The following is a 127,586-nucleotide window of genomic DNA, read 5'->3' as shown; positions in this document are numbered from 1 at the left end:
GTGCCTACCCCTCCAAAAGTGGGGCCTGTCATGCACTATGGGGCTGCCCTCGCTGGGCACTGCCTGGCCATCTCCTCCAAGACTAGGCCCTGGCCTGCAGGGGAGATAATGAACTGCTCAGAGATGGGTTTGGGACTCCCTGGGGAGGTGCCAGACACCACATTCCCGCCTCTCCCTAGAGCCTCATTACCACCCACTCTTCGGGGGCTCAGCGGGCGGACAGGCTGACTTCCCGTCCTTAGCCTCAGCCAGTGGGGCTGGGCAGAGTGGGTGGGGATGGGCCACGTGACCTCTGACTCAGACATCCAGCTCTGGGGAGCCTGGGGTCCAGTGGAAGACTTGGGGAGCTGGACTTCAGGTTCCCTCTCGCTGTCTCAGGAATTGGAGGTATATAGCAGGAGACTGGAACCGGTTCCCTGAGTCCTGCTGACCTGTTTCACAGGCTGGGGCCAAGCCCCTTGAGTCTCCCAGATCCACAGGTCGCTCTGGCCAGATCCACAGGTCGATGTCTGACCCTTCTGCCTCCAGCCAGGATAGGGCTAGTGGACCCCCTTATCCAAGTGCTCGGGGGCCGGAATCTGCTCCTGGATCCGACCTTGCACTGCCCAGCTGGCCCTGAGGACCACCTGAGTGGGTGAGACTGGAGGCACCCCCTGCTCTGCTACGGCCACTGCCCCAGCTCAGGGCGCTGGCTGCAGTCCTGTGCTGGGCCACAAGGTGGCAGCCACGGACCACTCATCATTGCTGGAATCAAAGCAGGGTCTGGAGGATGCCCTGATGGTGCTCCTGGAACAGGCCTTTCTCTGCTGGGGTGTGAAGCGGGACCCAGTTCTGTTTTAGACCCTCAGGCTGGTGACATTCTGAAAGGCAGCACCATACAGGAATGTGCTTTGGAGTCCTGGGCTCTGGGAACCAGGAAGAGGAGGGAACAGCCTTCTACCAAGTACCTGCTATGAATCGGCCCCTGTGCCTCCTGCACTGTCTGCTCTTGGCAAGGGCGAGCTAGGCCCAGAGAAGGGAGGCAACTTTCCCAAGGTCACACCATGCTCGTGAAGCAGGCCTGAGGTCCATTCCCACTGCCCTACTTTGGTGGGGTCTCCCTCTTTGACTCCCCACCTGATTCCAACCCTTTTCTCCTCTTACAAATGGCCTGAGGCAGGGGGTCTGAACTGCCAGGAGTTAGTGGTGGCTTAAAGTGCTTTCCCTCTGGTAGGGGGTAGGGGTGACATCCCAACAGGAGTCTCAGGGCCTCAGCCAGAATGAAATATGCCTGTGACAATAGTGCTGGATGGGGTTAGGGGCAGGAGGCTCTGCTGGTCCTTGCCACAAGGATTCCTAAAAATGGGGCCTGTTGGGACCCTGGATGGTTTGCTCATTCACATATTATTTGAGGTCGGGTTGCTAGGGATGAGTTGAAGACCCCAGACCTGGACCTGCAGTGGGGCCAGGAGTAGCTCTTGGAAAGGGAGGGGTTTCCTGGACAAGGAGGTGCTCCTGAGTCAGCCTCGAAGACCTGAGGCCTTGCCAGATATGGTTGGAGTAGAGGTTAAAATACTGAAATACTGGGGGAGGAGGACAGGGCTTCAAGGACCAACCCGAATCCAGGCCCAGCCCCCGGGGAATACAGGGTGCCTGGCGAGAGAAGACCGAGGCACGTCAGAGCCTGGATGATGAGGGCATTGCAGGTGGAGGGGAGGCCAAGGGCAGAGGGGAGAGGGGCAAGGAGGTGGGGTGGGATGTCTGCCTCTCTCCTGCCTCCTTCCAGCACAACCTTCCTACCCTGCAGAGTTCTGAGGAGTCCTGGGGCCTCTGGAGAAGGAAATCAGTGGGGCAGGGAAGGGCGGGAGCTGGGACTTCTTTCCTGGCCCGTGCTCTGGTGGCCTCCAAGCCGCCTGCCCATGGCCCGCTGTCTTGGAAAGCACGCATGTGGGTGCCAGTGCTCCTGTTCACAAGCTGTGTGACTTTGCCTGAATTACTTAGGTCTCTGATCCTCAATGTTGTCATCTGTACTTTGCGGGTATTGATAGTAGCTACCCCCTAGTGGTTTGGGGAATTAAATGAACTAGTAAGTGTGAAATGTCTAGCACTACTCCTTGCTAATCCCCTTCTTCCCAAATGTCTGAGAAGATATCATGGCATATTCTAGTCCCAATATATTTGTACTCAACAAGCACTTGTTGAATACTGACTGTATGCAGAGCTTTACTGAACACCAAGGGGGAGCAGATGAGTGAGTGGTGTGGAGGAAGGTGGAGACCTCCTGGTGGGGGATATTGTCAGGAAAGATTGGAGGAGGTGAGTCTGGAAGGACAGGCAGTTCTCCGAAGGTGGAGGAGAGGAAGTGGTCTGAGCACAAGACAAGGGGATGTGACCCTGCAGTGAGCGGCCTGCTGTGGCTGGGGCACAGTGCCCCATAGCACCCTAGGGCCTGTCCCCCATACCCCTGCCTCTGAGATATGAGATATGACCACATCCCAGTCCAGTGGGTTCCTTGGAATCATCCCCTATCAGAACAAGGAACGGTTCCTATTCTCTTAGCCAGCTCTGTGACCTAAGTGACCCTGACCCTGCTCTGGGGACCGTCTCTCACATAAGTGCAGTGGCCTGAACCTCCCAGCCCTTCCTCCAGTATGACACCGCCTTCAGGAAGCTCTTCTGGGTTGCTCTTCCATCCCTCTGTGCCTACTTAAGGTATGTGTATGTGCCCAGGTCACCACACCTAGTCAGGGATTTCCCTGGTCAGCCAGGGTTGGCCCAGCCATAGCATGTCCCTTCTCCCATACCACTTCCAGCCTATGGAAATTTCCATACTTTCTCTGCCCTGGTTACAGCTCCTACTGCTGTATTTATCACCCTGGAGACACAGTGGCACAGGCGCACACATGCCACACACACACTCAGGCCTGCACACACGTGTCTGCACACCTCAGCCTGCTTCTCCAGATCTGTGAGTGCATGCTGCGCGCGCACACACACTCGGCACGTGGATGAACACACACACACACACACACGGCACGTGGATGAACACCCACCCACACAGAGCTCTCTAGGAAAATTGCTGTCTCTCCCTCCTGCTCCTCCTCCTCCACCCTGTCCTCCCACCACTACCCACTTCCAAACGCTGAGACCAAAGAGATGGGCCGGACGGTGCCTCCCACCACTTGTCAGCCTGGGACGCCCTCCTCCCTTTGTGACTGTGGCATGCCCTCCTCCCCCTGCCCGTCTGCCTCCCCAGCTCTCCCTGCCTCCCCATCACCCTGCCACCTCCCTGCGTTCCTGTGTATCTGCCCTCCACACAAGTCATTCTGAGGCCTCTTTGTTACTCTTTCAACTCTGAAGTGGAAACTGCTCCTCCCAGCTCTCCTGAGAGGCTCAGGATGGGGACCTCATAGGGCCGATGGAGGCATAGGGACAAGTGAAAGGGACCTCAGGTCCCGAATCTCCTCAGCTCCTGTCACCTTCAGTCCCTCCTGTTGGATTAGGGGAGGGCTGTGTGCCTGGCACCATGGAGACCAGTGTCATGGCAACACAGTTCGGGTGGGCACAGCTTCCTCCTCCTGGGGGGTGGGGTCAAGAGGAGGAGGTGCCGAGGAAGTGGGCCTTGTGCTGGTGCCCACCACGGCTGCCTCCAGCTCACTATTCCCAGGACAGCCCACCCCCACCTGCCCAGCCAACTTTGCTTGCCACTGCAGCTTCCACTGCCACAAGTCACTGATCCCATTTGGGAAATCCTCTCTCAAACACTAGCTCCAGAGCTGGGCGCCAGAGAGGGCAGGGGCTTGTCCCAGGTCACACAGCAAGTCTGGCCAAGCTCCTGACTCTCAGACTCGTTTTCTCCTCTGGTCTCCTACCTTCCACCCAGAAGGAGGGTACTGGGGGCAGAGGGGTCAGTCCAATCTCAGTTCCCACCACCATCTCCAGCCAGCCCTTAGAGTTGGCAGTGGGATTGAAGATGCAAGTGATAGTGCCGAGAAACCATCATGGGGCGCCCACCACCTGCTGTGCCAAGGCTTTGCATGTGTCATCCCATTTTATTCTAAGACCCAGGAGGAGGATGACTGGTAAGTGGAGTAGCTAGGACAGGAACACAGTTCCCTCTCAGATGGGGCAGGCGAGCCAAGGCTAGTGTGTATTGCTGTCTCCATCAGACGCTCTTTTAAAAGAATGGCAAAGCTTTTAATCCCATCTTTATTACTGGAAAGGGTGTAGGGGCAGGATCTGGGGCATAGCCTGGGTCTGGCCTTAGGGTTTCTAGAAAGCAGGTTATATTTTTCTAAGAAGATAGAGAACGGAGCCTTCCTAGTGTGGTTAGACCTAGGGAAGACCTTTCTTGCAGTGCAGCAGTGCAGACCAACTTGGAATCCCCAGGTCAGGCTGGAGTCTAGGGACAGAGGGCAGGAGACCCCTGCCTCCTGGGCCCAGCCTCAACTTGCCTCCCGACCTTCATGGAGTCACGTTGCAACTGCCTCCCTCCTGGCTTATGTAATAATTCAAATATAGCAGCTGCCTTCATCCCACAGAGTCACACCCCCTCCATCCCCCCTCAGGTGCGGGGAGTTATGGGGGAAGAGGTGGTTCAGGGCTGAGTGGGAGGTTCAGGGCCTCCTGGCAAGGAAGATCCTAGTGTGCTGGATTGGAGGGTGGTGGTGGTGAGGGGGCTGGTGCTGAGACCCCAAGAAGAGCAGAGCCTTCCCTAGAATATGAAGCCACAGGGGCCACTTCTGCCCTGACCCATCTCTGCTGGAATTCCACATTCCTGGGGGCCCTCCCCAGAGTCACAAGCTATACGCACAGCCTTCTTTTGTGGGCTGCTGTCCCAACTGGAGGAGGAAGGAGAGGTGGAAGAGTGTGAAGAGGGGGAAGTAGTCCAATGGGGCAACGGCCACCGTCTTCAGTCCTAGGCTCGGCCTTGCCCTTCACTCACTAGGTTGCCTGGGCACCCCTCTGACCTCAGTTTTCCCATCTGCACAATGAGGGATTAGATTCACGGGCTGTAGCATCTCATGCTCCCTGATTTATAACCCTGGAGATGATCTCAACCTGAGGCTGAAGGCACTTTCAAGTGTCTGGCCCAGCCCCGTTCCATCTGACTTCCCTCTCCCTTTTCTCTGCCATCCCTCCTAGACCAGTGCAGCCACCTCCACCCGCAGGACAAGGGAGGCAGGAGAGGGCCCTGGACTCAGCTGGGGCTGGGCAGCCTCAGGCGGCCTCTCCCTTCCCTGAACTCGCCATCTGTTCCAGACCCCAGCCCCCTGCCTAGCAGCCATGGGGAGGTCACTGCTCTCACCTGGGGTCACCCCTTCCTCACTGGACAGCTCTGACAGATATCCTGGAACCTGCAGTGGATCCTTCATGCCCCAACCTGAATCCCAAAGTCACCTTCCTGAGGTGTTGAAGAAGCTGCTCCACCTTAGAACTACTGTAGAGGCTGTGGTGGCCTTTCATTCCTTTATCAGCAGAAGCTTTGTCACTTGTGTGGTGGGGGCCATGCTTAGTATGAGAATGCAGAGACCCATGCCAGGCCCTTCCCAAGGACATGGTGCTCCTTCAGCCATTGTCATCAGAGCCACAGAGGGGAGCTTCCTGGCAGAGGAGGAGTAGGGAGAAGCTGTGGGATGGCTCCCTGAGCTCCCCACTCCACCCCTTCCCCATGCCTGGGCTCCCATTGCAAAGACCCAGATGTGGGCTTATTCTGTCTCCTAGCCACAGGGAGTCACCCAAGGGTGTTCAGACCAACCCTTCATGAAAGCCATGTTCCACCAATTACCAGCCTTTCCCTGGAGAGCTGAGGGTTGTCTCACACTGGGTAGCCTCAGCCTGCCCTGGGGTTGGGGGGTGCTCACAGAGCAGTAAGCGTCACTGCCTGCATCCCCACACACCTGTGGTCTCTTGTCTGCAAGACACACATGCCCCTCCGTGCCCTTGAGCTGAGCTCTGTTGTGCACCACCCCATTTCCATCAGCCTCCTTTCTGACTTTCCTCCACTAACATTTCCTGCTTGGGCCTGTTGGAGGCCGCCCAAAGGCTGTGGACTAGGGCCGAGGTAAATAGGACTTTGGCTTGTCTTTTGAGGAAACAGGATCCCATAGAAGAAATGAGATGAGCCTGAGCGGGGGTTGGGGGGTGACAGCCGGTGGTGAGACAGCCGGTGGCAAGACATTAGGGAAGGGAAAGGCCACCAAGGGTCTCTAGCCCAGAACCCAGTGCCCCCTCCTGCCTACCTGTCCTTGTGGATGGGAGGCAGCGTGTGTGCTGACTGGCCGAGCAATGGTGGGCCAGGATTTGGGATGGACAGAGAAAAGGAAGAGGAGGGGGAAGTCTCCCTGGGACGAGAAACACTGTACAAAGTCGAGGAGAAACCAGTGTGTGCTTAGGGACCAGACCTGCCCCCCCCCCGGAGCAGAGGGTGGTGAAGTCAGTCAGGGCTGGATCACAAGAGACCTCAAATGCCAGGCTGAGGAGCTTGGCCTTGATCAGGAGGGCACTGGGGAGCCCTGCAAAGGTTTTGAGAGGGAATTCCATTACCAGATAGATGTCTTGAGGCCAGCCTGGCCAACATGGTGAAACCCTGTCTCTACTAAAAAAAAATACAAAAATTAGCTGCTCCTAGGTGCAAGGCGGAGGTGGAGTAGAGAGGTTGACCTGGGATAGGGGCTGGAGCATGACCAGGGGAGCGGGAAGGAAGCAGGGGATGGGGATGGAGGGAGTGGACGGATGTGAGAGAATCTGCTGTCCTTTGGGACAGACGATACAGGAAGTGTAGGAGAGGAATGGGGCAAGGTGACTTTGAAGTGTCCAGCTCGGAGATTAGAAGTTTGCTAATGCCTTTGGGAGGCCAAGGCAGGCAGATCACGAGGTCAGGAGTTCAAGACCAGCCTGGCCAATATGGTGAAACCCCGTCTCTACTAAAAATACAAAAATCAGCCGGGTATGGTGCGGGTGCCTGTAGTCCCAGCTACTTAGGAGGCTGAGGCAGGAGAATTGCTTGAACCCGGAAGGCAGAGGTTGCAGTGAGCCCACATCGTGCCACTGCACTCCGGCCTGGGTGACAGAGTGAGAATCCATCTCAAAAACAAAACAAAACAAAAACCCAAAAAACAAAAAAACTAAGAAGTTTGTTGATGTCTTTAATAGGGAAAAAAAGGGTATTGGATGTTCAGTATTTGAATATGAGGGACCTACGGGTTGTTCCCAGAGGAGATGTCCAAGAGGCAGTCTGGACACCTGGAGCTCCAGGGAGAGGGATGGGCGGCAGGGGACACCCGGAGTTGTTGGTATGCTGGGAGAAGGCTGCATGCTCCGTGGGAGTGGGGTGGAGAATGAGGACAGGACCGCCGTCCTGCAAGGAGCATCCATATTGAGGGGGCGAGGATAGGGTGCACCAGTGAGGGAGACAGAGGAGGGGCCGTCTGGAAGGTGGGAGGGAAACAGCCGCACAGGACGGGGCGGAGGCGGGCGCTGAGAAGAAGCCTCCTTCTTCGATAAAGAGGTAGCTGAAGCCTGTGGAGCCTGCAGTCCTCTCAACGCTATGGGGGCAGCGCGGAGGCCGGATTCCAGAACTGCATCCTCCCATCGCTTTGGGCAGCCACCTTGCCTCCCAGGAGCATCCTTCCTCCTATCCCACCTCCAGTTCCCCAGCTAACAAAAAACGGTGTATCTTGACCCCCGGCGGGGCGGCGGGGGCGGGCCGGGCCTGCGAACACGGCTCAGCACCCTGGAGAGCGGCCGGTGACCGGGGCGGGGCCTGCGGTGGGGGCGGGGGTGCGCCGTCTGAGCACTCGTGCCTTTGGCTCTGGCTGGGAGCGGTCTTGCAGGCAGACAGTTGGTGGAGGAGGGAAGAACAGTCTTGGATTGTCTCCAGCTCTCTCCCCTTTATGCACCTCCCCCATCCCGGCACTGGCCTACAGGAGCCCCTGTCCCAGCATTTGGGGCTATTACTGTCCTGGCTCCATCAATTCGACGACTTCAGGGAATGAGATGGGAGGAGAGGGACAACTATTTACTGGGAGCTTTTCAGACATTCCCAAAACCTCACAACCTTTTGAGCTTGGAATTTGTGACCCCATATTTCAGATGAGGAAACTAAATTGAAGTTCAGGAAGGGGAAATACCTTGCCCAGGCATGTGGCAGAGCTGGCATTTGAATTCCACCTGCTGGGCTCTAAGTCCTGAGTGCCCATTAGCCCTTCTGAGTCCTGAATCTTGCATTTTGTTCCTGCAGACTCTCCAATTCTGGGTGACTGTGGAGTCTAGTGTGGCAGTGGGATGGGGAGGAGACCTTCCCTTCCACCTACTTGCTTGAGTGTATTCCCAGGAGATTTCTGAAGATGGGGCCACCACCATTGTTTTTAGAGTGGGAAGGCAGAAAGGAAGCTGAGGGCCAGGTGAGACCTCCTGACACTTGCACCCACCCACGCCCAGGAGGCACCCTCCTTTGAACTCTTCTGACCCAGCTTCTTGTTGCCAGGTTCCTCCAGCCCCTGAGCAGGTTTCCAGGACATGAAGGGGAGCTGTGAGGGACCAGGACTGGCCATGGTCCAGGACTGCAGCTTCCTGAGCCCAGAGAATGCCTTCCTAGCTGTCAGGAATGGAGCAGCGAGGCCCCAGTGATAGGTGAGGCAGAGAAGCACGACATGAGTTCTGGGCTGGCTCAGCTGGTTTACAACCAGCCTGGGCCTCGTTCCCTTTGAGAAAATGGTTTGCCCAGAGTTCAGAGATCTAAACTTCTATAATGCCTTCTGGGGCCACAGTGGGAAGCAAAGACTCCTCACATTTTCTTTCCTGACACTTCCCAAACCACAAGACATTGGTTTTCTGCAGCACCCAGCCTGGACAGGCCGTATACACAAGCTCAGTCATTTCTGACCTTGCCCCCTCCACCATGCACCCCCATATTCTTCAGCATGGGTCAGGTTTCTCTTCAGCCTCAGGGACTTCTCTGCTTGAAGCCTGTTGTGTGGGTGGGGGGTATTTTCCCCACAGCTCAGAGAGATGCAGTTGCTGTGGAGGGTTTGCTCTAGCTCCTCTACTCTGGAATATACCCTGTTCTGCCTTTAAAGACCCAGCTTGGACCCTCTCTTCCAGAAATGCTTGCCAACCCTCCCCAACTGGGTCAGGGGTCCCTCTGGGCTTCACAGACTCTGTGCTTCTTTCTGTCACAGCCTGCAAGTCTCCCCTCCCCATTCCCCAGCCTGAGTGCTTCTCTGAGACAAGGGATAGTGTGAGCCATGGGCTCAACCACTGGTAGGCCAATGAATAAGTAAGTTCATGGTGAAGCCAGGATCTAAATCCCCATTTCCTGCTTCTTTCTCCTGCACACAATAGCAGCTCTGCTGTGACAACTCCCTATCCGTCCTAGGCCCTAAAATGCCTCTATTTCACTAGGTTATAGCTTTATCCTAGGGAGTCCTCTTTGGAAGCAGGGTGGGGGTGCAGCAGGCCTTCCCCCATGCCTATAGTGTGTGGGCAGGGAAGGCCATGTGGGGCAGGTTGTGGCCTAGGTCTCCACAGATCCTGGTAGAAGTCCATGCTCACACATCAGCTCCAAGTCCCAGCTAAGTCAAGCCACCAAGAGGTGGGCCCTGTGATAAGGCTCTGAGTCCAAAGGCCATCAGTAAAGCCCCCTAAGTCTTCCGTGGACCCAGCTCCAGGCCGGGATGCACCCTAGGACATGATACACACCGGGTGAGGGAGCCCAGAGGAGAGGGCGGCTAGCTGTGCATGGAGGCCTGATCTCTCAGACTCAGGGAGGGCACAAGCGTGTCACCTCATCCTGAAGGCTTCTGTAGTGGGGCAGCAGAGGGTCTGGGTCTGCTGCCCCTGGAGTCCCCAGCCCCATCGTAGCCCATGAGGATTGTAAATCCCTCATCCTCTCCCCTCTCTCCTCCTCTGTCAGCCACTCCCCTCTCCCCCTACCCAGCTCTCTTTCTATTTCTGCCTCTGATTTTTTTTCCTTTTCTGTCTTTGTTCCTCTGTGTATGTGTCTTTCCCTATGCCTCTCTGATCCCTTTGTACTTCCATCTTGATCTCTCTGAGGCTCTGATCCCTCTCTCCTCTCCCTCTTCATGTGTTACTGTCCCCCTTCCTGTCTGTGTTTATCTCAGTCTCTCTGTGTGTGAGTCTTTTTTCCTCTCTCCCAGTCAGACTCTCTCTACCCCTCCCTCTCTCCCTCTCTGTCTGGGCCTCTCTCTGTTCCTCCTCCCTCCTCCCTCCCCCTTCTGCATTATCAGACCTGCTCCAACCTCCTCCCAGAGCCAGCGGAGCAGCAGAGGCAGTGGCAGCAGGAGAGGTGGGAGCAGCGGGGCAGCAGAGCTGGATTGGGGTATTGAGTCCAGGCTGAGTCGGGGGCAGCCCACTGCTCTCAGTCCCTGTGCCTGCTGGGGGTGCCCTGCCCGGAACTCCAGGCAGCGGGGACAGGGCGAGGTGCCACCTTAGTCTGGCTGGGGAAGCGGACGATGAGGAGTGATGGGGCAGGCATGTGGCCACTCCATCCTCTGCAGGAGCCAGCAGTACCCGGCAGCGCGACCGGCTGAGCCGTGAGTATAGTGAGGGGCTGGGGTGGTGAGTGGCTGTGAGAGGTGCCACAGACAGGGTCCTGGGAGTCCCTCCAAGGAGCTGGATTTGGCATGGAGCTGAGCCACGTGGAAGGATCGATCCTGCTCCTGGGCACCCCTCCTCCCCGCGTTGCCAGACTGCAGCCTGGGGTGGGGGCAGGTTACCTCTGAACAGGATGAGGGTGCCTAATGTTGACCTAGTAGGTGATGAGGCTGGGGTCCCGTGGAAGGGGCTGCTGGTTGGAGGAGGGGCTGATAATAAACCTGAACCATCTCTACAAGGGCTGAGAGTATATGTGGGGAGGGGGAGGTCTGCCAAGGAGTTGGGAGGAGCTCTCGGGGCTGCAATAGGCTGGTTCAGGACCCTGGAGAGGGAGAGTGTCTTGGCCCACCAAGGCTATGTGTGTGTGAAGGAAGTGGGGAGGGGGAAAGATGGAGCAAATATGAATAAGAGTGGCCCTGGAGCAAGAGAGGGTCAGAGGTAACCACCTTCCATGGAATTGGGAATTGGGGTTCAGGGACACCACTTTATGAAACTTTACCCCAAAGCATCTGTCCCAGGATAGGGTTCTACAGAGCCAGATAGAATGAGGTGCCAGCCTCGTGTGTGTCCATGTGCAGGGGGGTGCATGTGCAAGTGAGTGGGGGGCTCCATGGAGACACCCCTCTACTAAAGACTGCTGAGGTGGCAGGCAGGGTGTGTGTGTGTGTGTGTGTGTGTGTGTGTGTACACATGTGGAGTGTAAGGGACATGTTGGGTGTAGAAGGGCCTGTAGAGCTCTAGGGTACCTTGATGGTTGGATGCAAAGCAGCCTGTCAGAGTTTGTGATCATCCTTGTGTGACTGAGAGTTTATTTGCACGTGTCTGAGTGTGAGTGCAGGTTGGTCTGCATATGTATGTAGGTGTGTCTTTTAGGTTGCATTTGTATGTTATGTGTGTTGTGTCTGCAAAATAGAGTGAATCAGTGTGCATTTGTATCTGTTCCATGTGCATTCATGTGTGTGTATTTGTTAGTCTGTGAATAATAGCATTGCTGTGTGTGGAGGTGGATATGGCTCTGTGCGTATAAGTATTCTGGTGTGGGTGTGTGATCATGGTGCTAGTGTGTATATTGGTGCTTCTGTGGCTGGTGTGTGTGTGTGTGTCTATATGTGTGTGTTCATCTGAGTATGTGTGGGTGTCTGTTTCCTTCCCCCTGGCAATTGATACAGCTGGGACACCATGGCCCACTGAAGCAGGGCAGGGAGGGGCTGAATGTATGACCACCTCTTTGAACTCAGGACAATTCATTCTACACCCTGTGGGAGAGATGCAGAAAAGAAATAGGCAATAATGACTCTGCCCTCTGGGGCTTCCTAAGCTTCATAGACATAAAATAGCTTGAGAATAATTAAGCAGTAGAGATCAACGTCATGCTAACAGGTGGGGGTGGGGTGGGAACTGCATAAGCAAAGGCCCTGGGCTGGGCTAGGCATGTCCTGGAGCAGTGAAGATGCTGTACAGAGTAGGGGCAGGCAGCAGCCACATTCTGTAGAACTTTGAGATCCAGGACTCTTAGACTTTATCCAGAGAGCCCTGGGGAGCCCAGGAAGGTTTTGTATAGGGGAGAGACATGATCAGATTTGGGTTCTAGAAACCTGCCATGGGTCAGGCATGATGGCTCATGCCTGTAATCCCATCACTTTGGGAGGCAGAGGCAGGTGGATCACTTGAGGCCAGGAGTTCAAGACGAGCCTGGCCAACATGGTGAAACCCCGTCTCTACTAGAAATACAATAAAATTAGCTGGGTGTGGTGGTGTGCACCTGTAGTCCCAGCTACTTAGAAGGCTGAGGCATGAGAATCGCTTGAACTTGGGAGGTGGAGGTTGCAGTGAGCTGAGATTGCTTTACTGCACTTCATCCTGGGGGTGACAGAGTCAGACTCTGTCTCAAAAAAAGAAAAAAAAAAAAAAAAAAAGGAAAAGAAAGAAACCTGCCTCGGTGGCATTGTCTGGTTGAGAAAGAGGTGGGGCCAGGAGGCTAGAGTGGAGGCCAACCAATACAGGGGTCAGTGAGTTCTGGGGCTTTATGAGAACTTGGGAAAGGCTGAATAGATGAGGATAGGGAAGGGAGTGTCTAGGTGGCTCAGGCTTGGACTGGGGTGGGGGGTGTAGTGCAGACACCTCAGTAAGTCAGGATCTCATGAGGGAAAAGGCTCTTGGAAGGCTCAGGAAAGCTGGGCGTGGGTGGACTGAGGTAGTGGGAGAGATCTTTATAGGGTTTCTAGCTAGGATGCAGAGGGTCGGAGATCATGGAGCCATCTCTTGCCAGACAGGGAAATTGAAACTATGGCTTCATTACCGTCCTCTGGCTGCAAGGCTGGGGCTCAACCTCTTCATCAGACCTGACCATCAGTATCATTCTCCTTCAGGCCCTGCCCAGAACCTCTTGGTTGCTGAGCTTGGTCAGCTCAGTGAGGGTTAATTGTCTTTATGCTCCCTGCACCACCACCCCCCCGCAGTCATTCCCCTTGCCCACCAAGCAGCTCCTGCCACTCTTCCTGCTTCCCACTCCAGCCTCCTGTCTCCAGGGACTGCTGATGGCTTGGCTGGGATCTAGCCAAATGGTGGGGGGCGGGGGGTGGGAAAAGCTCCCAGCAGTCCTCTACCCCTAGGTCTTAATGGACTGGGAGTCTCACCCTCGGTCATGCTGCTGTCAGGCCAGGCTTGCGCTCCCCGGGCTTCTGCTGCTTGGGCCTGTGAAATCTCCCAACTCAGCATGATTCCATTCCTGCATTCATTCATTCAACCACTCAACAGGAACTCCTCAGTAGCTGCTTGGTGCCCACTTGTCACTGGGGACACGGAGCAAACACTGACTGAGTCCCTGTTCTCAGGGAGTGCCCAGTCTGATGAAGGAGAAATAAGTGGAAATTCGCAACCCCACAGGGTGAGCAGTGGTGTGTAGGAGGTGGGGAGCCCACAGCAAGCCCGGGCATCAGAGGAAGAGACATTTGAGCCAGAGCTTGATGGATGGGTAAGAATTGCACAGGCAGGGAAGAGCAGAGGGAACAGTTTGTGAAGGTGGGTAGGAAGGGCACAGGGCTAGGCACCTGACTCAGTGCACCCTCCAGGTGGGAGGAGACAGTAAGGGCATTTGGGTCATTTTCTAGCAGTTGTTTTACTACTTTCTACAGCTTGCCCTGCAGATCTATCCAGCCTGCTGTTTTTCATACCCCTAGACATGGGATGTTCATCTCTTCCTTCCTGGGCAGCCCTTCCCTTGTGGTGGTTATATCTGCCCTGGGTCTTCTCTGCAGGGCCCAGCAACTCCAGGCTACCCAGCCTGGCCTTATGTCCTTTCTCCATCCTGTGTTACTGTCCCCTGAAGTAGGGCCAGGCTGGGGCACAATGATCCAGGAGTGGCAAGAACACATCTAGGCAGAGAGTGGGAGAAATGGGCAGCCTTTATTAACAAAAAACTGAGATGGGTGCAGGCCCTGACTCCTCTCCAAAAATAATGATAAAGAAACAGGCATGGCCAAATAAGGGAGTGAGGACAGACAGCAGGAAGAACTTCCTACCAATGCAGAAGGGCTGTGAGTCTCTTGGCTTCATGAGAGTGGGCTGTGCGTGTGAAAGGGAAGGTCTCAGAGGACAAGAGGGGGAATTGGAGGCAGAGGCACTGTCAGCCTCTGACTCTCCCATAGGTGAGTGAGTAAAGTCATCCAGGGAGAGGGAACTGGGGATGGGGAGCTGAGAGAGACAGGGGAGGGGGATCGGGCCTCATCATTCATTCATTCAGCAGCCGTTCACTGGCCCTACCAAACATGACCCCCTGGGTGCAGATGGACAGAGCCAGTGACCACGTGGATGGAAGCTCCGAGTCTTTCCTACCTGTGCCAGTGTCACAGGAAGATATTTAGGAGGAGGGGCCACTGGGGCTGGCCTTACAAGGAAGAGGCACTTCAGGCTGAATTGAAGGACAGCACCAGGAAGGAACACCATGTGCAAAGGCCTCAAGGTGAGGCGAGCACAATTTTGTTTACTCAGCACTATAGGAGTTCAGAGTGGCCTAGGCAAGAAGTGCCAGGCTGGGGGGAAGCCCTGGGCAGTGGTGGAGCAGAAGAGGAGTAGGGAATTGAGGCTAGACTGTAGGAAGCACTTTTTTCCATGAAGGTGTCTCCAACAGGCTTGATATATGTAGGTATTATTGTAAGTTTTCAACTTCTTGGTCTCTCCTGACCAGGGCCTGCTGAAGGGCCCAGCCTTGCTTGAGAAAGGGGTGTTCAGCGAACAAAAGAGACCCTGGAAATGAGAGAGAAGCAGTGGCTGAAGAATGTGGGCCCCTTCCAGTAAGTGGCATGCAAACAAATGTAAAGTAACATGCAAATCAGCTGGCTAGGGCTTGGCAGCTTTGGTTGGAAGAAATGAGCCATCACCCCTTCTTATGCTGGCCTCGCACCCCCTCAGCCCCAGCCTCCAGGACAGCCAGAACAGCCTTGTCTGCTCCTTGGAATGCCCCAGCTTTTCTGAGCCACAAGATTGTGGCCTCCAGGGTGGGGGCCATGGGCTCCCTGTCAGCACCCTCACCCTCCCGAGAAGTCGATATATTTAGTAACAGGAATGTTTTCACACATTTATCTGCTATTGTTCAGCTGCTTGCTCCCTGGGAAAGGCCAGGTCCCCAGTGACGTGACCCACTTCTTGAAGTCCCTGAAGTCACCCTTCTCACTGCCCCCCCACCCCCGCCAAAAAACAGGAGGCAACTGGGGCTTGGTGCAGCAGAAGAGATTTGAGTCAAATATCTAGGAGGACTTCCCAACAGTGTAGTTGCTGAGATGTGTGGACCCCGGATTTCTGGGCTTTCATTCTTTGGATGGTTGCCTTGGCCGCAGAGAAGGCTTTGAAGATAGAGCAGAGAAGGTGGCAGACAGGCTTATGCTCAAATTTCAGCATACTGAAAGATGTACTGTTACTCTGTAGCTGTGTGGTCCTGGGCAAATTACTTAACTACTCTGAACCTTGTGTGAATAGTGGGTTGGAGATAATTATCCTTTCTGGGCAGGATGATTGTGAAGAATCCGGAAGTGCAGAGCTTAGTCCCTGGCATGCAGCAGGTGCTCACAAAGGTTAGCTACTGTCATTATGAACCACCCACGATCAGCCCAGCTGCACTTTCAGAGAGATTTAGTGGGGCCTGAAGTGGGAGAGACCAGAGCTAGGAGCCCAGGGCTGTCATCGTGTGGGAGGGACCAGGAGGCCTGAAACAGAGCTGTGGTTGTGGCTATGGTGAGAAGCACAAAGCTCTGTGGGAGGGACCAAGGTATCTCAGAGAAGTGTGGCTACCTCATTAGGTTGTCTAAGACCAATCCCCAGATAATACAATGGAAGAAAGGGCTTGGTGAAGAAGGGGTTAAATCTGTGGCCACGCCCATGCAGTCTGTGAGCCATTCTGGGAGCTGTAGTCTGTTGTTAAATTGCAGTAAGCATAGTTTGTATTGCCTCTTTTGATCCAAATCCACACCCCGCTGCCAGGGCTGGCTGAGGGCTGGCTCTGGTGGGTGCTGGTCTGTGTGGGGCCCAAAGGTGAAGCAGCATCAACCTCTTCCCTCAGGGAACCCCTGGCTTGCTATGTGTTTGGGGGGTGCAGGTCATAATTACAACTCCTCACATGTTTACACAGAAGTTTACAGCTTCCTGAGCACTGTTTCCACATCTATGATCTCATTTAATCCTCACCACAAACCCAAGAGACTGCTGTTTTCTGGATGAAGAAACGGAGGATCCAGGAGGGGAAATCGCTTGCCCACAGGTATTCAGCTAGTGACAGTGGAACCAGACCTGAGGCACAAGTCTGTCTGCTTCCAGAGCTCCTGCTCTTTCCATACATTACTGTTCCAGATGGCAGACAGGCAAGATGTGGACAATTAAAGTTGGATGTGAGACATCTCAGCAGAGGAACAGCTGAGCAGAGAGCTGCTGATTCCAGGCCAAGAGTTTGGACTTTGTGTTGTGGCCCACCAGGATCCACCCAGGGGTTCTCTGATTAGAGCTGAGCTTTGAGAGAATTGATCTTGCAGCCTGGGCTGAATGGATTGAACTGGAGAAACCAAAGTCAGACTGAGGCTTCTAAATTCCATCCTTGGTGCACCCAGCACTTTGGCTCCTCTCCCTCCTCCATGCTGCTTCTTAGTTTCTTCCTCCTTCTCAGTTTCTTCCTCCTCCTCTCCTTCATCTTCTTCCCCCAGCCTTTTTTTTTTTTCTTTTTCTTTTTTTTTTTTGAGATGGAGTCTCGCTCTGTCGCCCAGGCGGGAGTGCAGTGGCCGAATCTCAGCTCACTGCAAGCTCCGCCTCCCGGGTTCACGCCATTCTCCTGCCTCAGCCTCCCGAGTAGCTGGGACTACAGGCGCCCGCCACCTCGCCCGGGTAGTTTTTTTGTACTTTTTTAGTAGAGACGGGGTTTCACCGTGTTAGCCAGGATGGTCTCGATCTCCTGACCTCGTGATCCGCCCGTCTCGGCCTCCCAAAGTGCTGGGATTACAGGTGTGAGCCACCGCGCCCGGCCCCCCCTTTTTTTTTTTTCTTTCTTTCATTTTTTTTTTTTTTTTTAGTAGAGACAGTGTCTTGCTGGCTGGAGTACAGTGGTGCCATAATAGCTCGCTGCAGCCTCGAATTCCTGGGCTGAAGTTATCCTCCCGCCTGGGCCTCCCAAAGTGCTGGGATTATAGGTGTGAGCCACTGCACCCAGCCCATCTTCCTCTTTCTCTCCTACTCTTCTCTGCCTCAGGCTGAGGAGTGATAACTTATACCATAAAGCTGTGCTGTAATATCACATGTCTCAGAAGGGGGTGCTGTCACATACAGTCCATTCCAGCCTGAATCTTCCTTATGTTTGAAGGGCCAGTAGAAGTGTTGGACAAGTGGCAGAGATGAAGGATGGAGAGAAGGATAGCCCATTGTTCTTCACCTCCATTGAGCCCAGGATGAGAGGGCCCTGCTGAAATGGCGTTGGGAGGAATGAAGGCTGAGGAGAGGTTGGACCCCAATCAGACAGACCTACTGAGTTAAGCCAGAGGAAATTTTCTCCTCATGGTTCTGTGACAGGCCAAGATTTGGAAATGCATCTAGAATGACATTGCATTTGGGGTCTGGGTTTCTTTTGGGTCATGACTTGCTTGATACTGAGGCGTTGGGGATATTGTTTGGTTTATTCATGTCTGTGTCTCAGTGTGTGTATGTGTACCTGAATGTGAGCTTCCAGTTGTACATGTGTGTATGCTGGTCTGAGAGGGTGAGAATGTGTGGGTCAGTGTTCGTATAAAAGTGTGAACATACTCATATGTGTGAGCATGTGAGCGTCCTTCTTTAGTTTAGTTTTGAGACAGGGTCTCACACTCTCACCCAGACTGGAGTGCAGTGGCACAATCTTGGCTCACTGCAACCTCTGCCTCCCAGGTTCAAGTGATTCTCCTGCCTCAGCCTCCTGAGTAGCTGGGACTACAGGCATGCACCACTACACCTGCATAATTTTTGTATTTTTAGTAGAGGTGGAGCTTCACCATGTTGGCCAGGCTGGTCTCGAACTCCTGACCTCAAATGATCCACCCACCTCGGCCACCCAAAGTACTAGGATTACAGGCATGAGCCACTGCACCCAGCCATGACTGCATTTTTATGTCTGATTTTGGTAAATAGTTATATGCATGTGAGTGTGGCTTGTGTGTGTACATGTGTGTAGAGTGCCATATACATATGTTCCAGTGAAACTGTATGTGTGTTCCCTGTGTATACAGATGCCCGTGTCTGAATGTGAGCGCAGGGATGAGAGAATGTGTGTGTGTGAAGGCCCAGACACTTTCTGTGCTAAACATTAAGGCCATGCCTAATGTCTGGCTATTCAACACTTTTTCTCCTGGTCCCGCCTTCCTGTAGGTAGAGATCCTTGAAGGGCTGGGCTTTCTTCAGAGGACTCTGGGCCAGAGTCAGGCTTTGTGTTCAGTCTCAGGTTGGGCCAGCCAGGGTCCTAGTCTATCGGATTGAGCAGCTGGACATGGCTGGGAAGTGTCTAGGTTCCGTTCTCCCCAGGAACTCTTAATGGTCACACTTAGAGAGTTTCAGGGACTCCCAGCACGGTCCTCTTGTACTGATGCAACTACTGAAGTCCAGAGAGGTGTAGTGATTAACCCAAGGTCACCCAGCAGGACCCAGGATGAGATGACAGGGCTTGGAGCAGAGAGGGGAGTGTCTGACCTGGAAGGCTGCCCTCCCTCCAGCCCCTAGAGCAGGTGAGGAGCTCAGAGGAGAGCCAAGTCTGTGATGTGAAGCCACCTCCTGCACCTGGCCATTTCCATGCCTCCTGGGCCTCAGAGGCTGCCTTTGAAGTTTTTACCAGAGCTTCTGCGTGCTCTGAGATTCCTCCTAGGGACGTGTGAAGTCGACTGTTCCATGGAGCATGGAGACTCCATGGAGAGGAGCCCAGTGGTGAAGTGAGGCCAGTGGAGGGGGCTCCTCTGGAAGCCTCAATTTCTTCTTTGCAGTAGTTGCTTTTGTTTCATTTCTGTTTGTTTTTTAGGTTTCCACCGTTGTAACATTCAAGGCTTTCCCTATTATCTCTCTTTGAGCGCTTATTACTGAGACAGTGCTGGCATTTGGGGCAGTCCTGGAGGCCCAGCTGGGTTCAATGTGAGGGTGGCAGGGCAGTCCCTTAGGGAAAGGGCTGCTTGGGAGAGAGGGATGAGTTTCCTGCCCATAGTGGGGAGGCATGAGCAGGGGCGGGAGAGCCTGGTTAGCAAGGCTGTAAACGAGGTGCCTACTCTAGCGAGGAAGTTGGTTGCAGATGATCTTGAGTCCCTTCAAACTGTAGCTGCCACGGGGGGCCAGAGAAGAACGTGCCCCAGCTCTCTTGGACCTGGGGAGGATTGAGTTCACAGAATGCTCCCAGTGTCCTGGGCAGTGGAAGGCGCAAGGTTAGATTGCGCACCTGGAAGCAGGGAGATCCCATTCCCTGGAGAACTGGAGGGAAATTTATCTTCCTGGAGGTTTGGGGCTGGAGGCAGGGGCTGGATGGGAGGACCCTCCGGGGTGCAGTAGGGGTGGGATGGGGAGGACTGGGCAAGTCCAAGGCGGCTCTGCTGTTGAGCACTCGCAGGAAGGAGCAGGGAGGCAGATCCCGAATCATGCGGGGCTCTAGGGTGGGAGGTCCATGGTTGTGGGGCTCAAACATGGGCTCTGGTTGGGGCAGAGGAGAGGCTTCCTGGGGTTGGGGTCTGGGCAGGAATTGGGGTAGGAGAGGAGAGAAGCAGCAGTTGGGTACCAGCTCCTTCCCAGGTCAGGTAATTCAGAGTTATCTTAAAACTCTCAGTGGGCCAGGCGTAGTGGCTCACGCCTGTAATCCCAGTACTTTGGGAGGCCGAGAGGGGTGGATCACCTGAGGTGGGGAGTTCGAGACCAGCCTGGCCAACATGGAGAAACTCTGTCTTTACTAAAAATGCAGAATTAGCTGGGCATGGTGGTTGATGCCTGTAATCCCAGCTACTCGGGGGGCTGAGGCAGGAGAATCGCTTGAACCCAGGAGGCAGAGGTTGCAGTGAGCCTAGATCATGCCTTTGCACTCCAGCCTAGGCAACAAGAGCAAAACTCTGTCTCAAACAAACAAGCAAACAAAACCTCTCAGTGGGGTGGGATCTGGGATCCAGATGGAGAGAACTAAGGTTTACAGAGTGACCTTTATGTTTTAAAAATGACCTTGTTTAATCACCTCCTTAAATAATCCTTCAAGGGGCTAACCCTATTTTGTAGAGGGGAAACAGATGACACACTTAAATGGTTTAACTGAAGACAGTTAGTGAAGCAACTATTATGGAGATGGGGAAGGCTTAAGGGAACCAGCAGGACATGTCAAGGTACTCAGAACTGGCATTCAAGGGGCCAGGGGTGTTGGTGGAGGGGGGGCAAGGAGAGTGCCCAGCTCCATGAGCCAGAGCCCTGGAGATAGGGCTGCCCTGCAGGAGCTGTGGCTGCAGCCACTGCTTGTCAAAGGAGGCAGGTGGGTGAGGGGGTGAATACCCGCAGTGAGCCTGCATGCTTCTCACCCTTTGCTCTCCTGCCAGCACCCTGACCCTCACTGGCAGAATTCATCTGGATGCCAGGGGGCAAGGGAGCCCTGGATGAAGCTGCCACGTAGAAGTTGGCCTCCAGGGCACACAACCCGGCAGCAAAGGTTAGAGATTGGAGGTGGAGGGACAAATAGATGATGGGAAATTGAAGAACAGAGAGGGTGTGGACTTGCCCCCAAGGTCACACAGCCTGTTGGTATCAGAATTGGAGTCAGAAGCCAGGCCCTGCCTCTGATCTGAACACTCACTTGTTTGTTTGTTTGTTTGTTTGTTTCTTTTTTGAGACAGTCTTGCTCTGTTGCCCAGGCTGGAGTGCAGTGGTGTGATCTCGGCTTACTGCAACCTCCACCTCCTGGGTTCAAGTGATTCTCCTGCCTCAGCCTCCCAAGTAGCTGGGATTACAGGCACCTGCCAGCATGCCCGGCTAATTTTTGTACTTTTGGTAGAGATGGGGTTTCACCATATTGGCCAGGCTGGTCTCGAACTCCTGCTCTCAGGTGATCTGTCTGTCTCGGCCTCCCAAAGTGCTGGGATTACAGGTGTGAGCCACCGCGCCTGGCCTGAACACTCACTTTGTCACATTCACTGAGGTCTCCTGAGTGGACTCATATGTGCGTTATCCACTCTCGGGCTGAGAGCTGCTTCCTACCTTGACCGCCATGCTCCATATCTGGGCAGCACAGGGGCTGCTGAAGAATGTCATTCTCAGATCACAGTGTGCCCTGGAGCCCCCACCAAGCCACCTGCTCATTCATCCCAACTGGCCTTGAGGGTTCCCTGGTGTGCTTTGCCTGTGCTTGTCACCCTGGCCATGGAGATAGACCTGACAGCCCTTGCTGTCAGCTTCGTTAGAGACAGGCACACCCAGATGCAGACAATCAATTTTGTGGGGTGAGTGATGGGACCGCTGATGAGGACCCTTCCTGAGGAGGCGATGCTGGGTCTTAGCCTTAAAGAGCAAATGAGAGTTTTCCAGGTGGAGGAGAAGAGAAAGGGTATTCCAGGCAAAGAGCCCTGCAAGAGCAAAGGTGTGAGCAGCAAGAAGTCAAGGATGGCAGGTTCAGGGCTCCTGGGCTGGAGGAAGGGCCTGGCGGTGGAGAGGAATGGAGTGAAGGCCCAGCTCACAAAGGGAAGCAGAGGAAAGTTTAAGCAGGATCAGGCCATGGTTTGCTTTGGGGTTAGGAAGCTCCAAATGATGGGTGAAGTAGGGGGGCTAGACCCAGGTGAGAGGCAGTATTGGGGTTGGCCGGGGACATGTGAGTTGCATTAATGGGCCAGAGGAGGAGTGACAGCCGCTACCTCCTGGCTCACCTGCCTGAGCTAAGGCCCTAGTTCCTCAGTGTCTGCCCACCAGTGCAGGTGTGTGGCAGCTCCAGACCCTCCTCTAGGGACATCCCTCCCTGCCTCATGTTGCCTGTGGCTTTCACTCTCTGGAGCATTCATCCATGGCACCCATAACCACCCCCTCAGACAATGGCCCCTAAAGCAAACCTGTGTCACCGCTGCCTATCTCTTAATAACACTATGACCCCTCCACTGCCAAATCTGATAAAAGACCTCCCTTTGAAGACCTTCCTCCTAGAGTTGGATCTCAGTCCTTCTTGCTGTCCAGAGCCTGGGCCTTGAGCCTCCCTGGGAGGTGAGTCAGTGAGGGCAGCCCCTTATGGTGCTGGGAGTTGAGGGACCTTGGCCCAGCCAACTCACCCATGTTGTGTCAGCCTCTCTGGGCCTGGGCAGCTGACTCATTTTCAGTGCTAATTAGCATCTCCCCTGCAGCTTTCTGCCCCACTCTAAGTGCTTGACAATCATTAGGTGCTATTGTGTGCCACTAGATCCCAGCTCCAGCACCTGCCTGCCCCAGCTTCTCCTCCAGACCCCAGCTGCCTAAGGGACACAAACAAACAACACACCAAAACCCAGACACAATCTAGGCATAGGGACTTAAACACCAATATAAATACACAGATAGGAAAAACTCAATAACACAGAACTCCCCACACCAAGAAGCAGACCATAGCACAGAGAGAGACCCACAGTACACACACAACACAGACACCAACAGATGCTGAAAAGCAGACACACGATCATTCCAAAAAGTGACCCAGAAATGAAACAGAACAAATGGGAACACCAATGCACATGACACAGGTATACACATCTGGAGATGCTACACAGGTACGATTCAGCACACGTGTGGCACATCCCAGGGAAGCACTCACACTTGGCATATACACAGATGCCAAAATAGCCAGAGCGAGCCACCTGTGCTTCCCCATCTGTGCAGCGTCTCTCACCTCTGGGTTGGGAGACCCGCACATGCTGTTCCCTGTGCCTGGAATGCCCTTCCCCAGTGCCCTCCTCTTTTTACCTGGTTAATTCCTGTCATTCTTCAGGTCTTCCAGGAAGACTTCTGTCTCCTTTATAGCGGCCCTTCCATACTCCCCAGCCTTCGAGTGCTTCCTGCCACATGGCATCACTGACTGTTTTCCAATGAGTTTCTGTCAAGTTTTGGGATGGAGGATTTTGCCTCTGCTCGGTGAGGTGGTGATTGTGGGTGTGAGTGGGTGATTAGGGCCAAAAACAAAAACAAAAACAAAAAACTGGACAGAGGCAAATTTGGGGGGAAGTGAGTTAGGAATAGCTGTGAGGAGCCCCAGCTACTCAGGGCCTCAGAAGATATTTATTTCTGTATTTATTATTTTTTGAGACAGAGTCTCGCTCTGTCACCCAGGCTGGAGGACAGTGGTACTATATTGGCCCACTGCAACTTCCACCTCCCAGGTTCAGGTAGTTCTCCTGCCTGAGCCTCCTGAGTAGCTGGGATTACAGGTGCTCACCATCACGCCTGGCTAATTTTTGTATTTTTAGCAGAGACGGGGTTTCACCATGTTGGCCAGGCTGGTCTTGAACTCCTGAGCTCAGGTGATCCTCCTGCCTTGGCCTTCCAAAGTGCTGGGATTACAGGCATGAGCCACTGCGCCCAACCTCAGAAGACATTTAAACCCACAGAGAGGACACAGCCAAATGCCCTCTGCCTCATTTTCTGAGACCCTGCCTGATTTCTCTTATGTTTCTTCCAGGCTTGCTGCCTGACCCAGTTCCCTCCTTCCCAGAGCTGGCCTTGCCCCTTGCCACCTCTCGGAGCTCACACATACTCACTCTGCTTCTCTGCTTGGCTGTGCCCTACCCCTACTTCTAAGTGAAATCCTCATTATAAGTCCAGTGAAATCCTCGTTATTCAAGGCCTGGGGTCAGTGGGCACGTCATCCATGCCTGGGGTCCTAACCCGTGCCACTGAGTATTGTGAAGGGAGGTAGTGGAGGGATGTGCTTAGGAGCACAAGCCTTGAGGACTGTCTCTTGGTTCAGATCTCTGCTCCTTTACTTCTTAGCTGCAGGATTGTGCAAGTTCTGCCACCTTTGTTCCCTCATCTGTAGAAAGGATAATAGAGCCCACCTCATTAGGGCTGCCATGAGGACTAAATGAGACACAGTGTGTAATGTACCTGGCTCCCTCTCCAGGTTGTGTGAGAGCAGGGAGAGAGCTAATGAGATCAAGGATGTGGAAATGCACTCAGCAGGTGCCTAGTGGGTCCTTGCTAATTGGCACTTAGTGAAACAAACACCTCTTGTGTGAGCACCTACTATGTGCCTCCATAGTGGGCTCTGTGCCCCACCCCTCCTTAGTTTCTGCAGGGCTGCCAGTTCTGCACAGCTGTTACTGCTGTGGGGGCTCAGAAGGTAGGGGTGTGACTACTTTTTCAAAATTTATTTTTAATTTTTTACATCTGTTTTATGGAGGCATAATTTACATACGATAAAATCACCAATTTAAAGTGTATAATGAGTTTTGATAAATATATACAGTCATAACCACCATGACAATTCAGAAAATAATATTTTTATCCCAGCAAACTTCCCTTGTGCCCTTTGTAGTCAGTCCCTTTGAGGGGGGACTTCTTTTTTTTTTTTTTTTTTTTTTGAGACTGAGTCTGGCTCTGTCGCCCAGGCTGGAGTGCAGTGGCCGGATCTCAGCTCACTGCAAGCTCCGCCTCCCGGGTTTACGCCATTCTCCTGCCTCAGCCTCCCGAGTAGCTGGGACTACAGGCGCCGCCACCTCGCCCGGCTAGTTTTTTGTATTTTTAGTAGAGACGGGGTTTCACCATGTTCACCAGGATGGTCTCGATCTCCTGACCTCGTGATCCACCCGTCTCGGCCTCCCAAAGTGCTGGGATTACAGGCTTGAGCCACCGCGCCCGGCCTAGGGGGGACTTCTTATAGGAGTGTGAGAGGTACTGGGTTTTCCTTGGACTGAAAACCTGGGCACATGGAGTGGGGGTGCCTCCGACATGCTGGAAGTTGCCAGGGAACTGCTGACCCTCTCTGGGCCTTGGTTCCTGGCAGAGGCAGTGCAGCCAGGCAGGGGAAGGGATGCTCAGGCCTTGGTCTCCTGCGGGCAAGTCTTGGATGTGAGGGCTGGATCGGCTGGAAGTGGTGGCTTCAGAAACCCATAGAGTGGGTGACGGGCTAGGGAGTTGGTGTTTCCACAAACCTGTCCCTCCTTTGACCAGGTGTGCACTGTGGTCCTGGTGGAAATGGCCATATATTGTCCAGACTGTAGCAAGGGCTGGGCAAGATGGTCCACTCCTCTCCCCATCCTCCCCCCGACCAGGGGCCATAAACCCACTCTATGGATTAACAATTCCCTGAAAAGAAGGGGGTCACTTTTGTCCCCCAGTTCTAGAACTGAATATTAAAGCAATTATGTAACGAGCAATAAATTACTTAAAGTAGTGACTCACTCAGCTTAATTAGAGCGCGAGCAGGGAGGGATTAAGGTATTTTTAGAGCACACACCTCACTCTCTCCTGTGGGGGAGGCCTCTGTGCAAGGTGGGGGTGGAAAAAAGACTGGGAACTCATGGGAGCACCCCAGGTGTCTGCAAGGAGATGAAAGCTGATCCTCCGCCCCACTGAGGTCCTAAGGAAGAAAGGCCGAGTCAGAGCTGCAGCAGGAGGGCTTTGGATCAGACTCAAGAACACTTCCCAGTGATGCTTATCGGCGAACTGGGACGGCAACACTAGATTGTAAACTCTGTGAGGGCAGGGATTAGCTCTGTGACTGCCTCCTCACCCAGCAGCAGACGAAGAATGAGACTTGGGAGTCAGACACAACTGGGTGTGACTCCTGCCTTTGCAAGTTGCCAGCATGTGGGCTTGGGCAGGTTCCTTTATCACCCTAAGCTTTGCCGTCTCCTCCACTACAAAGTGGGCACAGTAGCATCCACCTGCATGCATATTGTAAGAGTTGAGTGGGCTAAAATGTGCAAAGCAAGAGTTAGTGCTCAGCTGGGCACAGTGGCTCACACCTGTCATCCCAGGTGTGAGGCTCTGAGACAGAGCGCTTCCGCCCAGTAGTTTTGAGGGCAGCCTGGGCAACGTAGGGAGACCCTGTCTCTCAGTCTCTCTCTCTGAAAAAAAAAAAAAAGGGAAAAAATTAGAAGACTCAGTGCTGACTCTACTAGACCAAAAGCCTCACAAAGCAGGGATTAAGTTTGGTTTGTGTTGTTCACTGTTATATCCCAAGCTCCATTCATAGGACCGCACAAAGTAGGTGTTCAGTAAATGCTTTGTTGTGTGACTGCGTGTTAATTTTGTTCCCATTCTTCTGCTCCAAAAAAAAGTTCATTTTCCTGAGGTTGTGAGTGAAGAAAATAGGCAGTATGGGCTGGGTGTGGTGTCTCATGCCTGTAATCCCCAGCACTTTGGGAAGCTGACGGGGGAGGATCACTTGAGGCCAGGAGTTCAAGACCAGCCTGGGTAACTTAGCAATACCCTATCTCTACTTAAAAAAATTTAAAACGGAAAAAAAATAGGGTCTGTGTGGGGGCGGGTGGGAAGGTTGCAGGGGTGCCTCACAGGTAAGAGTCTGGCATTTATCCTCCAGGCTGAGGAGGAGGTGACGTCCTGGGAGGGATCAGAACCACAACTCCAGCCTGCTTGGATGAGGGTGGTCTTCTGGTTGCCAGGAAGGTAGCTATGTGGGAAGATCTGCCCTTGGTTCGTCCATAACCTGGGGCAGGAGGAGGAGGAGCCCCCAGCCCAATCTGATGGGGGAGACCAGAACCCTCATCCACCATTGCTGGCAGTTCAGAGAAGGTAGTGATAAGTCAGGGTGGGGCATCCTGAAAGGCTTCCCAGAGGATTGGCTGGGAGGGCTGAGGCGGAGAGGACAGCTGGCATCCATAAAATGGAGTAATGATTCTGACCCTGCAGGTTTTCTGGGAGAATTAAATGAACTACATTTTAAAGATGCCTGGTACATGCCTGCCAGGAGGAGGCACAACATATGAACTCCCTCCTTCTTCCCTTCACCCCTCCTCAGCTCCTGTGACATCAGGAGGGACATGCCCTGCGCTGCTCACAGAGGCTGGGTGGGAGGCTCCTATCATGGCCTTCACTGAGGCCGCCTCTGCAGTTGGACCGAGCTGGACACATAGTAGGTGCACACAACAGACGGAGGCAGATCTGTGCTGCTTTTACCAGGGTGTTGGGAGGCTGAGGGAAGGGTACAGCTGGATTGGGGTGATGGAGCAGATCCCTGCTCCTCCCCCAGATCCGAGACCCCAAGACGCCCGTGCCCAGTGGCTGCTCTGATCGGCTCTGACCAGCTCTCCTCACACCTCATAGGCCTCCCAGGGTTCAGGTGATGAATTAGTAATGACAGCATCCAACATCGCTATGACGACCACGTGGCACTCTTAGCCTCCAGTCAGGGCTCAGCCGCAGAGGCCAGAGACCCTTTTGGCTCTGGGCCTTTGTACTGGCGCGTGTGAGCGGGGCTGGGGCCTGAGGGAGATGGGGGAGTGGGAGGGGCAGGGGCCAGGGCATGGGGCTGCATCTGGCATGGACTGGAGTTCATTCAGATTGTTCCATCCAGAGGGACCTTGGGGACGGTTGTTTCCTTCCTTCTCCCCTTCTTTTCATTCCTCCATCCCTCCTCTTTGCCCTCCTCCCACTTCCTCTGAGCCCTGTTCCTGTTTGAGGCCCTAGGCTGCCAACCCTTTTCCCCTCCTCTGGGAATAAAGCCAGGCTCAGCCCTCACCCCAGGGAGCTGAGTGAGGTGGGGGACAGCCACCTTCTGGTCTAGGCCTCAGGGAAGCTGTGTGGGGACCACTGATGGCTTGGCGAGAGGGCCTGACCCAGCTGGGCCGGGGGCTGTGCAAGTGGCTGCTGACCCTGATGAGTGGGGAGGAGGTTTTCAGTGGAGAGGCAAGGTCAGAGATGAAGCAGCATGGGATGGGGGAGCGACAGATGTTCAGAGTGGCCTAAGTGTGAGATGGGGAGTGGAGAACATGGGAGGAATCGAGGCACGAGAAGGACTGGGAGGGAGTGGATGCAGTGAGGAGTTTGCAGTTTGTCCCTGGGGGAAGAGGAGCCCTGAAGATTTTTGTTGTTGCTTCTTTGATTTTTAAATGGGAAGGTTCATTTGAGAGATGGGGAAACAGGCCCAGGGTGGGAAAGTGACTTGCTCAAGCTTAAGTCACTAGAGACAGACTGAGACTACAGGCTCTGCCTGGGTCCTGCTGGACTCTAGCTGGGACCTCTTGCCCCAGACTTGCTGGCCAGGATTTTCCCAGGTAGTCACTACCTCTGAGAAAGGTAAGGAGAGCCCATGGGTGACTTTGCCCTCAGTTTGAATGAAATTTGCATCAGCGAGGGCTGTGTCTGGCAGACTGGCCTGTTTGGGGGCGGGGGTGGGGTGGAGGTGAGCATCCAGGGAAGGATCTGGGAAGTCAGGGGCTTGGCCAGGGCCAGCAAGGCATTAAGGTCAGAGGTGGATTCAAACTTGGGATTTTGGAGACCCAGCCCAGACTCTGTGCTCCATCCTCTTCTCCCTCTCTTAGGAGCCTTTGGCTGAGTTAGGCACCTATAGAAGGCATGGGCCCCCCTGAGCCCCTCACATTCTCCTCAGGGCTCCTTCTGGCCCTGGGGCCTGATACTGGGCCTGCTGTGCTGGAACTTATCCAGGCAGAAGAAACCTTTAGCCCCATTGTCCTGATGAAGAAACTGAGGTCCTGAGGTAACAGTGACTTATTCAGGGTTACAACAGGTCAGTGGCTGGGCTGGGCCTGGCTGTCTGGCCCTCGGCTTGTCTACATGGCCCCACCTCGCGGCTCTCCCCTTGCCTCTCCCACCCCGCTGTGCAGCATGGTTGGGCCTGCCAGCCTTGATGGATGGCTCCGCAGCTCAACCTCCCTCCCATTCCTCTCCGGATGCTAGGCTGTTAGCCTCCTAATCACCAGTCCTGCCTGGTGGCCGCCAAGCCATCCATCTCCCCACGCAGCCTTGCCCAGCACAGGTGGTTTTGTCTAGGGAGAAATGGGGAGAAGGGGGGCACAGCAGGTCTTCCTCTGAGGCTAAGCTGAGAGTTTGGCTGCAGCCCCCACTCTGGGAGGCCCGAAGGTTGGGGAATACCCTGCACTCCCTTGCTGGAGTACCAGAAATCCCTCCTGGATCTCCCTAGGGCACCTGCACATGCACACATAGGCACGCACACTCATAGTAACACTAATAAAAGCTCTTGTGTATCAAAAGAATATTGTATGGCAAGTATTGTTGCAGAGCCCTATGTGTCATCCCATTCATCACTCCACTGTACCGATACAGAAACTCAGGCTCAGAGAGGTTAAGTGACTTGCATAGGCTCCATATCCAGGAAATGGAAGAGCTGGGATTTGAACCCAGGTCCTTATGGCTCACATCTTGCATTCACAGCTCCTGCTCTACTGACTCACCTGTGCACACCCACACACACACATGCACAAGTACTCATGCGCATGCATGAACAGGAGCCACCATTTTGGCTCTTGTACCATCCATCTACCTGGGCCAGGTTCTTAAGGAGTGAGGAGAATGCTGGGTTGCAGAGGGCTCATTGTCCCCAGGCTGCCCCAAGCTCATTGTCCCCAGGCCATCTCACCCTGGCTGTGGCACTGGCCGGCTGGGGAGCTGCATGGAGGTGGCAGCCTCCAGGCAGTGGAAAGGGGAGGCTGGGAGACAGTCGATCGATCATCCCTGCAGTGCCTCCTTCCAGGAACTGGGGCCCAGGGGAGTGTGGCGCCGTGGGTCGATGTTCTGGGCAGCAGCATAGTCTCTGAGTGCGTACAGGGTATGTGTGGGGCGAGGCTGGTGTGCCGCTGCCCGCCTTCCCCTGGCTCCCTTCCCCTGCTCCTGCCTTCCTCCTGCCATTCACCTGCCAGCCCCACACCTTCCCCTGATTCCCCCACTGTCCCCAACCTGGGGACTACAGAGGCTGAGAATCAAACTCCCAGTTCCAAGGCACCTGTGTGCCTACTGCTACCATCCCGCCCTGCCCTAGAGGCAGATCTCAGTGGGTGCTGCAAGAGTCACACTATGGTGGTCGGGGGTGGGTGGGTAGGGGGACCAGGGGCTGGAGCTGCGGGGAGGTGAGGCAAGCCCACCTCAGAGCCTTTGGAGACCTCGACAGACAATATGATGAGATAAGAAATGTAAAGGGGCACATAGTGGGTGCTGAATTCATCTTGTCTCATTCCTCCAGTAAGTCTGGAGAAACCAAGAGCAGCCAGGTGCCTCTGAGGGCACAGGAGCTCCCAGGGCTGGCTGGCAGATGCAGCTAACAGTGTTAGCAATCCTAGGGACAGGTAGCTTGGGGCAGAGGAGAGCATGCTGTCACTCATCTTGATGAGGGGAGAGGAGATGTCTGGTGCTAGGAGCAGTGGTGGCTGGAGGAGGGCTGGGGACCCTCCCCAGGCCACCCCACACTCTCCCTCTGGGAGGGGCTCCTGAGCAGGCCTGGTCACCTTGCTTCTTGGCTGCTTCTTTCCCAGTGGAGGAGCCTCCCCCAGGCTCTCCCACCTGCACTGGCCTCAAGAGAGCTGGGATTGAGCCTCAGTTCAGGCACCTGCTGGAGGGTGGAGGTCAGGGCAAATCACTTTCCTCAGCCCTCTCATCTGTGACAGGCTCTGGTGAGGGTTAAATGAGATGTTGCCTGTCAAGTGCCTGCCACTTCCCTGACACCGAGCAGCTAGGCTGTTCAGGGTTCTCCGGCACGTGCCTCCCCTGGTCCCAGCACTGGGTGGGCAGCTGTGTTCTACCGGTCACTGGTGGGTCTCCAGGGCCCCGACACAGGTCCTGCTATTGAGAAAGAGGGAAGTAAACATCCCAGGGCTGGAGCTCTACCCCCTATGGAGGTGTCCCATCTTAGGCTCTGTCATCTCCTCATTCACCCTGGTACAGGGACAAATGTGCCTCTCTGCACTAACTGAGCTCCCATAGGCAACTAGGAGTGGTGTCACTTGGGGTGGGGGTGGGCAAGGACCTCTGGACTGGGATTCCCAAGCCCTGACTTCCTGTTATTTCAGACACTGCCTCATTGTTCCATCTTGGGCAAGACCTGTCCCCTTGAGGGTAAGAGAAACATGTGACCTCTGACCTCCAGAGTATCTCTTCAGTGCCCAGATGATTCTGTGTTCTAGGGGACAGGCGAGGCTGGGGGGTAACACCCATGCCACTGATGGACAGACTAAGGAGGAGGGTCCCAGGACTGGGGCCAGCTCAGGACTCTGGTAGCCTCAGTGCCCTTGACCTGGTGTTGCTGCCGTTTTGCCCCACTGCCGTCTGCTCTGTCTCCGCGTCCGAGTCACCCGCCTGGCCCTCTCCAGTTCTCTCCTCTCTTTTATTACTGTCTCTATATTGCCTCCTGCCTCGGGCTTATCTCCTCCTGTCATGCCTCTATCCATCTTTGTCACTCCCCTGCGACTCTCCCCCACTCCCTGGCACACTCTCTCCCTCCCTGGGAGTCAGGAGTGGAGCCCCACTGGGAATCAGGACCTCCCTGCCTCTGGTCTCTGTCTAAGCAGTCTCTGCGACTCTGGCCAGCTCCTATCTTCTTCCACCTTCCCGAATCTCTCTCACTGTCTGATGAAGTCTCTGACTTTCATGTCTCTGAACTCCCTTTGTTTTTCTCTATATACTTCTCTCTGCTCTTATCTCTGGGCCTCTGTCTCTCAGGGCCTGACTGGTCTTGACCTCTCTGCTTCCATCCCCTCGAGAGCCCAGCCAGGCAGCAGGTCCAGCCCTCCAGCCCGGAGAACAGATGGAGTCCACCCTCCCTCTCTCTTGCTGGCTGCCTCAGAAGCCCCCAACAATGGCTTCCACCCTACACCGTGCCTTGTTGCTAGGCCTTGGGCTGGCAGCACCTGGCTTCCATAGCGACGGGTGCTTAGAAACAGAATGCCACATCTCCCAGTCCCACCACGGGAGTTTTTGCCGATAGAGACAGTGCCTTTCGATCAATCAGGAAGCGTGGCCAGGCTCTAGGCTGCCTCCATCTTGAGGAGGCAAGAGAGGAGGGGACCATGGTCTCTACCTTCTGGAGCTGGGGGGACTGTTGGGCTGGGAGGAGTTGCTCAAGTGTGGCCCTGAAGCCAAGGAAGGAGCTGGGGGAGGCCCTGGGCTCTTTTCCCTGAGTCAGCCTGCTGCAAGAAGTGCAAGCTTGGGAGCTGGAAGAGGCTGTGTTGAAATTGCTGTTCCACCATTTCTAGCTGCACGACTTTAGACAAATGACCTCAGGTCCCAAGGCCTCAGTTTCATCAACTGTAAAATTGGGCTAATAATATCATGAAGATTAAATGAAAGAATAGATCTGGCACTTAGAAGGTGGTCATCAATGGACATTCCCCTCCCTTCCCCTTTAAAGTTGTTTAAAATTTAATTGACGGAGAGGAGGAGGAGGGTTCTTCAGGCCTGTGGAATGGTGTAAGCAAGGGGTTGGAGGCTTGCACGCACCTCACGTATGCTGGAGTATTTAGGGAGGACCAGGGGCCATATCTGGATATGGTTCTGCCAGAAGCAGCCAGGTCAAGCTGGGTGCCATGCCTGCACCTGTAATTCCAGCTACTAGGGAGGCTGAGGCAGGAGGATCACTTGAGCCCTGGAGTTCCAGATCAGCCTGGGTAACATAGTGAGACCCCGTCTCAAAAAAACAAAACAAAACAAAACAGGCAGGCTGAGGTGCCCATGGAGAAGAGACTCTGTCTCCTGGGAGGTATATTCTTGCCAGGTACAAAGGGATGGACTTAATAAATTTCTTTTCTAACATTTGGGGCTGCTGGGTAGGGAGCCACATTGGGGTCCCCTTGCTTATTCTCGTGCTGCTCCCTACTTCCACCCTGTCACTTGGTCCCAGGAGAGGGGCTCCCACTGGTTCCTCTTCCCTGCCAGGCCTGCCCACCAAGGCCACCATGGCCACACAGCCTGAACCCTGGGGCCAGCACATATCCATGGAAAGCCCCACTCTGTCATTGTAGAGATGAGGAAACTGAGGCTCAGAAGTAGGAGAGCTTGCTGGTGCTAGGGCCCAGCTCTTCCCTCTTTTCAGGCCTATCTTCTGCACTAAGGACTTCAGGCCACCAGGGAAGGTGGGGAGGGAGGAGACGAGATGAGGTAGACTTGGGTGGGGGCCTGAGGACAGAGTCTCATGTCACTTGGGCAACCAGGAAAGGGTTAAACATCCCTTATCACAAGCCATGGGCACTGGCACTGCCAGAGGATGCTGAGGCCTGCTAGGGCATGAGGACAACAAGCAACATCCTTTTCTGAGCTGTCGAGAGCGCCAAGCTCTCTGTTAAGTACTTTTGAGCCTCTTCTCATGTATTCACAGCCACCTTCCAAGGAAGGCCAGTTGATCCCCAGTTTAGAAGTGAGAAAACGGGGGCTCCAGGAGGCACTTGTCTAAGGTTACACAGCTGGAGAGTTTGGCACGGGGGTTAGACTGAGTCACCCACCCAGACCCTGGCCACTCCCTGCGTCCCCCCTCCAGGACACCCATCACTCCCTTGACACCCACTAGGAGTGGGTGTTCATTTCCTTGGGCTCTCCCAATCCCAGTCCTTGGTATCCCCAACTGCAGGCAGACACAGGTGCTTGCTGCTGCCCTCCCCTTAACCTGGCATCACAGAGACTCAAGCCCACTGACCATTAGGTTCTCAGGGGCATAGAAACCAGGTGCTGGAGTCTTAGAGTCCTGCAATCAGGCATCTCAGGCAGTCAGGACAACAGAATGTTAGAATCTTGGGCTTCTGCATTCTCTAGACCCCAGGTTCTCGCATTCATAGAATGTAAGAAGCACAGACTCTCTGAATGATGGGGTGTTATAATAGAGGCTTTGATTTTCTAACAACATGAAGCTCCGGGAGTTCTTGGAGCCTTGAAGCCATAGACTGGGGCCTCCCTGTGTGATGGTTTCTGAGTTAGCAGGGAGTGTTCAGAGCATGGGGCCTTAGTCCCTGTTGCTTAGACTTTCTTGCCTTGGTATTTCTGCTGGGCTCAGCTCTTAGCAGCCTTTGTGTGTGTGTGTGTGTGTGTATGTATGTGTGTGTGTGTGTGTGTGTGTGTGTGTGTGTGTAGCGGGGACTGGGGTCAGGGACTGACTCTAGCCTGAAGCACCCCTGGAGTGGGGCCAGCCCAGAATAGCAGGTGGAGGAAAGCCGAGCAGCCTCAGGGCTGCAGCTGTCTGGTGGTGCAGGAAGGGGTCTGGGTGGCTGCCTTTGGCAGAGGACCAGCCTGCCTCCTTCGTCCGCTACCCAGCCTGCTACCAGAATCAGGAGGAGGCATATCCACGGCACTCCTAGGGCTAGAGTCAGAGCAGCCCCTTCAAGTTCTTCAGACTGGATGGCAGGAGGTGCCACTAAGGGGAGGAGATTGGGGAAGTACTGGGACCTTTATCTGCGGTGAGGTGGGGCACCGGGGATGAGAGATGGAGTGGAGGTCAGTAAGGGGTGTGGGATCAGTGAAGGGGCTGGGGATTTAGTAATGGGCTGGGGCTTAGGATGGAAGCAAGGGCTCTGTGGATGGGAAACCTTTTGAGAGGGTGGAGACAATGGGGGCTCAGCGAGGGGATGTGGCTCAGTGGAGGTTGCTGAAGAGTTTCTTGGGGTTGGCTACGTGTGGTCGCTCATGCCTGTAATCTTAGCACTTTGGGAGGCCAAGAAGGGCAGATCACTTTAGGTCAGGAGTTCGAGATCAGCCTGGCCAACATGGTGAAACCCTGTCTCTACCAAAAAATACAAATATTAGCCGGGCGTAATGGCAGGCGCCTGTAATCTCAGCTACTCGGGAGGCTGAGGCAGGAGAATTGCTTGAACCTGAGAGGTGGAGGTTGCAGTGAGTCAAGATTGCACCACTGCACTCCAGCCTGGGCGACAGAGAGAGACTCCATCTTAAAAAAAAAAAAAAAGGTTTCTTGGGGCTGTCTCTGTGCTGCTCCAGGTTCCCAAGGATGGCGGTTGGGGCTGGGGGAGCCCTCTGTCCCTGGGGTAGGCTGAGAAGCAAGAGCTCCTTTTCCCAACTCTGCCCAAAGCTGGAAAGGTTGTTAGAGCTGCTGAGAAAGCTGGCATCTGCCTCTCCTTTTGCTCATCTTTCTTTCTGGTTTCCATGGGAATCTGTGGCTCAGGATGATCAGGGGTTGACAGGATGGCGCTGTGGGAGGAGTTGATGTCAGGCAGAGCCATCCCACATGGGAAGGAACCGACTGGTAAGAAAGTGAGTTCCTTGTCCCTGGGAGTATGCAAGCAGGGTAGGGGCTGAATGGCTAGAGTGACTCCAGAAAGTGGTTCAGATGGGGCAGAGGAAGTAGTCTGGAGGCCACTTGCTTGAGACAATCGTGTTTTGTGTAATTGGTTCAGGTGGCCCCGCCAGCCCCACCTTCCAGACATCCCTGGGCCTCATAGAGGGGGTCGCTGCACGCTAGGCACTGCCTCTGATCCACCCCCAATTCCTGTGCTCTGTTCCTGGCCTATACTGGACACGGACATATGGAGCCGAATCAGACTCAGTCTCTGCCTAGAGGAGCCCCAGTCTGATGGGGGAGGCACACAGGGACACAAATATAGCTGGGTAAGTTCTACAAAAGGGGGCACACCTGGCTGGGAGGCAGTTCCACCACTGATTTCTGTAGTCTGTAGATGTCTTTTTGAGCAATTCTTCTGGGTCGAGACTTGTTCTATTTGCTGGGGTAAAACAGCAGTGAGCAAAACAGAGCTGACAGCATGGTGGGAAGGTTGAGCTCTTCCAGACCGTGATGAGAAGTGTTGGTGAGTGATGGGGAGTGTGGCAAGAAGGCAGAGTGTGGGCACAGCATGAGAGGAGGCTTTGCCCAGATTTAAGGACCTGGAAGGCCTTGAAGGCCAGGACCAGGGCTCCAATTGTCCTGCTGGCAATAGGAAGACATATGGGTGGGGGTGAGGTAGAGTCAGACTTGGGTGTGGAAAAGATGACTCTAGCCAGTGTGGGCATCGAAGAGGAGGCACAGAAGCAGGCGTGGCCACCTGTGCCTCTGTGTAGGAGCTGTGTGAGCATGTGCTTGAGGATGTGTGTCTGTGTAGAAGACTGGGGTGTAGGTGTAATAGGAACACGGACGTGTATCTATGGAAATACTCCAATTGTGCATAGGGGTGTATGTGTGTATGATTCTGTGGCCCAGGGAAGCCTGTGAAAAGGAAGGATCTTGGGGTCTATGGGTGATAAGGAGCAGAGACTAAGGCCTAAAGTATGCTGGGGCTCGAGCCCCCTGGACTTTAGCCCCTGTGAGCTGGCAGGTCTTAGACTAGTCCTGGACTAGAATCCTATGGGTTCCCTTCCCCCAGAGGGTCATGGGGCCAGCCATCTGCTGAAGACAAGACAAACATGCATGCAAATCACATGAAAATGGATGAGGCCTGTGGCTGACCCACCCCACAGTCCCCATCTCCTGGGCCTGAGTTCACTCAGCCTGTGCCCTTCCTGACCCAGAGCTGCTGCCAGGGCTCTGGGAACAGGCCTTGCCCACCAGGAGCTGAAATCCACATTGTCCCCAGTACCTGCCTGTGGCCACATCCTCTCTCTGTGAGGGCTACTCCCATATCTGGAGCTATAGCCAGTGGACACAGAGCTGGACCTGGACTGGTGGCCATGGGCAGCACCTCTGGCAGGTGTGAATTTGAGCATACACATGTGTCGCATACTTGTACACACATTCCCACGTGAAAGCATGCACATGCTATTCCTGGACACTTGTGTACACACACCACTGCACACATATACCTGCGTGTGTGTATATACACTCACTTCTGCACACAGACACATGCCTATCTGCATACATGCACACATGCCAACCCCTGTAGATATACAGACATATCTGTGTACACACATACAAGTTCAGCTATACCACTGCAGTATCACACACCCTCACAAAGACACAAACCTGTGCTCACACCCTCTTCCACCCTCACACACATCATGTTTACAAGCCTGTGTACAGTCTTACACACATGCACACATGCACAGAGCGGCCTAAGGGTGGCTCACCCCTGCCCAGGTGAACACCCATGCCCTCTCCAGGGCTGGAGTGTTGAGGAAAGGGTTTGTCTGGATGGAGGCAGAACCTGCAGAGATGTTAGTTTGTTCCAGGAAGCATCTTGGATTGTCCCTTCACAGAGCCCTTGGAAGTGGGGACCTCTTTTAGTCCATGGGCTATAGCCCAGGTCACAGAGAGAGCAAGTCACACGCAGCCTCTCCTGAGGGTCCTCCAACACCAGGATCTAGTCCTTGCCCATATATTTGGGCCTGGTGCCTGGGTAGGCCTGTCTGCTCAGGAGAGGTACCTTCTGCCCAGGGAGGCCTGCCTGGATACTGCCTCCTCCACCTCAGCTTCCTGAGCACTAAAAGAGAAGCAGGCCAAGCTTCGCGGCTGCTGTGAGAAGTCTGAGGTCAGAGAGGGCCAAAGCCTTGCCTGAGGTCACCCAGCATGTCAGGGAAGGGCTCGGGTTTGAACCTGGGCTTCCAGTGGGGGCGTGTAACCATGGTCCATGGCAACAGGATAGATGCATGTCAGGCAGCAGACAGGCCCTTGGAAGCAGGCATGTCGTTGTGGGGGATAGGAAAAGACTCACCGTATGTGGAGTGTCTGCCGGGACCACGTGTGGGAGATGGAGAGACGGTGCTTCTTCACCAGAGCTCACTGGGCATCACGGGGCTCCCAGCTTGGCTGGAACATGGGGACTCAGGGAAGAATCAGACATGCACTGCTCTTGAGGGAGGGCTGGGGGATAGGTGAAGGACGAAGAGGGCATTATAGACTGGGGAGACAGTGGGGGCTACTTCTCGTTGGATGACAGTTTTCTTCCTGCATCTTGAATCTAACTTTCAAATTTCTTTCCCCTCAAAACTTAGCATGGAGTACATTCTCAGTAAATATTTATGGCATGAATGAATGAAAGTATGATATTAGCAGGCAGATATGCCTTTGGAAGGGTATTCAAAATGGGAGGGCAACAGGTTGGGCAAAGGCAAGGAGGTGGAAGAAAAGTTAAGTTAGAGGTTCAGGGTGGTTCAGGGCACAGCTGAGTCAGGCATGGCTGGACAGGAAGTGGTAGGAGAAGCAGCAGGAAAAAAGTCACATGAGGATGAGCCTTGCATGTTATACTGGGTTTGGATGTTGCCTTGGAGCCCAGTGAAGATTATGAGCAGAGGGTGAACATGGTCAGAGTGAACCTGCCCTGGTTTGAGAAGGGGGGGTGTGCTAGGCTACATAGTAGCTGCTCATCTTTGGTGCAAAGAGCACTGGGTTTGGAATCTATAGGCCTGGGTTCACATTCCTATAGTTACCAGCTGTGCCATCTCAAGCAAGCATCTACATTTATCTAAGCCTCAATTTCCTTGTTTGTAAAATGGGGCTAATGCTGTGCCTCCTGAGGCTGTTGGATGGGGCCTGGGTGAGGAAATGCTTTGCCAGCACAAGTCCCTACCAATGAGAGGTGTAATTTTTATTAGGAACAAGGCAGGGCTGGTTCCTGGACAGGGCCTGAGGTTGAGTGGGCCCAGGACCTAGGCTGACAGCTGAGTCACCTTTTCCAGGCCAAGTGGCCTCTAAGGTGGGGAGACAAAAGAGTTGGCTAGAGGGGCTGGGCTAGGCATTCCTGAGCTGAAGCTGGGAGGAAAGCTGGGGCTGGGGCTGAGCTTCCTGGTGTCTGAGATGGGCAGAGGGTACAGACACCAGGATAGTAGGACCCTCAGCCACTGCATTCTTGGGGACAAAAGAGGAGCTGGGAAATCTGATTTCCTTACCTGCTTTTGCTCAAGAAGCAAGGAATGTATTTAAGGTACAGACTGGAGTGAGATGGCCTGGATTTGAATTTCAACTACTTACTAGCTATGTGACTGTGGGCAAGTTACTTTGTGCCTCAGTTTTCCTTACCTGTGAAATGTGACTAATAATAGATCCCACCTTATATCATTGTTGAGAAGATGACATGTGAGGCACACAGTATGTGCTCAATGCATGTGAAAGCCTCCCAGCCCCAGATGTACACACCGGCCTGTAGGGGTCAGCTCTGGCCCTCAGCTCCATGGGACAGTGGTCACCCTGGGAGGAGAATGATCTACTCCAGGGTTCTCTGACCTGGCAGCAAATTAGAATCACCTGGGGACATTTGCAGACATCTGGGATGGGGGTTCCAGATGTCAGCATTTAAAATGTTCCCAGGCAATTCTAACATGAGTCAGGGTGAGAACCCAGCACAGGATCACAGATTGTGGAGTTGGAGTGAGGTAGGGATCTCTGTGTGAGTAGAGGAGTCCTTGGAACGGGGTCACTCCTAGCTATAAGAGTTCGGCAAGGCCTTTAAATGTGCCAACTTCAAGGAGCCTTGGTTGCCCCTCAGGGAGGGCGCTGGTTGGGGAATTTCAGGGATTGTGTGAGAGGGTTTTTCTGAAAGGGCTCTGCACTCTACCAAGCACTGAAAGAAAGCAGTGCACTTGTTTATTGAATCTAGTGTAATAACATTTCACAGATGGGGAAACAGAGGCCTAGAGAGGTGCTGTGGCCTGCTCAGCATCCCACAGCAAGTCTATGGCACAGTTAGGACTCAAACCCTCTGAGGAATGCTTGGATCTGAAAGGTTGACACAGAAAGACTCTTTGAGCGGAGGGACAGATAGAACACACACCAGGGACCCCAGTCATTGAGCTGTAGTTTGAGAGATTCAAGTAAGACTTAAGAAATAACTTCTTGGCTAGGTGCAGTGGCTCACGCCTGTAATCCCAGCACTTTGGGAGGCTGAGGCGGGCGGATCATGAGGTCAAGAGATCGTGACCATCCTGGCCAACATGGCGAAATCCCGTCTCTACCAAAAATATAAAAATTAGCTGGGCGCCGGGCGCAGTGGCTCACGCCTGTAATCCCAGCACTTTGGGAGGCCGAGGCAGGCCGATCACGAGGTCAGTAGTTGAGACCATCCTAGTTAACATGGTGAAACCCCGTCTCTACTAAAAAATACAAAAAATTAGCCAGGTGTGGCAGCATGTGCCTGTAGTCCCAGCTACTCAGGAGGCTGAGGCAGGAGAATGGCGTGAACCCGGGAGGCGGAGCTTGCAGTGAGCCAAGATCGCGCCGTTGCACTCCAGTCTGGGCAACAGAGCAAGACTCCGTCTAAAAAAATAAATAAATAAAAATAAATAAATAAATAAATAAAAATTAGCTGGGCATGATGGCGCACGCCTGTAGTCCCATCTACTCAGGAGGCTGAGGCGGGAGAATCGCTTGAACGCAGGAGGCGGAGGTTGCAGCGAGCTGAGATCAAGCCACTGCACCCCAGCCTGGTGACAGAGAGAGACTCTGTCTCAAAAAAATAAAAATAAAATAAAATAAAATAACTTCTCAAGAGGTGAGTGCCATGGAGGTGGTGCCTGGAGTTGGGAGCCCAAGAGATGGTGGCAGTGCCAGGCCAGGGTCGGCTGTTGACCGTGGTCTGAGGTGGCCTCCCCTGAAGAACAAGTAACTCTGGCCAGTGGCTGTAACAGATACCTCCTGGGCACCTGTGTCTCACCCAGGCTTGTCCAGAGCCCAGGACCAAGCCAGTGACACATGCTCAGAATTTACCAAGAGAATTGTGCACCGAGCTCAGACTCAGACCTAGTCCTTCCAGCAGCCCTTACATGGGCCATCCCCTTTTACATAAGAGAAAACTGAGGCCAAAAACAGGAAGGGAGGCCTGGTCGGGGCCAGAACCTTTACACACCTTAGCCCAGGTAATCTTTTCTACACTGTTAATAAGCAGGATAAATTGCCCCTGTTTCAAAGATTCAATAAAATACATTGACTTGGCCCAGATCGCTTACTCTACACCTCTCCTAAGTCCCCAGATGTGACTCCCAGGAAAGACACAAAAAAGGGCTACCCAGAGGGATAAGGTAGTATCCACGGAAGCCCTCCCAGAGGAGGTGGGCCTTCAAATGGCCCCTAAATGACAGGCAGGAGGGAAGGATCTGGGAGGGTATTGGGGGTGGGGTGGCATGGGCAAAGGCCTGGAGGTGAGAGTCAGTCATTGATGTGAGAAGAGCAAGAAGTAGAAATGTAAGGAATCGTGGGGAGGGGAGTCAGAGCTGGATGAACAAGTGAGGGTTCAGCTGTAGAGGGTCTGGCCCGCCAGGCTGAGGGCCCAGGCTTTATTGTGCTGGGGGTAGGGAGACACTGAGGGTGAATAGGGGAGAGCATGTCAGAGCATGCCTCAGAAAGGTGGGAGAAATGCTGGCATGGAGGGCCGCCCCCTGAGTTGGTGGGGTGGCCGGGCTCTGCCAAGGCTATGTGCAAGCTGCCTGGACTGTGTCCAAGAATGGGCACAGTGACTCAACATTGAGAAAATCACTCCCCAGGGAGAAAGGGCCCCGATGAATCACCCAACTGAGGTGGGGAGGCTGGGAGGCCAGGAGGCTGGGGGCTCACTGAGTCACCCTCCAAGAGTTGGTGAGGAGGGGAGCTGCAGAGAGAGAGGCCGGCAGTGCAGTTGGGGGCGGAGATTCAGGTCAGACCACAGTGAGGGCTGTCGGGGGACTCTGCCTTCCCAGCATTCCCGGGTTTGATCCTCCTGGCCGTCCTGTGAGGGAGATGAGAAAACTGAGGCCCAGGAAGTGGGGGGAGGGGATCCGACCAAGGTCATGCGGCAAGTCGCTGGCAAAGGCCTAGCGAGACCCAAGCGCACCCTACAGTCCAGACCCTTCCCGCCGCCCCAGCCGCTTTCATGCCAAGCAGAGGCCTAAGAACCGGGTCGGTCCGGTCAGGGAGATGACCCCGGTGACCCACTGAACCCCCGGACGCGGCCCCTCCGGGCAGCCGGCAACTGAGGCCGGGCTGCGCCGCCGCGATGGGACGGCAGGGGGCGCAGGAGCGTCGCGGCTGCCGCAGGCGCCTGAACCCAGAAGCCGCTCTGCGGAGAAACGCGCTCCCGGCGCTCAGGTCCCACCGCGGAACTGCGGACCGTGTGGCACTGGGGCCTGCACCCTCTCCGGCTCCGGGGACGGCAAAACGGACCTGCCGGCTCAGGCCTGAGGGCCCAGTCAGTCGCGGCCGCCGTGTGTGCGCTCGGTGTCTGTGCGCACGTGTCTCCCTCGCAGATGGGCGACTGCTCCAGGGCCTGTCCGTCTCGGAGCGGCCTCCAACATTCTCCCGACATCCCCCTGCCTCCTAGATTGAGGGAGAGGAGTAAGCCCGAGGCTCCTGCGGTGTCCGCGGCCCCTGCCCCCCTTTTCCTTCTCCTTCCCTCCCTACCCCACCCCACTGCGCCCGTCTCTGCCTGGGGCTCTGGCTGGGCCCCGGGCCCCAAAGTAGTGGCGGGGAAACAGGGTGCGATCAGACAGGGTGGAGGCTCTGAGAGCGGCCCTTGCGAGATGCGAGAGAAGTGGCGACCGGGCGAGGGGCAGCGAGCGCAGGCTGACAGCAGGCCAGCTGGAAGGGCCGAGGGAACCCAGGGCGAGAGAGAAGCGCGGTGACAGAGGCCGGGGGTCCGGTGGGGTCAGAGGATCCGACGGGCAGAGAGGTGCGGTCCGCGGTAGCGGGGACATAGGCGGGGCCGGGGAGGGCCGGGGGCGGGCGGGGGGCGGGCCGGGGCGGGGCCGGGGCGGACACTCGGGCGGACCAGGCGAAGCTGTCGCGGACGCGCTGACCGAGCGCAGCGGCCGGGCCGGCGGGCGGGCGGGCGGGTGGGCGGCTGCGAGCATGGTCCTGGTGCTGCACCACATCCTCATCGCTGTTGTCCAATTCCTCAGGCGGGGCCAGCAGGTCTTCCTCAAGCCGGACGAGCCGCCGCCGCCGCCGCCGCAGCCATGCGCCGACAGCCTGCAGGTAGGGGGGCCCCGCGCTGGGCACCAGGAGAACGGGGTGTCCGGCGAGCGCCGGGCTGGGTCCGCCCACCCCTAAGCCCCCGAACCCTTCTCAGGGAGGAGACCCCTCCTCTAGTTCTGAATTCTACTCCTGTGCTGGGACGGCAGCGCAGACCAAGAGCCCTTGAAGCCCCGGCTCTCAGTCCAAACGTCACCCCAGACTCTGAACTCCTTTCGGATCCGGGGCTCCACCCCAAGCACTGAGCTTCCAGTCCACGGTGGGACTGCAGTGCACACTGAGAGCTCTGCCCAAGCCTCGAATTTCGTTTCCTTAGATTAGTGGGGACCCCTGCCCACACCTCGGAACCTTCATCATATATGTGGGACTCCCGGCACACCTGGACCACCTGAACCCTCAGCTATCCTACAGGACCCCACCTCAGAGCCGACCTCACGCCAAGCCCCAAACCTCCATTCCACAGCCTCAACTAGACACCGCTCAGATTCCCACCCAAACATCTGGACTTCAGTGCTCAGCCTGGACCATACCCCAGAGTGCAAATTTGTCCTTCCATCAGGGCTTCACTGGCCTCCTCTGTGGGACCCACTCCTCTATCCCTTCCCTCCCTCCCTCTGTGTTGGAGATCTCCAAGCCTTACCTCTGCTTTGCGGTGAGGAGGGGCAGGCTCAGAGAGCAGAGCTAGTGTCCCTGGGACCCCCTTGCATCCCATGTTCTCAGGCATGGCATGGTGTGGGCTCACGTGGAAGGGCCTGAACGTGGAGTGTGCTGCCCTCAGGCGGTGCCCAGGGGTCTGAGGTGGTGGGGGGATGATGCGGTGGGCACTGGCTTTTGTAACTTATAAAGCCCCTCATCCCAGCTGCCTTGGTCTTGATGGGGGCGGCTAGGGCTTGAGATAGGGAAGAGTAGACTGCAATCTGGTGTCAGTCACCTGCGGTGGGATGTGTCCAGGCTGGGTGGGTCTAGAGTGTATGTGTTTGTGTGAGTGTTCCTCTGTGTGTGCAGCACGGGCTGGGTTGCATGTGTTGTGTGTGTCTTGTGTGTAATCTTGTGTGTTGTACCGTGTATGAATGTGTCATCAAGAGTGGGATTATTTGTGGGGAGATTATGGAAAATGTGGGAATTGTGGGTCTATGGCATTGTGTGCTATGTGTGGCTGGGGAGGCAGTGTTGTGGCTGTGGAGTGGTAACTGGGTGTGTGGCTGTTGTGTGTGTAGAGAACTTGTGTGTATGTGGCTGTATGTCTGTCATTGTACAGTGGAGTTGTTGCAGGGGCAGCTTGCATACAGGGCTCTATATGTAGTTGTGTATGTTACTGGCTGTTGTGTGTGGCCAGGAAGGGCCACTGCAGGGGCCTGATGGTTTCCGTTGGGTCTCTTGTCAGAGAGGAGTTGGAGCAGGGGGGTGCTGTGTGTGCCAGTGTGTTTGCAGCCTAGGTGGCTGGCTTAGAGTCACTATGGCACATCTTGGGATTGCTTGGGGAATATATCTATTAGGACCTGAGTGCTGGTGTTTGAGTGTCATGTGTCTGTGTGGTGGCTGCTCCTGCGATTCTGGACAGGAAAGGGTTGCAGGCAGGGCTGAGGGGTCTGAGGTGAGGAGCCAGTTGACAAGTGTGTGAGTGTGTGTGTGTGCATGCATGTACGTGTGCATATGGGAGTGGGGTGGGGTGGGAGGAGGCAGTGGGCCAGCAGGGCTGTCTATGCTAAGGGGCTGTGTGTGCCCACAAACGTGTGACATTAGGTGTGCACGTTATCTATGCAGGCTGTGTCTGCATGTGTCTCTGTGTCTAGGTGGCGTGCGTGTTGAATTTAATTGGATGCATATGCCTGTGGTTGAGGAGGTGAGAGGTGTGTGAGGTGCGTGGTGGGAGACGGTGTGAGTGTGGTGTGAAGTGAGGGTGTGTGAGCTGTGTGACTTTTTGGTGTGACGTGTGGATTATGTGATCTTTTCTCCCCGTGAGTTGTGTGTGTGTGGTGAGGAGTGAGTGGGGGATGGACAGTGAGCTGGCGGTGTGTGTGTTGGGGGTGTTGAGGACTGTAGAATGTGCTGCGGTGGGAGTGTGTGCATGAGGTGTGTGTGAAGAATGAGGTCTATAACATTTGAGGCGTGTGGAATATAGCGGGTGTCCCCATAAATGTCTGTGTAGTGACGCATGTGTGCAGGAGGGCTTGGCTGCCATCCTGTCCTTGCTCCCCTCCTGATCAGGTCCCTAGAGATGCCCTGGAATGTTCTCCATGCCTCCCCAACCCCAACTGCCCCTACCCTTTGCCCTTCATCCTCCTTGCCTTGACCAAGTCCTTTGTTTTGGGTTTCCGGTGGAGCAGGCGCTGGACAGGCGGGCGGCAGGCGATGCCGCGGTCTGGGAACCTTTGTTCTTTTCCTCTTAGTTTAACTGGTGTTTGGGGCCCCGGTTTGGAGGAGGGTGTGGAGAGGATGCACGAGGCAGCAAGGTCACTGTGTTTACTACACCTCTTCGTCCTCCGCAGAAGGGAGGCATACGGTGCAGGCGGTGAGGCCTGGGTGGTGTCTTTGGTGGCGCCTCTTGGTATAAGAACAGCTTGGGCTGGGCTTGGAGTTTGCCAGCTCTGCAGTCTTAGTCCATGGTGGCCCAGCGCCCTTCCTGGCTTATGTCAGCGGGCTGAGCAGCTGAGCAGCCAAGCACCCGCTTCTCCAGGTTCACCTCCCCTCGCCCCTTCTCTGTGTGGCTGCAGCCCCTGGAGACAACCAGGAAGACCTCGATTTAGCTCTATTTGTGTTCACTCCAGGTCAGATGGAGCAGAAATAGTCCCCGTCCTCACAGAGACACTTATCTGAAAGGAGAGAGCTGGTCACACCTTTGGGGACCCTCTAGTCTGACGCAGTCTGTAGGGGGATCGAGGTCATGCCTTCCAGAGAGAGCTGTGGGAAAACCCTACTGGGCCACCTCCCAGCAAGTGCTTGAGAGAAGAAACATCCAAGATTCCTTGAGATTGGAAGGCTCAGAGAAGTCTGAGTCAGTCAGGGAAGGGCCTGGGGTCGATGCCACAGTGTCACACTCCAGAAGGTTCTCTGAAATGAATAGGCTTGAGCTGGACCTTGAAGGGGGTGTTGGGGTGGGCAGAGAAATGCAGCCTGGGGCTAAGGAAGGTTGTAGCCTGACTGGCAAAAGGGATCTTGCTGACCATTCCCCAGGCAACACTGTCTGGCTTTGGGTAGCCATCCCTGGGCCTCCAGCCTTCTCAAGCTTTCATGGTACCTTTTTTATCCCATTGCCTCTGGCTGGAATTATCTTCATCGTCATTGACACTGTCATCTTCATCATCTTTTATGCAGTTCTTTCCAAATACTAAGGTCCTTTCACAAATGTCTCATTTAGCAGATTAACTCATGTGATTGTCTAAAAGTCTTTATGGAACACCTGCTGTGTACCAGACAGGCACAGTTTTAAGTGCCGGGGTCATGGTGGTGACCAAACTGGCCTCATGGAGCTCTTACCTTCTGTGTCCAGACATGCTGCCAGTCGCCCACCCTTCTGTGTTTCCCCAGTCTGGGGCGCCTGGTTCTGTGGGGCTCCGCATGTACACCCTCTGGTGCTGGGGTCTGGCTCCTACCAGAATGTGAGCTCTGCAGAGGCTGGGCCTGAGTCTCTCCTCTACCCACCATGTGTGTCCTGAGCTGGGTCTGGCAGAGTCCAGATGCTCACACATATCATCAGATGACCGGAACTGCCCTGTAGGGTTGGCAGCCCAGCTCCGTCTAGGGAAACTGGGGTCCAGCGGAAGAGGGGACTAAAGGCATCTCATCAGGCACTTCTTTTACCAGTAGCTCCAGAGACCAAGAGGGGTCAGGTGACTGGTGCAGGTCTCACAGCAGGGTGGCAGGGCTGGTGTCAGAGGACAGCACTTCTTGCTGCCAGGTTGGGCTCTGGCCCCAGCACCATGCTGCTCTCTGGCTGGCCTCCGTGCTGCCTGCGGCGGGTAAACGATTATTAATGACCCCCCTGGCAAGGAGACAGGAAATGTTTCCCAGCCACAGCTGGGGACCTGCTCCCTGCCAGCCCCAGCTATCCATACCCGCCCTGACCATGGCGTCAGTGCTGATGTTATCTTCGTTCTGCCTGAGTCTTCTTTGCTCCTTCTGCCCATCCCCTCACCTTCCTGATCTTCACATCCTAAGGGTAAATGATGACACCCTAAGGGTAAATGATGAGAAGATACAGAGCTTTCTTTTCCATATCCCTGTCCCTCACCACTTTCTCCAACCTGACTCATCTCTACCTTCTTCCTTTTCCCACGTCAGCCAGAAGTAGCTCTTCCTCCAGGAAGGCTTCTCTGAATGCACAGCCAGCTCCTCCAGTGGCCACTATCTTGGGCCCGAGGCACTGAGTCCCCCTCATTGCAGACTCTAGTCCTCCACTGATGATTTGCTCTGATGGTCTTAGGGCTGGCCTGGGAACTTCCTGAAGCCTGTCCCTAACTCCTGTCTTAGGACTGACATGTGGAGGGTCCTCCCAGATGCCACCTCCAGGAAGTCTCCATTTTCACCCAGCCCAGGGATTCTTACCTCCTTTGAGCACCCTGTCCTTCCTGTCTGAGTTACACATGTGTACTTCCAGGACTTCCTAGGTGGACATTGGTGAACACCTGCTATGTGCCCAGCAGAGAGGGTGGGAAGAGATGAGCAGGATGCAGGCCTTAAAATCCCCACACATTCCCCCAAGCCTGAGCAATGTTGCATCAGCCCCATGGCAGGTGGCACAGACCTGGGTATAGGGCTGGGGGCGGGGAGGTGGGGAAGCAGGGAGTGATGTTGGTAGAGTGTGTGGAGAGGGCAACGAAGGAGATAAACTCAGGGGCCGTGGTAATATAAAGCAGGGACCCCTATTTCAGCCTAGAGTGGGAGGGAGGGGCACGTTGGGGAGCTTCCAGGAGGAAACAAATCTAGACTGAGAGCTAAGGGTCAAGCCAGGAGAAAGTTCTGGACAGAGGGGAGAGAATGGTTATTGTGAAGGTTTGTTGGTGGCAGACAGGGAGGAGAGCCTGTGACAGCACCGCTCCATGGAGCAGGCCCCTGGGTGCCAGGCGTCTGGGTCCAGGGTATGGGAGCGGTGAAGCTGGCCCAGCAAGATGGTGCAGGACTTGTAAGCCATGTTAAGGACTGCGGACTTGTTCTGGAGGGAAATTGACCCTTGGGAAGAGTTGAGGGAAGAGATATGACAGATCAGATCTGCATGCTCGGGAGCTTCCTGGACCATGGTGTGGAGACTGAGGGGGAGGCTGGTGTGGCCCAGGTAAAGGGGGTGATGAGGCCTGGACAGGGAAATGGCTAAAGAATGCAGGGGAGGGAATGGAGTGGCCAGGGCTGGTGGAGGGAGCCAGCCAGCTGTAGACATGAAGGTCAAGGGAGGAGAATGCTGCCTCACCCAGGTATCTGGGTGGGTTTTGTGCAGTCTCTGAGAGGTATAGGAGGGAAGACAGGGGTTAGTGGCAGATGCCTGGGCCTGTGTCAGGGCTCTTTAAAGACCAAAAGGTCTTGGAAAAGCCTCGGAGGAGGTCATGAGCTTTGAGGTTAAAGGGAGACCTGAAGCCCACTCAGGGCTGCTATAGCGTCACCTGTAACATGGGGAACTCGGGATCTGCCCTGGGCAGAGTGTTCAGAATTCAATAATCGAAACAATCTGTGAAATATAATACTTAATAAAATTCAAATCCAAAAATGTCTGAGTACATTCCAAAATGAGTAAAAATGTAAATTTATGAAAATGCTAAACATACGTGATTGTTCTAATGTAAATTGTAAGCCTCAGCTGCTTCCCAAAACTTTGGATCAGGCTCCCTTGAAGCTGCTGCCTCTGATGTGGCTACCCCCTGTGGCTTCAGGACCTTCCTGTTCAGCTCCCTTGAGAGGAGCCGGCAGGGCCCCTCCTCTGCAGAGCCTGTACTCTGGCTGGTGGCTTCAGGGGGCAGGCATTCTGCCTTTCCTGTCCCCCACCCTAAGGGAGTTGGCCTTGCATGCCTCCCATCCATGGTTGCCTCTACTGGGGGCTGCCACTGGGAGACAGGAAGGGCATGGGAGTTGCAGGAGCTCAGGGTAAGAGGGGCCGAGAGCTCGTGGTATGGAGCGGGAGCGGGAAGGTAGGGTGGCCAGAAGAATGGAGAGGGCCGGGAGTAAGAGCAAAGGGAGACAGGCAGAGCTGAAGAGCGGTATCGCCCCAACATCAATACTGGTATTTCAGAATAGAAAAGCTGTGCCATTTCCTGAAACATCATAATGTTGAAGTCCAATCTTGCAGTCTCTGAGCTGGGCATTCCTTGGCTCCCACTCTCCAGTATTCTTGCATGAGACCATTTTTCTGGGCTGCATTTTCTCACTTGTAAAAGGAGGAAGTTGGGGGTCAATATCTCCCAGCGATATATGAGCTCTAGCTCTAGAAGTGTAGGATTTTGAGAATCTGGAATTGTCAGTCTGTGGGGTTCTAACTGGGACAATTCTAGCATTCCTTGACTCTCAGCTCCCAGCCAGGGCTGTGTGGATGCGTGGTTGTGTGATTCCGACATTCTGAGACTTTAAGATGCTGAGGCTCTAGGAGCTAGAGATACGGACATTCTGTGAATCTAGGATTCTAGGATTTGATGGTTTGATGATTCAATGGTTCTAAATGGGGCTGCTGGGAAGAGCTGCAACCACCTGCCTTGTTAATGTCAATGTTCAGTTATTAAAAACATAACAAGAAGCAATGGAGACAGATAGCTCAGAATGGTGGGCGCTCCCTCCACTCCCAGTGAGGGAGGACAGGAGAAGCTGGGCTGGCCTTAGAGGAGAATAGAGACCTTTACAACCTGGATCACACAGGCTGTTTCTCCTGTCACAACAGAACTGGTGTGTGTACATTCGAGAGACCTGCCACTCTCAAAGCTTGCAGACTAAGGGGCTAATTTCCTTCAACACTGGCCTCTATTCCTTAACCATTTCAGACTGGGCGGAGAGAGGGGTTGCTACCCTTTCCAAAGTTTCTGGGCAGAAATGGCAGCAGTGGAGGAAGGAGAGGCCTGCTTACTCCTGCCCCTTCCCTGACAGTCTGTGGGGGGAAAACAGGACATGAATACTTCCTGGACACAGACATGGAAATGCATGAAACCCTGCCTGCGAGGGCCCCGCGTCCATAGGGCTCAAACAAGGGCAGAGGCCAGGACAGCCAGTGGGGTCCTGTCAGCACCCTCTCAGTATAGGCTGAGGAGGGAAGACCCTGTTCTTGCCCCAAGGGTGGCAGTGAGAAGGGGTCAAGGAAGGGAGTCCCAGGTCAGGCACCGGAAGTGCTGACAGGTCCTCGCCTGTGTGTGAGGCCACAGTCCAGCCTCGCAGAAGGCCAGCCCAGTTGTCCAGTGTCTCACTGCCTCCTGGGTCCTTTCTATGCCTCAGCACCCAGGCCAGAGTTGGGGAGGGGTCCAGGCTGCAGGGGAGGGTTTCCTTCCAGAGTGCCCACCTCGATAGATCCTTAGAAGCCCAGTACCACTGCACAGGTCCAAGGGCTTCCCCTGCCTGGTAGGTTCACAGACCAAAGCTGGCCCTGGTCACACAGCACAACAGGGCCTGAAATCAGGCTTCCTGATTCCCAGTCCTGGGTGTTCGTTGTTGCCCACAACCTCCCCCACTTCCCCTGGGACACCTGAGGGGCAGGAGTGGAGGCGGGACTCAGGTTAGGGAGCAGAGCCTCTGTCCATCACCCCTCTGTCTTCCTCCTCCCACAGGCCAGAAGCAGGTGTGGTGGTGACAGCTGCCCCCAGTCCTCCACAAGGCTCCATTGTCCCTGGCAGGGAGCCCCTCCCCAGCTGCAGGCCCGAAATGTGCCTCCCTGGACCCTCCTGTTGTGACCACCCGCTTCCTCCTGCTGCTCCTTCCCTGGTCTCATCTGCACTTGCCCTTGGGCCCTCCCCATCCCTGTGAGGTCTCCGTCTGTGGCTCTCTCTGGGTTTAAGCCTCTCTCCAGTGAAAGTTAGATTTGGAAGGGCCCTGGGGGATCACCAAGTCCAACCCTTTTATTCTTCCGATGAGGAGGCCAGCTCAGAGAAGGGAAGGTCCTGTCCAAAGCTGCACAGTAGGCTGGGGCACAGCCCAGTGCCATGCTCCCTTCTGCGCTGGGCCATGGGTGCACCCTGCCCTTGGCATCAGGCGTCCACGGTTTGAGGACTGACTGTGATGATCAGCGCTAAGCACACAGGCACCTACAGAAACGTAGTGGGGGGCTTCTCTCCTCAGCCCTTCTTCACAGCCCTGAGCTGCCCTCCCTTCCCCTTCTTTGCCCAGCTCCTCTCTCCTTCACTATCCCTGCTGTCTGCTGACTCCTGCCTCTGGCAGACACTTTCCTTGGGACACAGACTAGAGCTCAGGCCTCCATGACTGGGATGCACACCCATGCGCCCAGACACAGACCCACAGACATGTGCAAGCATATCACGGGGTCTATAAATCACAGCTGAAAACTGGTCAGACCATCAGGAGGCCACCCTGGAACCCAGTGTCCTCCTCTTCCTGTCAGGCCTCACACACCTCCTCTAGGAAGCCCCTTAGGACCCCTGAAGACTGTCTTCATCCAACTAGCCCCTTTGTGACAACTGTACTCTGTGAGCCTATGTTCCTCCTGTGACTCAAAGGGCAAGGCTGAGTCCCCCCTTCAGTCCTGGGGCCACTCCTTCAGTGTCTCCAGGAGGGGTTCAGCTTCCTGTTGCTGGGTGGGGAGAGCCCTGAGGTCCCCACAGGACGTGGGACAATGGGGAGGAGGTGACAGATGAGAGGCTAACTCTTCCCTAAAGCAGACTCTACCCTCCCCTGACCTCCCTGGCTGGTGGCTTGGACACAGCCCTGGCCTGTTGGCCCCTTAGGACTAGGGTCCTGGTCTGACCCCACAGTGCAGAGGTCTGGGCATCAGAAGCCCTGTTTCTCCAGCAGCAGTTCTCTAACTGGCGGCTAGGGAGTCCAGGCCTCCAGGGCACTGGTAGGTTATTGGCGGCTTGGTGCAGATTCCAGTGTCCAGGAGGGGTGAACTTCTCTGGCCTGGGGGGCCTGTGTACAAGAGATAGGAGAGTGGTAAACACAGGCTGGGTGGGATTATGGGGAGCTGGGAATACCTAGCTGAGACTCCCCTTATCCTAACCACTTTCTCCACACTTGAAATTGGCTGGACGGGGAACCAGAAGTTGGGTGGGGTTGGGGAGGGACAGGAGCCAGCAGCCTGCCTCCACCTCGGGGCAGTGCCTCTGCTGGGGGGCAGGAACCTGTCCTGGGAGTGATGGGAGGCCTGATGGGGGAGCTGGATTCTGCCATGAAACTGGCACTCCCTCCTGTCAGGGGAGGGGAGGGGCTGTCCCTGGCTGCTTAGCAGGTGGCCCATCTGGCTGTGGGTGGAAAAGAAGACTCAGGCTTTGTGGATAAAAGGGACGGCCCTGGGGTCAGGCACTTATCTCAACCCTCGTCATTTCCTCTTTTCCTCTGCCGGACACAGCTGGGTGAGTGGGGTCATTGCACAGAGGGAAGGAACAGGCCAGGGCCAATACATACCAGGCCCTACAGGAGAGTCAGGCACATGGGTGACCTCACCACACCCTGGGCTGCAGTCAGCACCTCATAGAGGCCCAGCCACACACCACAGTCACTGCGGGAGATGGCCACACCTAGACCATCACACCACACACAGACCAAGTCTCCCGAGGTGACACTCAGGCCCAGCTGCAGGCGCAGCTAAGAGGGAAGACCCTGCAGGAAAAAGGGACATGTGGGACAACCAGACACCCTGCCTCGGCCACACCACAAGCCTCCGCACACCAGGTGCAGCTCCTGTCACCCCTACGGTCAACCCAAGGAGAGCCAGAGATTCCAGCAGTCGTGGGCAGGTATCCAGTGCCCAGGCGAGAAGAGGGGGACACCAGCAGGGAACCCAGAACCTCCTCCATGCCAGACTGTGCCCTCCCCCCAGCTCACAGAAGGAGCGCCTCAGGCTGTTTATTTCCTAGCAGGGACTAGCAGGGATGGGTGTCTCATCCCCCTCCCCCTCCCAGTCCCCACCACACGATGCTGAAGCTGCCAAATCAAATCAGCCCCTGCACCCGCGCCAGGCTGGCATGGCGGCCAGCAGCTGACGGGAACGAAGCCAGGCTCAGAATATCCCGCCGCCTGTCCGATGCCTGGGTAGGCTTGTTGGGTGGGGGTGGAGAGGGGCAGCAGCCTGGCAGCCAGGCCCTAGGCAGTGCCCCTCAGAGAGGCTGGGGGTTTGGAATGCCGTGGGATGGTGGGCTTCTGGAGAACGAGTGGGCAGGTCCCTGTTGTGTCTCCAGGCTGCTGTGGCAATGTCTCCACCGCCAGCATTCCAGGAGCTGTGGAAGTGGTGCCGGTGGGATACAGGCTGGAGGATCTGATCCCAGTCCAGATGACTGGGTGCCAGGCTGGGGCGGGGGCTCCCACATGCGCTCACATTCATTTGAGACTCACAACACCTGGGCTGGAAGCCCCTTGGTTGTCTGTGAGTAAAGGCCCAACTCACTGTGGAGGCCCAGTGACTATGTGAGGTGGACATTATGGATCCCGTTTTACAGATAGGGAAACTGAGGCTTAGAGAGGGCTAGTGGAGCTCCCTGGAGAGAAGCAGAAGTGGAGGAGGCCTCAGAAAGAGTAAAGAGGTGGTCATTTCCACTCCTTAGAAGCCCTAGGTGGAAAGAAGGACTATGGCTCTGTCCTCAGAGTCAAGGAACAGAGAATATGGCAGAGCCACAGGTGCCTATGGGAAGCAGAGAATAAGGAGGGAGTCTGGGGAGAGAGCAAGGTGCAAGCGGGCAAGGCTTCCTGGAGGAGGGGGCCATCCATGGGCCTGCTGGGGGCTAATGGGAGGGCAGGCTAGGGAGAAGGGGAGAAGGCCTGGCCGGCCTCAGCCCCTGACCTTCTTGTCTCTGCAGCCAGCCTGGACCCCCTTGCAAAGGAGCCAGGACCCCCAGGGAATAGAGACGACCGACTAGAGGTGAGAGCTCAGTGGAGGGAGAAGTGGGTGGGCTTGAGGGGGTGGGGCGCAGACTGAAGATCAGTCTGAGTGGTGCCCTCACCCTTGGGAGGACGGGGAGGCTGGAGTCATATCCCAGCCCCAGCCTTCCAGACTAGGACCACCCCCATATCAAGGCCAACTCCCCTCACCCCATATATCCCCAGCCTGGAAGTCCTCCCATGAGGATTCCTCCTCCCAACTCACCTGGGAGTCACTCCAGACTACTCCCTTGTCCTCCACACCCTCACCCAACAATTCCCTGTTGATTCTCTGCCCTGAGTATTTCCCGAGTTCCTCTCCTCTCCATTCCGCCCCCTGCTTGGGTCCAGGCCCCCTCAACTCTCCCCTGGGCCACTCACTGGCTGCTTGCTTTCAGTTTCCCCCATCCTCCACGTGGCCACCAGGAGGATCTTTCTAATGCACAGACCTGAACTTGTCACTCTCTTGCCCCAGAATCCTCCATACTCCCCATCCCCATGTCCCCCTCTGCAACCCCAGCCTGGCCATTGTCCCCCTTCATCCATTGCTGCCTCCCCCAAACTACTCCCGCTGGCCTCTTCCCCTCTCAGCTTCCTAAATCCTTCGGGGATCAGCTCTAGCCTCCTCTCCTCTGGGAAGTCCTCTCTACCCCTTGACCACGGGACCAAGCTCGCTCATGCTCCCTCCTCTGAGCTCTCCTGCCCTGGCAGTCAGATGCTGGGGTGCTCTGCTGTCTGTCGCCCACTGTGCTGTGCCACGAGCACCCTGTTTTCTCCATCACGTGACTCTATATGTGTGTCTGCCTTGCCTTCTCTGCACTGTGAGCTCCTTGAGCTTGGGGACTATGCTTTCTTCATTCCTGAACCTTCTACCACCCTTGGATGGGTACTGGTGCAGCGCTCAGCCCGCGCATTTCCTGCCCTGTGAGGGGTGCCATCCCCACCCCCCAACCATGCCTTCCTTCCCTGTGAGGGGTGCCTCATAGGAATCTTCAGTGCTCAAAGGGGCCTTGATGAGCAAACAAGGTGGGCTGCTGATGTTGAAGATTGGCACAGAGGAGGGTGTGTGTGTGTGTGTGTGTGTGTGTGTGTGTGTGTGAACTGGACCCACAGCCAGAACAGCAAGAGTCTGCTCAGGCCCAGCTGAGAGGGAGAGGAAGATGCTGCTTGTATCAGTGTGTGCCAGGAGCCTTCGACACCCCCGTTGTTTAATTCTTACAACATCCCTATGAGGTAGGGGCTGCCATTATTCCTGTTTCACATTTGGGGAAGCTGAGGCCCAGAGAGGTCATGCAGTGAGTGAATTGGAACAGAACTAGGAGTGGAGCCTAGAGGTGTCTCAGGCTCGAGGCTCACTCTTTCCCGGCCCCTGAGTAAGATGTTGCCCACACAGGGCCTGGTGCACAGGAAGGGCTCAGCACAGGTTCCCAGCTGGGACACAGGGCCAAGACCTGAGAATGTGCCTCCAAGTGGGACTGGGCCCTGCTGCTGGGAGCTGGCAAAGGGAGATGGGAGGGGAGGGCCTGGAAAGCCATTATTAATTTATTTACTGCCATGGCATTCCCCATGGGGCGGGGCTCCCCCCAGAGCTGGGACAGATGGTGTTCCTGGGAGCCTGCAGTGTCTCAGCAGCCTCGGCCACACGCCAGGAAAGACTGGATTTGTCATCCACCCAGGGAGCCATGAGAGGAGGGGCCTTTGGCGAAGCTGAGACCCTCCTGGGCAACCAGGGCTGTGCCCCGAGGGAAGGAGTGTGGCTCCAGGCTCCCTGCTTTGCCTCTGGGGCAGCCCCTGCTGCCTAGGCCATAGGTCTGCCCTCTACAGGTTCAAGTTCTGCTCCTTGTTCAGCTCCACTGGCCTCGTCCTTCCCATGAAGCTTCCCTGGGTCTGCCCCACCTACTCCTACCCCTGTATTCTCTCTGCCTTTCCTTGAGCTGGGTCCTGCTGCCTCCTCCCTCTGATCGAGGATCCGAAGCCATGAGCTCCTCAGCCCTCAGCTCTGTCCTGACCCCATCCCCACACCTATCCCAAAAACAGTTAGTGTCTGCCTGGGCTCTTGGCAGGGCCTGCTGGATTTCTGGGTTCTGCCAGCACCCCACCCGAGTGCCCAGGCCTATACTCGACCCTGCTAGGAAGAGATGGGCTGCCTGAGGGGATGCTCCCAACATTGAGAGGGCAAGACTGGAGAGAGTGGGGACCTGAGGGCATTGCTCAGACCATAGGGACAGCTGGAGGGAAAAGGGACTGGGGAGCCTGAGGGACCCTATTGTCAGGGTGGAGCTGGGAAGCCAAGATGGCCTCATATAGTGGAAAGTCACGGGGTCAGATGAGCACAGGTTCAAGTCCCAACTCCCTTGCTTGCTAGGTGTGTGGCCTTGTGCCTGCCACTCAATCAGCCTGAGTGTCAGTCTCCTCACCTGCCAGGCAGGGATAAGAACCTCTATCATGGCCGGGCACAGTGGCTCATGCCTGTAATCCCAGCACTTTGGGAGGCTGAGGTGAGCGGATCACAAGGTCAGAAGATCAAGACCATCCTGGCTAACATGGTGAGACCCTGTCTCTACTAAAAATACAAAAAATTAGCTGGGTATGGTGGCGGGTGCCTGTGGTCCCAGCTACTCGGGAGGCTGAGGCAGGAGAATGGCATGAATCCGGGAGGCGGAGCTTGCAGTGAGCCGAGATCGTGCCACTGCACTCCAGCCTGGGCAACAGAGCGAGACTCTGTCTCAAAAAAAAAAAAAAAAAAAAGAAGAAGAACCTCTATCATTATTGGACGTAACCACTGTTATTCGACATTACCAAAACAGAGCTGTTGGGAGAAGTTACAAAACTTGTATGTGTGGGGTGCCCGGCGCAGGCCTGGCACATGGCAGGTCCTTGGGGAGAGTTAGCCTCCCCCCTGTTCCCTCAAGGGTGCCATCCTTAGAGCCAGGACTAGGCTGTACCCCTGTGAGACAGGGTGCTCTGCAGAGCTGGGCTGAGGCTTATAGAAGTTCTATGGGCATGGCATGCTCTCCTGGCACTGACTGGGTAGCAGCCAAGAGAGCAGAGCTGCCAGACCCAACCCCACCAAGCAAGCATGTGTTCAGCACACCCTCCTGGGATGGTTCCCTAGCCCCTATGCCAGCAGCTGGCTTGGAGGAGGGGCTCTTCCAGCTCAGCCTGGCATCCTCCTTCAGGGCCAGGCCTCCGCGTCATTACTGCCTCTCTGAAAGCTGGGGCTGGGGCCGTTCAAGTTGGTGAACTGAGCACGGTGAGTCAATGCCCTCTTTGTGATGGCTCTCAGGGCCCAGGTGGGGGCTTGGGAGCCCTAGCTGGGGTGGGGGCATGGCGAGAGGCAGATGTGAAGGAGGGCACTGTCGTCCACAATAAGTACAGAAATGCACCGCCCAACACCACCTCCTCTATTGCTGCCCTTGGGACAAAGACCACACCCCTTGGCAGGGCACTGCTGGCCTTGTCTGCTGGGTCCCCTCATGTCCCCTCATGTGCCCTCATGCCCTGAGACATCCAGCGCTCCAGCCACATTGTTGTGTTCACTCCCAGCACACAGCAGCTCCTCCTGCCTCCCTACCTTTGCTCACACTGACCACCTGTCTGGAACACCTTTCCTTTCTTTCTCCACCTACTCTCTTTTCAAGGCCCAGATGAAATGTCACCTCCTTTGTGACGTCACCTCCTTTGTAACGTTCTTTCAGACTAGTCCCTCCACCTCAGGCCGAGCCAGTCTCCTCCCTTCCCTGGGCACTCACAGTCCCCATTTCCCTGAGCCCACAGTTGGGAAACCTGCTACCCCACATGGTGCTATGGGTAATGTGTCCTTCCCCATGGGATTGTAAACACCCGGGAGACAGAGACTGAGGCTGAGTGTTCTTTGTCTCTCTTGGGCCCATGTGGTGCCTGGCAAAGGCCTGGTATACAGTAGATGCTCAATAAATATTTCTTGAATGAACAAGAGTGGCCGTGAGTAGGGCTGGAGTAAGTAGTTCCAAGAAGGGGCACAGTTGGGTTGGGTGGTCTTGGAGACTTGGAGGAGGCAACCTTGGAACTCTGAAGGATGGAGAGGGTCAAGGGCACTGACTGAAGAAGCCAGAGAGCAGCTAGGCAGTCAGAGAGGTCTGTGAGGTCAGCTTCTGACGCCAGCAGCTGAGGACAACCAGGACGAGAACAGGACTGGGAACAAGCAGATAGAGGAGCCTGGAGCAAGGACTCAGCCCCAGAGGGGTCTGCAGGAGACTGGCTCATGCTCAGAACCCAGCTCCAAAACGCTCTGCCTGTGAGTCCTGGGCTGAGGAAGGCTTGATGCCAGAGTCAGGGTGAGGCTGAGGCCGCCAGTGAATATGTGGGCCCAGCTGCGGGGGTAGCACTAGGCAGGGGCGGGAGCCAGGCTGGAGGGGGTATTGCCATTGCTGCTGTGGGTGCAGCAGGGCTTCACTGGGGAAAGAGCAGCCTGTGCAAGAGTGTGGGCAGGAATGGGAGGGGCGAAGGCTCTGAGTATAGGAGAACAGCTTACCAGCAAGGAGCCCTGGGGTGAGGCTGGAGGGGCCGCACTGGAGGCAGCACTTTTCAGCTTATCTAACATTCTCGAGTGAGTGCTCCTAACTGCCAGATGTGCTGCCTCCTCCCGATTCTGCACATCAGGAGCCAGTGGCCTCTACAGTGCCCCATGGCCCCAAGGGAGTGGATGCCAACAAGTTGGCCATAGCATCTGGTATCCATGGGGGTCCTGAGGCCCTGCCACTTGTCTGTGCCCACCTGTCTGGCTGCACGGGCCCCGGGCGTGCAGGGACCTGGGGCCGGGGAGGCACTCTCAGCTACCACTCCAGCCTGTCTCTCTGCCTGCCCATCCACTGTCCACACCCCTGGCTGACTGAGCAAAGACAGAGATGGGCATCTCAGGTCCTGCCATCAGAGAAGCCTAGTCCAAAGGAGGAGGCATCACGCACGAGGGACTTATACCCAGAGAAGACACACACTGAGACCAGGCCAGGCTTGCAGGCAGGCCTAGGCCCAGGGAGGGCCAGCCCCGTCAATGACCTGGAGTTGAGACTTAGGGAAAGGCAGGAGCTGGCTCAGAGGCGCAGGCAGGTTGATGGCAGTGCCCAGGCCAGATGCTGCGGCCCAGGGCTGAGGTTCCTCCAGCTGGCCCTGCCCCCCACAGTCCCGCCTGGCCTTTGGCTGTAAACACTGAGAGAACAAGTTCCGTTTCCCGGGAAATATTTATCTCAGGCTGTGTGAGAAGCGTGTGCTCTGGCCTCCATATGTCCTTCCTGTAGACTGGGTGGGGCAGAAGGAGAGGGGGCTTGGCAGCGCCTTTTTTAGGGGCAGTCCATGGGGCTAGGAGGGAAGGGTGTGCCAGAGGCCCCTGCCTAGAGCCTGAGTTCGAGTGCTGGCTGAGGGAGAGGTGGGAGCAGATGGAAGAGGAGCTTGTTTTCTCCAAACCCCACAGATGTCCTCCGCCTCTCTCACGTTCCTTTCTTCTTCCTGGTCCATCCTGTCTCCTCCAGGTTCTGCCTCCAGCCTGGTGTCCCCTCCTCAGGCTGCCTTTTCCTCCTCCTCCTCCCTGTTTCCTGGCTCTCAGCCGCTTCGTCTGGGAAGTCTTCCTCAACTTTAAACCCTCGAACCCTTGTCCTCTGCCCTCCATCTCCCACTTCTCAGGCTTCCAGCAGCTTCATGCGGAGCCCCGTAGATCAGCATTGGGCTGGTCCTGTCCGCCAGTTGTTTAGTCACTGTAACAGCTTTGCGCAGGCTGCCCTGGAGCCCTGTTCTGGGAAGCACAGTCCTGGACACCCTGGGACTGGGTCAAGGCCCGGAGCTGATCTCCTCTGTCCATCCCAGCAGAGCCAGCACCAGTGTAGACACATAGGGTATCCAGGTTGGTGGACTGGGGGAGGATGGAAAGTCCCATGGATCCAGCCAGAATATTAGAGTGGGGAGGCAGAGGGCCCAGGGTTCCTGCTGGCCAGCCTCTGGGCTTAGGGGTGTGTATCCCAGACAGGCCAGGCCTGCCGGGGGCCCTGACAACAGGAAATCCTTGAAGGAACAAGCAGAGGCTGAGGACTCTGAGCACAACAACAGGAAACAGCCGTGACACGGGGCAACAGCCCTGGCGACTGCCCAGTGGGGTGGGGACGAGGGGCCGAGCTTGTGGGACCCAGGGTGATGCCAAGAGGGACAGTGAGACACTGTGGGACACGGGGCATTCTGCACGTATGACACGGAGCTTATGACATGTAATGTCAAGTATGTGACTATGATCACAGGGTACTGTGTGGTGTGTGGCTGAGTCACTGAGTATGTGACACTGGGTGTGAGGCACTCTATGATAGCAGATGTGTACACAGTGGCTGTGCCACCAAGTGTGTGACACTGTGACACTGTGTGATATTGATTGTGTGATGCTGATACCAAGTGTGTGACATTGCACATTGCCTGCTACCACATATGTGACACTGCAAGTGACAATGAGCACATGGAGGGTGTGACTCCATGAGAATAAAATACAGAAACATGAGCAAATGATGCTGCAGTAGGAGGTATGGTCCTGAGTCTGTGGCTCGAGTGTCTGACACTGAATTGTGACACTGAGTGTGTCCCAAACATATGATCTAGTGAGGCTGAGTGTGCAAAGGAGTGACATAGAGTGAAAGCAAGTGTGTGGAAGTGGGCGTGTGATGCTGTGTGACCCTGGGCCTGACATTACCTGTGTGATACTCTGTAATGGTTGTGACAATATGCAGTGTGCACACACAACACTGTGTTGGACACTGTCATGGGAAGGCACCGATGGGTTCAGGCAGGAAAGTAACACCGTCCAAAGGATGATTTTAAAAGATTGCTCTGGCCGGGTGCAGTGGCTCACACCTATAATCCCAGCACTTTGGGAGGCTGAGCCGGTTGGATCACCTGAGGTCAGGAGTTCAAGACCAGCCTGATGAAACCCCATCTCTACTAAAAATACAAAAATTAGCCAGGCGTGGTGGCAGGTGCCTGTAATCCCAGCTACTCAGGAGGTTGAGACAGGAGACTCACTTGAACCCGTGAGGCAGAGGTGGCAGTGAGCCAAGATTGTGCCATTGCACTCCAGCCTGGGTGATGAGCGAAACTCCACCTCAAAAAAAAAAAAAAAAAAAAAAAAAAAAAGAAAAGAAAAGAAAGAAAAGAAAAAGAATACTCGGGCTGCAGAGTATGTATGTGTGCGAGTGTGCACGGTGCGTGGCAGGGGAGGGGAGATAAGTTAGGGGGAGGCAGATAGGAGGTGGGCAGAGCAATTGGAGGCTCCTGCAGCTGCCCAGGCAGGAGATGGTGGTGCCTGTGCTAATGGAATGGCAGAAGAGTTAGATATATGGAGCAACTTTGGAGATATTTGAAAGTAGAAATGACAGAACTTGCTGATAAATGAGAAGATGAGCAAGAGGGAAAACCAGAGAACAATTTCCAGGGTTCTGGCTTGAAGAACCAAGCGATGGATGGTGGAGATGTTTCTGAGATGGGCAAAGGCAAGGGGGAGGGTCAGCACTAGTGGGGTGGGAAGACAAGGAGGCAGAAATTGAGTGAACTGTTTTGGACATGTTAAGGGAAGCATCCAGATGAAGGTGTGCAGTGGGCATCAGGGCCAGGCTGGGGATACACCTGGGAGTCGACAGGCATGGGGGTTTGTTAAGGTCATGGACCTGGCTCAGATAATGGAGAAAGGGAGCTTGGCAACAGAAGATGTGGGGACTGAGGACCAAGCCTTAAACCCTTATTCCATTGTCTAGAGGCCGGGGAGGTGAGAAGGAGCAGCAATGAGACAGAGCAGGAGGGCTAGGGAGGCAGAGGAGACCAGGGGTGTGAAGTCAGAAGCCAAGCTGGCAAAGAGGCTCAAGTGGGAGGGAGGGACGGTGTGTGGTTGGTGCTGGCCCACAGGCAAGATGGGAACTGGAAGCTTGTGCTGTGCTGGGCCCTGTGGGTGAGTCAGGCTAATGGGAGCCATTTCAGTGATGTGCTGGAGCCAGAAGTCAGACTGGCCTGTGTGGGATAGTCAGGGAGGTGAAGACGTGAGCCTGCAGAGCCCTTTGGAGATGTTGGGCTGTGACGGCTGCAGAGAAGGACATGGTCACTGAAAAGGGACATTACATTTTTTTATTATGGATGATTTTAAGCAGACACAATACCAGAGAGAATAATATAAAAAACTGCCATATACTCATCACTCCAGTTCAACAGTTGCTGGGATTTGGCCTCATTGCTTCCTCTCTTCCCCACTACCTGTTCTTTCATTTTTCTTTGCTTAAGCTTAAATTTTTTTTTTTAAATTGTGGTAAAATGTACATAACCTAAACTTTACCATCATAACCGTTTCTAAGTGTACAGTTCAGTTGTGGTAGGTACATTCACACTGTTTTTCCACCAATCTTCAGAATTCTTTCTTCCTCTCAAACTGAAACTCTGCACCTATTATACAACAGCCCCCCATCCTCTTCTGTCTCCAGCTTCTGGTACCCACCATTCTACTTTCTCTCTCTATGACTTGGACTACTCTAGATACCCCAAGTAATTGGAATCATGTGGCATTTGTCTTTCTGTGACTGGCTTTTAAGTTTACTTAGCATAACGTCCTCAAGTTTTACCCATGTTGCAGCATGCGACAGGATTTCCTTCCTTTTTATGGCCACATAATATTCCAGTGTATGGACAGATCACATCCGTCCAGCACCGGACACTTGGGTTACTTTCACATTTTGGCTATTGTGAATAATGCTGCTATGAATGTAAGTGTACGGATATCTCTTCAAGATCCTGCTTCCAGTTCTTTCAGATGTATACCTAGAAGTAGGCTTGCTGGATCATACAGCCATTCTATTTTTGGGTTTTTGAGAAACTGCTATACTGTTTTCTGTACCTTTTTACATTCTCACGGACAGTTTCTCCACATCCTTGCCAAAATGTGTTCTTTTCTTTTCTTTTTCTTTTTTTTTTTTTAATGGTAGCCATCCTAATGGGTATGAGGTGACATTTCATTGTGGTTTTGATTTGCATTTCCCTAATGATTAGTGAAGTTGAGCATCTTTTCATGTGTTGGTTGGCCACTTGTATATCTTCTTTGGAAAAATGTTGATTCAAGTCCTTTGCCCATTTAAAACATTGGGTTGTTTGCTTTTTTGTCATTGTTGAATTGTAGTTCTTTATATATTGCAGATATTACCTTTTTATCAGATAAAAGCTTTGCAAATATTTTTCTCCCATTTCATGGGTTGCTTTGCTGAAATATTTTAAAGCAAATCCCAGACGTGATGTCATCTCACCAAAGGTAGACTTTTTTTTTTTTTGGTTGGGGGAGCTTTCCGGTGAAGACTGAAAAACCTGCTAGACAAATTCTAAAATAGATGAAACGTTGGATTTTTGTTTTTTAAGGCTAGGAGGTCCTGGATGATGCTGAGATGTAACAGTGACACAGAGCCAGTGTGGAACTGTGTCTGGTGCTGTGTGAGGGTGACATGGTGGCTTTGGGAACATGGGTGCAGCACTGAAAATATAGGAGACTCCGAGTGAGGGTGACAGTGAGAGATCACTGTATGTGTGGCCCTGTGACAACCAGTGATGTGGGACAGTGGGACGCTGTGGACACTGAAATGACTGTGTGTCACCAAGCAGGTGGGACCTGCTCTGTGAAGGCCACAGGGATCGTGTCTCCTTGCGTCGTCCTGGTTGATGAGTGTGACATAGTGCAGGACTCTGCATGACAGTGAGAGGGACTGAAGCTGTGCTATAGGTGACAGGGCTGCATGTGATTCAGGTGGGCTCAGCCCCAGCCTCAGTTGCTGAGCATGGGAGGGAGCATGAACATTGTAGGGTAGATGAGGAGAAACATTGAATGGGGACAGAAATGGTGTCTGTGCCCAGATGCGAGCTCCTCTCTTCTCTGAATACCAGGAAGGCTTCCTGGAGGCAGGGTGTGGGCATTTCAGCAGGATGTCATAGGTGCTGATTAAGAGCAGGGCCTGTGGTGTCAGACAGCCCTGTCTAGGCTCTGACATTCAGCAAGTCATTTTATCTCTTGAGCCTCAATTTCCTCAAGTATAAAATGGGGGCTCTTGGGAGGATTACATGAAGCAGTGCTCCAGTGCATGCAGTCTCTGGCACTTGGTAAATGCTCTATGGCCTCTTGGGGAGCAGCAACCTCAACACCTGCATCCCAGGCCCCCAAATAACAGGAGCACCAGTAGGAGCACAGTGAGGGTGCGCTGAGTGAGGCGTCCTCTTTTCTTACACCCACAGCCCTCCTCTCTCCCTCTCCCCAACTTCTGTCCCCTGCTTGGTGTTGTCAGCGATACCCCCTCCCGCCCACTCACTCCTGCCCCCTCCTCTCCCCTGCCATCCTTACCACTGTACTGTCAGCCTCCAGCCCAGGCTCCTGCAGCTTCATTCAATTAGGCCGATGCAATTTGCTCAAGAAAAAGTCCCATAATTTGGTTAATCACACCAGTGGGGGATCTGGTCCCAGTCGGGAGGGTGGGGGTAGATAGGAGTTCATACCCACAGCTGAGGCTAGGTGTCGAAGTGCCTGTCTTTTGGGACCTTTACCTGCTTTCTTGGGCTACTTTCAGGAGCCAACAGAGTCCAAAGCTTGGGTCTTCTCAAACCCAGCTACAGAGGCCTTGAAACAGAAGCCTGGACTTCCTGGGTTTGCTTGTATCCCTGGGAGGGTCCCTGCTGCTCTCTGGGCCTCAGTCTCCCTTTCCAAAAATGGGGGTGGAACTGGGGGTGTCTCAGAGGCCCCAGTTTGCCTAGCTCTGCATCCCAGCTCTGGTCAGTCCCCCTTGTGGCTTCTGAAGGGCCTTCTCCTGGGCCTTGGGGAGGGAGCGCTGAGGAGTAGGTGGAGAGGAGTGGGCCCCAGGGAAGTGAGGAGGGGTAAGTGTCCTCAGAGTCTCATCTGGAATATGTCTACCCCAGTCCTATAATTAGAGACCCTCTAGTTCCAGGCTGCACACCTGAAGGTGGGGCAGGAAGAAAGGAAGCTGCCCTTTCTTGGTCACCTGCAAGGCCAAAGCCTCTTAACCATGCAGGCTATACCTTGCACAGGAGCTCCAGCAGAGGTGGGGTGGCGCTCAAGCTGAGCCCGCTCTCCTTCACCAAGCCTTTCCCCTCAGGCCCGCATCTGCCCAGAGAATTGGGGTCCCTCCTTTCTAATGTGCACACAGGTGGCCCCAGCCCCCTGTTGGGAGTCAGCTTAGGCAAGGTTTGACAGCTCAGTTTAATCTTCTCAGCAGCTCTGGGGGAAGGGACCATTTTTACGGATGAGGAACTGATCCCAGGAAGGTCCAAAGACTTGTCCAGTACATATGGTGTGTGGTAGGGCAGGCAGATGAGCCCGCATCTGAGGGAGGCGATGGGAGAAGTGACAGGGGTGCACAGAGGAGAATTAGACCCTCTCAGATTCCACCACTCTCAGCCACACATTCACTCACCATTTGGAGACAAGACTAACCACCCACTAGTGCATTCACAGCTCCCCAGACAGCCACACACTCACTACACCACTGTCACATGGACACCAATGACCCGAATCACATATGCATAGTTGCAGGCCCACATGGTCACTCCCACGTGCAGATGGCCAGTGCACACACATAGACACGGGTACTTACACATGTTTACACTCTTACAACCCATGTGGGTTACAGATTCCCACAGAAACACAGACCTACATACTTTCACACGGACATTCTCCCAGTGACCCAGGGAACATAGTCTGCCATGATCATGTGATGGCCTGCAGGGACTCGCCACTCTGGACCATTAATGGGCAGGCTGCACACTTAGGTCGCCAGCAAAGTGGGAGTTCTGCTTTGCTGGTGACCTAAGAGGAGAGGTCAGTTTTGATAAGTGTATCCAGAATTTTGCAGTCAGAAAAACCACACAAAAACTATTTTAATTTTCATTTCCAAGATAAAATTTAGTTTGAATTGTATAGAGGGTCCGAGGGTCTGGTGGGAGGGCATCATCCTCTTTTCAAGGCTTCGGGGGTCTAAGGGACCCATGGATTCACAACAGTCCCACAAAATATCCCAGGCGGACATATTTACCCAGCCCAGTGTATGCTTCTGTGTGTGTGTGTGTGCACTGTGTGCATCTCACGCTGGCTCCCAGATCTTCGGGATGTGAGGAAGGAAAGTAGGAGAGATTCCAGAGACTCCGGATGTTTGTTCTCTGGCTTCCTGGGCCCTCCAAAGGAAAACAACTCTGGATGCCAGCCTGCCTGCCTGGCTGGCTGGGTGGAAAAGTGGGCCGTGTTGAGAGGTGGGCTATATTGGGAGGTGGGCTGTGTGAGAGCCTGCCTCAGCCCCTGTGGCCCTGCTGACCGGGACCCTGTGTAATGAGGCAGAGTGACCAAGGCCCATGGCCAGCATTCCGTGGGCTCATAGGCCCATCGCCTCCCCTCTCTGGGGCTTGGCGCTCTCATCTGAAAAATGGAGGCGGGGAGGAGGTGAGACTGGATGGGCTTTCCCCTGGAGACTGATTAGAGAGACAGAGACTCAGGCCCGGAGTCCAGAAAAGACAGCCAAAGCTGGGGAGGGCACATGAAGGAGGCAAAGAAGGTCCTGGTTCAGGGGAGTGCGTGGGGCCCCAGAGCCTGCCGTGTCTCCACCAACTCTTTCCTTCACTGGAGGAGGGCTCTGTGCCTTGGTGCCCCATCTGCCCAGGGCCCTGTGGCTCAACCTGTTGCTTGCTCTGTGAGGAGGACGGGAGAGGGATGAGAGTCTCAGTGATAGGTGGAGGACAAGACCGGGGAGAGGGCTTGGGGCTTCTGGAGGGCCAGAACAGGAAGAACAGGAGAGAAGAGAAGACACCACGGTGCAGGAAATGGAGGAGCAAAGGCTTGGAGTGGGGAGGCTGGAGGGGTGCAGGGAATCAGGCTGGGGCACTGCAAAGAGGCCTGAGGCCAGAACAGGAAGAGCCTGGATGGAGGGAGTGAGCAGCCTCTCACCCTTAGCCCCCTGATGAGGTAAGATGACTGCGAGCCCTGCTCCAGGCTGTGTGCTGAGCATTTTGCTTGGAGCCTGTGGCTCTGGAGGAGGGGAGGGGGTGTTCCCAGGAGCTATGACAGTCTTGTGCAAGGGAGGGACAGGGTCACATTTGTGTTTAACAAAGCACTGCACTGGGAGAGAGGAGCTGAGGGACCACCTGGGGAGCATGGTGACTGGGACCCCAGAGGCCAGGCGTGCCCCAGACGGACCCCACTCAGAAAATTGCTTCTCCCTTAGCCCTTATAGAAGGGCTATTTTTAGGAACAATAAAAGTGCTCATACATTCCTGCAGGGGCAGGGAGAGGGAAGGGGGGCAGGAGTCAGTGCAGAGGAAGAGGGTGGACCCCTCTCTTCCCCCAACTCTGCCTTGGTCTTCAGGGGCTTCTCCTCAGGGGAGAAGCCAGCCCTGCCTCTCCAGCCCCCACCTGTCCCTGGGGTTCCCTTCCAGCTCTTATGTCTGTCCCTCTGCTTCTGAATTAGTCCTTGTTCTGACCGTCCGGCTCTCTTTCTCATACTTCCACTTTCCCCCTCCCCCCGGGGTTTGGGGAACAGCTGGGATGGGCCAAGCTCTGATGAGAGAGCCAAATACAGTCATAGGACAAAGCAGCGGGAGGCTGTGGGACACACACATGCCGCAGAGCACAGATACAGAGAGGTGACCAGGCACAGAGAGAAGCAGCCAAGCACCCAGGGAGGCTGAGAGGCAGGGAGAAAATGCACTGGGACAGTCAAGGAGAGTCCCAGGGCAGGCATCACTGGGCAGCTAGCTGCTGTGCCCTGCTCTCTGTCTTGTCCCTACAGAGACCAGCATGGCTGGGCTTGCCCCCCCGTCCACCCCCACCAGCCCACCCCAGGCCAGCCCTTCCTCCCCGCCCTCTGCAGGCCCACACTAACCCTATGCCAGGCCGCCTCCTTCAGCATTTACCTCCCACACACAATGGGCACAGCGAGGAAACAAGAGACCCAGTCTCTGGCCTGGAAGCAGACGCTCAGCCCCACCTGACATCCGAGAGGGCTCAGCCCATCCTCTGGCCAAGGCAGGTATTAGAGGGGCCCCAAAGACAAGCAGGACTCTGGGACAAGGTGTCCTAGTGTGGCCCAAAGGGCTGGGCTGAAGCATGGGTCTTCTGGCTCCAGGTGAGAGCCTGGGTGAGTCCTTCCCTGCCTCCTCTGGCCTTAGTCTACCCCATCAAGCTGGTGGACTCCATGAGGTCTAGGGCCCTGTAGACCCTGGTCCTGTGGGAATTCGCAGAAGGCCTGGGAGGAGGACAAGTGACCACACAGGAAGGCTTCCTGGAGGAGGTGACCTCACTCATAAAAGAAGGTGATGGTGACAGTGCTCCTCTTGGGGAAGACCTCTCCCTCTGACCTGCTGCCCTGACCCGGTCACATGTGGAGATGATCCTGAAGCACAAAGGGCCTGCTGGCCTGCAGAGGTACCTGGGAGAGGTTGCCAAAGGCTCTCAGTAGGAGGCACCCCATTCCTCAGGCTCCTCTAAGACTGTCACTGTGCCAGACTGAGGAGGCTTTGAGAGGTCTCAGCTATCTCCCCTGCCTGGATCCTTGCTCCACACCCCTCTTCTCCCTGATGGCATGTAGCCCTCACAGTTTAGTAGTCCTGGGCACACAGGAGTTCACCCAGTCATTTACAGCTCAGCAAATACCTACCAACACCTATGAGGGGCTGGGTACCACTGGAGACCCAGAGAGGGGCAGGACACAATCTCTGCCCTCCAAAAGCTCCCAGTCTGTTGTGGGAGCCAGAAGGGAGAGGGTGGCACTGCATTGATGCACACGGTGCATGCCATGGTGGTGGATGGGGGGCTGTGGGACCCGCAGGTGGGAGTGTCAGACTTGCCTGGAGAGGGAACAACAACAAACTCTCCCTGGAGGGATCCAGAGAAGGGAAATCACTTGATTCATTCATTCATTCATTCATCCATCCATCCATCCACCCATCCAATTATTCCTTTGGCCATCATTTCCTGAGGGATGTAAACTCTCTTCTGACACTGGCCCAGCAGGACACACAGTGTCCTCCTCCTCTCCTGCTTGAGCCACGATGCCTGCCTCTTGGAGGCTCCTGGACTTGCTTTGTCCAGCTCCCAACCTACTCTGAGGGGGTGAGGCTGAGGAGGGTGTACAGACATTCAGGGTCACCGAACTCAGAGCTGGAGGGTAGCCACCTCACCAGGGGCCCTTCTCAGGGCACAGGCTCCCTGGTGACAGGGCCTTGGTCCTTGCTTGCACACCTTTGGGGACTGGGAGCCCCCTCCTCCATCCTGCTCAGGAGTGTGCCCGCATCTGCCTCCTTGTGACTGCCCTGAACTGCCTCATGGGCCCCAGGCCAGAGGACAAGGAGAGCTAGAATGCCAGGTGACCAGGACGACCGTGATGGCATGGAGAGGGGGATGCTGTGATGTTTTTGGGAGGAAGTTTGTGGCGTCCAGAAGAATGTGGGCGGCAGGAATGGGAGCCACTCTCAGTTCTGCCCTGTAGATGAGGCAGCTGAAGGTGGGAGGGAGTGGGAGGAGATCTGAGCCGGCTCTGCCCTGCTTGATCTGATATCTGCCTCGCAGGGCAGATATCCTCCCCCTCCCCACACTCAGCTCCTGCCTCCCTCCCTCTACCCACTCTGACTGTTCCCTCCTTTCCTGACTCCAGACTCTGGGCGAGGGACTGAGGGGATCCCAGTGAGTTTGGCCCTCGGGGAACTGATCATGCAGACAACTCTTACCTTCCTTCTCCTGTTCTTTCCCTCTTCCCTTTCCTTCATCCATCCCCAAACCTAGCTCCTGATGGATCCAAGGGTGCAGGGGACAACCAGGAGGGCATTTTGGAGGAGGCAGGAGCTGGAGTAGAAGCTGGGACTGGCTTGGAAAGGGCGAGAGGCCCAGGTGGAGCTGGTTGTGGATGCTGGAAGGGAGGAGCCAACAGTCTGGGGTCAGGCTCCTGTGGATGGGGACACCCTTGAGAGGCGCCGGGACTGGCTCAGGTGTATTCTACAGTGCACGTGTCTCCAGTGTGGCTCGGAGGCTGGAGACGCGGCCCTGTTGGAGTAACAACTGAAGCCGGAGTCTGCGAAGGGTGGGCAGGAGGATAGAGGGATGGGGGCATGGAAGGGGAGGGGGTAAGTAGAGGAGGGAGGGGAGGAAGAGAAAGAGCGGGGAGGAGGAAAGGTCTCTGAGAGGTCCCTCCTATAGGACTGGGCTCCTGCACTGCGAGTGGCCCCGTCCATACTACCTTGTTATCGGTGTCTCCCCACCACTAGCCTCGCTCTCTCCTTCCATCCCCAGCCTTTCCCCTCCAATGGGACCTTCCCTGGGGCGTCCCCTCATTGGCTGTTCTCACCTGAGCAATGCCCCTCCCCTTCAGTCCTTAGCCTCTTCACCTGTACAAGGGGATGACCCAAACAGGCACCTCTCAGGCTTGTAGGAGGATCCAAGATAGTGTCAGTGGGTCTCAAGGTGTGGCCCCCCGACCAGCAGCATCACTGTCATCTAGGAATGTTTGGAAATGCAAGTTCTTGGACCTCATCCCAGACCTACTGTATCAGAAACCCTGGGGGTGGGGCCAGCAATCTGCACTTTAACAAGCACTCTGGGTGGTTCTGGTGCACACGAACACTGGGGAATGCCTGGTGGAAACCTCTAGCCACAGGAGGTGCTTGGGAAAGGTACCTTCCCCTTCCCAAAACCTGATGCCTCACTCAAGCATGGCACTGACAGTTGGGCTAGTCCAGCTGCGTTCTGGCTCTCTGTCCTGCCTCCTCCTTCAGACTAAGCCTCCCAAGGGTTGCCAAGCCTCTTTCCTCTATTCTCCTGACCCTGGTCCAGCTCAGCCTCGTTGAGAGGGGGCTGGGGCTACAAGATCTTCACACTCACAGGCAGTTCCTCTTTGAGCATCCAAGGTACCAGTGTCTTTGAGAGGCGGCTCCTTGGCCAGGTGGCACACATGGGTGGGTGGGGAGGAAGGAGGAGGAACCACCGTGTTCTGCTTTCTTGTCTCTGACTCTGCAGGCTGGGTGTGCTGTGAGGCTATGAGGAGGCATAGAGTCAGCTTGGGTGCTGGGCTGAGGCTCGGGGCTGAGGCTCAGCAAAAGGGGACTTCTCTGGTCTGAGCCTACAGGAGGCCTCCTTTGGGGCAGTTCTGCCAGTCACCCTGACTGGGCGGCTGTGCTTGCTAGTGCCAGACCCGTGCTGGGCACAGAGGTCGATAAGTTCTCCTGTGCCCTTGAAGGGCCCCGTCCTCTGGAAAGATAAGAGACTATGTACATTGCCCACCAGAACAGGAGAGAGGAAGCAAAAGAGGCATAGATGACACTTGCCTGGCACCCCCTGTTTCCCCTCTAGCTGCCTTCCTGGGTTCTCCATTCTGTGGGTGCTTCTCTTGAGTTAGGTGCTTTCTCCCCATGTTCTCAAGGTGACTATTTGGAGGTTTGTGGGAGGAGTGGGCTGGAGACACAAGAGTAGGTGGGGGCAGGAAGTATGCAGGAGAGAGAGAGATGGAGAGTGGGAGGAGAAGCTATGAGAGGAAGAGAGGACGCGGAGGTGGGAAAAGACGTCAAGACTCCTGGAGAGGAACAGGAGTGCAGGCTGGGACAGAGGTGGACGTCGGCCGAGGGAGGCAGGTCCACCTGAAAGGAAGGCAAGGGGTGATGGACAGAGAGTTTGTGGACTCCGAGGTCCTGGGGGGATCTAGAAGGACCCCTCCCTTTAGAGAAGGGGACACCAAGGCCCACAGAGAGAGGAGGGCCTCGCAGAGGACCTAACGCAAGCAGAGTTGCATGAATCAGTGTGAATGGACAGTCCCAAGAGCACAGCTGGACCTTGGGAGGTACTTGACTCTTGAGTTTGATGTTATTGCCTTCCTGTAGGCCAGTGTGAGGGGCACTGTGAGGCTTCCTTGTAGAGAAGGAGGCATGGAGCCAGTGCCAGGCAGCGGGGAGAGCCATAGGAGGACCTGTGGAGGTGGGGAAAGGCATAGAGACTCGTGGAGAGCTCTCCATAAGGAGAGCATCTTATGGCAGTGACCCCAACCCTCAGGAAGGGCGTTGGTCTTGTGCTTGTGGCTCCAGAGGGGGTAAGACCAAGGTCTCTGGTTTCATAGAATCTTAGGCTTTAAGAAGGAGTTAGAAGTAATTTAGTCCAGACCCTCTCCTCTCCCCAGATAAGTGCAGAAATGCAGATCCAGCCCAAGGCTGAGCCGCAACCCTGGCTTCAGAGGAGGCCTGACTCAGAACAGGCTCCCCTTTCTTGGTATCTGGGGTGAATGAAAGATAAGTCCTTGGTAATGGTGCTGTCTGTGGTGCTGACTGGCCCTACCTCAGACTACAGAGCTGCAGGTGGAGCTGGGGAGAGCAGAAAGGCTCCATCTATCCATCTACCCACCCACCCAGCCACCTATCTACCTATCCACCCACCCATCCATCCACCATCCATCTACTCCCAACCCATCCTGCACCCATTCATCTATCCACCCACCCACTCATCTGTCCAGCTTCATTGAATTAAACCACAAAACCATAGAACTATATGCTGCAGAGCTAGAAAGATCCATTTTTTAGTAATGAGAAAACTGAGGCTCAGAAGAGGAAAGTTGTTGCTTAAGGCCACACAGAACTTATGTAGTCAATCTGGGACAGGACTGGAAATTGTGGCTCTTTCCTACACACCACAAGTTCTCCCCTGTGGTCTGGGAAATTGCCTGGCTTTTATGCTGATATCTATACTGATATTTGTTCCAAAAAGCTGTGAAGGCAGGAAATGTGACTTCCTTCACCCCATCTCGAGCCTGAGTTTGTGTATGTGTATGTGTGTGTGTGTGTGTGTGTGTGTGTGGTGTGCATGCATAAGTGCAGCCTTGTGTATGCATTGAATGTATGATTGCCTTTTGATCTGTCTGTGTGCATGTTTATGTGAGAGACTGTGCACATACATATGAATAGAGGTGTGTGCATGGCAATATGTATTTGTGTGGCATGTGTAGATGGGCATGTGAGCAGGTAAAGCTGTGTCTGTATTTTTCCTTTCCTCTTCCTTTTAAGATTGAAGGCCCCTGATTTAAGCCTCACTCCCCATCTGTGCCTTCAATTCAGGAATCTCCCTGCTTCCCATTCTCAGCTGCTCCCCACTGATTCTCTCCTTCCTTCACTGAAGCAGTGACTCTTCCTTCTGAGCCCACACCTCATAGGCTTTGCAATTTGAGCTGTTTCCTCCCCTGAGTTGATGCAATGGGGTGAGGTTGCTTTGAGATCTGAGGAAGATTCATGGAGGAGATGGCATTTGAGCAAGCCTTGAAGGCCCCTTTGAGTGCCAGATCTGAAGTGGCTCTTCCCAGCTTCAGTTCCTGCACCCAACACCCTCCACTCCTGGGGCAGGCTGGGTAGGACCAGGAGGTAGATTGACAGAGGGATGCCTGCAGAGAGCCTTGGGCTTCATCGGTCACATTGCCATCCAGTCCACTCTGGCACAGATGGGAAACCCTTCCCTGCTGCTGCCCCAACTCTCCCCAACTTTCTTTTCCTGATCTCCTTATTGCTATTATCCTGCCTTTGGCCTGAAAAGTCACAGAAAACTGAACAATCAGAGCAAAGGTCAGGCAGGCACCCACCAATTCCAGTAAAGGACAGTTGAGGGCATTCCCCAATTGAAGCAAAGGGCAGGTTGAGGAGTCCACCAATCAGAACAAAGGACAGACTGTTCTTTCTGAGCCCCCTAGGGTGGGAGCTGGGGATCAGGTGCTGAGCAGGAACCAGACAGGGGCTAGAGATCCAGAGGTTTGGGTTCTGGACCTGGCTCTGCCCTGACTGGCTGGCTCACCACAGGTTGATCATTGCTTCTCATTGAACCTCAGCTTCCTCATCGGTCAAATGAGGAGACTTAGCTCTCTGAAGCCTGTGGCTTTGAAAAATTTCTCCCCCTGTATCAGGCTCACTTTGTCACCTGGGTCTCTCTTCCCCAAGTCCACATCACGTACGTCAGACTCCACCAAGGGCAGGGCCTCTCAGGAGTCAGCTTGTTGACTCCTCTGCCTCCAGGAAGGAATAGACATAAACTAACACCACCTTCTGCACTGTCTTTAGAGCCCTGGTCTGGGGAGCATGCGTCTGGAAGACTATCTTGGGAGTATTGGGGGCATCAGCTCTTCCTCCCCTTTTTAGTCTTCAGAATTGACCTTGGAAGGCCATAATAGCCTGTGTGTATTGTACACAGGCATCACTCGAGCTCTTGCCCTGTGAATCTGTAAGGAACTGTACCAGTGAGAACATGTGTGTGTATGTGCGCATGTGGATGGTGTCTGAAGGCATGCTGGGATGTCTGCAAGGATGTGGGGTCTGTGACTGTGTGGTGCTGAAGGTGTCTGTGCTGTGATGAGGAGCCTAAGGGTCGAAGGACAAGTGATCCAATTTGGGTATTGTGTTGTCTGGAATCAGTAGCTTCTGATGTCTGACGGCAGACATCTTCCCATGACCAAGATATGTATCTTCATTCTTGAGCAGTGGGAGGGACCAAGGAAGCCTGGGTGTTGGAGAAGGTGATGCTGAGTAAGCATCTGGGGAGAAGGCCCACTGCTGCCCTCCTCCTGGGAACACAGGATCCATGGGGGTAGAGGAGGAAACTGCAGCCAAGAAGACCCAGGAGTGAAATTTGGAGCTGAAGCCTGTATGCAAGGCTTCATTTAGAGCCCAGCATGGAGCTTTCTGGCAAATGGGCATTCAGCCCACTCTTGCGCACCCTTGAGGATGGGCAGCTCACTTGCTCCCTCTCTCCTGGTGACCTGTAGCATGCCTTTGTAGTGTGGCCCTGCTTGGAAGAAGGTCCTTCATCCCACTAGACCAAGGCCAGCCTCCTGTGGAATCCTATGGGTCCCCAGGCTGTCCATGGGGCCAGAGTTCAGATCCGCCATCTAGGAGGGTCTGAGAAATTGGAGTTGGAGACTGATAACCCTGGGTCTCCTCTGCTTTAGATGAGGCACCCCTGGGTTATCCAGTCTTAGTCACATGCAAAACTTGGTTTCCAATTCCCTCCTTTCATAGGTCGCTTCCTCTGGATGAGTCTCATCTTGTCAGCACCTGGGACACAATGGACAGGGGATGGTCTAACTAGACTATAAAAGTGGGGGAACTGTCATTTTCCCAATTGGGTTAACATACCTCTATTAATATGTCCTGCAGTTTGAGCATTTTTATTTCTTGCCAGTCATGCTTACACTGTGGGCTCATGCTGAGCTGTGGTCTTTTAAGACACTCAACTTCATATCATGTTCACATGAATGGGGACCCAGCCATGTCTCCTTCATCTTGCAGTTAATCACTTTGCTTTCTGAACACAGACACAGCCTTCCACTGGGAAGACATCTGAAAGGACTTCCAAGGGCTTGCGGGAGGGCATGGCTGGTGGATGGTGTGAGTCACGATCTTGCCTTGGCCCTCGTTTCCTTTGTTCTGTTACCTTTCTCTTTGATCCCCATGGCTCTGGCCAAGTTAATAGAGCGAGAAGCAGGGACTTTTGTCTCCGTTCCGGCTCTGCAAGGACGAGTTCTGTTCCTGGGATGGGAAGGCTGTGAGGCAGTCAAGGCTGACGTCTCCTTCTCCTCCTATAGTTGCCAGGGATGGCCCAACTGTTCTCCCACCTTATGGGTCATGCACCCCATAGGCTCTTGATACTCTCAACCCAGCCCCTCACTAGGCTGGAAAAATGAGACTAGGTGAGACCACCTTCCTTCTGGGGAAAGTGAGCGGGACCCAGCTTCAGCGAATATTCAGCTGAGCATCTACTCTGTGTTGGGCATTCTGTGAGGCACTTTTAGGGCTCTGATTCATTTTTATTTTCATTTTTAAGGGCTCAATTTCATATTGTCTTCATGTCAGCCTGTAGGGGGCAACAGCCCCAGCTGCTTCCAACTTACAGATAGGAGACTGAGGCTCAGTGACTCAACCAAGACACTCACTGCTCATACACAGTGGAGCTAGGATTCAAATTTGGGTGTTTTTTTGTTTGTTTGTTTGCTTGTTTTGTTTTAATTTGGAGCCTTGTGGTTTCCCTACTATGCCAGAATTGTCCTTGACTAGAGAACGAGGGACCTAGAGTCTAGGCCAGGCTTGACCTGTTGACTCACTGTGAGGCCTTTGCTAAGTCCCTGTCCCTGGCCCTTCTCTGAGCCTCATTTTCCCCACTTGTAAGATGAGGGTACTTGAACCTTATATGGCCTTAAGACTGTTTGATTTTGAGATCCTAAGATCCTGGGATTCCTGAAAGCCTTGGGCTCTGGACTAAGCTGGGGGGTTTTGCTCACAATCCTTTGGGCAGATGGGTCTGCCCTGGCCTGCCCGGCAAAGCCCCTCACTGCCTTCTCCTCTCTTCCAGGATGCTTTGCTGAGTCTGGGCTCTGTCATCGACATTTCGGGCCTGCAACGTGCTGTCAAGGAGGCCCTGTCAGCTGTGCTTCCCCGAGTGGTAGGTGCCCGCCCTTGCCCCACACTTCCCACCCCGCCCCCTAAGCCTTTGACCAGCTCTACGCTGTACCTCATTCAGGGTCAAGGGGGAAGGAAGAGGCAGGGTCCCTGCCCAGAGGACTTTCATGGGGAAGTGAAGGGTCTGGGTGGGTGTTCTGAGATGGCTTTCTGGAGGAGGAAGCCTGAAGCGAAGCACCAAGGAATGAACTTGCATAGGAATCCTGCAACAGCTGAGCCAGAAGGGGCCTTAGAGGTTAAGCGGAAAAGCTATGTCTCAGATAATGAAAGGGATTCACCTAGGATAACAGGACGTGGTGGAGCCAGCTGGGTTTTGGAATCCATGCAGCAGGAGAAGTAGAGGGTAGACATGTAGAAGAACTTCCTGGAAACCAGGTCTGGGAGGTACTAGAATAGGGCTCAGCTTTGATGAATAGATGTGCATTGGGTTAAAGTGCCCTGCCTGGAGATGGGAGGCTGGGAAAATGGCCTCTAGCAGCATTTTAGCATCTTTCTCTTTGTCCCATCCGAATACCATGGATGAGTTGCAGGTTTGGGGAAGATGGAGGATGGTGATCATGGTTGCCTGAGCCCAAAGTGCGTTACTGGGGAGATTGTGCCCCTTGTCATCTATTCCAGGCCACTCCCCAACCTGGCTTCAATGGCCACTGTTCATCCCTTAGGCAGGAGGATGGGTAAACTGGCCCTTGAGGCCCAAAGTAGCAGGTTGTCAGTTGTGCCAGATAGAGAGAAGCAGGGGACTTTTGGAGTCTGGGGAAGGGAGTCTGATCCAGCCTAAAGGGCATGGAAGACTTCCTGGAGGAGGAGATGCCCTGACTGAGTCCCGATAGCCTTAAATGTCCTCTTCCCTACTCTAAACACTGCCAAGGGCAGCCTCTGCTCCAGGAAACATGGCCAACTCAGAATGTGACCTTCGCATCCCTCCGGAGCCCATTGTCCCTGAATCTGCTTGATGGATGAACCACCGGAGGCCCAGAGAGGGAGGGCGCTTGTCCCAAGGTCACACAGCATGACAGGGATAAATGGGACTTGGTATCTAAGCACCCCCATTCCCTCTCCTCAGCTCTGCCTTCCCCAAACCTCCTAGAAGTTCAGAGCCCAGGAGGAGGGCTAATGAGTGAGCTTTATTGAGTGTGAAATTGGTAGGAAGTGGGTGGCATGTTGGAGCCCAAAAATAAATCCTCCCAGAGAAGGATGAGACTAAGGCAACATCTGGCCTGGGGTGGAGGCACATCTGGAAAGGGAGGGTGGTAGAAGCTGGCAGGTCGGTTTCTGCAGAGCTGCCCCAAGAGCCTCTGTGGCCACTGAGGCTGCCCTAGGGTGGGAGGAGGAAGTGACTGGCTCTGTTTCACAGGCAGGGTGCCCTGGTGGCTGTGCCAGCCTAGATGCTCTGTGACAGATTAATTGTCTCCCCAAAGCTGGGGGCTGGGATGACAGCTGTGGTCCAGGTTCCTGGGACAGTAGGAAATGTCAACCCTGGCACCCCCCCAAGAGACCTATAGGAGGTAGGGAAGCCCTGACTTTCAGGAGTCCTGGCTTGGTTGCACAGAGGGGCTCAGCCCCCAGTGAGGTAAGGGAGCTAAGGTCTGCTCTGCTGCCCCCAGGGAGGGGAGCAGAGATGGGGAGGGGACCCCCGCCCAGGGAGGAGAGCTGCTGGCACCTGGCTTCCTCATCAGCACCCATTGTGGCAGGCAGCCCCGAATGCAGATGGTGCTGATGTGTCTGAAATGGTTCCCTCCTTCTCTCCAATAGACTCAGCTAATTTTAACTCAGAGGACTGAGTGAGGGGGTGGGAGACATACGGACATCCGGAAGTGAAGCAAGGATCTGTCCCCCTCTGCCCCCATGGATTACCCACCCCTCCCTCTGCATGGGTAGGACTTTCTGTGTGACCCTGCCTCGTCTCTCAACCTCTTTGGGCCAGATAACTCAGACCTCTCCCAGGCTGCTGGAAGAGATGGATGACAAGGAGGCTAGATATAGCCGAGGAGTGGGCGGCCTCCTTCCCACTGAATTCTTTATCCCTGAACATCCCACTTAGGTTTCATTCCAGCCAAACAAGAGGGTGTCTGCCCCTCTCACTCCCTTCAGGCCTTATCATTCCCACCCCATGCCACACCCACCACCGAACCTGGCTCAGTGTCTCTGGAAGTAGTGGCCAGGCATCTCCTGGGGATTGGGAGGGAGTGGGGGCTGGCTGGGGACAGCCGATGACAACGAGAGTGGCTGGCAGGATTGTGGACTCTCAGAGTCATGGAAGGCAACTGCTTCTTCTGGGAAGGATTCCACATTTACTGAGTGTGGGCCTTCAAGACGTAGCTCCACTGTCACCTCCTCCCGAAGTCCTCCAGGATACCCTCAGCTGGGAGGCAAACCCTTTTCCACCCTCCTGCAGAGAAAACACAGAGTTGTGGTCAAGGCTATGTTGCATGGGGGTTGGTCAGGGATCCCTAAGGGTTGCCAGTTCTGCTTGGAAGGAATGTAGATTTTTGCCTGTAGGTCAGTGAGGGCAACTACTTCTGCCAAGACATGGCCTGGAACTGAGGCCAGAGCTGCTCTGGGCCCTTGGGGAGGGAGGATTAAAGAGCAAGAGCTTTGATCTCCCTCTGAGGAGCAATCTTTCCAAAATACAAATCTGCTCACGTCTCCCTGCGCACGTCCTGTCCTGCCCCCAGTTCTGTTCGTAAGGCCCATCCCACTCAGCCCTACTGACCTCGGGCCCATCCCTGGTGCCCCTTCCCTCACTATCTGTTCCTAAACGCTCCATGCTCTATACACCTCTGGACCTACCTGTGTACCTGCAACAAGGCCTGGGAGCCCGTTCTGCACCCTGCCCACTCCCTGAATGTGTCTAATTCCCACTCAGTGACAGCTGAAAGGTCACTTCCTCCAAGAAGCCCTCTCCAGCCCCCACAGAGGATGGTGCAGTGCCCTGCTCTGTGCTCCTCCCTTGGCTGGGGTTATAGGTGTGTGGTTTCTTGTAGAGTTGAAGGAGGGATGCTTCCTGGAGCATTCCGAGCCCCGTCCCTGGTACAGCTCAGAGTGGATGCTCGGTTATTGTTTGCTGAATGTCTGAGGCTGGAGTCAGGCAGGGAAATATCCCCGGATGGGAGGTGATTTGTCTGCACCTTCAGTCCTTCAAATTCTTTGCCTGGCACGTTGGGTTTCGGGTGGTAAAGAAAGTCGCAGGTTGATGAATCCTGCTTGGAATTGCCTGCTTGGAATTCCTTCCAAGAGGAGAGGACAAGGCGCTTAGTTCACAAGGTGTGTTGCTGCCCTGGCTGCATCTTAGAATCACCTGGAGAGAAAACCAAACAGATCATTGCCAGAGCTCCACTCCCACAGGTTCCATGACCTTGCCCCGTAGACCCCTGCGTGCAGGCTGGGACTGGGCAGCTGAGAGGACCTCTCCACAGGGTTTCATAAGTGCCTTCTGTCCTAGGAAACTGTCTACACCTACCTGCTGGATGGGGAGTCCCGGCTGGTGTGTGAGGACCCCCCACATGAACTGCCCCAGGAGGGGAAAGTCTGGTGAGCCATTCTCTGCACCCCCATTGCCCTCTTGCATGGCCAAGGATTCTCAGGGCTAAGGCACCATCCAAGGTCAACTGGTCTGACCCTCCCCATCTAACCTTGATCTCTGCCTCCCTGCCAGGTGGGATTCATTGGCCAGGTTGCTGACCCCAGCATAGAAGGGCAGAAGCAATGTCTTCTCTTTGTTGGGGAAATGGATAGGCACAGAGAAAGTACCAAGTGATGGTGAATTTTCTCCTTCTAATTGCTTCTAAATGGCTGCGGCCTCCTCAGAGCAGAGTCTCAGAACGTTGGGGCTATGGGGTCTATCAGTTAGAACACCAGCATGCTGTGAGAACTACTGTGAGGCTGGACTTGGAATCCCAGCATGCTGGGCCTGCAGGAGCTCACGGTGCCAACTCCCTGCATCTGAGAACAGGGAGATCAGAGGCAGCGTCCTGCTGAGGGTTCTGGAGCCCCACTGCCTGGGTTCAAATCTTAGCTCCCTGTTTACTAGCTGTGCAACCTTGGGCAAATGACACAACCTCTCTGTGCGTCAATTTTGTTTGTGAAATGGTGATACTAATGGTACTTATAGGATTGTGGGGAGGATTAAATGTGTGTCACACATGTAAAACATTTAAGTCAGGCCTGATCCGTGGTGAGGACTGTCTGTTGGGGATTACCATTGCGAGAGAATGCTGGAATCACTGACTTCAGGATCTTGGGATCAGTGCACTTGGCCCCCTGATACCTCGATGCCCATTTAATTCAGCCTCCTCATTTTCCAGATGGGTGGATATCATGAGACATGACCAAGGTCACATGCCAGGTATGAGGCAGAGCCAGGCCTAGGACTCAGGTCTTCTGACTCCTGGCCATTTAGGGGACAGTGAGAGGAAGTGGAACTTACCAGATGAGAAAATGTTGAGGGCAGGCATGCTGCTGGGAGAAGGCGGGCTATAAAGGATGTGGCCATTGCCTGCTAAGCGCTGAATGCAGAGCCACTGTGGGGCCCAGGGGGCACTAGGCAGGAGCTGAGGGCAGAGTGGGCACCAGTGGGGGTGCCCCAGAAGGCAGCTCTCTACCCCTATGAGGAGGACTTTTCCAGCAGGCCAAGTGATCCAGGGACGTGGCTTTTTCAGGTAGCAGCTGAGCCTGGCAAGCCACTCACCTTTCACAGGGGCCATGGAAAGAGTTCCTGTTTGAGGATGCTGGACTCATGGTCCTGAGGCCCCTCCTGGTGCTGGAAACCCTGGTTTCTAGGATGCTGGTCTCTCTCCAGCCTTTTCCCATGGAAGGAGTTGGTTCTGCTCTGATAGTCACCTTCCCACCTCCTATTCTCCCACTGAGCTCCTTTCACCTTCCCCGAACAACGTCTCCGTCAAGGAGCATGGGAACAAAGCCACTGCCACCTCTCTCTAGCCTTCATGTCCCATCTGTAAGAGGATCGTCTGAAAGGTCTTTAGAGTCTTAACAGGGAAAATGTGGTCATGTTCCCCTTTCTCCTCTAATTCTAAAGAACTGCTCTCCTCCAGCAACCCCCACCTCTAACTCTAAAGAACTTTGCTTCATATAAGCTCCACTCCTCCAGGAAGGCTCCTCGAAGCAGCCTGGGCGGCCTTCCTGGGAGGGATGCAGGAAAACAGGCTCAGGAGGCAGTGGGGGGCAGCCTGCAGGTTTGTTCCACCCCCTGGGACCCACACATGCTCCCCTCAGCTGTCTGGGCATGTGGAGTGGGTGCGTATCTGTGGTCCAGGAATCTTTGAGAGGGCTCAGATCCTTGGCATCAGCTGCCCTTTCAGCATCCTCCCTCCAACCACTTCAGACTCAGAAAGCCCTTTGGAAAAAATACAAAAAAAAAAAAAAATCAATTAAAAGTGAATGTTCAAATCCAATTATCCCAGAGCTCAGTGGAGATGGGGAGGTGAGTGCCTGCTGGGAGACAGGGGTTGAAGATTCCAGGAGGAGGGCCAGGGAATGAGAAGACAAGAGGGTCAGGGCAGCGAGGACCTCCCAGGGGACATACCCATCATCAGGACATACCCGTCATCATCCCCAAACGGGAATTCTTTCCATGGCCCCTGTGAAGGTGAGTGGCTTGCCAGGCTCAGCTGCTACCTGAAAAAGGATTAGGGTGAAGGCCCAGGCCCAGTGCTCTCTCTGGTATCTGAGCTTTGCTTGCCCACCTTTGTGCCTGGTGTCTGGTGGTGAGCCCACCTCCACAGTTAGGGCGGAGAGGCCCCAGGGTTGGCTGGGCCCTGCTCTCAGGAGCTCCCAGCAGGATGGGGACTTGAGACCCAGGTGTATGGAAGAGGGAAGAGCACTGGAATGGGATTCAGACAGGTCTGGATTCTAGCCCAGCCCCCTCCCTGTCTCTCTGCTTTCCTACCTGAGGCCTGGTCTATTGGCTTAATGGATGACAGGTGCCAAGTGCTTGGCACAGGGGCCAGCACACAGCAGGAGCTCAGTGATTGTTACTTGCACCCCCAAGTCCCAACCAGCGATTAGCCTTGAGTGACCTTGAGAAAACACCTTCCTTTCTGGCCTCTTTTTCTGTGAAATGGGCGGGGTTGGGTACAGGGTCCTTCAGATGGTGACCTCTGTGGCTCTGGTTCCCCCAGGAGGGAGAGGGACCGACCTGCAGGCTGCCATGGAGCCTGAGGCTCTCGCAGTGCCCGAGGAGGTGGGGGTGTGTGGAGGGTGCTCCTCCAGGAAACCCTGGACGGCTGGCAAACAGCAGCAGGTGTGGCGTGGAGGCTGAATCATAAAGACAGATAAGGAGGCCCGAGGCAACGGGCAGGGAATGGGCTCAGGGCGGTGTGGGGAGAGGCAGGGTGAAAAAGGGTCAAGGCGGGAGTGAGGAGGCCCCCCCGCCCCAGCTCCCAGCCCCACCTGCCCCTGTTCCTGCCACTCTGCAGGGTCTCAGATGCTCAGCTGCATCCCCCCAGTGTGTCTGGCTTTCTTGTCTTCTGGTGCTTGTAAGGGCTGTTCACTCCCTTGTAAAGACCTTTCCTGCTCCACTTTCATTTCAGTCAATCCCATTTTATTTATCTTTCATGGCCTGACCAGAAACCCTCTTGGGGAAGCCTGCTCCACAGTTCCCTGACACTGAGAAGGAACCAACTTTCAGAAAAGGGGTCTGGGCCATATTGGCCTCCCTTAGGGATGGGTCTGTTCACAGGAAGAACCCTGGGCTGGGAGTCAGAGACCTGGGATCCAGGACAACAGGGCTGCAATCCCAATCGATGCCCTCTCCCTGGACCTCCATCTGCCCTTCTGTAAAATGATAGGCTGAACATTCTGATGTTGAGGGCTGGTGAGACTCTGAATTGTAAGGGCTGCAAAGGGCCTCAGAGCTGGAGAGGAGAGAATCCTGGAAGGCTGCCTGGGCCAGGGTCTTCCTGGAAGGAGGCTTCACTTCCCTCTTGTTGGTGCCCCACCTCCATCTCCCAGACTGTTTCAGGCCCCAGCTCTGCCGTCTTCCTCTTCTTGTGTCTCCTGCTATCTTAAAGCCTCTGATTACCTGCTGCTGAGTGCAGCAAAAATCTCAGGCCTTTCAGCTGCAACTGAAGCACCCACCGCCCACCTCGGCCCAGGCTGGCTGTCTCCCTCCGCTACCACTTGGGGGTCCTCAGGGCCCATCCCTTAGAAATTTCTTCCGCTAAACTGACCAGGTCTTTCATTACAGAATCTGACCATCCCTAGGGTTTGTCTCGGAGGACACCGGGAACGGTCTGCTCCCATATCAGGATCCTCACATGCTGAGGGAAGGAGGGCGAAAAGAGGGTCCGGGTCCTGGGGGCTCAGTGAGAGTGGGGGGCTCAGTGAGGGGATGGGGACTCAGTGACAGTGGGCAGCCTCAGTGAGGGGATGGGGACCCAGTGAGGATATGAGGGCTCAGTGAGAGTGGGGTGGCCCAGTGAAGGGACTGGGACCCAGTGAGAGTGAGGGGCTCAGTGAGAGGGTAGGAACTTAAGTAAGGGGATGGAGGCTGAGTGAGAGTGTGGGGGCTCATTGAGAGGGTGGGGGCTTAGTGGGGAATGGGGGCTCAGTGAGAGGATGGGGGCTGAGTGAGGGGATGGGGCTCAGTGAGAGGATGAGGGCTGAGTGAGGGATGGGGCTCAGTGAGAGGATGGGGGCTGAGTGAGGGGATAGGGCTCAGTGAGAGGATGAGGGCTGAGTGAGGGGATGGGGGCTGAGTGAGGGGATGGGGCTCAGTGAGAGGATGAGGGCTAGGTGAGAGGATGAGGGCTCAGGGAGAGGATGGGGGCTCAGTGAGGGGATGGTGGTTGAGTGAGAAGATGGGGGCTCAGTGAGGGGATGGTGGTTGAGTGAGAAGATGGGGGCTGAGTGAGGGGATGGGGGCTGAGTGAGATGATGGGGGCTGAATGAGGGGGTGGGGGCTCAGTGAGAAGGTGGGTGCTCAGTGAGGGGATGGAGGCTCAGTGAGAGGATGAGGGCTAAGTAAGAGGATGAGGGCTCAGTGAGAGGATGAGGGCTCAGTGAGGGGATGGGGGCTCAGTGAGAAGGTGGGGGCTCAGTGAGGGATGGGGGCTCAGTGAGAGGATGAGGGCTAAGCGGATGGGGGCTCAGTGAGGGGATGGGGGCTGAGGGGATGGGGCTCAGTGAGAGGATGAGGGCTAGGTGAGAGGATGAGGGTTTGGCGAGGGTATGGGGTTTAGTGAGGGGATAGGGGCTCAGTGAGAGGATGGGGGCTCAGAGAGGGGATGGGGGCTCAGTGAGAGGATGGGGGCTCAGTGAGGGGATGGGGGGCTCAATGAGGGGATGAGGGCCGAGGGGATGGGGACTGAGTGAGAGGATGAGGCCAAGTGAGGGGATGGGGCTCAGTGAGAGGATGGGGGCTCAGGGGGTGAGGGCTGAGTGAGGGGATGGGACTCAGTGAGAGGATGGGGGCTCAGTGAGAGGACGGGGGCTCAGTGAGGGGATGAGGGCTGAGTGAGAGGATGAGGGCTGAGTGAGTGGATGGGGGCTCAATGAGGGGATGAGGGCCGAGTGAAAAGATGGGGGCCCAGTGAGAGGATGCTGGCTCAGTGAGAGGATGAGGTTCAGTGAGGGGATGGGGACTAAGTGAGGGGATGGGAGCTTAGTGAGATGATGGGGGCTCAGTGAGGGGATGGGGCTCAGTGAGAGGATGGGAGATCAGTGAGAGGATGGGGGCTCAGTGTGGGGATGGGGGCTCAGTGATTGGATGGGGGCTCAGTGAGAGGATGGGGGCTCAGTGAGAGGATGGGGGCTCAGTGAGGGGATGGGGCTCAGTGAGAGGGTGAGGGCTTAGTGAGGGGATTGGGGCTCAGTGAGGGGGTGGGGACTCAGTGAGAGGATGGGGACTCAGTGAGGGGGTGGAGACTTAGTGAGAGTCGGGGGGCTCAGTGAGGGTGGAGGTTCCCTGAGGGGATGGGGTTCTGTGGGAGGATGGGCTCAGCAACAGGCTTGGCTGCTTGCTGATGCCTGGGACCTAGTGGGTGTTGGAGGAAGGGGCTTCTCCAAAGTAGAGGACCCGAGAAAGACACACACAGGGGCTCAGAGAAGTGCAGGGGACCCAGCTCTTTCCAGGCTGTTGGCCCTACCAGCAGAGAACCTTTCCCTCGATTCTTTTTCCATTAAACAAATAGTTGTTAAAGGGACGGAACTGCCATAAAATCCACGCCTATTCCTCTCTTCACTCTGTGCCCATCTGTCCTTATCTTCAGTGGGGCAGGCCATGACCACCCAGGCACCCAGTGCTGTCATTAGCCTTCGCCTGGGCAGCTGGCCCTGTGGGGGTGGAGTTCCCCACAAGCCCAAGCATGAGCCTGGAAGGCAGGGTGGGGGTGGTGGAGTAGTAAGGGAGGAACTGGAGAGGAGCAGGGAGCTGCTCTAAGTTCAGCAAGGAGCTATCGGGGGTCTAAGCAGTGGACGAAGCTCCCACTCCCATGTGGGTGAGGGAGTCTCAGCCTCGGCACATTCCCCCTTGCAGTCTGTGGGCATCTTTGGAGCCTTCAGGAGGACAGCAGTTCTGGGAGGGCTGTGGCAGAGGAAAGGGGCTCCCACAGGGATAGGTTAAGGTGAGCGTGGGCTGTGGGGTCCTATAAAGCTGGGGGAGGGCAGGCTGCAGAGGAAGGTGCCAAGGCTTCCTGAGAATTGAGGGTCCTTGGAAGCCCCAGTGCTTGGGGGCATCTCGGCTTAGTCAAGGTTGGTCTATCCCAGTCCAGCCTCTCTCTTGTCCAGGGCCACTAAGATGATGGGACCCTCACTGAGACAAGGTTTCCAGTGTCACAATCTCCTTATGTTGAGAGTTCTACCCAGGCAGCACGATCAGATTGTTCTGAAATCACCTGACCATTACCGTCCCCTGCTCAAATCCCTCCCAGGGCTCCCCCTGCCCTCAGGCTCAAGCCTAGCTCCATAGGGCCCTGGCCTCTGTCTAGCCTTGCTCTCGGCTATCTGGCCACACCAACCTCCTTGTGGCCGTACCTTTCAGCAGGCACACAGTCTTCTCGCCTCCAAGCCTTTGCACATGCAGTTCCCTGGACATCCTTTCCTGTCTGCCTCAATAGCCTCTGCATGTCCTTTAGGACTCAACTCAGGTGTCTCCCTCTACAGGAAGCCTTCTCTGACTCTATCATACCCTGCACCTTGGCGGGCTGGGGCCTGCTCTTCCTGCCTTTGGCAGAGCCCTCATCTGCCGACTCAAGCGTGGGTCTGTATGTCGATCTCCGCATGTCCTTGGCCTCCTCAGGTGAGGCATATGTCTGACCCCTCTGCTCACCTCAGCCCTCAGCACTGAACCTGACCCAGAAGGACCCAGTGGAATGAGAGACTTGAAGTAGAACCCTCCCCTGAGGTTTTTAGTCTAGAATGCTTACTCTTGCTCTGGCATGGAGGATGAATTGAAGAGACCCAGCTAGGAAGCTAGAGGCTCGGGGAGAGGCTGCTCCAGGGTTCAGGGAAAAGGTGTCTCCACGTGAGCGGGGCAGTGACTTGGGCATAGAGAGCAGAGGACAGTTGTGGGTGATACCTAGGAGGTGACTCACTGATCGGATGGGGAGGTGAGGAAAGAAGGCAGGTTTTTGGACAAGCTGCAAAAGACCCAGTGGATGGTTGTGCTGCTTTGCTGTGAGGTGGGGGGAGTGGAGATAATAATTCAGATGGGATGGGGGTCCCTGGGCCACCTCAGGGACGTGGGTGGGAGGCTCCAGGTGGCCTTTGAGTATCTGGGGTCTGGAGCTCATGAGTGAGGGCTGGAGAGTCATGAGGCCGTGAGCACGGAGGGGTTTTGTGCAAAAAAGAAGAAAGGCTGAGGACAGATTCTTTCGTCAGGGTCCTGGGAGAGAGGCCAAGGCAGCTCCAGTCCAGGGGTGGGAGGGGAATAGTTGGGGGTCAGCAGGATGAGGCTGCAGTGCGCACTGACCAGCAACGCAAGGACCAGTGCCACCTTGTGGCCTCCGGGTAACCAGATTGTCCGAGGCCAAGGAGCTGGGCAGGGTTTGTTCGGGGGTCACCCACTGCCTCCATGAAGCCTTAGCCTTCATCTCATCAGTTTAATCATCAGGAAACGTGGCTCCCATTGCTCTCCTGCCGCCCTACGTCCCTCTCCTTTCTGGGGTGACTGGCAATGTGGACAGCCGGGAACTGGAGCCCAGCACTCCAGGAACCTTAAAGGTCCTGGGTGTAAGGGCTGGAAGGTGGGAGAAACCACCAGTTCCTGTAGATCCTGGATTACTTAAAGTGGCCAGGAAGGAATGGGCCTGGTTCAGAATGCTGCGTGAGCTTGAACGAGATGCTCAACTTCTTTGGTCCTCGTTTTGTCTAGAGTCTGTGATCTAGTGATCTTGTGACTTGCAGGCCACCCCCTCTTTTTCCTCATGTGACCTTTGCTGGGCTTTCCTTAGTGACACTGTATGCACACAGTTCCCCAGGTTTCTCTTCTGTCCAGGCCAGGCAGTTCCTACAAGCACAATTAAGTGGAGGCATGAGGGATGAAGAACCCAGGACAATTAATCGTCAAGGAGTGACATTTGGTGCAAACTCAGGTGCTTAATTAAGCAGGTTGAACCAGAGGCCAGGGGGTAGAGGAGGTGGGTTGTGTGGTGGGACAGAGAGAAACTCATTCTTCCCATACCAACCTCCCCTGCCTTGGTTCCCACCACCCCTCTGCCACTGTCATACCCTGACATTCACACCTGCCCTCCGTTCAAAGCTCACACCTCCACAGGTATTTGGAAAGTTTCCAGCATAGTGGTTAGACCTAGCCCTGGTGCCGCCTGGCTGGGTTCAAATCCTGGCTCTACCACTTATTCACTGTGTGACCCTGGACAAGTATTTAGCCTCTTGGTGCCATAGCTTCTCCGTCTGAAAATGAAGATATCTAACTCATAGAATTGCTGGGAACTCTGAGTTCATCTATGTGAGTTGCTTGGGCTGTGCACGGGACGTAGGAAATGGCCAATAAACTTTAGTTATAATGATTACCTCCTGTGCTTAGCACTAAAAGTTGATCAACAATTGTTTTCTGAGGTTGGTGACGGGGAGGGTTCTTCTCTCCCCACCCTAGTTCTCCTTGGGAAGATCAGAGAGGTCAGGTCACATGCCTAAGGTCAGATCGTAGCAGGCAGCCTAGCTCTGAGCCCCTGCATTTACTTCCTGTGCTCTCCCACTGCCTGGAAGATCTGTGCAGGGCCCCACCTGAGCCTTTACCAGCAAGGGGCACCAGAGGCCAGACTGTGGCTGCCTGTTTCTCCACATAGGGGCCAGGGTCCCCTACTTTTTCACTTTTGCTGTCATTGTGTCCACCCTGAGGCAGGTCAGCTTGCCCAGATCCTTGCACATGTGCAGGGTCCAAACTTTCCTGTGTCCCCAGGCCAGGCCTTGCTCCTCCCTGAGCCGGGAGCTCTCAAGGTGGCATCATGTCCTCTTTTCAGGGAGGCTATCATCTCCCAGAAGCGGCTGGGCTGCAATGGGCTGGGCCTCTCAGACCTGCCAGGGAAGCCCTTGGCCAGGCTGGTGGCTCCACTGGCTCCTCATACCCAAGGTAAGGGCTAGGGGCTGGGCAGGGGCAGGGAGGGACTGTGGCCCCTGCACTCCAGGTCATGTCTGTCTTCTACCCCTCTTCATCTCTGTCTTCTTCTTTCTCTTGCTGTGTCTCTAGCAATCCCTCCATCTAATTCTCTCTCTATTGTGCTACTAAACTCTCTGAGCCTCAACTTCCTGACTATAAAATGGGACAATAGTATTTACCTTGAGGGGGTGTTTCAAGGAGGCACAAGTGAGATCATGCATGTTAAGAGCCTGGCACATGCGAGGGCTCAGTGGCCCGTGGCTGTGGTTGTGATGTGCTTGTGCCTGATGCTGGATGGGGCTGTAGTTGTTCTCACACTCTCTCTGTCACTGTCATTGGCCCTATTTCTCTTTCTCTTTTCCTCCATGCCTCCTGTCCGCCATGTCTCTCTCTGCCTCGTGTCTCAGTCTCTCTAGGTCTCTGTCCTCTGTCTCGATGTGGAAAGTGCACAAGACTGGGAGTCAGGAGACCTGACTTGCTGTGTGATCTTGGGCAAGTCACTTCCCCTTTCTAGACCTCAGTTTCCCAATCTGTAAAATAGAGGTGCTCAGCCTCACCTGCCTTCCTCCCTGCAACCCTGAGAGGATCACGAGAAGGTTACTGAGTGAAGGGGTTTCCTTCCATGCAGAGGCTGTTGCTGAGGTTGTTTTTGTCACTGCCTCAGGACCCGCCTCTATGTTTCTGTGGGTTTTGGGGTCTCTCTGTGTCTCTGTCCTGGCCTCTCTTTGTCTACATCTTTGTGTCCCCGCCCTGGGTCCCGGCTTGGTATCTCTGAGCCTCACCAGCCCTGCAGGAGCACCTCATTGCCCTCTCCCCCTCAGTGCTGGTCATACCGCTAGTGGACAAGGAGGCCGGGGCCGTGGCAGCTGTCATCTTGGTAAGAGCCTGCCTAGGTGGTGGGATGTGGGGAGAGGAGACCACGGGAGGGAGTGGTGGATAGAGCCTGTCTGGGGCGTGTGTGTGTGTGTATGTGTGTGTGTGTATGTGTGTGTGTGAGAGAGAGAGATGGGAGCCATAAGTGAGGATGGAGTGAGGGGAAGTGGGGGTGTGGGGGTGGGAGGAGTTGGGGCATCTCCCACACCCCAGCCTTCTGCCCCACCTCGAATGGGTAGGATGAAGCCATTGGCCCAGTCAGCAGCTTTCTGAGGGATGTGCAAGCCCCTGCTGGACTCTCAGCCCCCATGAGGTTAGAAGGCCCAGCCATTGGCATACACAGCACTAACCTTGGTTTCTCTTTGGGATCCTCCAGATGGGGTGGGGACCGTGTCCAGGAGGGCATGAACCAAGTGAGGTGTGAAGAGAGAGGCTGCAGAGGGACAGATGGACCTAAGGGCCTGACCAACAGAGACAGTGTAGAAAACTAGCCAGAGATTTGGAGTGGCTGGAGCTGGGGGCCTTGAGGACAGAAAGGCCATGGGCAGGCCAGCCAGACCCAGGGCTGAGGCTGGGTAGAAGACAGGTAGCTAGGCGGGCTTCCTGGAGTGGCTGAGGAAGGAGTGTTAGTGGGAAGTGGTGGATGCTCTTCCAGAGCCCCGGAACCCAGGCAAGGCTCCCTCCACAGCCCCTCGCAGAGTTCCCAGGGTTTCTGCTCCACGGAGGGGGTTGTGGAAGTGCAGAGCCTGTGGGGGTGAGATTCTGTGGCTCTTTAAGTTTCTTCTCCTGTATGGAGGTGGGGGTTCAAACTCTTGTTCTATCCTAGTAACCAAAGGATGAGTTTCCCAAATTGCTATTATTGGGGTTCTGCTTTTGTCAAGGGGGCTGCCATTCCGGTAAAGGGCAGGCTTGGGGGCATGGACAGATAAATGAGCAGGTGTTGGTTCCCCGGGGACTCTTCTCCAGCTCATTAAAATGGAATTAAAGGCTTCCCAGGCGCCTGACCTTTCTGAGCTGCTGGCAGGAGAGGGCGGTGGGAGTGGGGGATGGCTGAGAGGGGAGAGGAGAGGAGGGGTACTTGGCTGGATCTCCTCCACACCCATCTGCTTGACTGAGGGAGCCGAGGCCGCTGCTTGGTTTCTCCGCAAGCTGTTTCCCCCTTCTTGGTTTCTCCGCAAGCTGTTTCCAGCTTCTGGAATGGAGCTGCTGTTGCATGGAGTTCTCAGGGGGCCGCCTCCCCCTATTCTTTGCTTTCGGTCTCTCCCAGGGCTGGTCAGCTTTGAGGGGCACCGAGATGAGGGGCTATGTGCAGAGGTGGGGGTTGGGAGGCGGTGGCTGGGTTGAGCACCTCCTTTTCTGCTAAGGGCAAAAGGCCTGGGGTGCCAGGTGCCTGAGAAGGACTTCCTTAGGTTGAGGCTGTGAGGACTGGGTCAGGAGGGAAGCAAGGGGAAAACATTTGGAAGGTTACTCCCCTTGTGGGCAGAATGCTTGCCATGGCCGCTGCTCACCTTGGCTCAGGCTGGGCCAGAGGCCAATGTGTGTGTGTGTGTGTGTGTGTGTGTGTGTGTGTCTCAGGGATGCTGGTGGGATCAGATCACTTACACTTAACTCACCCAGTAGAACTCTGCTGTGATCCTGCGGCAGGCTGGGTGCTGGAGCTGACTCTGCCTTCAGGGAGCTCTCAGTCTTGGGGAAGGTGGGGACACCCTCTCCACCACGGGCCAGATGAAATACTGTTGCCAGCAGGTGCTCTGATGGCAGAGCCTGGAGCAGCAAGTGGTGCCTCACCATGGAGAGAGCATTTGTGTGGGGCCTTGGGGCACGGGTAGGAGGTCCACAGGCAGGGAAGAAGGGAAAGGGGATTCTAGGCAGAGGAGGAATGTGAGCGAGGCAGGAAGGAGGCCGGGGGAAGGGGTGGTGTGCTGAGGGGAGAGTGTGGTCCTGGGGAAGCTGAAATAGGGGTGCATGCTATTGAGTAGTATGCTAGCCAGCTGGGCTCTGGCTGCCAGGAGTTTTCAACAACCATCCCTTCATTTCCTCAAATACCCTGGGCAGGGAAGAGCTCTTGAGAGGTGTTTAGATTATTCACATCTGCCTCTCCTCCAAGCCTGCACCTTCCCACTCCTGTGGAAATGCACTTCCCCAGGATGCCCCTCCCCAAGGCATACACGTCTGGCAGATGCTCCCTGGCCCACAGGATCTCACTGCCTCCCAGAAGCAGCACAGGCAGCCCCAGACTTTCCAGCTGCTGCCAGAATCTGAGGGCAGAGGGTGCAGAAGGTAGATGGAGTGCCACAGGGCTGATCTTTTGGGAAGGTCGAGTCACCAGCTTCTTCCTCGACAAGCCCCATTCCCCTCTCTGAGTCTCTGCTCTTAGTATTCATCCACTGATCCACCTACCCATCCACCCACTCATCCATCAGTTGAACAACTATTTCTTGAGTACCCACTGTATGCCAGGCATGGTGTGCTAGGTGCTGGGAACACAGAAGTGACCAAGACAGATTAGACAGGCCCTGCCTTGGTGACAAGCACTAAAGTGAGCATGACCCCAGTTACTTGGGAGGTTTAGGTGGGAGTATTCCTTGAGCTCAGGAGTTCGAATCTGGCCTGCAGAATAGAGTGAGACTCCATCTCTAAAAAGAATAAAAATAACAAAAATATTGCAAAACAAATGAGCAAAATAAGGATAGGATCACATGTGATGGCAAGGGCTAGCAAGGAAACCCCTTGAGGGAGTCCTGCAAAGGAATGTTGGGGCCCGATAAGGATGCAGTTAGCGAGGGCTCTCTGAGGAATATGCCAGCCAGGTGCAGGGCTGTGTGGCTGACTTCTGGGCCTTTACAGCTCACCACTCAAGGTGCCCTGATTGCAGATTTTTTTGTGTGGAAAGAGTCTTTGACTCTGTTCTTTAATCCTGGGATAATAAGTCTCTTTGAGGAGTGGCGGCCCTTGGTCTCTGGCATTTGATGCCTGATTTGTGCCCACTCTTCCCCCAGCTGCACCAGCCACACCAGCTCCCTGCACGGGAATGGGGTGTTCATGCCATTAGCCATTTTGAACCTGGTGAGGGTAGGGACCTGGGGGCTGTACTGGGTTTTTAACCCTCTCGTACAGCCACCATGCACACTGTTGAGTGTTCCCACTGGGCCCCCGACACTTGCCTTGATTAGCAAGAGCAGGTGCAAGTGTGTGTTCCTGTTGGTGAACAAAAAGCCATGAGTGTGTTGGGGCGATTGTGTGTGTTTGTATATGGGGGTGCCAGGTGCATGTGCGTGGCTCTTGAGTATGTGAACTAAGTTTCCTGTGTACAGGCATGAATGTGCCTGTGAGGATGCTGTGGACACTGTAAGGGTGGATGTGTGGATGTCTTTGTGTCTGTGACTGTTCCGTGTGTGTGTGTGTGTGTGTGTACCACCTCCATGGGTGAGTGAGTGTAAATGCATGTGTGTGAGGGCCTGACATTCTTCATAAGAGTGTACATGTGTGTGTTTGTGCACATGCTGAGTGCAGGCAGACCGAGGCAGCCCAGGAACTGGTTGCCCCCACAACCCTAGAGGGGTCCCAGACTTCTCTATTTCTGAGAGATGGGACCAGGTGGAAGGAACAAGAACTATGTCCTCCTCCATGTGCTAACAGTAAAATGCCAACATATTTATATAAGCCATATGCAAATGAACCATAGCCCCAGCTTCTCGTCCCTCCAGCCCCCGCCGTCCCGTAGGAGTCACAGATTGAACCTCATCCAGAGCTTAAGTTTCAACACCATCCTTGACAGCCCAGGTCTCTTCCAGGTTTTCCTGCCTCCAATCTTCTTCCTCCCTCAAATTCACCCTACACCCCATAGACAGTGGCCCTCAGATGCTGAAGTCTGCCATGGCTCCCCAGTACTCTCAGGCTAAAGTCTAACTTCTTAGCCTGGCACTCAAGGCCCTTCTTTCTGTGGTACTATGGACCACGCCCCTACCTGGATCCTCGTCTCCCTGAACCACCTACTGCCAGTGTCCTGGTCTCTTCAAGGTCTACTTGTCTTCCCCATGCCAATGCAGGAAGCCTTCCAAATGTCCTCCCCTCTGAGCTACCCACCTAGTTTTCTCTCTCCTTCCTCAGGTACGAGGCTCCACACCTCCTCCCAGTCATGTCCCCCTACTCATCCCGCCCCAGTCAGACTGTGAGCTTCCCGAGAACCTGCTGGTCTCCTCCTCCCCATCTGCTCCTGGCAGGAGACCCAGAGCTGAGGCAGGCATTGGCTGCTGACTGGGGAGGGAGGAGAAAGGGGGGGCCCCCAGTGCAGGCACTGTGGGGAGCTCTGCAGGTGGTGAGCAGCTTTGAGTGGGCTCCGGAAGCTAGTGACGCAGGTGGGGAGCCTTGCTGGCAGGGCCTGTAGTGGGTCCCTAGGCTGCCACCCTCCCTCCCCACTGTCTCTCATTTTCCTCTACAAGCACCCAAGTAGGGGTCGGGGAAGGGACTTCACAGAGTATGAAAGATGGGCTGAGTTCCCTGGTGACTGGCACAGGGAACTTGGAGAGGGACAGGATGATGGGGGTGGTGGAGAGAGTGGATCTAGAGGGGGAAAGGTGTGGGCAGAGAACGGGAGGGAGTGGGTGGTGCTGTCTTCACTCTGCCACTTTCTGCTGTGTAATTTTGGGCAAGTCACTCCAGTTTTCTGGCCATGTCTTGCCTACCAGGTGGAGGCTTGCATCACAGTGGTGAGAATCGCATGTAAGGCAAAGCACTTCACCAACCCATTTATCCATTTATTCATTCACCCATCCATCCTCACCATGGCAGGTGCATCATACTGAACCCATTCCTTTATCCAAGACTTAGGGGCAGCTCAAACCCTAACTCAGAAAGGATAGAGCTGGGAGGCTAAAGCTAATACCACCAATTGTAAAATCAGGACCCGCAGAACTCCATAAGCTGGGAGCTGAAGAGGGGTCTAAGGTCCCTCCATCCCCTAAACCATACACCTGGGCTGTGCTCTTGATGAGTCAGTGATTGAAAAGGCAGAGACAAAAAAGTTTCACGTCTTTGGGTTAGTCCTAGGAGACTTCCTACAGGAGGGGATTTTCCTGGAGCTGTCTGGGTGTCAGAAAGATGAGGTTATCACTGAGGCCCACAGACTTGAGTGTGTATGTGTTGGTGGGGACCCGTGTGTGCTGCGCATGGGGAGGGCACTTTGGCAGAGACAGACACTGGGAGAGGTCACAGCTAGTTCCCTTCTCCCATCCCTCCAGGTGCACTGTGGCCAGCTGAGTGACAATGAGGAATGGAGCCTGCAGGCAGTGGAGAAGCATGTGAGTGGGAGCGGGGCCACGTACCATGAGGCTGAAGACCCTTATCACAGCTGGTGGGAAGATGTTCTGGCCAGGGAGCTGGACAGACCTAGGTTTTAGCTTTGGCTCTGATGCTTTTGAGCTGTGTGACCTTGAGCAAGTCACTAAACCTCTCTGAGCCTGTTTCACACCTGAAAATGGGAATAATGATAGCACCGACTGACCTAGGGCGGTGGTGAGACAAAACTGGTCAAATACCTTGTAAATACACACGGTCGCCAACTTACAATTTCTTGACTTTTTGATGGATTTATGGGGAAGCAACCCCATCCTAAGTCCAGGAGCATCTGTATTTAGAAAGAACCCTCCACATAATGATACTGAGGCTCTTTCATGCCTGAGACTTTATGATTTTGTGACTTTAACAAGGACTTACGACTTCCTGAGGGGGCTAGAGACAGAAATTTGACATCTTGTCTTGGAAGAATCTAGGGGCTAAAGATGGAGGTAGACACTGTACCCTCCTGTTCCTGGACCGCTGGACGCTCCAGGGGCGGTGGGAGCCCCCGGGGGAGCCCTCAGGAAGGTAGAGTCCAGGGATGAGGTGATTGGGACGGCGACGGGGTCCGTGGACCCAGCAGGCAGAGGGAACGGCAGGAGCAAAGGCAGGAATCCCGCGGCAGCAAGCGCAGCGAGGGTGGGGCGAGCGGCGCGCTAACCGCTCGGCGTGTCCCAGACTTTGGTGGCCCTGAGGAGGGTGCAGGCCCTGCAGCAGCGCCGGCCCAGCGAGGCTCCCCGAGCCGTCCAGAACCCCCCGGAGGGGGCGGTGGAAGACCAGAAGGGCGGGGCAGCGTACACCGACCGCGACCGAAAGATCCTGCAACTGTGCGGTGAGGACCCGGCCTGGGCAGGTCACGAGGGCGGGGCCGGGCAGAATTTGGAGGGGAGGTGGGCGGGTTAGGCGGTCCCGGGAGCTGGCGGCTGGCCCGGCGCGAAGCTGAGCGGCGCCCGAGGGACCCGGGCACGGAGGTACGGAGGGGCCCTCTCTCTGACCCGCCCCTGGTCCTTGCAGGGGAACTCTACGACCTGGATGCCTCTTCCCTGCAGCTCAAAGTGCTCCAATACGTGAGTCCCTGCGCCCCTCCCGGCCACCTCCCCGTCCTGTCTCCCTCCGGGGACCGACTTCCCCTTGAGCCCTCCATCTCAGTTCCGATTACGATGTCCCTCCTTCCCCTCTCCTCCACCCCCCTGAAGAGCCCCGGAGAGGGGAGCAGGTGGGGAGCGGGGTGGCCCGGATCCGCGGTCACCCCCTCGCCCTCCCTCGTCCCTCCCTTAGCTGCAGCAGGAGACCCGGGCATCCCGCTGCTGCCTCCTGCTGGTGTCGGAGGACAGTCTCCAGCTTTCTTGCAAGGTGAGGGCCCAGGTCCACTGTAGAGCTGGGTCGGGGCTGGGCGAGGAACTCGGGTCTCCGAGGGGGAAATCCCTTGCCTTTAACCGGCTCCCTGCACTCTGTTCCTCAGGTCATGGGAGACAAAGTGCTCGGGGAAGAGATCAGCTTTCCCGTGAGTCCCTCGTCTGTGTTCTCGTTGGAGTCTGCAGGGGCGGTTGAGGCCGGGTAGACACTCCTGGGATCTGTCTGGAGTATTTGGATCCTCTAGACTCTTGGAATCCGATGGAATTATCTGGATCTTGGCATCTACTTAGAAATGCTGCAGGGATCACAACCTGTGATCATCAGGCTTTATCAGCAAGAATCTCTTAGCATCTACAGAAAGGCTTACCTGGGACCTGCTCACTTCTGTTGGAGTGTTCTGGATATGGATCTGCTAGAATCTGTTGATGAGAATCCATGGAGTCTGCTTATCTCTCTCATAGTTAGGGAAGACCCTAGAATCTTCTATAGGGATTCTACCAGAGTCCCCTCCATCTCTGCTCATCAGTGCTGACCCTGCCCACCATTTGAACTGACTGAAGGGTTCTTTGAAACTTCTAGACTTGAGGGTGGGGACAGGTTGAGATCCCCTGACCTGGGGAGTGCTGGGCCCTGACTCAGTCTCTCCTCACCCCCTAGTTGACAGGATGCCTGGGCCAGGTGGTGGAAGACAAGAAGTCCATCCAGCTGAAGGACCTCACCTCTGTAAGTGATGGCCTGGAGGACCCAGAGGGGAAAGGGGAGACCCCACTGTCCATCCCCCAGAGCCAAGGTCTCTGTTACAGAGCAGCCTAGGAATGGGGGAGATAAGACCTGGGGACTTTCTACTATCCCATCTCCATGACATGGAGCTTCCAGCCTTGCATGAGTCCCTTAGAACCGCCCATTGCAAAATGTGATGGAGGGCTGGAGGAGGGAAGCATACTCCCCGCTCATTCCCTGCCCTGACTTGTCTCCCCTTTGCAGGAGGATGTGCAACAGCTGCAGAGCATGTTGGGCTGTGAGCTGCAGGCCATGCTCTGTGTCCCTGTCATCAGCCGGGCCACTGACCAGGTGGTGGCCTTGGCCTGCGCCTTCAACAAGCTAGAAGGAGACTTGTGAGTCTTTGTGGGACGATGCAGATCAGGAGATGTTGCTGAGAGGCTGGCTAGGGCTCCACTAGGGTAACAATGTGGGAAGGGTACTGAACCGGGGCTACTGTCTCAGCAGCAGTGGGTTGAACGGTGTGTTAATGCAACAGAATGAAAGTCATGTTGAGGTCCAAGCTGGTTCCTCTTCTCTTCCCACACTTCCTGAAGTTTGGATTATCTGCTCTTGGGGTATTGGGCTCCCTCCCTTGCCATCCCTGTTTTTGCATTACTGCTAGAAACTGCTAGATGGAGGGGTGGGTGCGTTCTGGGTTGGGTGAACCCTCTGGGACTCACAGAACATCATCAACACAGTGGACCGTGGCTAAAGGGAATATGCTTGGGGACTGGGAAAACCTGTGGATCTTTTGAGCCCCTGACAGGGCAGCAGTAAAAATGATACAAAAAAAAAAAAAAAAAAGAGGTGGGCAGGGCACAGTGGACAGAGAAGCAGGCTTGGAGGCTTAGTTGGGAAGCATATTTCGAGAACTGAGGACAAACCTGGGGTCTAGAAATGGTGTCATAAATAAATTTCATGTCTACACCAACTCATCAACAGGAGTAGGTGCCTGAATTTTATTGCAAATGGATCTTAGTTCAGGGAGAAATAGTGCTGTGTCTGGTGAGCCATTTCTGTCCTGGGTGCAGGTTCACACTTGGGCTGGCAGGACGAAAGTTTGTGCTGCATCACATAGGTGAGGAGAAGTAGACAGATGAGGGGCTGAGTCCTGATGCAAAGAGATGCTGATAGGATGCTGGCCTCTGGAGTCTAAGCAAACAGGCTGGGTTTCAGGGCCTGGAGCTCCAGCAGGGGGTGGACACTAGAGAGCCTGGGACTAGGTAGGTGTCAGAGCCTGGGCCTGAGGTCTGCTGGGGTAGGGTGGAGATTCAGGAGTCCTAGGTCTGAGCTGCAGAACCTACCAGCATGGAACTGTGTTGACAGTTGGGTGGGCCTGGGGAAACGAAGATAGGGGCAAGGCAGAATCCGCTAAGGCAGGGAGAATGTGAGATTGGTGGCATCTGGAACTTGTAGGCATCCTAATGGTGGGAGAATTTATGCCATTCAGCAAACAAATATTGAGCACTTAATGTTGCTATCCCAGTGCTGACCAGATGGCCTTGGGAAGGCCTTTGGGGAGGGGAAGGTAGAGGGAATGGGGGTCCAGCAGGGGCCATGACCTCTCGTTGCTGGCTGGGGGATTGGGTTCTGGGATGGCCCCAGAGCTGGAGGAGAGGTGGTATCAGCAGGAAAACAAGATGGGGCCTTGGTGGCAGCCCTGAGGCCCAGGGCAGGGGCAGGGCCATCTCTGGGTCCCACGCATTTCAGGGAGTGAGTGTTGAATGACTACCTGAGCCAGGGTGGGGCTCAGCTCAGTGCAGTGACTGCAGAGAAGCTTCCTGAAATACAGCTAAGTAGCCAGAGAACAGGGGCTCCAGAAGCCCTTCAGCTGTGAGTGGGATGGGGCTGGTGGCAAGGCCAGGGATAGGATACAGTGACAACATTAGCAAAGCTCTCGGAAGTGTTTCCACTATACCACGCTCTGCACTGGGCATGGATGATATAGTCATGGCCCCATCTCATAAGACTCGAAGCTCGGCCGGGCGCGGTGGCTCAAGCCTGTAATCCCAGCACTTTGGGAGGCTGAGACGGGCGGATCACGAGGTCAGGAGATCGAGACCATCCAGGCTAACACGGTGAAACCCCGTCTCTACTAAAAAAAAAATACAAAAAACTAGCCGGGCGAGGTGGCGGGCGCCTGTAGTCCCAGCTACTCGGGAGGCTGAGGCAGGAGAATGGTGTAAACCCGGGAGGCGGAGCTTGCAGTGAGCTGAGATCCAGCCACTGCACTCCAGCCTGGGCGACAGAGCGAGACTCCGTCTCAAAAAAAAAAAAAAAAAAAAAAGACTCGAAGCTCATTTTCAGGGCGTAGAGGGAAGAGAGTGAGAAGGGTATTCTAGGCTGAGGGAACAGTGTAGAAAAAAAAAGCGTGAAGGTGTGAAAGAGCCCGAGGTTTTCTCAGAATGATGAGGATCTTTGTGTGGCTGAAGTTGAGAGATGTCCAGGGTTGAGGGGTGAGAGGTGGGTGGGGCTAGCTGAGGGACTGCAAATGTAAGGAAGGTGTGCAGACAGACCCAGGGTGGTGGGGATGGGATCTAGATCAGAATCACTGGATGGCAAGCATGAGTGGGGGATGCCCCACAAGGGCAGAGCACCAAGGTCAGCCAAAAAGTGGGGAAGGGCTTAGGCAGGGACGCCTCAGGGCAGCGTGATGTGGGCTGAGGCAGGTTCTTCCCATGACCCACACCATTGGTCCACCCAGCCCCATGCAACTCCCCAGTGACAAATCATTTGGTGGCCAGATTGAATGACCTAAGCAGGATTTGGGGCTGATCTTGTCTCACCAGAGCTAGCTCCGTGAGCAGGGCAAGCAGTCCTCTCCACACCACCACCCTAGGATTTCTGGAGGCACCGAATCAGGGCCAGCAGAGTCCAGGGAGAGTGGGGTAGTGACAGGAGCTGCACAAGACAGGGCAGTGCCACTTCCCCTCCCTAAGGCTGGAGGCATGCCTGGGGAAGAGCAAAACACCAGCTTGAGCCCAGGCAGTCTCTAGTCTGAGGGAGGAGACCCAGCTTTGGGCTGGGTAAATCCCAAATCAGAGGGGGCAGGTATGGCTCTGGTTTCAAGTATCTAAGGCAGACTGGAGCCCTCCCCTCAGGGAGCCCCCCAGTCTGCAGGGCATGGGGGTGGGAAGCTGTTCCAAGGGCCTGTGCAGTGGTTATATAGTTGGCAGGTGGGTACCCCTGTGGGCTTCTGGTGGAACAGAAGTAAGGAGAGTGGGGAGAGAAGCCGGTCTTCCCTTCCCTCCTGAGTGAGCCCACACCCTCCTCCAGGTTCACCGACCAGGACGAACATGTTATCCAGCACTGCTTCCACTACACCAGCACCGTGCTCACCAGCACCCTGGCCTTCCAGAAGGAACAGAAACTCAAGTGTGAGTGCCAGGTGAGTGACCTGCCTTGAGTCTCTCTCGGGCACTGACTCGCCCAGTTTTCAGCCCCCGAGACCCATTCAGAAGGGAAATGCCCATGTCTTTCTGGACTGGTGGCAGCCCTTCCCCAGGTGGTTCCCTAGCCTAATGACTTGGAGGCCTGCAGTTGCTCAGGACCCGCGCCACTGCCCGCAGGCACTGTATGTGATCGCCCTCTAGTGCTCAATCTGGGCACTACAGCAACACCTAGGCAGCTAGAGCTGGTGTGAAGGCGGCTGAGACACTCACTCAGGAGACTCCTCACTTGCACTGGGGCGATTCCCCTACTCCTTCACTTAGTAGCCAAATGACATAATTAGACACTGACAGTTTCTGGCTTGTCCAGTGAGCCCTAGGGAAGGAAGGAGAAGACCCGGATGCTGTTGGGGGCAGGGGGTTAGATAGGGTGACCCCTGCACCCTGACCACCTATGATCTCCATTTTCTTCATTCCAGGCTCTTCTCCAAGTGGCAAAGAACCTCTTCACCCACCTGGGTGAGTGCACTGTTCTCTATGCCTAGCTGTGTGTGGGTACGGGGGCTGGCAGTTGCAGAGGAGAGGTGGGAGGGCTTGGCAGCCTGGTCTCATGCCTGGTCTTCTCCCTCACCCAGATGACGTCTCTGTCCTGCTCCAGGAGATCATCACAGAGGCCAGAAACCTCAGCAACGCAGAGATGTGAGTGACTCTGTCCAGGGGACAGGACGAGAGAGGCTGTGGCCTTCAGTCCCCATCATCTCCTTTCCTGCCCAACCCACTTCCCCTTCTCTGCCTTCTATGTGACCTCATCACCTTTTGAGGGATCCTTTATTTCATGCCTGTCTCCCTCACTAGACTGTAAGCTCCGATGACAGCAGGGACAGGGCTGGTTTTGGATCCTCAGCTCCTATCACAGTGCCTGGCACATAGTAGGTGCTTCCAAAAAACACACTTGAATGGATAGGTTTCTGGAGCCAGCCAGCCCTGAGCAGAGTGGCTTACCTTGGAGCACTCCTCCCAGGCCTCGAAAAATCCGACCTTTGCCTCCTTATGGAAAGTGAGGGCGATCAGAGGGGGTTGTCAGGCCCCAGAGGACCGAACCCCCTCCCTCCACAGCTGCTCTGTGTTCCTGCTGGATCAGAATGAACTGGTGGCCAAGGTGTTCGATGGGGGTGTGGTGGATGATGAGGTGAGCGACTGTGGAGGGAGTATGTGGCCCTAGGGGTGTCCGGGAGTCCTCCGGGGGCGCTGGGGAGCGGCCCGACGTTTAATAGTCCCCTCTGTGGTCGGGTCACTAACTTCTTCCTCTCGACTCCATCTCTTCCCCGGCAGAGCTACGAGATCCGCATCCCGGCCGATCAGGGCATCGCGGGACACGTGGCGACCACCGGCCAGATCCTGAACATCCCGGACGCATATGCCCATCCGCTTTTCTACCGCGGCGTAGACGACAGCACCGGCTTCCGCACGCGCAACATCCTCTGCTTCCCCATCAAGAACGAGAACCAGGGTGCGTGTGGCTGCCCGGGGCGGAGGGGCGGGGCTGGGGCGGCACCTGCGCGGGGCAGGGCGGGTCCGAGCGCGGGGTGGGCAACACTTCCCCACCGCCTTCGGCGTCCCGGAGCAGAAGGGAGTCAGGTTTCATATCTGGGATGTCACCAGCCGAAACTGCGAGGGCAGGTCCCGGCCGGTTCCCTCCCTCCACCCAATCCCTGCCTCCACCGGTGGTTCCTTGCCCCTCTCCCTTCCCCAGAGGTCATCGGTGTGGCTGAGCTGGTGAACAAGATCAATGGGCCGTGGTTCAGCAAGTTCGACGAGGACCTGGCGACGGCCTTCTCCATCTACTGTGGCATCAGCATCGCCCATGTGAGGGCGGGGGTGGGAGTGGGGTGTCTGGTGATAGGGGCGGGGCCCACCAGGGACCCTCCCTTCTCCTCCAGCTCTCCCTGTGGGTTGATCCCTCGGTCTGGCACTCAGTCCCGCCGCTGGGGTGCTGTGTAGCCTTCAGGACACGCTGGCCACCTCTGGGCTCAGTTTCCCATCTAAAAATTGGGGATACGATTTCCTGTCCTGTCAACTCTGCCTCCTGGGACCATGAGAAGCTCCCGTTGTCAAAACCTCCTCTCTTCCCTGGAAGCAGCCTCAGCCCAAGCCGGGTGCCTTTTTGGAAGTGCTGGGTCTCGGTGTCCAGGCCTGCTGGCACTCTGGCCTGGGAATCCAGCCCCAAGGTCCCTGACATGATCCCCTCCTTGCTTCTCCTTCCCTGCCAGGGGCCTTAGGCTCCATCACTGAAGCCTGGATCAGATATGGGGGACGGTGCAAAGGGCCAGACCAAATGCTGGCAGGACGAGGTGGAGGAGCTGGTGCGGGGGTCTGGATGAAAGTGGGGGTGGGGTCTTTACTGTGGACTGGAGCTTGAAGGTTTTGACTGGGGCCAGAATGGGACAGGAAGTGGGGTGTCTTTCTGACCCCTTCGTCCCAGTCTGGGGCATTGCTAAGTTTTAACAGCCACCTTCCTTGAGCCCCATCTTTCCCTCTTTCCCCTAGTCTCTCCTATACAAAAAAGTGAATGAGGCTCAGTATCGCAGCCACCTGGCCAATGAGATGATGATGTACCACATGAAGGTGAGGCTTGCAGAGACCTCTGGTCCTCCTCCCAGATTCCCGGGGACCCAGGGCCAGGCAGGCCTTCCTGATCTATCTCTACTGAGGATGAGAGGATAGGCCCAGAGCCATAGCAGGCCTCTTGCCCTCCTTAGGGGCAGTTCCCACCCCTGCTTAGAGACCTCTCCTCCAACCTGCTTCTGAGCTGAGTCCCAAGGCTGGAAGTAGCCAGAGGAACCAACCCAGGGAATAATTTGGTTCAGCCAGGTATTCCCCATGTTTAGGGAATAATTCCCATCTTGGGAATTACTGAGGGTTAGGAAGCTCACTCAGGACCTGTCCTCATGGCTTCCCTAGGTACAATGCCCATGGAGTCCTGGGCAGTCTTAATTGCTGATAATCTATCCCATTCCCAACCCTGGATCAGAAAAGCTGGCTTAGTTCCATGTATATGGTAGTTGCTGTTCATTTGGACATTTCCTCTCATCTGTGTCCAAACCAGAGAGGCCCAGACCTTGTGAGGTGGATCAAAAGTGTAGTAGGAAGAGTTAAGGTTAGAGTAGAAAGGTCTCCACAAAAGGAGGACTGCTACAGTTACTGTGTGTGAAATGCTGCCACGGTTTGGGGGTGTCATGAAGGAGTGTTCTCAATCTTTGCCAAGATTAGGCTGTAACAGATAAAGGGTGGTCACCTGCAGGGAGGCAGGCGGGGTGGGCTGCAGGGCTGTGAGGGGAGGGTTGTGATTTCCTGCCCAGTTACAGTCCACATCGTGGTGGTCCAACTGTGGTGCATTCTGGGTGATGGATCCCCCACCTTCTATGGGAATTTGAGGGTGAGACACCGGATGGGGTGAAGGCTATCTTCTAATGCTCTGGCTGGTCTCCTCTAGGTGTCCGATGATGAGTCTACCAAACTTCTCCATGATGGAATCCAGCCTGTGGCTGCCATTGACTCCAATTTTGCAAGTTTCACCTACACCCCTCGTTCCCTGCCCGAGGATGACACGTCCATGGTGAGTTGCTCTCCACTTGTGTAGCCAGAGGCTTAAGTTAAATGTGCATCAAGAACTTCCTGGGAAGACAGAGTCATCAAGGAAGGCTGTGGAGGGTTCCTCAGAGATGGAGGGGCATGTAGTCTGCCATCATGAGGCCATGGGGCCTGCCCAGGGGCTAGAGGCTGGACTGGATGATGCCAAGGGCTGTCTTGGAACAACCATGCCCAGGGCATGTGACCTCAGGGTTTGCATGCCTCCCAACCCCGTTTTTCTAACATTTTGTGTGGGCTTGGTTTCAAGAGTTCTTAGTTCTTAGATCTCTAAAAATGCATAGCTCCGAGAACGGTTGCTTCAGTTATTTTGTGGTTCTCTAGTTTAGATTTAAGTTTCTAAGACTCCAGATTTTGAGTGTGGAGCTTGAAGAAGGGCCCAGGCGGGGGTCCCATCTTGATACTGGCAGCCCCTCTGATCCCTCCCTCTGCCCTCTCCAGGCCATCCTGAGCATGCTGCAGGACATGAATTTCATCAACAACTACAAAATTGACTGCCCGACCCTGGCCCGGTTCGTCCACATGCAGACAGCCCCAGTCTTCGCCTCCCTCTTTCCTCCACTGTCACATCCATTGCCCCTGGCATTCTGGAGAGGATCTCTCTAAGGATGACTGGGGAGACCCAGTCGTATGGGGGTGGGGAGGATCCATGAGTGAGAAGCAATTCCTAGACACTGAACTGTCAATAAAGGCAAGAAATGGGGCAAGGCAGGGCCTGGAGGCAAGGCCGAGAGTGTGTAACCAGAGGTTTCAGTTAGATGTGCATAGGAACTTCCTGCTAAGACAGGATCATCAAGGAAAGCTGTGGAGGGTCCCTCAGGGATGGAAGGGACATGCAGTCTGCCATCGTGGGGCCCTGATGGAGGAGGAGAGGCTGAGGCCCCTCTGCTGCCCTCTCCCCTCCCCCAGGTTCTGTTTGATGGTGAAGAAGGGCTACCGAGATCCCCCCTATCACAACTGGATGCATGCCTTTTCTGTCTCCCACTTCTGCTACCTGCTCTACAAGAACCTGGAGCTCACCAACTACCTCGAGTGAGTGGCTGCATCTCCCCCACATCTGGCAGCCGCTGGGGTCCCCTTCCCTGGGACAGGGAAGCACCCCCTGTGTGTCAGGCACTTTACACACACTGCCTCATGGGATCTTCTTAGCCCCAGGGGACTCGAGGGGAAGGCTGCAAGCCCCATCTTCCAGGAGGGGCTTGCTCACAGTCAAGCAGCCAGTGAAGACTGAGCCTGATTTAAACCTGGGTCTGCTGGGCTCCAAACCAGTGCTTCTTTCCAGGAAGGGAACCCAGGTGTTCCAACTCCTGTCCCAGTGGCTCCTGGGCATGTCATCCTCTTGGGGGTTTGGGGAGGGGACTGTGGGCTGATCTCTTTTTTTTCTCCTTTCTGCCTCTCAACCAGGGACATCGAGATCTTTGCCTTGTTTATTTCCTGCATGTGTCATGACCTGGACCACAGAGGCACAAACAACTCTTTCCAGGTGGCCTCGGTGAGACCCTGCCCTGCTCACAGTGGGGACCCTGCATGGGGTGTCTGGGAGTCTCATCCTCTCCCAGCCTGAAGGCAGGTGGGAGCGAGTGAGACCAGGAGCCAAGTTTAAACACAGGAGGAGGTTCCCCCAGGGTTTGCCCATGACTTTGAGATAGGAAGGAGGGGAGAAAGTTGGGAAGGGCAGGACACTGCTTAGCCTAAAGCAGTGGCACTTGGATCCAGATGTGAGGAGTGACCACAGTTTTCCTGGGCTTTTCCAGAAATCTGTGCTGGCTGCGCTCTACAGCTCCGAGGGCTCCGTCATGGAGGTATCACTCTTCTGTCCCACCCCCATCCTCTTTCCCCTCTAAGGCCAGTGACTTGCAAAGTTATGACCCAGCTCCCCCTATTCCCAAACCATGCTCTCCAGACAGGCTGCGAGAGCTGCAGCCACACCTAGGACATGTCTGGCTCATTTTCATGGAGTGGGCTTGGAAGGGTGCAGGTGCAGATGATAGCAAGGATTTGTGTTCAGTGCGTTTCCCTTTGGCTGCCTGGGAACACCCCATTCAGCCCCCTCCTGCCAAGCTTGGGATGGGCTCCACTCCCATCACTTAGCATCACCTTAGATTGTTTGGTTTGGGTCTGCCTACCTCCGCATGCACAAGGTCTGAGCCATTTCTGGGTTTCCTGCACTTGGCACAGGGCTTGCCACAGAGTGGGAGACACATTTCCAAAGTCACCTTGCCCTATGCTGCTTCCCACAACACCCCTCCAGAGGCTGCCTCTGCTTGCACACCCCCAGAGATGGGGTGCTCTGTCTCTCTCCCAGGAGGCCTGGTGGCAGTGCTGGTTCTGCCCTTTGCCCCCTGGGATAAGCTGCTCCTCTTCTGAGTGACAGCCATTCAGCATCCGGAAACAGGGGCATTGCCCTTGCCTCATCACTGCCTCTCCTTGTCAGCAAACAAATGCATTCTGCATGATTTAGTGTCTAGGACTCCAAGGGATCATTTCAAAAATGTTCCAGCTTTCAGGGACCCCAGAGCTTACGTTGTTGGGTCCCTCCCTGCATGTGACAGCTGAGGAGTCTGAGGGTCAGAGTGGTCTAGGGACTCGCCCTGGGTCACACAGAGGGTTGAAACAGAGCTCAGAAAGGGAACTGGGGCCCCTGACTCCCCCTTTCTGACTGCTCTGCCGACCTGGGGGCTGGAGCTGGACCAGGCTCTGCTTCCTCTCTTGGGGTCAGTGGTGAGGGGAGCCCCTCTGCCCCAGCCGGGACCCCATCACTCCTCTCCCTCCAGAGGCACCACTTTGCTCAGGCCATCGCCATCCTCAACACCCACGGCTGCAACATCTTTGATCATTTCTCCCGGAAGGTGATGGGGTTGGGGGTGGGGGTGGGGATTGAGGGGGAGAGCTGGGTGCTGGCTGGAGGTGGGAGAAGGAGCCAAGGAGTGGAGGCTCACTGGGATGGGCAAATGGGTGGGGGTGTCCAGCAGGAGGCCATGACACCCCTGCCCTTGCCCCAGGACTATCAGCGCATGCTGGATCTGATGCGGGACATCATCTTGGCCACGGACCTGGCCCACCATCTCCGCATCTTCAAGGACCTCCAGAAGATGGCTGAGGGTGACTGCTGTTAGCCCCAGGCCTTGGGGGTGGGAAGGAACAACCAGGGGAAGGATTTGCCAGGGGAGCATTCCCAGGGTGCAGACCTATCCCCTGCAGCATCAACCCTTCTCTGACGGCACAGCCCCACCAGGCAGACCCAGCACTGGCCCCTTGACTCCCATCAAGAGTGCCCAATTCCCTACAGCACTCTGGGTTGGGCCCTGGGAGCCTTGTCCTCAGAAGGGCAAGGAGGCTGGGCCCCGCTCCTTGACCCCATCCTCCCCTCAACAGTGGGCTACGACCGAAACAACAAGCAGCATCACAGACTCCTCCTCTGCCTCCTCATGACCTCCTGTGACCTCTCTGACCAGACCAAGGGCTGGAAGACCACAAGAAAGATCGCGGTAGGTGCAGTCCTCCCTGGGAAGGCATAGGCTGCCCACTCTGCCCAGCTCTGGATGCCCCCTGCCGCCTGAACACCATCTCTCTGCTCAGCTCAGCCTGGCTGTGTTCTGGGGAGACAGAAACCTAGACCATCTCAGGGTGACAAATGGAGACTCAGAAAGGGGAACAGACCTAGCAAGTCAGTGGTTGGTGGAAGGTAGGCCCCAACCCCGCCACTCCTTGCCTGGGGCCATCGCCATGCCAGGCTGGGGCTGGTGGGACAGCTCCTGAGCTGGGACTGAATCCCTGGACCTCAGTTTTCTCTCCTGGGAACGGGCTGTCAGAGGAGCTTGGGTGGATGTGTCCTATGTGCAGGATGTGATGAGAGTGTTGGCCTTTCAGGAGCTGATCTACAAAGAATTCTTCTCCCAGGGAGACCTGGTATGTGTGGAGTGACCCCAGGATGTCCAGGTTGGGGGAGGGTTCCTGGCCTGGGGCAGGGAGGGCTTGAACTAGCCTGACCCTGGTACCCAATGGAGGAATGAGAGGGACAGACCTGATGACTTGATGCCTGCAGGAAAAGGCCATGGGCAACAGGCCAATGGAGATGATGGACCGGGAGAAGGCCTATATCCCCGAGCTACAAATCAGCTTCATGGAGCACATTGCAATGCCCATCTACAAGTGAGTGAGCTCATGGGGACAAGCTGGCACCCTGCACAGTGAGGGTAGGCTGGAGTGGGGACATCACAGCAAACACATGTGCCTGGCCCAGCTCCAAGTGATTCACCCCCTTGCCTCTGGGCACAACTGTCTCCTGCTGTGCCACTCAGTGGGTCCTTCACTTCATCCTTGGTCTGCAGTGGAAAGAGACCATCATGCTTTCCTAGGTGTCCTCCTCTGTCTCACATTCTTGTGGAAGTTCTTGTTTTTTTGAGATGGAGTCTCACTCTGTTGCCCAGGCTGGAGGAGTGCAATGGTATGGTCTTGTCTCACTGCAACCTCCCCGTTCTGGGTTCAAGTGATTCTCCTGCCTCAGCCTCCCGAGTAGCTGGGATTACAGGCACGCGCCACCATGCCCGGCTAATTTTGTATTTTTAGTAGAGATGGGGTTTCACCATTTTGGTCAGGCTGGTCTTGAACTCCTGACTTCAGGTGATCCGCACACCTTGGCTCCCTGAGCGCTGGGATTACAGGCATGAGCCACCATGCCTGGCCCTTGTGGAAGTTCTATTTGCTGTGTAGCCCTAGTCTTTCTTGCTGCCCATGGTCTGATTTCTGTCCTCTCGCCCTCTGCCCCCATGCACCCACAGGCTGTTGCAGGACCTGTTCCCCGAAGCAGCAGAGCTGTACGAGCGTGTGGCCTCCAACCGTGAGCACTGGACCAAGGTGTCCCACAAGTTCACCATCCGCGGCCTCCCAAGTAACAACTCGCTGGACTTCCTGGATGAGGAGTATGAGGTGCCTGATCTGGATGGCACTGGGGCTCCCATCAATGGCTGCTGCAGCCTTGATGCTGAGTGATCCCCTCCAGGGACACTTCCCTGCCCAGGCCACCTCCCACAGCCCTCCACTGGTCTGAGCAGATGCACTGGGAACAGAGCCAGGAGTCCTGTGTTCTAGACCAGGACTTCCTGTGTGACCCTGGACAAGTACTACCTTCCTGGGCCTCAGCTTTCTCATCTGTATAATGGAAGCAAGACTTCCAGCCTCACGGAGACTTTGTGATTTGTCCTCTGAGAGCACAGGGTGACCAATGAGCAGTGGGCCCTGCTCTGCGCCTCTGACCACACCTTGGCAAGTCTTTCCCAAGCCATTCTTTGTCCCTGCAGCTTGATGGTTTCTCCTTGCCCCATTCCTGCCCCACCAGATCTTTGCTCCTTTCCCTTGGAGGACTCCCATCCCTTGGGGTCTCCAGGATCCTCATGGAAGGGGAAGGTGAGACATCTGAGTGAGCAGAGTGTGGCGTCTTGGAAACAGTCCTTAGTTCTGTGGGAGGACTAGAAACAGCTGCAGGGCGAAGGCCCCCTGAGGACCACCACTCTAGTGACAGTGGGATTGGGACCTGGGGGATACAGGGGCCCCAGGAGGAAGCTGCCGAGGGGCAGCTCAGTGCTCTGCAGAGAAGGGGCTCGGGAAGAAGCAGGATGGGCTTGATGGGCAGGAGGGATCCCCGCACTGGGAGACAGGCCCAGGTATGAATGAGCCAGCCATGCTTCCTCCTGCCTGTGTGACGCTGGGCAAGTCTCTCCCCCTGTCTGGGCCAAACAGGAGGGTAAGACAATCCATGCTCTAAGATCCATTTTAGATCAATGTCTAAAATAGCTCTATCGCTCTGCGGAGTCCCAGCAGAGGCTGTGGAATGTTTCTGCCACCCTAGGGCCCAGAGAGCCCAACCCTGAGTCCCTCAGAGGCCCCCTGAGTGTACCCCTTGGCCTGAGCCCCTTCCCCATTCCTGCAGCTAGGGAGAGACCTGGCCTCAGCCCTGGCAGGGCTCTCTCTTCAAGGCCATATCCACCTGTGCCCTAGGGCTTGGGAGACCCCATAGGGCCAGGACTCTTGGGTTAGCCTGGCCACTGGCTTCTCTCTTTTTCTCTGTTTCATTCTGTGTGCGTTGCGGGGTGGGGGAGGGGGTCCACCTGCCTTACCTTTCTGAGTTGCCTTTAGAGAGATGCGTTTTTCTAGGACTCTGTGCAACTGTCGTATATGGTCCCGTGGGCTGACCGCTTTGTACATGAGAATAAATCTATTTCTTTCTACCAGTTCTCCCCTATGGGGCTGTTTTCTGACTTTGTGCTTGGGGTGGGTGGAGCGGGGTAATAGAACTGGGAGAGGCAAACGCCCTTTGGAACTCCATGGCTTCCAGAGTCTCCCACCCTTGGTGCCTAGCCCCTCTTCTGGGGAAGTCATAGACCTGTTGGGGTACTCCTTGGGCCAGCCCTGTGCCAGATCGTGGAGGTTAAGGGGTGGGTGGCAGATGAGAAGGTCTGGCCATGCAGCAGTGATGGGACATGTTGGCTGGCAGAGATTGTGGAGTAGAGGGAAAACTGAGAGGTTGAGGCAAGCAGGCAGGTTGCCTGGAGGAGGTAGCCTGGAGCTCGTCCTAGACCCTCCCTCCCAGTGCTGGCCTGCCCTGGTCATGAGTGCCCATACGGTGACGGCCTGGGCCTCTGAACTCTGTTTCTAGCTGCAATGATGCCTGGCTGTGTCTCAGGAAGTCCCACATCCCGGTTTCTCTGAGTCCTGCTGAAGGGGCACCCCTGAGTCAGACTCCACACCACATCCAGCCCCGGTTGTATCTGAGGAGTTAGTCCCCTGCTTTCCTCTGCGTGAGAGTGTTTGCTTCTGCCCAGTCCAAAATGGGCACACTCCAGGTTGGGGCCACGAAGAGGCTCTGCCTGGTACAGTCTCCAGGCCCTGTCCCCGACTTGCCTACCCCCCTCTGAGCTCCTCTCCCTGTTCATCTCTTCCTGGCCAGTAAAAGTTGATGTGTTAAGAGGGTGGGCACTGGGGTCTCCTTTCTTGGTGGGAGAAGGAAGGAGATGGACAGGGCCATCTTGTGACCATCAGCCATTGCCAGCCTTGCCTTTGGGACCACAGAGCCCATCTGCTTCCTCTGCAGCTCCCCCTGCCCCACTAGCCTGTCTGGGTTTGGAATCTGCTCCTCTGGCTGTATGGTCTCCAGGTTTCCAGCTTCCCTTAGTGTTATGGGGCTCCAGGCTCCTCCCCTTCCCAGCTCCTGCTGTGGGCTCCCCAAGTCTGTCTCTGTCCTCTCACAGCACAGGACCCAGGCTTGGCCCAGTGGGTCCCCGGGTGGGGGTGGGAGTGTCAGTTTGTGACCCACAACCGAGAAGAGATGGCTATTCTAATGGCGCCTGGCTGACCTCAGGGTCACTGTGGGCTGATGTAGCGGCTCTTATGCCTGACCCCTGACCCTGAGTGTGTGCGCATGTTCCTCTTCCACAACCCTTCGGGCAAAGGGGACCTTGACCCTGCATCTGCTGTCTGTCCCCAGCCCAGCCCTCCTTTGAGGCCCATGCTGTGACACATCCCTGCTTTTCACCAAATGGAGGGAACAACCACAGATATTTCCTCATCATGCAGGACCCCGTGCTAGGGCCAAGGGCTAACTTTGTCTTTGTCCTGGTCTGGAAAGTCTCACAGTTTGATTGGAGAGATAGATCTAAACTCAGATGCAAGCCATGACAACGCTGTGGGGTGCCTGGCCACGGGGCTCCAGGCAGGATCATAACCCTGAGAACAACAATGAAGTTTGAAAGATGAGCAGATGTTGTTTTCCTACAGGCAAAAGGGGACAGGCACTCCTGGTAGAAGAAAACACTTTTGCAAAGGCCCTGAGAAGGGAAGGGACTGGCAGCTGGAGGAGCTGAGGAATGGAGGAGGAGGCAAGGCCAGACCCTGAAGGGCCTTAAATGCCAGGTTGTGGAGTTTGGCTTTGTGGAGTCTGTGGGCAGTGGAGAATCAGAGAAAGGTTTTCAGTAAGAGAGTGACTCAGAAGTGCATTGTAGAAAGATCCCCCTGGAGAGCAGGGAAATGACTGCAAGGGGAGACGGTGGATAGGGATTATTCTGTGGGTGATGTGCTGTGTCCCGGGCTGGGTGAGGAGAGGAATTCAAGAGATGCTGGGTTGGCAGAACATGGTGACCAATGGGTCAGGGGATGCAGAGGGAGGACTTAGAGGGGCCCTGGGAGGTGGGATCTATGCCACTCCATGAAGAGCTATGGGGACTCTGCTCAGCATCACCCTTACCCACAACAGGTATTGGGTGGAGCCTCTGGCAGGGGTGAACTCCCTGCAAAGGTGAGCAAAACTGCTGTCTGAGAATGCCCGGGGAGGAGAGGTGGGAGGAAGGGAGGGAGGACAGATGGGAGGAGGCTCTGCACGGAGCCTGAGGGCAGCCCTCACCAGGTTACAGAACACAAGGCTTGACCCCATTGGCTTCCTGTAGCTGTTCTGCCCTCCCATCTTAATGGTTTCATTTTGCATTTTATTTAAACCTCACAATGATTCTAGCAGATACTATTAGTCTATTCTGCAGCCAAGTTGCCTAAGATTTGGAGAGGTTAAGTAACGCACCAAGGTTAGGATGTGAGCCCTACCTGTCTGATTCCCTTCCAAGGGCTGTCTGATTCCTTTCTCCTCCTCTGGGATAGAGGAGGGAGACTCAGAAGGACGGGGTCTCCATCTTCAGTCTTTGCAAGACTATTGTAGGGCATTGGGGTGGTGAGCACAAAGTGGGTTGAGGCCCCAGAGAAAGAGCTGAGAGCTGGGATCAACTGTGTGTGTGCCTGTGTGGGTCTGTGTGTGTGTGAGTTGGAGTAGGGGGGAGGGAGAAAGGAGTGGGGTGGTGGTGGCTTGTAGTGCAGCTCATGGTCACCAGGTGGTGTCCAGCCCTCACTGTCCTCACCTCCCCAGAGGTCAGAGAAGGGTATGGGGGCGCAGGGCGGGGGGCGATTGGCAATCTCACTCCTGTCCATTCACCTACAGGTTGAATATCCCTTATCCAAAATGCTTGGGGCCAGAAGTGTCTCAGATTTAAGATTTTTTTGGATTTTGGAATATTTGCATATACATAATGAAATATCTTGGGAATGAGACCCCAGGCTAAACAGGAAATTCATTTATGTTTTATATACACACAGCCTGAAGCAGTTTTATACAATATTTTAAATAATTTTATGCATGAAACAAAGTTTGTGCACATTGAAGCAAGTGTGGAATTTTCCACTTGTGGCATTATGTCGGTGCTAAAAAGTGTTTTAGATTTTGGAGCATTTTGGATCTCAGAACTTTGTATTAGGAATTGAGGACTGAGCTCTGATTTTTTGTCTTACCCAAATTCCTACCTAAGAGGTCTAGGGAGTCATGCCCTACAAACCATACATTCTCATCAGATGGGTTTTACTCGACCCTATATGTCGTAATTTACTTTTCAATCCGACTCTGGCATAACATTATGAAACGAGGAAAAAAATATTTAACCCCAAAATATATTTCCTTGCCATACCTTGAAATTGCCCTCCATAGTCTTATGTGGGAAAAATCCACATTCTATAGAGATTCCCTTCCCCCTTTGTTTTCCTTCCTTTCTTTCCAGATCCAGGAGATAATCAACTAAGTAAGAGCCAGGCACCCTTTTAAGTCCGACAAGAAACAATTTACAACTTGCTCTGTCTGAAGTCTGCTATCTGAGAGCTTCCTCTGCACAATAAAACTTGGTCTCCATAATCCTTTCTCTTTAAACTGAACATTCCTTTCTATCGATCCCAGGTCTTTAGACAAAGTCAAACAATTGTCAACCAGAAAATGTTTAAATTTACCTATAGCCTGGAACCCCCTCGCTTTGAGTTGTTCCACCTTTCTGAACCAAATCAATGTATTTCTTAAATGTATTTGACTGATGTCTCATACCTTCCTAAAATATATAAAACCAAGCTGTACCCCGACCACCTTGGGCATATGTTCTCAGGAACTCTTGAGGGCTGTGTCACAGGCCACAGTCACTCATATTTGGCTCAGAATATATCTCTTAAAATATTTTACAGGCTGGGCACTCATGCCTGTAATCCCAGCATTTTGGGAGGCCGAGGTGGGTGGATCACATGAGGTCAGGAGTTCAAGACCAGCCTGATCAAGATGACGAAAAACCCATCTCTACTAAAAAAAATACAAAAATGAGTCAGGCGTGGTGGCAGGCACCTGTAATCCCAGCTACTCGGGAGGCCAAGGCAGGGAGAATTGCTTGAACCCGGGAGGCGGAGCTTGCAGTAAGCCAAGATTGTGCCACTACACTCCAGCCTGGGTGACAGAGTGAGACTCCATCTAAAAAAAAAAAAAAAAATTTTTTTTTTTACAGAGTTTGACTCTTTCCATCAACAGAATGCTGCACCTGTATGACCCTCTCACACTCACAAACACAGAGGCATTCTCACACTGACACATGCACACACACTCACATGCTCATTCTGTGACACACAGGCATGTTTACCTGCAGACTCCATACAGCCCATACCTTATACAGTACACACCCATACGGACTCCACAGGGAAAATGGAAACTGTTTCTTGGAGGCCTCCTGCCCGTGTAGCTGTTCTCTGAACAGAACTGAGGCCCATCAGTTCTACCTTAGTGAGATCCCTGGAGGTGGTGCCTGCCTGATGAGCGGTCTCCCTCTGTAGCACGGTCCCTGGGAAGGCAGAGCCGGACTTGCATGTGAACAGGGATAGGCAGAAATGATGCTTCCCGCACCCCTTCACTGTGCAGGAAATAACTACTAGAGAGCATCGCAAGGCTTGGTGCTGTGCTGGTGAGGGAGGGCGGTCACGGCAGGCAGTGAACCCCGGTCATGAAGGGGGCTTCCTGGAGGAGGGTGAGGTGTAGGCAGGTCTTGGAGTTTGGATGAGGAGGACGGGAAAGGACTTGAGGACATTGCAGATAGAGCAGGAAAGCAGGCTGGGAGGTGAGGAGGTGCAGGAAGCTGTGCTTCTTGGGGCTCAGTCTCCTTGAGACACAGGTGGGACTGAGGGAGTGGGTTGGTTGGGGGTGTGCTGAGGGAAGATGGTGAGTAGATGCTATTTTCATAACCTTGGTTGCAGTCTCTTGGGAGGGTGCCAGGTCCAGGGAGGTGAAGGAGTTGAAGGTTTGCTCTGAGCAGGAGCTAAGCTCCCCCATCTAGTCTTAGTTTTTCTGTTCATAAACTGGGATGATGAACCCCGCTGGAGGTGGTGAGGGTCCGGGGCAGAGCAGAGCAGCCATTGTGCTCAAGACAGGCTCTGGACTGCACCTGGGGAGAGAAGGGAGAATCAGGGTTGGGTCGGGAATGAAGGAAGGGGCATGGGAAATCGGGGGAGGAGGCAGCATGGGTGGTGTGGGAGGATGAAGGATGTCAGGGCAGGCCTCTTACCTGACTGAGGTTTGCACTCCTGGGTTCCCTGTCCTGAAACACAAAGCAAGAACTGTCCCCACACAGCGAATCCCTGCTCTTCAGCACTCTGCAATTCCTCTGGGCTTTCCTTTCTATCCTGGCAGGATGAGCATTGGGATTCCTCAGTGGTCTTAGTTTTCCTGTCCATTAACTGGGAGGATGAGCCTACTGGAGGCCTTCAGGATGCAGAAGGTGTTCCGAGAGGGAGGCTGCCCTGCATCTGGGCAGCTGTGTGGGAATGAAGTCTGATAGATGGCACAGCCAGATTGTTCTCTGAGGGAACACCAAGATGAGTCCATACAGGAAACAAAGCACAACATCAAGTTTGGAGACTGGTGGGTCAGATGTGAGAATGGGAGGTGTGGCAACATCCTGCCAAGATGGCTGCCACTCTCAATCCCTAAATCACCCCTGGGAGAACTACAGACCTGATTGGGATGCATAGGATTCTAGGAAATGACATCGTTGTTATAGCCCAATGAGTTCTTCTTGCCTGCTGCCCAGAAAGGACAATGCACTGAGAACAGCAGGTGCTGCAGCAAAGAAAGAGTTAATAATTGCAGGGCCAGCCAAGTGGAAGGACAGGAGATGTTTCTCAAATCTGCCTTCCTGAGAATTTGGAGGCTAGGGTTTGTTAAGGATAGTTTAACAGGCAGGGGACTAGGAAATGGGGAATGCTGATTGGTTGAGTTGAAGAAGAAATCACAGGGGTTAAAGCTGTCTTCTTGTACTGAGTCAGTTCCTGGGTGGGGGTCACAGGACTGGTTGAGTCAGTTTCTCGATGTAGGCTACTGGTCTGGGTGGTAACATCTGGTTGCTCAGAATGCAAGGTCTGAAAAATATCTCAAATACCAGTCTTAGGTTTTATAACAGTGGTGTTATCTATAGGAGCAACTGGGGAGGTTACAAATCTTGTGACCTTTGGCTTCATAACTTCTAAGCCATAATCCTAAACTTATGGACAATTTGTCAGTTTTATAAAGTTTTATAAAGGCAGTTTTGGCCCCCTCACAAAAAGGGGGTTAGTTTCAGGAAGAGGCTATTATCATTTGTTGTTGTTTTTTGAGACAGAGTCTTGCTCTATCGCCCAGGCTGGAGTGCAGTGGCCAGATCTCAGCTCACCGCAAGCTCCGCCTCCTGGGTTCACACCATTCTCCTGCCTCAGCCTCCCAAGTAGCTGGGACTACAGGTGCCCGCCACCACGCCCATTAGTAGAGAGAGGATTTAACCGTGTTAGCCAGGATGGTCTCAATCTTCTGACCTGGTGATCTGCCCCCCACCTCGGCCTCCCAAAGTGCTGGGATTACAGGCGTGAGCCACTGCGCCCAGCCTCTTTTTTTTTTTTTTATTTTGGAGACAGAGTCTTGCTCTGTCGCCCAGGCTCTGGCTTGCAGTGGCGTGATCTCGGCTCACGGCAAGCTCCACCTCCCGGGTTCAGGCCATTCTCCCCTCAGCCTCCCGAGTAGCTGGGACTACAGGCGCCTGCCACCACACCCGGCTAATTTTTTGTATTCTTAGTAGAGACGGGGTTTCACCGTGTGTTAGCCAGGATGGTTTCGATCTCCTGACCTCATGATCCGTCCTCCTCAGCTTCCCAAAGTGCCGAGATTAGAGGCGTGAGCCACCACGCCCGGCCTCATTTTTGTTTTAAGATTAAACTATAGGCCGGGCGCAGGGGCTCAAGCCTGTAATCCCAGCACTTTGGGAGGCCGAGACGGGCGGATCACGAGGTCAGAAGATCGAAACCCCATCCTGGCTAACACGGTGAAACCCCATCTCTACTAAAAAATACAAAAAACTAGCCGGGCGAGGTGGCGGGCGCCTGTAGTCCCAGCTACTCGGGAGGCTGAGGCAGGAGAATGGCGTGAACCCGGAGGGCGGAGCTTGCAGTGAGCCGAGATCCGGCCACTGCACTCCAGCCTGGGCGACAGAGCGAGGCTCCATCTCAAAAAAAAAAAAAAAAAGATTAAACTATAAACTAAATTCCTCCCATAGTTAGCTTGGCCAATGCCCAGGAATGAGCAGATGATGTACTTGTGAGGTTAGAAGGAAGATGCAGTCAGCTGTGACAGATTTCTCTCACTGTCATTCTCAGTTTCTCACTTAATTTTTTCCACAGCAGCCTGGGGTGCGCTGGGAGCAGGGAGAGATAAAAGTGAGAACTGGGTTGGAAAGGAGTGCTTGCCTTACCCCCTGCTGCCTTGGACAGTCACTGCCTCCCATTTCACCTGTGCACAAACTCCTGATGTGAGTTGATTCAGTGAGGAGGGGCAGCCAGGTCCCCGTGGGCATCACCCTAGCACTTTCTCTTCCCAGTCCCTAGGACGGGTGGCTCACAATCCAGGGAGATGCCTAGGGCTGCTTCTCTTCTAGACGTTCTAGTCAAAGGAGGCTCCAGCAGAAGGGAGTGTCCAGCTGTGACTGTGGAGTGCCTGGGCCTGGCATCTGGTCCTTGGTTTGGTCAGGACCCAGCACAGATTAGGATGCTGCCTTCAGGTCATCCCTGGCACATATTATCAGTTTGAGTCACGATGCCCTGAGGGAAACATTGGCCCACAGGTCAAAAGAATATAACTAAAAGAAAGAAAATAGGCCGGGCGCGGTGGCTCACGCCTGTAATCCCAGCACTTTGGGAGGCAGAGGTGGGCGGATCATGAGGTCAGGAGATCGAGACCATCGTGGCTAACATGGTGAAACCCTGTCTCTACTAAAAATACAAAAAAAAAAAAAAAAAAAAAAAATATATATATATATATATATATATATATATATATATATATATATTAGCCGGGCGTGGTGGCGGGTGCCTATAGTCCCAGCTACTCAGGAGGCTGAGGCGGGAGAATGGCATGAACCCGGGAGGCAGAGCTTGCAGTGAGCAGAGATTGTGCCACTGCACTCCAGCCTAGGCGACAGAGTGAGACTCCATCTAAAAAAAAAAAAAGAAAGAAAGAAAGAAAGAAAACAAAACAACACACACAAATCAGGCAGACTTTAACAGATGGGCCCAGAATTTAAATTAAATGTTTTAAATTTCCCTAAAGCGACAAGGGAAGATATTAGCAACATGAAGGAAGAACAAGAAATCATTAAAAGAGAACTATTTAAGACCAGCCTGGGCAACGTAGCAAGACCTTGTCTCTCCAAAAAATACCCAAATTAGCTGGTTGTGGTAGTATACACCTGTAGTCCCAGCTCCTCAGGAGGTTGAGGTGGGAGGATTGCTTGAACCCAGGAGGTCAAGGCTGCAGTGAGCTATGATTGTGCCACTGCATGCCAGCCTGGGCAACAGAACAAGATCCTATCTCAAAAAAAACAAAAACAAAAAACAAAAAGCCAAACAAAAAAGAACCAAGTAGAAGTATCAGGGATGAGAAGATTGTGGTTGGAATAAAGAAGGCAACAGATGAGAAGAGCAGGGAGGATTCAACTGAAGAGAGACATAGTGAGCTTTGAGGATCAGCTGGACAAACTCTTGACAAAGGCGGTTGGAAAGGAATCAATAGAAGGTGTAAGAGAAAAAATGTAAGAGATATGGAGGATAGAAGTAGAAATGCCAACATCCAGGCAATAGACATCCCAGAAGAAAGGATAAACAAATTGGAGGAAATATTTGTAGAAAGAGTGGACATAAATGTACTCTATTAAAAAACTGAAAGACCTAAAATTTAAAGGGATCTGAGAGTGTCAATCATGGGAGATAAGGACAAACTTCCAACCAGTTGCATTATTTCGTAAATTTAACACTACCAATGCAAAGAGAAAATTCCAAAAACTTCCAGAGAGAAAATGCAGGTCACCTAAAAAGGAGAATGAACCAGGTTATCATCAGAGTTTCTAACAGTATTCACTGCTGGTTGGAATGGATAATGATGGGACAGTCAAAGACTGTATATACACATCCCCTACGTACAACAGACAATATACAATTTTCTGCACATACAGAGTATTTGAAAAATTGACCATCTGTTACAGGGATCTGCAACCCCCAGGCCATGGACAGCAGTGAATACTGTTAGGAACCAGGCCATACAGCAGGAGGTGAGCGGCAGGTGAGCAAGTGAAGCTTCCTCTGTATTTACAGCCTCTCCATTGCTCACATTATCTCCTGAGCTCCGTCTCCTGTCAGATCAGCAGTGGCATTAGATTCTCATAGGAAAGCAAACCCTATTGTGAACTGGGCATGCGAGGGATCTAAGTTGCACACTCCTTATGAGAAGCTAATGCCTAATGATCTGTCGCTGTCTCCCATCACCCCTAGATGGAACTGTCCAGTTGCAGGAAAACAAGTTCAGGGCTCCCACTGATTCTACATTCTGGTGAGTTGTATAATTATTTCACTATATATTAAATGTAATAATAATAGAAATAAAGTGCACAATAAATGTAATGCACTTGAATCATCCTGAAACCATCCCCCACTCCTGGTCCGTGGAAAAATTGTCTTCCACAAAACCAATTCCTGGTGCTAAAATGGTTGGGGACCACTGATCTGTGAGACCCCACAGAAGCCTAAAGACTCCAAAGGATCAACATGACAGTGTTTTCTTACCATAATATAATAAACATAGATATTAATAGACATTAATAATAAAAGAATGGTTAAAATGTCCATATGTCTGGAAGTGATGTAGTATGTTATTAAAGTACTCTTGGGTTAAAAAGAAAACTATAAAGAAAATGATGAAATACTTAGAACTAGATCATAAAAACAAATCTCTGCTACATATAGTATCAACATTTATGGAATAGCCAAAACAGTACCTGGTGAAATACATATCTTTAAATTCATTTATTGGGAAACAGAACACTAAAAATGAACTAAGCATTCAACTTAAGAGGCTGGACAAAAGACAGCAAAAGAGCAAAAAGAGGAAAATTAAAATGGGGCAGAAATAAATAACCCAGAGAACATCAACAGCAACAATTAGAGATTCCCCAAACCAAAAGCTAATTCTTTTAAAAGATTAGTAAGATTGACCTCTGATAAGACGGATCATAAAAAAAGAAAGATGTAGACATACTAAGTATAGAACAAAAGACAGACAATATTTACAAATGTCAGAGGGGTTAAAAACATAATAAAAGAGTATCATTAAAAATTATAATTTAAGGCCGGGCGCAGTGGCTCAAGCCTGTAATCCCAGTACTTTGGGAGGCAGAGATGGGCGGATCACGAGGTCAGGAGATTGAGACCATCCTGGCTAACACAGTGAAACCCCGTCTTTACTAAAAAAATAAAAAAAAAACTAGCCGGGCGAGGTGGCCCCAGCTACTTGGGAGGCTGAGGCAGGAGAATGGGTAAACCCGGGAGGCGGAGGTTGCAGTGAGCCGAGATCCGGCCACTCAAAAAAAAAAAAAAAATTATAATTTAAAAACTTGGATGAAATGAATACATTTCTAGAAAAATATAAAATTCACAGGATATAGAATTTGAATAGGTCAATGTATATTAAAGGAATGAAATGGCAGTTAAATACCGCCTCTCAAAAAAACTCATTTTCCAGATAGCTTTATAGATAAGTTCACTAAACTTTAAAAGTATGGTAAGTGTCTGGTTTATATAAGTTATTACAGAAAACAAAGCAAAGCTCTCCAGTTCATTTTATGACATTAACATGTTCTTGATTTTCAAACCAGATAACGCAAAAGAAGATAATATAAGGTTAGTTCAGTTTCATGTAGGAGTTTAGATGCAAAAATCCTATACGTAAAATGTTAGCTAACCAGATACAAATGAATATTTTAAAATGCATCATAATCAGATAGAAATTTTTTTTCCAAGGGATGCAAGGATGGTTTCACCTCAGAAAACCTATTCATATAATTTGCAATATTAATAGACTTATGGAGAAAACCATAGGATTATTTCAATTGATATAGAAAAGAGTATTTGATAAAATTGATACCTATTTGTGATTTAAAATAATTCAACGAACTGGGATTATGTGGGAAATTAATTTGGAAGAGGTAATATTCCAGAACTCTCCAGTTAAGATTTTAGTAATGGAGGAATTTTGATGTATTTCCTCTGTGAACAGAAATAAGACAGGGATGCCCATTATCACCAATCCTGTTGCGCCTAGTACTAGAGGTCCTGGCCAATGCTTTAATGAAAGGAAAAGAAATAGGTGTAAATTTTGGAAGGGAACCGATTAGAGTGTCATTTTTCACAGGATGATACAATTGTCTATCTAGAAGCAAACAGAATCAATAGACAAACCATTAGAACTAATAGGAGAGTTTATCAATATTTCTGGAAATAAGATGAAAATTAATGCCATTTCTCTACAACAACCAGAACCAATTGGAAAATATAACTCAAAAATAGTATGCCACTCACAAAAGCAATAAAAATGATAAAGCATCTTGGAAATCTATCTATCTAAGAATTAAAATGCTATCTTTGGGACAAAATCTAGACATCTGATAAGAAAAAAAGGAGATTATTTGAATAATGGAGAAGGATTCCATGCTCTGGATGAAATGACTTGATATTATTACAAGTTAATTCTCCTAAAAGTAATTTAGATATTTAATACAATCCCTATACAAATTCCCGCTGGTTTCTTGAGCAACACAATAAACTCCTATTAAATATATATGAAAAAATAAAAATCTGTGAATAGCAAGATAAATGTGAAAAGTGACAGTAAGGAAGAATGTGATTTTTGAGTGATATTATAATTAAAAAAAAAATAGAAACAAGGTCTCACTATGTTGTCTAGGCTGATCTCAAACACCTGGGCTCAAGTAGTCCTCCCACCTCAGCCTCCCAAAGTGTTGGGATTACAGGTGTGAGCCACTGTACCCAGCCAAAAGTGATATTGTAATCCATCACAAGAGTAGGAAAAAAATGTGATTTTGGTGCCAGACAGACGAAAGGGTTAATGGGACAGAGTAGGGAGCTCAGAGGGGAGCATATGTACAACTAGGAATTTCACAAGACTACCCAATAAAAATGGGACTCCCACTACTAGGAGAAAGGATGGATTGTTGGGAAAACTCACTCGTAATATGCCGAAATAGAAGACTGGATCCCTGCTTACCATCACATACACAGGTGGATGCCAGGCAGATTATAGACTAAACATGAAAGGTAGGAGTGCCAGGTCAACAGAAGAAAACACAGAGCATCTTTGTGTGCATGGAGGACAAATCATAAGAAAAACAATTTGTGAATTCAATTCCATTGAAATTGTGGATTTCTGTTCAGTGACATATGTCAAGGGTAAGGTTAACAGAGAGCTGCTAGAAGGAGAGATGTTATTTGCAATGTTCAAAATTGACAAGAGGCTAATATCTGGAATAGATGAGAAATCCCCACAAGTCAGCAAGAAGAGGACAGCAATCCCAATAGGAAAAGCGCAGAATAAGCTATTTACGGAAGAGATGCTCAAACTCGTTGATTATCAGAGAAGCAGATATGAAAACTAGAAGATCTTTTACACCTGTTAGAGTGGCAGAAATCAAAGAGCCAGATGATGTCGATTGCTGGGAGGGATCCAGGAAATGGACACTTTCACACAGGGCCATGGGAATGTAGACTGATGCTGCGCTTCTGGACAGCAACATGGCAGTACTCAAAGTGTCCAGATTCCCTAGACCAGCAGTGCCACTCCTGGGTATATAGCCCAGGGAAATCCTCCCACAGGCTCAAAGGGCACAGGAATGAGGATGCTGACAGAATGTACAGCAGGTTGATGGGCAAAAGGGGGTGTATGCACACCACAGGGTATTACTAGCAGGTAGAAATAATGCATAGACATACCTATAGCAGCATGAATCCTAAAAACATACAGCTGAGTGAAGAAAGGGAGAAAGAGAATGAGATCTATCATACACTACAGTTTACCTAAACTAAAATACAAGGATTCAGAATTACAGCATTCATTTTATAAGAACTCCCATCGGCAAAATACTACACATTAAGTACATAATTTCTTTTGAGGAGAAGAGAAGAATGGCAGGGGAGAAGGAGAATGAAAAGGAATTCGTAAAAAAACCTTGAGCAGGACCCTGGATGGACCAATGATGGTTCCACACTGTGAACTCAGGAGTAGAATTATCTCAGCCCTCTGCACCTGAGGTCTGGGGAACAAATATCATAGGAACAAGAAGCACACCTGCCCCCAGTCAGCCTCCTCTGAGTTCCTTAATTGTTCTTGTTTGAGAATGCATCTTTCTCCAGAAGCAGAGCCTTTCAGAGAGTGTCTGATTCCTGGCCCATAGAAAGCCTTTCTAAATGCTTGCTTAGTGAATGAAGGAGTATGTGAATGGATGAATGGGCAGATGAATAACAGTTAAAGGAGAAATGAGCTAATGATTGAATTAGTAAGTGAATTGGTGAATGAATGGATGGGCCATTGAATGAATGAGTAAGTGCCAGAATGACTGAGTGAATGAATCAAGACGTTGAAGAGTGACTGGATTGGGTGAGTCAATGCACTGATGAGTGAATAGATGGGTGAGTGAATGGAGAATGAATGAGGGAGCCGGGCTGCTTGCGCAGACCTTGGGGATAGCTCACCTGACAGGCAGGCACAGTTGAGGCTGGCAGCCACAAAACCTTACAGAGGGAAGTAGCACCTCTTGGGAAGCCTGACAGGGCGTGGATAGAAGCCCCGAAGCAGGCCTGTAGGGAGAAAAATGTAGCATTCCCAAAACTGAGGACTACCCCCTGGAGGCAGCTGGAGGTGAACAGGCCCTGTTGGACAGAGGCCTCTATCCTCCCAAGCTTGAAGTGGAGACTCTCCATACCTGGGAATACCACCTCCCAGGGCCCCCACAGCAGTCTCTCTGCACTGCAGCAGTGGCAGGGCTCAGGTCAGTTAGAAATGCAGGGCCTTGAAGGGGAAGTGCCTCATGTAGAGCTCCCAGGAGCCTCTGCCTGTCCACAAGGCTCAGCTCTCAGTTCAGGGTGTTGGACAAGTTGATGTTGGTCAGGGCTGGGCTTGTAAACTGGGGTGGGGCAGGGTGGATGGGATGGAATGCTGTGTGGTTGGGAGGGGAAGAGCAGAGAGGGGGATAGGTCTGGTGAGTTTCCCAGCATGAGTGCTTCCAGGCCTCCCACAGCCGACATAGGCATCATCGCAGGTGTCCTGAGCCAAGGTCAGGATGGTGAAGCCTCAAGTGTGGGCAGGAGGGAGGGAGGGGACCTCAGCCTGGGCTGAGTCTGGATATCAGCTATGCCTATTTTTGGTGCTTTCCTGTGTTTATTTCATTTACTACTGGCAATCTCCTTATACAGATGTGGAAAAGGAAGCTTGAAGAGCCTAGGACCACCCAGCTAGGAAGTGGTGGAGCCTGGATTGAAACTCCAAAGTGTAGAGCTCCTAGGAACCACCGCCTGTGCATCCCCAAACTCCAAAGTCCATCTTTGGCCTGAAGCCTAAACCCAGTTGCTACCCTGTAACAACTCCTGAGGCCAGGTGGAGAGGGCAGCCCTCAGTTTGGGAGGGCATGTTGAGGTGAAGGTACCTGCAGCATCTGCAGCCAGGGGCTTTCTCATCTCTCGGCAGTGGCTGAAGAAAAGAACAATCTCTTAAATGGAAGGCTCTCCCAAGGACAGGCAGGAACTGTTGTCCCCTTCGTAGGCAAGGGAAACTGAGGCCCACAAGCTCAACTGGTGAAACCTCCTTCAGAACAAACAGAGCTTAAAGAGCATCTTCAGGGTCAGATGAGGAAACTGAGACCTAGAAGGAGTAGGAACTTCTAAGATCACTCAAAGATCAGAGGGAGAGCTGGTGCAGATGGCTGAGCTAATCCTACTCCTGAGTTCACAGCGTGGCACCATGATTGGTCTATCCAAGCTCCTGCTTATTGCTTACTGATGGATTCCTTTTCATCCCTCTCCTCCCCTGCCATTCTTCTCTTCTCCTCAAACAAAATTATGTACTTAAGCCAGGCGCGGTGACTCACGCCTATAATCCCAGCACTTTGGGAGGCCAAGGCGGGCAAATCACGAGGTCAGGAGATCGAGACCACCCTGGCTAACATGGTGAAACCCCGTTTCTACTAAAAATACAAAAAAATTAGCCAGGCGTGGTGGTGGGCACCTGTAGTCCCAGCTACTGGGGAGGCTGAGGCAGGAGAATGACGTGAACCTGGGAGGCAGGGCTTGCAGTGAGCTGAGATCACGCCACTGCACCCCAGCCTGGATGACAGAGCAAGACTCCATCTCAAAAAAAAAAAAAAAAAAGAAAAAGAAAAAGAAAAAGAAATTATGTACTCAATGTCTAGCCTTTTGATGTTGGAAGTTCTTATAAAATGAATGCTTACCAGCTCTCGTTTCCTGGCCCAGGTTCTCTGCCCTGTCACAGGAATGGCAGTTTCTGGTCCAGCCTCAGACCCCACACTGTGATCACCTTACAGACCAGCCCCTGGTTTATCTCCCATGAATCACTGTGCCCCTGTACCCACCTGGTGCAGGTTGGAGCAGCCGATCATCTTTTTTCTTCCCACCTGCCTCTGAACCATTTATCTGGCTCTCAGTTTAGACCACCTGGGCAGTGTGTGCCTGTTAGGGGCACGTAGATTCTCTTCCCAGGTAGACTGGGAGCCCCTTAAGGGCAGGAGCCGATCTGCCTCAGCTCCGGTTTCCCACATCCCTACTCAGAGTATGGGACAGAGTATGTGGTCCAAACAGGTGTATTCATTGACTGAAAGTGGCCAAGTCAGGATTCAAATGCACCCAGTCATCCAAACTCAGCTGAAGACTGAAGGAGGCCCTGTGAAAATCTCCAAATTCTCTCTCCGATTCTCGCTCTAGGCAACTTTGGCTCTGTGGCACCCTGCCCTGTGGATTCCAGCTTACAAGCCCTCCTCAGATCCTAACTCCATCGCCTCAACTCAGGGAGACTTCTGGGGTTCCCCTGAGCTCCTTCTCCTAGCCTGTGGTGTGGAAACTCTCTCCAGGCAATAAGTGGAGTACTGTGGGGCTCACCACATCCGTTTCCTACTTCTTAGGAGTCACAGTCATTGCCTGATACGCAATGCCTTGAAAACCTTTATTTCATAGATTTTGCCCCTTTTTTGTTTATTATTTTAGACAGGAGGGTAAATTTAGTATTTATTAGCCTATTTTGGATGGGAGTGCATGTCTATTTCATTAATTTGTATTGCTGTAGAGTACTCCATGTTTGAATGTGAATAGACATTTGGATATGAAGCTTCTGGCTCTTAGGAACAATGTTCCTAGGAAACTCTTGTATATGTATATATGTTTTGAATATACTATTATATGAATATATTAGAATTTATTTCTTCATTTCTATTGTTTTTTGTTTGTTTGTTTGTTTTTTGAGACAGAGTCTCGCTCTGTCGCCCAGGCTGGAGTGCAGTGTCGAGATCTCAGCTCACTGCAAGCTCCACCTCCCGGGTTCACGCCATTCTCCTGCCTCAGCCTCCCGAGTAGCTGGGACTACAGGTGCCCACCACCATGCCCGGCTAATTTTTTTGTATTTTTAGTAGAGACAGGGTTTCACCATGTTAGCCAGGATGGTCTCGATCTCCTGACCTTGTGATCCGCCTGCCTTGCCTCCCAAAGTGCTGGGATTACAGGTGTGAGCCACCACGCCTGGCCCCTGGACTTCCATTGTTTCTGATGAAAAGTCAGCCATCAGTCTTATTATTGCTCCTTTGAAAGTAATACATGTTTTTCTCGGGCTGCTTTCAACAGTTTATCTTTATTTTTGGTTTGCAGAAGTTTTATCACAATGTACTTAGATGTGGTTTTCTTTGTATTTGTCCTGTTTGAGATTCATAGTATGTCTTTTTTTGTGTGTGGTTTGCAAGTAGTATTTCTTGAATCTGTGATGATTTTGCCTTTCCTCAATCTAACTTCATCAAGTATAGATAAGAGCGTTTCCCATAATTCCCAAATCATGGTAAGAAAATTCTACAAAATTCTACTAAAA

General features: G+C 54.0%; 1 protein-coding gene, 1 long non-coding RNA gene and 2 other non-coding genes across 26 annotated transcripts; 2 read left to right on the top strand and 2 right to left on the bottom strand.

Moving 5' to 3' along the window:
- Positions 1–10,249: 10,249 nt before the first annotated feature.
- Positions 10,250–110,484, top strand: PDE2A (phosphodiesterase 2A). Of its 23 annotated transcripts, none has more exons than XM_015115135.3 (32): positions 10,250–10,535; positions 42,772–42,847; positions 53,770–53,831; positions 76,209–76,298; positions 79,758–79,846; positions 88,753–88,862; positions 89,711–89,766; positions 95,003–95,062; positions 95,778–95,931; positions 96,114–96,166; positions 96,378–96,452; positions 96,562–96,603; positions 97,113–97,178; positions 97,440–97,570; positions 100,494–100,605; positions 101,086–101,125; positions 101,242–101,305; positions 101,723–101,795; positions 101,939–102,116; positions 102,360–102,472; positions 103,154–103,231; positions 104,100–104,222; positions 104,696–104,766; positions 105,164–105,286; positions 105,659–105,746; positions 106,009–106,056; positions 107,029–107,103; positions 107,257–107,356; positions 107,630–107,742; positions 108,125–108,163; positions 108,300–108,406; positions 109,036–110,484. In XM_015115135.3, exons 2-32 carry the CDS (start codon positions 42,829–42,831, stop codon positions 109,244–109,246), a joined length of 2,763 nt encoding a protein of 920 aa, XP_014970621.1. In that variant the 5' UTR covers positions 10,250–10,535; positions 42,772–42,828; the 3' UTR covers positions 109,247–110,484.
- On the bottom strand, positions 10,263–38,064 carry LOC144334349 (uncharacterized). The gene is made up of 6 exons (XR_013404096.1): positions 37,623–38,064; positions 26,019–26,120; positions 25,508–25,630; positions 24,923–25,236; positions 23,627–24,609; positions 10,263–12,221 (listed from the first exon to the last, which is right to left on the bottom strand). It is a non-coding gene; the product is annotated as an uncharacterized LOC144334349 (long non-coding RNA).
- LOC114672502 (U7 small nuclear RNA) lies at positions 63,148–63,209 on the bottom strand. Its single transcript, XR_003722911.1, has one exon. It is a non-coding gene; the product is annotated as a U7 small nuclear RNA (small nuclear RNA).
- On the top strand, positions 69,836–69,903 carry MIR139 (microRNA mir-139). Its single transcript, NR_032411.1, has one exon. It is a non-coding gene; the product is annotated as a microRNA mir-139 (primary transcript).
- Positions 110,485–127,586: the final 17,102 nt, after the last annotated feature.

This window comes from Macaca mulatta, chromosome 14, assembly GCF_049350105.2.
Source record: "Macaca mulatta isolate MMU2019108-1 chromosome 14, T2T-MMU8v2.0, whole genome shotgun sequence".
Classification (NCBI taxonomy): domain Eukaryota; kingdom Metazoa; phylum Chordata; class Mammalia; order Primates; family Cercopithecidae; genus Macaca; species Macaca mulatta.
The sequence above is the reverse complement of the archived record's forward strand: the minus strand, read 5'-3'. Positions and strand labels throughout refer to the sequence as shown.

Excerpts from the sequence above, each read along its gene's own strand:
- PDE2A (XM_077961307.1), top strand. The coding sequence starts at position 10,465 with ATGGGGCAGGCATGTGGCCACTCCATCCTCTGCAGGAGCCAGCAGTAC. Across the intron at positions 103,232-104,099 it reads TGATGATGTACCACATGAAG|GTGTCCGATGATGAGTCTAC; the intron begins GTGAGGCTTGCA and ends GGTCTCCTCTAG. Across the intron at positions 107,357-107,629 it reads CCTCCAGAAGATGGCTGAGG|TGGGCTACGACCGAAACAAC; the intron begins GTGACTGCTGTT and ends TCCCCTCAACAG.